The sequence below is a fragment of the Macaca nemestrina genome, chromosome 17 (genome assembly GCF_043159975.1).
Source record: "Macaca nemestrina isolate mMacNem1 chromosome 17, mMacNem.hap1, whole genome shotgun sequence".
Classification (NCBI taxonomy): Eukaryota; Metazoa; Chordata; class Mammalia; order Primates; family Cercopithecidae; genus Macaca; species Macaca nemestrina.
In genome coordinates this window covers 91,384,009-91,505,904 of record NC_092141.1, presented here as the reverse complement: position 1 = coordinate 91,505,904, position 121,896 = coordinate 91,384,009, and the positions used below count along the sequence as shown (strand labels likewise).

Below are 121,896 nucleotides of genomic sequence, written 5' to 3'. Positions count from 1 at the left end.
CCCGCACCCACCCAGCTTGTGCGGGCAGCCTTCACAATTTTCCACTCTCGTGTCTGCCACCTTGGTCAGGCCCTTCCCTTGCCGCAATGCAAGTCTAACTTGAAGACTGAATGTACAAGTTTAAGCTGGGGCCTGGGTCGCCAGGCCTCCAGGGCCCTGAGTGTGGTCCAGGAGGGTGGTGACTGGCTGTGAGGAATGGCCCAGGGCTGAGTATGGTCCAGGAGGGTGGTGACTGGCTGTGAGGAATGGGAGGAGGGTGGTGACTGGCTGTGAGGAATGGGGCCTAGTGTTGTCAGAAACTAGTTTTTCTAGCCGGGCGCGGTGGCTCACGCCTGTAATCCCAGCACTTTGGGAGGCCGAGGCGGGCGGATCACAAGGTCAGGAGATCGAGACCACGGTGAAACCCCGTCTCTACTAAAAATACAAAAAATTCGCCGGGCGCGGTTGTGGGCGCCTGTAGTCCCAGCTACTTGGGAGGCTGAGGCAGGAGAATGGCGTGAACCCGGGAGGCGGAGCTTGCAGTGAGCCGAGATCGCGCCACTGCACTCCAGCCTGGGCGACAGAGCGAGACTCCGTCTCAAAAAAAAAAAAAAAAAAAAAAAAAAAAAAAAAGAAACTAGTTTTTCTAAGAAAAGCTGGAAATCCAGATTTGTGTATGAGTCTCCTGAGTCTAAAAGGCTGACAATTAATGTTCTGTCAAAAACATTTTCAAGGAAAATATGAGTGGGTAAAAGAGCCAAAATGGGCAGGAATCTCGGACTGTGGACTGCCTGCCCTAACAACCCCAGGGCCACAGGCACAGCTGCCCCGCCTCTGCCCTCATTCCCACATCAAATCACCTCTGAGGCATGTGTGTTACCACCTCTGGGGGTCTTAGCTCATCACAGGACACTTTCTGGAATTTTTTTTAACACCTAAAATACAGTAGTCTGTCTCCATTCTCACTCTTTGGGATTTTTTCACAATCTTAGGATAAAGGGATAAATCGGGGAAGTGCTCCTTTCATGTTAAAACGTTCCAATCTGCCGGGCACGGTGGCTCACGCCTGCAATCCTGGCACTTTGGGAGGCCAAGGCGGGTGGATCAGGAGGTCAGGAGTTCAAGACCAGCCTGGCCAACATAGTGAAACCCCATCTCTACTAAAAATACAAGAACTAGCTGGGCACGGCGGTGTGCGACTGTAGTCCCAGCTACTCGGAAGCCTGGGGCAGGAGAAATCGCTTGAACCCGGGAAGCAGAGGTTGCAGTGAGCTGAGATGGCGCCATTGCATTCCAGCCTGGGCGACAGACTCCGCCTCAAAAAAAAAAAAAAAGTTCCAATCCCACACCTATTATGAAGATAGCACCACATGAAACTGCCTGAGGGGCCTCCAATAAACGGGATAGCAGGGAACTCTGAGAAACCAAAGTAACCCATTGAGCAGTTTTCTTAAGTGTCTTTAATACTCCACTCAAGGCAGCTCCTCCCTCTACTGAGAGTGGCTCTGGCCCCAAGAGCAGCTGGAAGGCCCTGGCCTGACTTCACCACTTGATGTCCAGGCTGTGTGCGCCACGCTCCTGGCTCTGGTATGTGGTGTGCAGCACCTCTCGGGCTTTGGGGGAGTTGATCCCCTCCAGCCACTCCTGGTACAGCTCCTGCATGTGTGCACTGGACTCTGGACGCCGCACAGGGATGTCAGCGTAAATGCCTTCCATCTGCCGCAGCAGGGCCTTATCCGCATGTCCATCTGGAGTCTGGGCTTGGCCTCTGCCATTTAAGCATCCTGAAAGATAAACACAGGTAAGTTTATCCTGGGCTCAGGCGATCTTTCCGCGTTAGCTTCCTGAGCAGCTAGGACTACAGACACACACCACCTTGCCTGGCTAATTTTTAAATTTTTTGTAGAGACTGGGGGATGCGGGGTGGGTCTTGCTATGTTGCCCAGGCTGATCTTGAACTTCTGGAGTCAAGCGGCAATCCTTCTGCTTCAAGCTGGGACTGCTGGCATGAGCAACCGCACCCAGCCGGGATAGTCTTAAGGAAGCTTTTGCCTCATAGGGAAGACAGTTTGCAAGCGGGAGAGGAATGAAGGGGACGTGGAACGTTGCGTGGTGTAGGGCTAGGGCTGGCTGCACAGGCCAGGGTCTTCTCCAAGGCCCTCAGGGACGCTAATCCCAGACTCATAGCCCTGTGTGCCTCTCATTTTTTTTTTTTTTTTTTTTGAGACAGAGTCTCTCTCCGTCGGCCAGGCTGGAGTGCAGTGGCTTAATCTTGGCTCACTGCAACCTCCATCTCCTGGGCTCAAGCAATTCTCCCGCCTCAGCCTCCCAAGTACCTGGGATTACGGGTGTGTGCCACCATGCCCGGCTGATTTTGTAATTTTTAGTAGAGGCAGGGTTTCACCATGTTGGCCAGGCTGGTCTCGAACTCCTGACTTCAGGTAATCTGCCTGCCTTGGCCTCCCAAAGTGCTGGAATTACAGGCGTGAGCCACCGCACCCGGACCCATGTACCTCTCATTCTTACCCATTTATATCACCCATAAAATGGTTTTACCTAAAACCTAAGTTGCCTTTTAGAACTGACTGGCTTTGTATGCAAATCCCGATTTCCAACTTCTCTTGGAATTTGGCAAAACCAAGATAGCACAGGGATTGTGAACAAGCAGTAAAACCACTCCTGCCTGCACCACACGTGTTAAGTGTGCTGGGCGCTGCCTGGAGGCTGCACCGGAGGCAGCTGAGCTGTGAGCCCAGCCATGAGCCCACACACCCAACACTGGCCTGAGTAAAAATGTGTCTCCTATTTATTGATGCTACTTACTCTCCAGCATATTAGATGATGTCACTCTTAGTAGTGTATTCATTTAAAACATCTGGAGCAAATTTCCCCGGTTAAACTTCACTCCCCATGGGTTGCAAGGTGGCACCCCAGTTGGTCTCCAACCTCCACTTTCCCAGGGGGCTGGCTTGCACCTTCTCCTTCCTCAGGCCCCAGCTCCACCCGCCTGCATGCAGAGGCCCTCCCAGAGGCCTTGCTTCATGGCCCACCTCCTGGCTGCTCCTCAGCCCAGCTGTGGGACTGACCCTTCCATGCCTCCGGAATGCTCAGTGAGGCCTCCAAGGCCACATGCTCGCCTCTCTGCCCTCACCCTCCTGTCAGTGCTGGCTGGGACCTCCCCTCCTCTGTGTTGAAGGACACTACGGCAGGGCCTCCAACTGCACCCTTGTCTGTGCCCTGCCCAGGGGCCCCTCCCGTCCTGTGGCTTCACACCTTGTACCATTCATCTAACATCAGTGGAGCCACTCCTCCCACTGACCTGCACCCAGCATTTCCACTCAAGTCCCTCGTGGTGCCCCCCCCCCCCACTCACAATGGCACAAAGGTCCTCATTTCCCCACCAGGGGTCAGGGGCAGGGGGTCCCCTTCGTCTCTGACACTCACCCTCAGCACATCCTTCCCGGAGACCCCCACCCTGTCCTGGCCTCCTCTTGTCCTCTCACTCCTCCTGCCCCAGGTGGGGACCCTTCCTCACGTGCCTGGATGATCGCAGCCCACGGTGGCCCACCCTCCCTCCAAGCAGCAAGGGAGCCCCTCAGGCCCAGGCTGGGTCACACCCCTTCCCGCTTCCACCTCTCACTGCTCTCTCCCATCACTCAGGACAGAGCTGGCTCATCCTTGGTGCCTGGCAGGAGGCAGGGGTGTTTCTCCCAGGCAGAGTGGCCTCGACTCTTGTGATTTGTTCTCTAAGCCAGCTGCCACGGGCTGACTCTCACCTGGTGCCATGTGGGGCCTCCTGAGGGCACGTCCCCAAGAGAATGCCCACACGCTATGTGGGGTGAGGGAAAGAGCAAAACCAATGGAGCCTAGAATGTCCCAGCACAAGCCCCATGGGAACATCCACACCCTACAAAGCTCTCGGGGCTGAGAGAGGCTCTGGGTGGCCAAGAACACCGTCTCTCTGGCAGCTGCAGGACCAGTGTGGCCCGAGCACCCACGGGGGACAGAGCCAGGTGCTGCTCTTGGCGCCTCACCTCCAGCACAGGCGAGGACCTCCACAAAGTGGTACGGGAACTTTCCTTTCTTAAGCTTCAGGATCATGTTCTGGATGTTTCGAAAGCCATAGGCCGCAGCAAAGCGTAACACCACCTCCCCATTCTTCTCAAGGGTGACCTCTTGGAAGTCTTTGTTTCTACAAAATGAACACAGAGAATTTTGATCCATCAAGTCCTTTATCTGTGACTTAAGAACACTTGTTTTTTCTTGAGACAGGAGTCTTGCTCTGTCGCCTGTGCTGAAGTGCAGTGGCACGATCTCGGCTCACTGCAACCTCCACCTCCCAGGTTCACACCATTCTCCCGCCTCAGCCTCCCGAGTAGCTGAGACTACAGGTGCCGCCACCACACCCGGCTAATTTTTTGGATTTTTAGTAGAGACGGGGTTTCACTGTGTTAGCCAGGATGGTCTCAATCTCCTGATCTTGTGATCCACCCACCTCGGCCTCCCAAAGTGCTGGGATTACAGGCGTGAGCCACCCAAGAACACTTTCTAATGTGAGTTTGGAATGTCAGCAAAATAAAAGTTCTAAATAAACACAAAGAAGCCCTTTCGATTGTGACTGGTGTAAACTCCATACACAGAACCGCCACATGCACAGATCCACACGTGCACACGTGGTGACCACAGGCACAGAGGCTGTGGACACTGCCCCACACCTCAGGGCTCGGTAAGTGACCTCCTCTACATCCTCGTTGAACAGCTCCTTGGCCGCATGTCTGAAGATGTGTGCCAGGTGCCCGTCCGAGCTGGCTCCATCATGGCGCGTCACCTTGTCCTCCTTCAAGTCTCCAAACCTCACCAGGCAGAGAAAAAACAAGTCCATCATGAATGCCGATGTACAGTGACAGCAAGCGTGAAACCAGACTTCCAGAGGGCATCACAATCCAAGGGCACCACCAAAGAAGCTAAATCCTCTACAAATGTTTAAACTTTGGAGAAAGTCCCATTTCTAGCATCTTGAGGGGTCTCGGGAGGGCGTGCCTGATGCTCGGGCCAGGCGGAGGACTCTCAGTCACGCCGAGCCCATGCACAGGCTCTTGCAGGTGCTCCAGATGCTTATGGTCTTTTTCTGTCTCCCAGGCTGGAGTGCAGTGGCACAATCATAGCTCACTACAACCCCAGCCTCTTGGACTCAAGCCATCCTCCTACCTCAGTCTCCCAAAGTACTGGGATTATAGGTGTGAGCCACCATGCATGGCCCCACAGATGCTTAACTTCTATCTCACCTTCCCCCAAAAGGGCATGAAGGCAGCACCTGGGATGCAGAGTGTTGGCGAGGACACACGCCGCTGCCTTTATGGTGCTCTCTGCCCAGTGCCTGGGGTGCAGCAGGAGCCCCAGGCCTTGCTGGGCATCAAGGTCACCGCCCCCAGCAGAACCCAGCCTGCCACTCTTGGTGCAAAGGGGCCTGAGGGAGCTGCCCCACTGCCCCACAGTGGAACGTGAGGCACAGACGGCACTCAGGAAGAAGGGGGCTGGCGCACACATGAACGGCCCTGCCCCAGCGAGCACAAAGCTGTTTATGCTTCCCGTCCTTCCTCGAGGGTTTGGGGTGGCAATCGCACCATGGAAGCCCGCCAAGCCTCCTGACTCCCTGGCAGCCCTGGTGAATGGTATCCCACTCAACAGCTAGAAGGGTGGCTGAGGGTTGTGGCGGGGGCCCGGGGGACTGCATCTCAGTGCTTCACATGGCCTCGTCATAAAGCAGGGCAGCCCTGGGCCTGTCAGGCGGCTGGCAGGGCTGACGGGAGGTCCTGCCCTCCAGAGGACTCTCCCCAGATAAGCCACTTACAGAGTGTCGACGGCAGCATCCTTCACTGAGAGGTCACCTTGGTCCATTATTTGAGCAATTTCACCTACAGACAAATGAAGTAAGAGACACTGAAAAGACACAGGTGGCCACAGGAACTTTTCTTCCCCTGCAGGAAATTTGACATCAGTGACCCTGGATGACCTCCCTCCTATGAAATCTCCATCACAGACAACAGGAGTGGAGTCCATCTACAGGGCAAAGCGAGGCCAATAAAATCAAACACTAATAAAATGTAAGCAGAATTCAATTCGAATTCCTTTTTCCATTCCTCTTTCTGCCCTCGAACTGCGGCATTTATGTAAACAATCTCTCCATGATTTTCCCATGCGGAAAATCTGTAAACTTTTTTGGTCCACTTTGCATGAAACAGAAAACTTTTGTTACAACAAGCTTACAGAAATAGGATGATGAAATATATACTGGATGCATTTTTTTTTTTTTTTTGAGATGGAGTCTCACCTCCGCCGCCCAGGCTGGAGTACAGTGGTGCGATCTTGGCTCACTGTAACCTCTGCCTCCCGGGTTCAAGGGTTCAAGCGATTCTCTTGCCTCAGCCTCCCGAGTAGCTGGGATTATAGGTGTGCACCACCACACCTGGCCAGACAGGTCTCGACCTCCTGACCTCAGGTGACCAGCCTGCCTCAGCCTCCTGAAGTGCTGGGATTACAAGTGTGAGCCACTGTGCCCAGCCCATTTTTTTTTTTTTTTTTAAAGAAACAAGGTCTCCAGTCTGACCAACATGGCGAAACTGCCTCTCTACTAAAAATACAAAAGTTAGCCTGACGTGGTGGTGCGCGCCTGTAATCCCAGCTACTTGGGAGACTGAGGGAGGAGAATCGCTTGATCCTGGGAGGCGGAGGTTGTAGTGAACTGCGATGGAGCCACTGCAGAGCCTGGGCAACAGAGTGAGACTCCGTCTCAAAAAAAAAAAGAGACAACGTCTCACTGTGTTGCCCAGTGAGGTCTCAAACTCCTGGGCTCAAGTGATCCTCCGGCCATAGCCTCCTGAGTGGCTAGAACTAGAGGCCTGAGCCACTGCACCCAGCTACATTTACATGACATATGGTTATTCTGCAATGAGATCAACTGAAAGTGAGAACCTCTTTCTGTATTTCCTTTTACATGAAGATGCCTGAAAAAACCCTTAATAGAAAAACTGAGCCTCTAAAACCTGGCTGTGGCATCACATCAGATGCTGTGAGATGGCTGGAAACACAGGTAAGAAAATAGCATAATTTCCTATAAATCTGCACTCAGAAAAAAGATGGCTGGACATGGTTCTTCTGATAGCCTGCTGCGCATGTTTTTATTTTGTCAACACAAGCAGATGGCCCCCGGGCCCTTCCTCTGAGAGTGAAGGATGGCAGTGCTGAGGGCCCTTCTGTCCCTCATCCTTCAACACCCCTGCCACGTCACCCCCCAGGGAGCCTGTGCCTGTAGGGTGGGGACCTTTCCAGAGGCATCTGCATGCTAGAATTTCAAGTCAGGGGACTGTGAGGGACATTGGCATCCTTAAAAACTGTCCCTGAGAGCTGACCTCTCTGCCTCACGTACCACTAATCTACATACCTGCCAGGACCTGTTTTCCGAGACCAATTAAAACAGTTCCACCAGAATTTTAACAGTCTTAAGCTTCCCCCACCAACTGACGTCAACATTCTTCTGAATGGGTTCTACCTAATTCCAGGGAATGACTTCCATCCACAACACACACAGAACTCACTGTAGGGTCTTAATATCTGAAAGGAGTGGCCAATACAGTGGTAAAGGCAATGTCACTGAAGCAAACGTGCCTTTTTCATTTTACTCTGAATGAAAAAAACTTCACTTGTGTTTTAAGTGCAGACTTGGTTTGTGAGAAGGAGACCCACTATGGCTATAGACAACTTTCCTACCAAGAGGTAAGTACCCTGCACGGACTGTAATGTAAAGTCAGGGCCACCATATTGCCCGAGTGGTTCTCCCAGAGACCTGATTTATCTTTTATTTTTCTTTTTTGAGACGAAGTTTTACTCTCGTTGCCCAGGCTACAGTGTAACGGCGTGATCTCAACTTACCACAACCTCCGCCTCCTGGGTTCAAGCAATTCTCCTGCCTCAGCCTCCTGAGCAGCTGGGATTACAGGCATGTGCCACCATGCCCAGCTAATTTTTTGTATTTTTAATAGAGACAGGGTTTCCCCATGTTGGTCAGGCTGGTCTCGAACTCCCGACCTCAGGTGATCCACCTGTCTTGGCCTCCCAGCTGTCAGTAACTTCAGACAAGTGACCACAGTGGCAGGCACTGAGATGGCTCTGGGACACAGATCTGCCTGGCTCCGGTGTGTACTGGCCAGTCGGAGAATCCCCCAGCGCCCAGGTGCGCCCCCGCCCACCTCTCACCTGATGTTAACACGCAGTCAGCGCCCCGGGAGCCATGCAAAGCGGGGGGAAAGCCTTCCTGAAGAGCCTCTAGCTTCTTGTCATAACAAGGGGCCACGATGACGTGGAAAATCTTCTCTGGAGACAGGTTCTGTGGGAGAGGGACACCCATGTTTAGGGCTGGTGGAGAGGTGACGATGGCAGCTTACACTTGGTGCCCAGGACAGGAGGGATGGGAGACCGACTGCCCCCTGCTGTTGCCCTCCAGACACTGCATGCAGCACTTTCTCTTTTTTTTTTTGAGACGGAGTCTCGCTCTGTCCCCCAGGCTGGAGTGCAGTGGCATGATCTCAGCTCACTGTAACCTCCGCCTCCTGGGTTCACACGATTCTCCCGCCTCAGCCTCCTGAGTAGCTGGGACTACAGGCGCATGCCGTCATGCCTGGCTAATTTTTTGTACTTTTTTGAGACAGAGTCTTGCTCTGTCGCCCAGGCTGGAGTGCAGTGGCATGATCTCAGCTCACTGTAACCTCCGCCTCCTGGGTTCACACGATTCTCCCGCCTCAGCCTCCTGAGTAGCTGGGACTACAGGCGCATGCCATCATGCCTGGCTAATTTTTTGTACTTTAGTAGAGATGAGGCTTCACTGTGTTGCCCAGGCTGGTCTCAAACTCCTGATCTCAGGCAATCTGCCCGCCTCGGCCTCCAAAGTGCTAGGATTACAGGTGTGAGCCATCAAGCCTGTCCGCATGCGGCACTTTCTTGGGGCTGTTACTGTTGTGGGTCTGAGGCTGGGCCCCACAGATGAAGCTGCTGTAGTCACATCTGGCTCCCATCCCCTCTGCAACTCTACCGAGCACCAGCACCCCATCCGCGTCTGCTGCCTCCCTCGGGACTGAGTGTGGTACTCCCAAACCATCTGCAAAGCGCCCCAGTCAGTGGAGCCTCTTGGAAGAACCAGGAAGGCTGAGCCCATTTCCTCCCGAACCTGTGCACATGGAACAAAACAGGCAAGAGGTCCGGCTGGTGTGGAGCTGTTGCTGGTCCAGCATGGAGCCACTGTGGCAGGCCCGAGTGTGTGTGTGTGTGTGTGTGTGCGCGCACACACGTGTGTGTATGTGCTGGCTACTTCACCCACAGGCTTTCCTGAATCTTCCCAAGCGATGCCCACCCAAGCTACCCCTCTCCTGGGGCCCTGCCACACAGAGCAGGTGCCTATGGCTGGGCCTGAACTGATGGCAAAGCCAGGAGTCAGCAGTTGCCAAGTGATCCTGTGGTGAGGTCTGGGTGGAAAGGCCCCATTTAGGGCAGGGGCGGAGCAAAAGAGGAAACCCGCCCCGACCGCAGCTGTGCCAGACAGTCAGGTGAGGGGCTGCTGGAGGCCGCGTCTCTGCAGCTGCCCCTCACAGCACCTATAGGAGGACACATAGCTCTGGGCTCCAGCCAGGGGAGAGGGCAGCACGTGGAAGACCTAGAAACACATGGCTCTCTTCAGGTGGGGGCAGGACAAGGGACAGACATAAAGTCCCATAGCTCATTTCTTGGTCCTGCCTAAACTGGACGCGTACACTCTGACATCATGTTTACCATTTGCCAAATTATGACTTTATGGGTAGAAAGAAACTAGGTAGAAAGAAAGCACTGCCTATTGCTAAAATAACAAGGCTGCCAAATGTGCGTGCCTTTGTAGGCTGACTTCAAATGTCTGAAAGATCCTGATGTTGTCCTCTACTCCAGTTACCACAGTGCCTGGACACGGCTGCTCCCCTGGAGGGAGGTGTAAAGTCTGATTGAGAAGAGCAGTGTGGGGCATGCCAGCGGCTGGAGAATAAACCATGGATTAGGGTCCCTTTGAGGGTGGCCTTGGAGACATCAGGGAGTTCTGGGAGGACCTGGGGGCACAGAGGGCTGTGGGAAGGGAGAACGTGATGGGCTGAGGCAGGGGCCACGCAGGAGCCTCAGGCCGGGACTTACTCCATCAAGTGGAAGACAGCATCATGGGCCTGCAGAATCTCACAGAAGGGGCTAAGGAAGTCATGTGATGCCCATGGTCTGAGGGAAAAGGCCAGGGCGGAGGCCAGGTTTGGCTCCCGAAATGATAGTGGCCCTTGGCCTCTGGGCACAGGCCATTCTAGGCCTCCTTGGGTGAGGCGTCCCAACGGCAGGCAGGCAGCATCTCTGGGCAAGGTCTTGGGTCTCATTCTCAGCAGCGTGGGCAGCATGTCTACCCCGAATGGGCCCATGAGAACGACCAGATGCCACGAAGAAAGAAAGAGGTTGTAAGAGGAAGGAAGGGAGGAACAGAGATGGGCGTTGGTGAGAAGTAGCACTGCTAATGTTTCCTGAAGCCACAGCTTCCTTTTTGCTCACCTGGGGGGCCATGACCACACCGGACAGATGGGGAACCTCCCCTTCCTGGGCCCCTGTGCCATGGTCCTCCCTCACTTGCCCTTCCTGCCCTCCACAGAGAGGTCAGCTTACCTGCTGTCTGGCGAAATAATCCTTCACCAAAGAGCCCATCACCTGCTGGGGGGACTTGGCAGTGCAGAGGTGGGCAGTGATGGGACGACCCAGCACCCGCTCGGCGTATCGGACCCAGCCTGGGGAGAGAAGGGGTCCAAGGTCAGCTCCTTACTGCTTCCTCTGGACCTTCCTGCCACGCACCAGGGAATGCTGAGCTCGAGTCCCTGCCGCCCCAGGGTGAAGCCAGGACACCTTTTCCCCAGGCCTTACCAGGAGGTCGTGCTGGACCCAAAACCCATCCTCTGTGGCCCAGCTGTGGGTCATGGGAACCTGCAGGCCTAGAGGCTACTGGGAAATGGGAGTGTCCCTGCAAGGCCGACAGACAAGAAAGAGTCGGGGTAACAGGTCCCCCAAAAAGGTGAAGGGGAACAAGCACTGAAGGGCAGCAGGAGCAGTGGCCCAGGCTGCACCGTGCGAAATCCCCTGGCCAGCTGCACAGTCTTTGCAGCCAGGACACGCAGTTACCGCTCAAAGGAGAGCAGCCACATGCTTGCCCAACTTCTCTTGCTGACTAGAAATTAACAGCCCAACAACTGCACACTTTTTAAAATATAAGAAATCTAGCCAGGCATGATGGCTTATGCCTGTAATCCCAGAACTTTGGGAGGCCGAGACGGGCAGATCACGAGGTCAGCAGAGTGAGACCAGCCTGGCTAACATGGTGAAACCCCGTCGCTACTAAAAACACAAAAAATTAAAAATTAGTCGGGAGTGGTGGCAGGCGCCTGTAGTCCCAGCCACTCGGTAGGCTGAGGCAGGAGAATGGCGTGAACCTGGGAGGCGGAGGTTGGAGTGAGCTGAGATCGCGCCACTGCACTCCAGTCTGGGCGACAGAGCAAGACTCTTATCTCAAAAAAAAAAAAAAGTGTCTTGGCCAAGCTCAGTGGCTCACGCCTGTAATTCCAGCACTTTGGGAGGCTGAGATGGGCAGATCACCTGAGGTCAGGAGTTTGAGACCAGCCTGACCAAAATGGTAAAACCCTGTCTCTACTACAGATACAAAAATTACCTGGGCATGGTGGCATGCGCCTGCAATCCCAGCTTCTCAGGAGGCTGAGGTGGGAGAATCACTTGAACCCAGGGGGCGGAGGTTGCAGTGAGCCAAAATCACACCACTGCACTCCAGCCTGGGTGACAGAGCGAGACTCTGTCTCAATAAATAAATAAAATAAAAAATAAAAAAAGTGTTTGACCAGGATGGAGCTTATGTTGAGAAATAAAGTTTATACATTTTATCTTTTTTTTTTTTTTTTTTTTTTTTGAGATGGAGTCTCGCTCTGTCGCCCAGGCTGGAGTGCAGTGGCGCAGTCTCGGCTCACTGCAAGCTCTGCCTCCCGGGTTCACACCATTCTCCTGCCTCAGCCTCCTGAGTAGCTGGGACTACAGGCGCCCGCCACCACGCCCGGCTAATTTTTTTGTATTTTTAGTAGAGACGGGGTTTCACCGTGTTAGCCAGGATGGTCTCGATCTCCTGACCTCGTGATCCGCCCACCTCAGCCTCCCAAAGTGCTGGGATTACAGGCGTGAGCCACCGCGCCTGGCTTTTTTTTTTTTTTTTTTTTTGAGACGGAGTCTCGCTCTGTCGCCCAGGCTGGAGTGCAGTGGCGCGATCTCCACTCACTGCAAGCTTCGTCATCTCCCGGGTTCACGCCATTCTCCTGCCTCAGCCTCCTGAATAGCTGTGACCACAGGCGCCCGCCACCACACCTGGCTAGTTTTTTGTATTTTTAGTAGAGATGGGGTTTCACCGTGTTAGACAGGATGGTCTCAATCTCCTGACCTCGTGATCCACTCGCCTCAGCCTCCCAAAGGTGTGAGCCACTGCACCTGGCCAAGAAATAGAGTTTATACTTTTTATCTTTTAATTCTGTTCTTTCACAAACTTTTTGCAGTCTCCTCGCATTTGTTGATTTCCTTATGAGAGATCCTACTGGGATGGAACCTAGAATGGAACTCTCAAGTCACTGAAGGAACTAACTCTGCTGATGTGAATCCTGAGTAGATTGCTGATTTGTATAGAAATGGTGATCCCTCCGCCTGTGGCAGTGAACACAATGCTAGGTAGGGGCCCTGAGACGTCTCTTCTCAGTGACGGCATTTCTGAGAAATGTGTCACCAAATCCTTTCTCTTCTCCAGCCACCAGCTGCAGACCAGCCCCTTGCTTCCTATTTTAGCTTGAGATTTGCTGTATGTATGTAGCATATATGTATAATTGACAGGGTTGCTCTGTTACCCAGGCTGGAGTGCAGTGGTGCAATCACGGCTCACTGCAGCCTTGACCTCCCAGGTTCCAGTGATCCTCCCACCTCATCCTCCCAAGTAGCTGGGACTACAGGCGCCCGCCACCACGCCTGGCTAATTTTTTGTATTTTTAGTAGAGACGGCGTTTCACCATGTTGGCCAGGATGGTCTCAATCTCCTGACCTCGTGATCCACCCACCTCAGCCTCCCAAAGTGCTGGGATTACAGGTATGAGCCACCGCGCCCGGCCTGAATTTTTTATAATTCAGAAACCCACTGCTCCAGGGGCATTGGCGTTAGTTCTTTGTCATTTTACATGGCCTCTTCCTTGGCTGGGGGTGGAACTAAGCAAATGTGACTGGTGTTGTGAAGCCATGTTGTGTGTGGCATCATGTAATGGGCCCCAAAAGGAAAGTACTCCAGCAAGGGGACCACAGAAGCAGGCTCAGCACACAAACACCAGGTACTCCCAGGCCACTGGAGCCCAGGCAGCTCCCGAAACCATAGGTGTGGAAATTATTCCTTTACGCCTGGAAAAACACCCAAAATGCCACAAGAGCTGAATGTAATACCCACAATCTAGTAAAAGGCTGTATCTGGTATCAAACAGTTTATACTTAGACCTCTGATACAAAAATCTGTGAATCACTTACACTAAGGCAAACCACACAGCTGAAAGGAGTCACTAACATCGCCGTCCCCATCTGGAGCTGAGAACACAGCAGACCGTGGGTTGCTGGTGAAAGACACAGCTCAAATAATGAGCCAACCAGTGCAGCCCACAGAACAGCTGGTAAATTTCCTCTTTATATTTTATAAATGGCTAGAGAATAAGTCCATATTCTAAGCAACCACAATGTCAACGTTCTACCTTATTAACTCATAATCCTAATGACTAAAGGTTGACATGTAAAATGCTAGAAAAATTTGAAACCATTGTGGGGGTAGCATAAATTGAGAACTGAAACATGAACCAAACCCTAAAAATTATACAGCCTACGACTAGCTTAGATAGAGCTCTCCTATGCTCCCACAGGCCTCATGTAGTTAGAATAATTTTTAACTAATGTTTGCCAGGATAGCCATTCTTTCCTTATTCCCTTATGCATCGTCAAAAATTTCTTAACCCAAACTCTCTACTTTTCTGGAATTGAAAAGCATGTGATAAATCTCTTCTATAACTCAGGCATCCAAAAACCAATTAAACAGCGGTTTAAACAGTGCTCTCTGAGAGTATCTGAATATCACTGTAAAGAAATTTTCTTATTCTTTTTTTTTAAGATGCAGTCTCGCTCTGTCTCCCAGGCTGGAGTGCAGAGGCACGATCTCCGCTCACTGCAAGCTCCGTTGTCTCCCGGGTTCACGCCATTCTCCTGCCTCAGTCTCCCAAGAAGCTGGGACTACAGGCGCCCGCCACCACGCCCGGCTAATTTTTTTGTATTTTTAGTTGAGACGGGGTTTCACGGTGTTAGCCAGGATGGTCTCGATCTCCTGACCTCGTGATCCGCCCGCCTCGGCCTCCCAAAGTGCTGGGATTACAGGCGTGAGCCAGCGCGCCTGGTCGAAATTTTCTTATTCTGTATTTTTTTAAGCTGGCAAAGGATAGATGCACGTTTGCCGTATTATTTCATAATTATTTGTACATCTGAGATATGTCGTACTTTCAAGAGAAAATAGATTTTCTTAAGAGACAGGACCTCAGTCTTTCGCCCAGGCTGGAGTACAATGGAGGAGTCATAGCTCACTGCAGCCTCTAACTCCTTGGCTCAAACAATCTACTCACCTCAGGCTAGGATTTGTAGTAGCTAGGATTACAGGTACATGCCACCATCCCGGCTTTCTTTTGTTTTTTTGCAGAAACAAGGTCTCACTCTGTTGACAAGGCTGGTTCCACATTCCTGGGCTCAAGCAATCCTCCCACATCAGCCTCCTAAATTGTTGGGATTATGGCTGTAATGCCTGGCCTATTTTTCTTTTCCTTTTAAAAAATATTTATTTAAAAAATTAGAGGATGGGTGTGGTGGCTCATGTCTATAATCCCAGCACTTTGGGAGGACAAGGTGGGCAGATCACTTGTCAAGACCAGGTTTCAGCAACATGGCGAAACCCCATCTCTACTAAAAATACAAAAATTAGCCAGGCGTGGTGGCGCTAGCCTGTAATCCCAGCTACTTGGGAGGCTGAGGCAGGAGGATGGTGTGAACCTGGGAGGCGGAGCTTGCAGTGAGCAGAGATCACGCAACTGCACTCCAGCCTGGGCAACAGACTGAGATTCTGTCTCCAAAAAAAAAAAAAAAATAGAGACAAGTTGCCCAGGCTGGCCTCAAACTCCTGGGCTCAAGAGATCTGCCTAGGCTGGGCACAATGGCTCATGCCTGTAATCCCAGCACTTTGGGAGGTCGAGGCAGGCAGATCACTTGAGCTCAGGAGTTCAAGACCAGCCTGGCCGACATGGCAAAACCCCATCTCCGCTAATAATACAAAAATTAGCTGGGTGCAGTGGCGTGCACCTGTAGTCCCAGCTACTTGGCAGGCTCAGGCAGGAGAATCGCTTGAACCTGGAAGGCGGAGCTTGCAGTGAGCCGAGATCGTGCCACTGCACTCCAGCCTGGGCGACAGAGCGAGACTCTGTCTCAAACTAAACTAAACTAAACTAAACTAAACTAAACTAAACTAAACTAAACTAAACAAACATACTGGCCTTTCCAGTGTGGCACCTCTGATGAAAAACTAAACTGGCTGTCCCTAAACATCAAACGCTCTCTGTGAATCAGGCCAAGCTCTTCCCTTCCGGTCTAGAAGGCTGGGTGGGATGGGTCTGTCTGCCTCCAACCTCATCCAGCGCCTGCAGAACCTTGTGAAACCTCTGTCGGCACCTCCAGGGGCTCACCAGGACAGGCAGAGGTCAGCATGGGCAGGGTGCGCTCCTCCTCACTGTGCTGGCGATAGCGACGCACGAATTCTTTTTGGCTCTCCAGGATACTAAAATCCGCAGCTATCCTCGTATCAAACACATAGTGCACCCCTGCAGGAGAGAGGAGCATGTTCAGCTTAAAGCACCTACGAAAAGATCTACTTTTAGGCTTCCTCTTTTTTTTTTTTTTGAGACGGAGTCTCGTTCTGTCACCCAGGCTACAGTGCAGTGGCACAATCTCGGCTCACGGCAACCTCCGCCTCCCGGGTTCAAGTGATCCTCCCACCTCAGTCTCTCCAGTAACCAGGATTACGGGCACTCGCCATTATGCCTGGCCAATTTTTGTATTTTTTAGTAGAGATGAAGTTTCACCATGTTGGCCAGGCTGGTCTTGAATTCCTGGGCTCAGGTGATCTACCCACCTTGGCCTCCCAGAGTGCTGGAATTACAGGCATGAGCCGCTGCGTCCAGCCAATACTTCCTCATTCTTACTCATTTTTGCTTTCTCACATTTAAGAAACAAACTTAAAGCATAGATTCTACAGGCATCTCTCCTATGATAATAAAATCAGCCTTGGTTCTTTTCTATTCCTAATGGCATAAGTTCAAGACTATGTGCTTTACCTTTTATTTTGTAAACAATGAGCGTATATCATTTTTCACAATGAAATATGTATGTTCTCTCTCGTGCTTCTTCTCTCTCTACATCTACATTTTAAAACACCTTACTCCGGCTGGGTGCAGTGGCTCAAGCCTGTAATCCCAGCACTTTGGGAGGCCGAGATGGGCGGATCACAAGGTCAGGAGATCGAGACCATCCTGGCAAACACAGTGAAACCCCGTCTCTACCAAAAAAATACAAAAAACTAGCCGGGCAAGGTGGCGGGCGCCTGTAGTCCCAGCTACTCGGGAGGCTGAGGCAGGAGAATGGCGTGAACCCGGGAGGCGGAGCTTGTAGTGAGCTGAGATCCAGCAACAGCACTCCAGCCTGGGCGACAGAGCGAGACTCCATCTCAAGAAAAAAACACAAAAAAACAAAACAAAACAAAAAAAACACCTTACTCCATACATAAATTAATGGAATATTATAACATACCCACAGTGGCCAGGCGGGGTGGCTCAAGCCTGTAATCCCAGCACTTTGGGAGGCCGAGGCGGGTGGATCACGAGGTCAGGAGATCGAGACCATCCTGGCTAACACGGTGAAACCCCGTCTCTACTAAAAATACAAAAAACTACCCGGGCGTGGTGGCGGGCGCCTGTAGTCCCCGCTACTCAGAGGCTGAGGCAGGAGAATGGCGTGAACCTGGGAGGTGGAGCTTGCAGTGAGCCGAGATCGCACCACTGCACTCCAGCCTGGGCGACACAGCAAGATTCCGTCTCAAAAAAAAAAAAAAAACAAAAACAAAAAAAAAACATACCCACAGGATTCTCTTCCAATTCACAGGCAAATTAAATTTCAGTCTGTGATGGTTCTTGGTGTGTTTAAAAGTACATAATGGCTGGGCATACTTTTATAATGGTTTAAATTTTTTTTTTTTTTTTTTTTTTTTTGAGACGGAGTCTCGCTGTGTCTCCCAGGCTGGAGTGCAGTGGCGTGATCTCGGCTCACTGCAAGCTCCGCCTCCCGGGTTCACGCCATTCTCCCGCCTCAGCCTCCCAAGTAGCTGAGACTACAGGCGCCCGCCACCACGCCCGGCTAGTTTTTTGTATGTTTAGTAGAGACGGGGTTTCACCATGTTAGCCAGGATAGTCTCGATCTCCTGACCTCGTGATCCACCCGCCTCGGCCTCCCAAAGTGCTGGGATTACAGGCTTGAGCCACCGCGCCCGGCCTGGTTTAAATTTTTATACTGTTTTTTTTTTTTTTTTTTTTTTTTTTTTGAGACAGTCTCACTCTGTTGCCCAGGCTGGAGTGCAGTGGCGTGATCTCGGCTCACTGCAAGCTCCGCCTCCCAGGTTCACACCATTCTCCTGCCTCAGCCTCCTGAGTAGCTGGGACTACAGGTGCCTGCCACCACGCCCGGCTAATTTTTTTGTATTTTTAGTAGAGACAGCGTTTTGGCCAGGCGTGGTGGCTCAAGCCTGTAATCCCAGCACTTTGGGAGGCCGAGATGGGCGGATCACGAGGTCAGGAGATCGAGACCATCCTGGCTAACACGGTGAAACCCCGTCTCTACTAAAATACAAAAAAAACCCCAAAAAACTAGCCGGGCTCGGTGGCGGGCGCCTGTAGTCCCAGCTACTCAGGAGGCTGAGGCAGGAGAATGGCGTAAACCCGGGAGGCGGAGCTTGCAGTGAGCTGAAATCCGGCCACTGCACTCCAGCCTGGGCGACAGAGTGAGACTCCGTCTCAAAAAAAAAAAAAAAAAAAGAGACAGCGTTTCACCGTGTTAGCAGGATGATCTCGATCTCTGACCTTGTGATCCGCCTGCCTTGGCCTCCCAAAGTGCTGGGATTACAGGCGTGGGCCACCGTGCCCAGCCTGATTTTTTTTTTTTTTTTTTTTTTTTTGTTGAGACAGTCTCGCTTTGTCGCCCAGACTGGAGTGCAGTGGCCGGATCTCAGCTTACTGCAAGCTCCGCCTCCCGGGTTCACGCCATTCTCCTGCCTCAGCCTCCCGAGTAGCTGGGACTACAGACGCCCGCCACCTCGCCCGGCTAGGTTTTTGTATTTTTTAGTAGAGATGGGGTTTCACCGTGTTAGCCAGGATGGTCTCGATCTCCTGACCTTGTGATCCGCCCGTCTCGGCCTCCCAAAGTGCTGGGATTACAGGCTTGAGCCACCGCGCCCGGCCCCAGCCTGATTTTTTTAATTTTAAATTTTTTGTTTCTTCCCCTTCCCAGGTAACAAAGCTGAGAGAAAATGCAACTAGTTATAAGAAATATTAGGCCAGGCGCAGTTGCTCATGCTTGTAATCCCAGCACTTTGGGAGGCCAAGGTGGATGGATCATGAGGTCAGGAGATCGAGACCATCCTAGCTAACATGGTGAAACCCCATCTCTACTAAAAATACAAAAAATTAGCCAGGCGTGGTGGGGGGCACCTGTAGTCCCAGCTATTCGGGAGGCTGAGGCAGAAGAATGGCGTGAACCTGGGAGGTGGAGCTTGCAGTGAGCTGAGATCGCGCCACCGCACTCCAGCCTGGGTGATGGAGTGAGACTCTGTCTCCAAAAAAAAAAAAAAAAAGAAAAAAAAAGAAATATTATAAACTTTGGGCTGGGCGCGGTGGCTCATGCCTATATTCCCAGCACTTTGGGAGGCCGAGATGGGTTGATCACGAGGTCAGGAGATCAAGACCATCCTGGCTAACATGGTGAAACCCCATCTCTACCAAAAACAAAAACAAAAAAAATTAGCCGGGTGTGGTGGTGGGGCAGGAGAATGGCGTGAACCTGGGAGGTGGAGCTTGCAGTGAGCCGAAATGGCACCACTGCACTCCCGCCTGGGCGACAGAGCGAGACTCCGTCTCAAAAAAAAAAAAAAGAAATATTATAAATTTTAAAATATTACAATAAGAAATCAATTTTACTGTGGATACATTTTATTGCTATATAATATTCCATTATATAATTTTAACAATCTATCCCCAAATAAGATATTTCATCATGAGAAAATACAGCATTTGGCAACTTTGATCTTCAGTAAAACTAACCTAACCTGAGGCTTTACGATGACAAGCATGAAGGAGCAACCTAACGTGTGTGCACCTGTTGCTATAGCCGGGTTTTGGTGGCAGCACATCATGTGCTAGATGACCAGGCCCTGTTAGAGCCCAGGCACCTAGGGAACAGGGAGCATCAGGACCCCCAGGCTGCTGCTCAGACTTCAAGCCTGTCCTGATGATCCTTATTCCAAATATCATTTTATTTCACCAGTAATTCCCAATATATCTACATCTATGTTCTTATTTAGCAGAGATGGGATCTTGCTATGTTGTCCAGGTTGGTCTCGAGCTCCTGGCCTCAAGTAATCTTCTGGTCTTGGCCTTCCAAAGTGCTGGGATTACAGGCATGAGCCACCAAACCTGACCAATATTTACAATTTTTAAAAGCCACTGTATAATAATAAACCTTTTGGCTAGGTGCGGCGGCTCATGCCTATAATCCCAGCACTTTGGGAAGCCAAGGTGGGTGGATCACGAGGTCAAGAGATTAAGACCATCCTGGCCAACATGGTGAAACATCACCTCTACTAAAAATACAAAGATTAGCTGGGTGTGGTGACAGGCACCTGTAATCCCAGCTACTCAGGGGGCTGAGGCAGGAGAATCTCTTGAACCCGGGAGGCGGAGGTTGCAGTGAGCGGAGATTGCACCATTGCACTCCAGCCTGGGGCACAAGAGTGAGACTCCATCTCAAAAAACAAACAAACAAACAACAACAACAACAAACTCTTATTTAGAAACTCACTCAGTCTTCCTTTTCTGAACTTGCACATCGACCATCACGCTATGAGGATGCTCAAGGCTGCAAAAGCCCCTCTATAAGCAAATGGAAGGAGGCAGTTCCAGTTTGACCAAAGCAGAAGACGCAGAAGCATCATCCGTCAACATTTTAGGCAGTGTTATTCCAGCGCTGATGTGGAGTTCTTTGATTATATTCTTTTTTTTTTTTTTTTTCTTTTTTTTTGGGACAGAGTCTCGCTCTGTCACCCGGGCTGGAGTGCAGTGGCCGGATCTCAGCTCACTGCAAACTCTGCCTCCCAGGTTTACGCCATTCTCCTGCCTCAGCCTCCCGTGTAGCTGGGACTACAGGCGCCCGCCACCTTGCCCGGCTAGTTTTTTGTATTTTTTTTAGTAGAGACGGGGTTTCACCTGTGTTAGCCAGGATGGTCTCGATCTCCTGACCGCGTGATCTGCCCATCTCGGCCTCCCAAAGTGCTGGGATTATAGGCTTGAGCCACTGCGCCCGGCCTAAATTTCTACCTTTCATTCATTTCTCACGTAAAGGACACAAGCCCATTCCCTTTCTGGTCTGCTCTTCAGACAGCTTCTTGGGAAACCAGACACTAATCATTTCAGAAGTGACTGTTTATCAAATACACACCCTCTGGGGGTAAGGGGTGACTTGGAGGTTGCTGGGCCAGTGTGGGAATCTCCCAGTGTCCCTGTCCGTGTTGTCAGAGGCGGTGACTGTTTGGTCCCAGAGGGGTCAGCTCCCATTGTGTAACAAAACACCCGTCTGTGCACAGCAAAGGAGAAAAGTGACACTCGTCTACCATCGATCAGAGGCTGGGTTTTCATGACACACGGGACAAGGTCTTTTTACGTTCCAAGAGACTCTTTTGGAAGTTGCTTATATACCCTGCGTCCTTGAAAAACGAACTTTAGAGATTAAAAAGAGCACTTATAAACTCGAGTTGTGCATTTCCAGTTTATCAAAAGACGACTCACCAAGACTTTTGAGGAAACCAGAGAGTCTTCTGGAAGCATCAGTTACACTGAGGTTGAATTTAGCAGCAAAATAAGGCAAAGACTGAGGACACACAGACACTACCAGCACTTTGTGCTTTGAGGTATCACACTTCTGGAAGAAGAAATAGAGAATGTCAGGTATCTGCTGATTACACAAGGAGTAAAAGTTATACATCTTAATGAGAAATTCAGAACAACGTAATGGATGGTCTATGCAAAGACTAATAAAATAGACAAACACTGGCAAACATAATTAAGGAAAAAGAAGAAAAAAATCAGGATTATGGTGAGGTCTGGGCTTCTGGTAAATATTTTTTTAGAAGTCAGGATTTACAAAATGAAACATGAGCTGGCTTCGGTGGTGTATGCCTATGGTTCCAGCTATACAGGAGGCTAACGCAGGAGGATCGCTTGAGGGTAGGAGTTCGAGACTGCAGAGCCTATAATCACACTTAGCAACAGCCACAGCCACTGTGCTCTAGCCTGGGGGACAGAGTAATACTCTGTTTCTTTTTCGTTGTTGTTTGTTTTTTGAGACAGAGTTTCACTTTTTTTTTTTTTTTTTTTTGAGACGGAGTCTTGCTCTGCCGCCCAGGCTGGGGTGCAGTGGCCGGATCTCGGCTCACTGCAAGCTCCGCCTCCCGGGTTTGCGCCATTCTCCTGCCTCAGCCTCCCGAGTAGCTGGGACTACAGGCGCCCGCCACCTCACCTGGCTACTTTTTTGTATTTTTAGTAGAGACGGGGTTTCACCGTGTTAGCCAGGATGGTCTCGATCTCCTGACCTCGTGATCCGCCCGTCTCGGCCTCCCAAAGTGCTGGGATTACAGGCTTGAGCCACCGCGCCCGGCCCAGAGTTTCACTCTTATTGCCCAGGCTAGAGTGCAGTGGTACCATCAATCTCAGCTCACTGCAACCTCCACCTCCCAGGTTCAAGTGGTTCTCCTGCCTCAGCCTCCCAAGTAGCTGGGATTATAGGGACCCGCCACCATGCCCAGCTAATTTTTTGTATTTTTAGTAGAGATGGGGTTTTGCCATATTGGGCAGCCTGGTCTCGAACTCCTGACCTTGTGATCCGCCTGCCTCGGCCTCCCAAACTGCTGGGATTACAGGCATGAGCCACCTGGCCTGGCCGATACTCTGTCTTAAAAGAGACATGACTACAGATCTAAGAGACTTTGTCAATTTCAGGAACAATGTTATATCAGTAAATGTGCATATCTGGAAAAAATAAATAATTTTAAAGGGAAAATACAAATTACAACATTGGCCAATGAATAACTGAAATTACTAAATAATAATAAAAACACACACACACTAAAATGGTATGCAGAGATGCCTCTTAAAAGTCATCAGCCCGGCTGGGAATGGTGGTTCACAGCTGTAATCCCAGAACTGTGGGAGGCTGAGGCAGAAGAATTGCTTGAACCCAGGAGGTGGAGGTTGCAGTGAAACGGAGGTTGCAGTGAGCTGAGATCGCTCCACTGCACTCCAGCCTGGGCGACAGAGCGAGACTCCAACTCAAAAAAAAAAAAAAAAAAGAAAACAAAAGTAACAAGGCCCAAGACACTTTGTGAGTAAGCCTCATCTACAAACTGTTCTAAAAAAATACTGCATAAACTAGCATAAAACCACAAGGCTATCAATATCCTTAAACCAAAACTAGACATTGGCAGTGCAATAGAAGACAGATTCAGATAAAAAGAGTCAAGGTCCGGGTGTGGTGGCTCATGCCTGTAATCCCAGCACTTTGGCAGGCTGAGGCCAGTGGATGGCCTGAGGTCAGGAGCTCGAGACCAGCCTGGCCAACAGGGAGAAACCCCATCTCTACTAAAAATACAAAAACTAGCCAGACATGGTGGTGTGCACCTGTAATCCCAGCTACTCAGGGGGCTGAGGCAGGAGAACTGCTTGAACCCAGGAGGTAGAGGTTGCAGTCAGCCAAGATCGCACCACTGCGCTCAAGCCTGGGCGACAGAGCGAGACTCCATCTCAAAAAAGAATAAAGAAATAGACACGTAGCAGGAGGGTGGGGTGGAAGTAAAGGGAGAAAAAAAAAAAAAGAAGGCCAGGTACAGTGGCTCATACCTGTAATACCAGCACTTTGGGAGGCCAAGGCGGGTGGATCACTTGAGGCCAGCAATTCAAGACCAGCCTGGCCAACATGGTGAAGGCCAAAAAAAAGAAATGGACGCACATCCATCAATATATGAGAGAGACAGGATATTTCAGGTCAACGGGGGAAGAAGAGAAGATGCTGGAACAATTTGACTTTTTCGAATAGAAAAGAATGTATCTGGCTGGGCATGGTGGCTCACGCCTGTAATCCCAGAACTTTGGGAGGCCAAGGCGAGCAGATCACTTGAGGTCAGAAGTTTGAGACCAGCCTGGCCAACATGATGAAACCCTGTCTCTATTAAAAATACAAAAATTAGCTGGGCATGGTGGCACATGCCTTTAATCCCAGCTACTTGAGAGGCTGAGGTAGGAGAATTGCTTGAATCCAGGAAGGAGAGGTTGCAGTAAGCTGAGATCACACCACTGCACCCCAGCCTGGAAGACAGTGAGACTCCATCTCAAAAAAGAAAAAAACAGAGAAAGAATGTATCCACATCTCACACTGTACTAAAATATAAGTTGTAGACTGGACAAGCAGCATAAGATAAAATATAAACTGTCAATAAACATAATCTGCGGCAACCAACTTCTCTAAATAAGCAGGAAAATGCAAATAAGATACAATTTTCTATGCATCAGGTTGGAAAAACCTGAATTTGATATTGAATGCGACCAGGATGGCTGCACACAGCTGTTTGCCCATATCACTTAGGGAAGTATAAAGTGACACAGACACTTTCAAGAGTGTTTTTGCAAAAACCGTTGATACCACAGAATTAAGTCTCTAGTAGTCTGCAAAGCTGCATCCACTAAGTCTGTACGACATAACAAAATGGCTGAAGCCATTCTGTTCCCTGAAAGGCCAAGGGTGAGCAGGTGGGGACGGGTATGCATGGCGAACCTGGCTGATGGGGGTGGCATCTCCTGGTTCAGACCATCCTAACCAGGCAGCCTGCTGCTTGCTAATGGAGCTCCCGTGCAACTGCATGTAAGTCAGCGTGCACCCAGACACGACGAATGCGGGCAACACAAAGGACATGTGTCTCTATCTGCATGCGTGATCTAGGTCATGCATGGTGGTCGACGCCTGTAATCCCAGCACTTTGGGAGGCTGAGGCAGGAGGATTGCTTGAGCACAGGAGTTCAGGACCAGTCTAGGCAACATGGCAAAACCCCATCTCTACAAATAATACAAAAATTAGGCAGGTGTGATAGCACGCATCTGTGGTCCCAGCTGCTCTGGAGGCTACAGGGAGCCTCCGGAGGTGGGAGGATCACCTGAGTCTTCCCACTGAGCCAAAACTGCACCACTGCCCTCCAGCCTGGGTGAGACCCTGTCTCAAAAAGAAAAATACTGTGATCTAATCGATGCTGGATGACTTGTCCAGAAGATGCCATGGGGGTAAATGGCAAACGTGAGAAGGCTCCTTGGCTGTCCCCTATGCCACCACACTTAAGCCAGTCAGTGTTTCTTGAGGCCCCTACCTTGCTCTAGCACACTACCTACTGTGAATGGGCTCCTACACCCTGGGCGGGGTAAGATGCCGATGCTTCCTTTGGAGGTGACAGCATGGAAACCAGGAAGTGCTTTTCAACCTCATCTGCCTTTGTCTCTTTCTCTTTCACCTGTGATATGGTTTGGCCCTGTGTCCCCACCCAAATCTCATGTGAAACTGAAGGCTGGGCCTGGCGGGAGGTGACTGGGTCATGGGGGCAGATCTCCCACTTGCTCTTCTCGTGACAGTGAGTCCTCACAAGATCTGGTTGCTTACAAGGGTGGAGTACCTCCCCCTTCAGTTGCTCGCTCCTGCTGCCACGTGAAGACATGCTTGCTTCCCCTTGGCCCTTCTGCCATGATCGTTTCCTGAGGCCTCCCCAGCCGTGTCTCCTGTAGAGCCTGTGGAACTGTGAGTCAATCAAACCTCTCTGCTTTATAAATTACCCAGTGTCAGGTAGTTCTTTGCAGCACTGTGAGAACGGACTAATACAACCTATCCACGGAAAGACAAGTGGCACCTCTAGTTCTGTAGAGGAGGTCTGCAGGGACGAGCTGAAGGAAGGAGCTTTGGGAATTTTTACTTCCTTGGAGTGTCTCTGCCTTGCCCCAAGCTGGTCGGTCTATTAGAACATAACTCTCGTGTCCGACAGCGTGCAGCAGAGGCAGGACAGCAGGAGCTCCGGCTCTGTGCTGCCCGCATGATCACCAACACCCGTGTTACCAGACCTCACCAGGCAGAGGCCCTGCTTAAGCCACAGGAGCCTGAGGGGTGGTGCCAGCCCCCCACTACTGCCTGAGCATCATTAAGGGAGCATGAAATTGTGCAGGGATTTTGCTCTTGATGGAGAGGATTGGAAAAAGGTCAAAGCGGGACGTTAGCAACACCGGGAAAAGGCTGAGATGTGCATCGGCTGTCCCAGCAGAGGCTTCTGTACAGGAAGCCAGGACTCCCCTCGACCTCCAGGCCGGCTCCCCAGCATCAGCAAATGCCCTGAATGCCTTACCTTGTTAAGGTTCAGAACGCGGAAGAAGTCCTTGGCATTTTGCTGGGAAAGCTGGACTCCTTCCTCTGCAGTCACGCAGCTGTCACATGCCAGGCAGTCACTCAAAAATATCCTGGCATCAGCCAGCTTGTGGAATTCTCCCTTCTATGAAAGGAAGGTAACGTTTCAGCATGCTTATTCAACAAATACTCTTTAATGTGCTTTTTTAGGGAGGGTAATACCCATATACGAATTCACAGTAAACACCGGAGACAATACCAGGGTCCAGGCCTGGTGCTCAAGGGGTTAGAAGCAGGACAGTCTCTGCCACTGAGCAGCTCAAGGTGGTAGAGGGACACAGGACACAGGGCCCAGCCCACGATGACACTAGGGAACCATGCAGATGACAAAGGTGGAACCCAGCCCTAGCACCATCATGTGGTAGGAAGTAAATGACCCCTGTGTTCTGGAAGCTGACCCCACTGGCCCTTCCCTCCTCCTAGACCCCTTCCTCTTTGGTGCCTGTGATCCAGCCCTCTGACTGCTCCTCTAGCTCTGTGCTCCCTAAGCTTACCATCCCACAGCTCCCTGAGGCCACCCACAGCCCTGGCCTCTCCCTCAAGGCTCAGAACTTTACAACTCAGTGCTGGCTCTGGGTTTGCACTTGGACATGTAACAAGATGCTCATCCTGACCTGGATGTAGAGTCACTCTTTGATCCCTTCCAGCCTCTCCTTCCTGATTGGCCCTTGTGTCCCCCAACATCTGCTAAAACATAAACTACACCTCTGCTCTGCTCAGACAGCCGCCCCTCACACAGAGGGCCTGAGCAAAGCCAGTGGCCCCTGTCTGCCTGGGTCCCATCACAGCCCTCTTGGTCTCCACACGTCCCGCCCCACTGGCCCTTGCTGCTCTCACCATCCCTCTGCATGAAGCGACCTCTAAGAGTCCCAGGCTCACCCTGGGTGGCCTTCAGCAGAGAGGATGTCCAACACCTGCTGAAACAGCGCCACTCCCTCACTCGTCTCTTCCCTCCCGACCCATCTGTACTCATGTTGCTGACTGCTGGCAGGAGTCTGTCCCTCCTCGCTAAAATGTAAGCCCATGAAAGCTCGAACACTGTCTGTTCTCCTGTTCCCCAGCACCTCCAAGAGGTACTGCACACAGATAATGCTCAATAAATAACTGGTGGATGAACACACGAATACTCTGACGCTTACAGGAGTAATGTCAATAAATTACAGAAGCTCCTCAGGTAGTCCATGCATTTGTTTTTCTTTAAAACATGATCTGACAGGAGGCAGCTGGGGATGTCCCCCTCCTTCCATAGTGTGCTGTGAACGGCAGCTCAGGTGTCACCTCTGCCTCCTGTCTATGCATGACCCCATGTCTCCGTGCAGCCCACTCCCCCTGGGATCCTGTTCTGCTGCAGATGGGCACTAAGGGCAGATGGGCACTCAGGGCAGATGGGCACTCCGGGCAGATGGGCACTTTGGGCAGATGGGCACTCAGGGCAGATGGGCACTCGGCAGATGGGCACTCAGGGCAGATGGGCACTCCGGGCAGATGGGCACTCCGGGCAGATGGGCACTCGGCAGATGGGCACTCCGGGCAGATGGGCACTCCGGGCAGATGGGCACTCAGGGCAGATGGGCACTCTGGGCAGATGGGCACTCAGGGCAGATGGGCACTCAGGGCAGATGGGCTCTCAGGAGGTCCACATGGGGCTCAAGAGTTTGTGCTTCTAAGAAGTTCCAAGTGGGTTGAAGCTACTGCTCCACTCCAAACGTCTGGTGCCCACAGCTGCGTGAATTCTGCCTCCACAGCCCATCCAGATCGAGGTGCCCATGACCAAACTGCACCCCTCGCCCAGCAGTGCCTCCTCCCTGCCTTGCCACCAGACACGTTGTGTATAACTCAGTCCTTCCATAAGGTTTCATGGTCCAGGTCTTATTCCCTCCTCATTTGTCACATTCTTTCTTCTTATTCCTGCTGCCTTCCACATTCCTGCATTCTGCAGAAGCCCTGTTCCCTTTTATCAGGCCCGCCGGCCTCACTCTGCCCAGGGCAGCCCTGCCACCTGCACTTCCGGCAGAGTGCTCTCCTCACCAAACCCCAGACTCACACACTGTAGAAGGCCCAGTGTCTGTGGAGCTAAAACTGCACTCTCTTCCCTGCACTATGTCCTCTGTTCTGTCTTTACCACTCTGGCAGACTTGCCCAGGCCCACCACCTCTGCCTAGGCTCTCAAAGCTACCACCCAAGTGGCTCCCTGCAATTCTTCCCCCTACTCTAGCCAGCTTAAGTCGGTTACCTCCATCACCTGCCCTAAAACAAACACCTGAGTCATCCCCTCACAGTCTCCACAGCTCTGCACTGTCACTGACCTGGCCAAGGGGAGCCACTGTCTCTCCCTAGAGCATGTCTGTCCACACCCTCCTCTTGCCTGGTGCCAGTGCCCTTCCCTAGACTCCCACCCTGAATTCTGACTACTCTTCAGGGTCCACTCCACTAACCCTAACCCAACTCCTCTCACCCTGTGTCTATCACTGACCTGGAAGAGCGCCCGCTTAGGCTGTGTACACACGTTATCTCATCCTCACCACAGTCCTGGGAGGGAAGTAACCCTACTCCCCAGGCCTCTGATAAAGAAATGAGACTCACAGGGCTTAGATATCTGTCCAAGATGTCACAACCAGAGGGCAGGCGACGGAGGCCCCTGGGGCCGGCCATTTAAGCGCACTGGCCCCAGCTGCCTCCAGGACTCCAATGCACCCTACCTCTCTTCTGCCTGTGGCCAGCTCTTTGAGTGCTTGTCTCAGGCCCTGTTGCTCCCTAAGCCCCACAGTCCCCACAGCACACAGGGCAACCAGAAAACCTCTCAGATTAAACGTATCAGGACTACTAAACTTAAGGAAAAAATATGCTTCTGCCATATTGCCAACTCTCCATTTATAAATTGGTACCAGTACTTTCTAAGGGTAGAATGACCTCAACCTCTCCCAACATCTTTCACTCAGTAAAACAGGGATAATGGCCAGGCTTACAGGTAATGCTTCTTCTGAGCATGAAATGAGACTGTATGTAAAATGACATTCTTTTTTTTGAGACGGAGTCTCACTCTGTCACCCAGGCTGGAGTGCAGTGGTGTGATCTCCGCTCACCGCAAACTCCGCCTCCTGGGTTCAAGGGATTCTCTTGCCTCAGGCTCCTGAGTAGCTGGAATTACAGGCATGCACACTACGCCCAGCTAATTTTGTACTTTTAGTAGAGATGGGGTTTATCCATGTTGGTCAGGCTGATCTTGAACTCCCAACCTCAGGTGATCCATCCGTCTCGGCCTCCCAAAGTGTTGGGATTACAGATGTGAGCCAACATGCCTGGCCATAAAATCACATTCTTGAGAGCCAGGCTCAGGGTATGTATCCAATAAACAGAAACCATCACTACTAGCTAAGGATAATTTAAAAACAAGAACTGAATTAGAAAAGAGGCCAGGTGCAGTGGCTCATGCCTCTAATCCCAGCACTTTGGGAGGCCGAGGCACGTGGATCACCTGAGGTCAGGAGTTTGAGAACAGCCTGACCAACATGGTTTCACCCCGTCTCTACTAAATACAAAAAATTAGCTGGGCGTGGTGGTGCACGCCTGGAATCCCAGCTACTTGGGAGGCTAAGGCAGGAAAATCTCTTTAACCTGGGAGGCGGAGGTTGCAGTGAACCAAGATCGCACCGCTGCAATCCAGCCTGGGCAACAGGAGGCAGACTCTGTCTCAAAAAAAAAAGAAAGAAAAAAAAAGGAAACCATTAAAAAAAATTAACTATAGAATCATGAAATTTGAGTTATTTTATAAATTACCTATCTCAATACTCATTTTATAGAATGGAGCTTACTATTAAAAAATATTCAGCTGGGACTGAGTATAGTAGCTCATGCCTATAATCCCAGCAATTTGGGAGGCTGAGGCAGGAGGATCACTTGAGCCCAGGAGTTCAAGACCAGCCTGGGCAACATAATGGAACTCCATCTCTACAAAAAAATTAAAATAAAAAAAAAATTAGCTGGGCACGGTGGTGCATACCAGCAGTCCCAGCTACTAGGGAGGCTGAGGCAGGAGAATCACTTGAGCCTCGGAGGTCGAGGCTGCAGTGAGCCATACAGTGAGCCACTGCACTCCAGCCTGGGTGACAGTGAGACCCTGTCTCAAAAGGGGAAAAAAAAAAATTCAAAGAAGAAATCCAATATTACACCACGTTTTCTTTGTTCCCAATGCAGTGTGTTTTGGCATGGGTGTGTTCTGAGAAGACAGGCCTTGTGCCACCGATGGACTGTCTCACACATGTCTTTATTAGCCCCTTCAAGTTTATTTCAGTCTTGGAGACGGAGTCTCGCTCTGTCACCTGGGCTGGAATGCAGTGGCACGATCTCGGCTCACTGCAAGCTCCACCGCCCAGGTTCACGCCATTCTTCTGCCTCAGCCTCCCGAGTAGCTGGGACTACAAGTGCCAACCACCACGCCTGGCTAATTTTTTGTATTTTTAGTAGAGATGAGGTTTCACTGTGTTAGCCAGGATGGTCTCAATCTCCTGACCTGATGATCCGCCTGTCTCAGCTTCCCAAAGTTCTGGGATTACAGGCGTGAGCCACCACGCTCAGCCTATTTCAGTCTTTTTTTTGGGGACAGAGTCTCCCTCTGTTGCCCAGGCTCGAGTACAAGGGTGCAGTCTCAGCTCACTGCAAACTCTGTCTCCCAGGGTCAAGCGATTCTCCTGCCTCGGCCTCCTGAGTAGCTGAGATTACAGATGTGCACCACCATACCTGGATAATTTTTGTATTTTTAGCAGAGATAAGGTTTCACCATGTTGGCCAGGCTGGTTTCAAACTCCTAACCTCAAGTGATCCACCCACTTCGGCCTCCCAAAGTGCTGGGATTACAGGCGTGAGCCACTACGCCCGGCCGTACTTCAGTCTTCTCTAAAGCAGTGATGTGCATGGTGCTGTGAGCCCCCAAAGAGAAAAACAGCAGCAGCATTTTACTCTGGGTTGATATAAAACTGAAAAATCTACTTGCCTCTCCATTTTCCTGGGCTGGACTCGGTGCATCGGCTGACACATTCTCTTGGTCATCAGTTTTTGTTTTCTTACTACATTCCTTAAAAAAGCAAAGGAACATTATTAATGAACTTTTAATTCGTCTCCATTAAGAAAATGTGCATACTCTGACCAATGAAGCTCATGTATTTCTATCTTCTTTTAAATTAATTAATTTATTTTTTAGACAGAGTCTCACTCTCACCCAGGCTGGAGTGCAGGGGCACAATCTCGGCTCACTGCAGTCTCTTCCTCCCGGGTTGAAACGATGCTCCTGCCTCAGCCTCCCGAGTAGCTGGCATTATAGGTATGCACCATCACGCCCGGATAATTTTGTATTTTTAGTACAGACCGAGTTTTGCCATGTTGGTCACGATGGTTTTGAACTGCTGACCTCAGGTAATCCACCTGCCTCGGCCTCCCGAAGTGCTGGGATTACAGGCGTGCACTGCCACACCTGGCTAATTTTTGTATTTTTAGTAGAGAGGGGGTTTCACCATGTTGGCCAGGCTGGTCTCGAACTCCTGACCTCAGGTGATCCACCCGCCGAGGCCTCCCCTCCCAAGATGCTGGGATAACAGGCGTGAGCCACCGCGCCTGGCCTTCTATCCTTTCTAGTGAAACAAAAGCGCACGTACTTAAGATCACACACACATCTCTATTGTCTGCAATAATAAAAAAGCAGAAGCAACAGTAGCCTCCCCTATATAGGTGAATTCCCCCGGACGCAGGTGTCCTTAGAATACGACGCAGCCACCACCGGGGATGAACGACCCATTGAACGCTCGGAAGCCTCCTGCCACGGTGTCACGCACAGAAGAGCCAGCCACAGAGCAGCATCCACGGGAGCCCATTTCGGCAAAAACAGCTACAAACCCCACTGCGTGCGCTGCGCGGTGGTTGCCACGGCCTGGAGACAAGCGCGGAAGGCGCCGGTCAGCAGCCGTCACTGCTTCCGCCCCTGCACCGGCTGCTCGGTGACCCTCAGCGGGACAGGTTCGAAAACGCCTAAAATCCCCTCGGAACGCTTCTGATCATTCCCGCCACGACCGGCGTTTACTCGGACTGTGCCGCGCGGCACGAGAGGCTCGGTCTCCGTTCGTTTCCGCGCTTCGCGGGCGTGGGAAAGATGGACAAGTTCAGGGAGAACCGCTAAGACCGAGCCCGCCCCACAGCGCAGCGGACCCCGCGCCGGCCGCCTCCACGCCGGGCGGGCCCAGGGTGCTGAGGCCGGGGAAGCCCTGAAGAGCCCTGAGGCGAGCAAGCGGCGGGCCCGGGCCGCCAACCTCCGCCGCCCAGAGAGAGCCCCACGGGACAGGCACCGGGCGCGCGCCTCCCGGGCCCGCGGCGCTCACCTTGCGCGTGCAGTGCTCACACTTCATCTGGAGCGCTGCGGGCGGGAGGCCGGGCGCCTCGGCCTGAGGGAAGCACCGGGAGACTGGGACACCGCCGCCCGCCGCCCGCGGCCCTTTGTTGTCCTGCCCCGACGCGGCCTCACCCCCCACGGCCGCACTCGGCCAATGAGAGCATCCGGAGAGGACAAGCCGCACCCCTGGGCCAATAGGATTCCCCACCCCTACGGCTTTGTCTAGGCCAATGACAGTGTCGAGAAGGGGCGGGCCAGGCCCCAGAGCCAATCGGAGTGCGCGGGGCGGAGCGCAGCTTCACTCCACGTACGGCGCCGCGGGGACCGGGTTCTAGCGCCGGTTTCCGCTTCTCGCGGGTCCTGCGTCGGCGGTGGCGGCCAAGCGGCGTTCACCAGGGAGTCGGTGAGCGCGCGGACTGTCCTGAGGCCAAGCCGTGGCCGTTCCAGGGTGCTCGGTCCGGTGGTCACGGGGCCTGGAGGCCGCGGCCGGGCTCGCTCAGCCAGCTTGGCATCGGACACTCGCCTTACTCGTGGCTCCCGACGGGGCGAGCCGGGGGCACAGCTCTCGTCCGCCGCCATCACCGCTTCACTTCGTGTCACGTAGGCCCAGCGGAGTAGCAGCGCGCATGCGCGGCCTGCCTCGCAGTAACCACGTGACGGACCCGGAAGCACGAGGGCAGATGCTAAATGATGGCCTTTTGACATTTGCGTGCGTTCATGGTGGATAATTTTACGAAGTACATTGGTTTGGAACCTTACAGTTTACAAAGTAAAGAATAACACTTACTCCTCCAAGAAATGGATTTCAGTTAAGCAAAATGGCTTAATGGTAGTGTTGGACTCCTCTGCTAATTATAAACATTTTATGAAATCAGTGTATGTGTATTACAGAAATCAGAAATGAGAAATAAGAACATGTCTGGAAGAGTGTGACATAAGAAAAATAACTTGTAGTCATATTTAACAGACACCAGCAGTTCTCAGGATTCCCCATGTTAGAGCCTTTCTTCCTGTCCTCTGAGAAGTGAAAATGAAATCCAAAGACCCCCAACTGACTGCACGAACCCCCTACTGGCTAAGGAGATCCCAGAGTTACCTTGAAGATAGTTCTCAGCCATGACAGATGGGAGGTGAGACACCTGTTATTACGGGCGGCCCTTGGCTGACGACCATTAGGTTTTCTTTGCTAAGAGCTTGACGGAAACCAGCCCTTTCGAAAGACTCCACCGCTGATAACCCTCCCATTTGCAGTTCCAGCGCAATTGACCAGTATTCCTTACTGATAAGAGATCACACTAACCATGGAGTGCTTCTGGCCAGATGACATGACCCTCATGAAGGGGCCTGAAGCTTCACTGTGGTTGTGTATGTTTCTCTCTTCAAAAATATTCATGACGCCTCCTGTAGCTTGCTAAATATGTATATTTACACACTACTCTGCAAAGATTCCTGTTCCTTTTGCCCCTCCCTGGAAGTGTCTGTTTCTGGCTTCTGGCCAGAGGCAGTGCTTCCCTGCCTGTCAAAATGGCCACCCTGCAGGCTGAAATCCTTTATGAGAAATAAAGCTCTCCTTTCCGAATGTATGAATCTCATCATTCTTCAGCTTGTCATTGACCGTCAGGTTCTTCCTGCCCGCTGTACAGACAAAAAGTCAATTCATCAAGATTGCAGCACGACAGGAAAAGAATTTAATTGACACCTGGCAGGCCACACAGGAGACAGAGTTATTACTCAAATCAGTCTCTCCAAAGGCTCAGCGTTTAGGGTTTTTTATGGACAATTTGGTGGGCAGGGGACTAGGGAATGGGTGCTGCTGACTGACTGGGGATGAAATCATAAAGGTGTGTGGAAAATGGTCGTCAAGCACTGAGTCTGCCTCAGGCTGGGGCCACAGGAACCAGTTGAGTCCTGAGTCACAGGTTGGGGTGGGTTCACTCTGAAAAACATCTCAAAAAGCCAATCTTAGGTTCTGCAATACTGATATTATCTATAGGTGCAATTCGGGAAGTTGCAAATCTTGTGACCTCTGGCTACATGAATCCTGAGAAGTAAGGGATTGTAGAAACCAGGCCTACATTTTAGCAGAGTTCAGGCCCCTCCCACAATCCTAAACTTGTGGCCTTTCATTAGCCTTACAAAGGCAGTTTCAGCCCCAGAAGAGGGACGTGATAGTTTTAGGAAGGGACTATTATCATCCTTGCTTCAAAGTTAAACCATAAATTCCTCCCAAAGCTCCTGAAATTAGCTTGGCTTATGCCCAGGAATAACCAAGGACAGCTTGGATGTCAGAAAGAAGATGGAATTAACTATGTGAAATTTCTCTTTTTTTTTTTTTGAGACAGGGTCTCACTCTGTCACTCAGGCTGGAGAGCAGTGGTGTGATCACAGCTCACTGCAGCCTCAACCTCTTTGGCTCAAGTAATGTTTCCACCTCAGCCCTGCTGGGTAGCTGGGACTACAGCTCGTACCACCATGCATGGCTAAGTTTTAAGCTTTTTGTAGATACAGGGTCTCCCCATGTTGCCCCGGCTGTTCTTGAATTCCTGGGCCCAAGTGATCCACCTCAGCCTCCCAAAGTGCTGGGATTACAGGTGTGAGCCACTGCACCCAGCCTCTCTCACTGCCTTAATCTCTGCAAAGGTAGTTTCAAGTTGACACTTCAATGTTGAGGCCGGGCACAGTGGCTCACGACTGTAATCCCAGCACTTTGGGAGACCGAGGCAGGTGCATCAGTTGAGGTCAGGAGTTTGACACCAGTCTGGCCAACATGGTGAAACCCCATCTCTACTAAAAATACAAAAATTGGCCGGGAGCGGTGGCTCAAGCCTGTAATCCCAGCACTTTGGGAGGCCGAGACAGGCGGATCACGAGGTCAGGAGATCGAGACCATCCTGGCTAACCCGGTGAAACCCCGTCTCTACTAAAAAATACAAAAAACTAGCCGGGTGAGGTGGCGGGCGCCTGTAGTCCCAGCTACTCGGGAGGCTGAGGCAGGAGAATGGCCTAAACCCGGGAGGTGGAGCTTGCAGTGAGCTGAGATCCAGCCACTGCACTCCAGCCTGCGTGACAGAGCGAGACTCCGTCTCAAAAAAAAAAAAAAAATACAATAATGGACTGGGCACGGTGGCTCATGCCTGTAAGCCCAGCACTTTGGGAAGCCGAGGTGGGCGGATCACAAGGTCAAGAGATCGAGACCATCCTGGCTAACATGGTGAAACTTTGTCTCTACTAGACTCCATCTCAAAAAAAAAAAAAAAAATTAGCCAGCTATGGTGGTGGGTGCCTGTAATCGCAGCTACTTGGGAGGCTGAGGCAGGAGAATCGCTTGAACCCAGGAGGTGGAGGTTGCAGTGAGCCAAGATCATGCCACTGGACTCCAGCCTGGGTGACGGAATGAGACTTCATCTCAAAAAAAAAAAAAATTATTATTTATAGTTTTCAGTTTGTATAGATTTTTACAAATGCATCAGTGAAATTCAGGAAGTCTCAACCCTCTAGATTACTCAAATTCATGTCAACATCTCTCAGAAAACATCTCCCCTCAACTTCAGCTTAAATAAAAGGATAATTTTAGGTTGTCATTTCTATAGCTTTTTGGTTAATGTTTTAAAAACATAACTGGCCAGGTGTGGTGGCTCACGCCCGTAATTCCAGCACTTTGGGAGGCTGAGGTGGGTGGATTGCCTGAGGTCAGGTTTGTTTGAGACCAGCCTGGCCAACATGATGAAACCCCATCTCTACTAAAAATACAAAAATTAGCTGCGTGTGGTGGTGGGTGCCTGTAATCCCAGCTACTTGGGAGGCTGAGGCAGGAGAATCAGTTGAATCCGGGAGGCGGAGGTTGCAGTGAGCCAAGACCATGTCATTGCACTCCAGCCTGGGCAACAAGAGCAAAACTCCATCTCTAAAATATAAATAAGTAAATAAATATAAAAACATAACTGTAATATGGTTGAAAGAACAAATTATGGCCTGGTGCAGAGGCTCATGCCTGTAAACCCAGCACTTTCAGAGGCCAAGGTGGGAGGACTGCCTGAGCTTAGGAGTTCGTGACCAGCCTGGACAACACGGTGAAAACCCATCTCTAATAAAATACAAAAAATTAGCCAGACGTGGTGGCGCACACCTGTAGTCCCAGCTGCTCAGGAGACTGAGGCAGAATTGCTTGAACCTGGGAGGCAGAGGTTGCAGTGAGCTGAGATCGCACCACTGCACTCCAGCCTGGGCAACAAGGCAAGACTCTGTCTCAAAAAAAAAGTAAAAAAAAAAAAAGAACAAATTACAATCACCTAATTTTTTTTAATCAAATAGCCAATGTCCAGTTTTCCCCATTTTCTCACAATTTTTTTTACAGTTTGTTTAAATCAGGATCTACATAAGGTCTAGTATGTTCTATTACTCTATATTACAATTGATTCATATGTTTCTTTTTTTTTTTTTTTTTTTTTTTTTTTTGAGACGGAGTCTTGCTCTGTCACCCAGGCTGGAGTGCAGTGGCCGGATCTCAGCTCACTGCAAGCTCCGCCTCCCGGGTTCACGCCATTCTCCTGCCTCAGCCTCCCGAGTAGCTGGGACTACAGGCGCCTGCCACCTCGCCCGGCTAAGTTTTTGTATTTTTAGTAGAGACGGGGTTTCACTGTGTTACCCAGGATGGTCTCGATCTCCTGATCTCATGATCCGCCCGTCTCGGCCTCCCAAAGTGCTGGGATTACAGACTTGAGCCACCGCGCCCGGCCTGATTCATATGTTTCTTAAGTCTCTTTTTCTATGAACTTACGGAAGACATTGAAAAGTCTCTCTTTAAAAATAAAAACTTGATTTTGACATAACTTGAGGCCTACTTAGAAGTGGCAGAGTTCAAGCTGGGCGCAATGGCTCATGCCTGTAATCCCAGCACTTTGGGTGGCCAAGGCAGGCGGATCATCTGAAGTCAGACATTCGAGACCAGCATGGCCAGCATGGCAAAAGCCTGTCTCTACTAAAAATAAAAAAATTAGCTGGACGTGGTGATGCGTGCCTATAGTCCCAGCTACTTGGTAGGCTGCGGCAGGAGAATTGCTTGAACCCGGGAGGCGAAGGCTGCAGTGAGCTGAGATGGTGCCACTGCACTCCAGCCTGGGCAACAGAGTGAGACTTTGTCCCCCCCAAAAAAAGTTGCAGAGTTCCTGATTTTAAAGTTGTTGTCATTTTTTAAATTTGTAGGTTCTATCCATATCCTTCTCTCCTTCTCCTTGTATATATTATTAAAAAATCAGGTCATTTGCCTGTAGGATTTCCTATGTTGACAAAAAAAGGCAAACTGTAAAATATTTTAAGAGATTCTGAGCCAAATATGAGTGACCAATGGCCAGTGACATAGCCCTTAGGAGATCCTAAGAAAATGTACATGGTTAGGTTACAGCTTGGCTTTATATATTTTCAGAAGACGTAAAACATCAGTCAATACATGTAGACGTATATTGGTTCGGTTCAGAAAGGTGACGCAACTTGTAGTAGGGGGGCTTCCAGGTCATAGGTAGATTCAAAGACTTTTTGACTGGCAATTGATTGAAAAGGTTAAGTTACGTCTAAAGACCTAGAATCAACAGAAGGGAGTTTCTAAGTTAAGATAGGGGCTTGTGGAGACCAAGATTTCCGTTAAGCAGAGGAAGTCTCCAGGTAGCAGGCTTCAGAGAGAATAGATTGTAAGTGCTTCTTATTAGAGTTCTCTCCTGAAGCAGGAAAAAGACCTGGAAAGGAGCAGGGATTCTCTACAGAATGTAGATTTTCCTCACAAGGGATAGCTTTGCAGGGCTATTTCAAAATACGTCAAAGAAATTTAATGTGGGGTAAAGTACTTCGATTTCTTCCAGGGTCTCCTATCTGTCATGTAATCCTACACCAGAGTCAGGCTGGAATTTGGTGTCATTGCTACAGAGTCTACTTTGTCAGCCTCAAGATGTTTTTTTTTTGTTGTTGTTGTTGTTGGTTTTTTTGTTTTTGTTTTGAGACAGAGTCTCCCTCTGTCGCCCAGGCTAGAGTGCAGTGGCACCATCTTGGCTCACTGCAAGCTCTGCCTCTTGGGTTCACACCGTTCTCCTACCTCAGCCTCCCAAGTACCTGGGACTACAGGTGCCCGTCACCATGCCCAGCTAATTTTTTGGGTTTTTTTTTTTTTAGTAGAGATGGGGTTTCACCGTGTTAGCCAGGATGGTGTCGTTCTCCTGACCTTGTGATCCGCCCGCCTTGGCCTCCCAAAGTGCTGGGATTACAGGCATGAGCCACCGCGCCCGCCCGGCTGGCTCAAGATCTGTTTTAATGTGAATGCTGGTCAGCTGTCTGCCTGAATTCCAAAAGGGAGGAGGGAGTAAGGTATGTCTGTCTCTTCCTTCCCATCACTGCCTTAACTAGTTTTTCTGGATAACTTTGGAATGCTCTTGGCCAAGAGGAGGGGTCCATTCAGATGGTTGAGGGTTTGAATTTTATTTTTGTTTTACACCCGCAATTGCTGACTTGTATCCTTGTAGAATCCTTTAGTACAGTCTTGTCTTCCAAATTTCCACTAATTCACTTTAGAAACTTGTTCACTTTCAGCTTAAATTTTTTCTGGCAAGACTACTTCATGGATGGTGTTGTGTACTTCCAGTATCCGACCTTTTTGCGATGTTAATTAGCAGTCATTGATGACATTGCCCAGGTCCGTTAATTCATAAGGTGATGTGTTAATCCTACTGTTTCTTCTTCATTTATTAGCGGGAAAACTTCTATAATCAGACATTCTTCTCATGCAGTATTTGGTTACTCTGCTGTAAATTTCATAAAGGCAGGACAAATGCTTGATGCTTTCCTTTTATTAACCAGGCCACAAACTGGGGAGAGCTTGCCAGCATCCTCCAAAAGTGAACACAGTTAAAAAATACATTATTATGAATTACAGCCTGGAGCACCTCAGGATTTTCAATTCATTGGAATTACTGTTCTTATTCATGCTCAAATCTTCATTTTTGGCAATGAGAACCGCTTCAGTTACGCTTCTATGTTGGGAAGACGCTCATAGGCTTTGGTAAGTTCTTTGCTTTCGGATACGTTTCCCCACACGTTTCTCTTTTCCAAGAAAACCGGTTCCTAGGCCGGGCGCGATGGCTCAAGCCTGTAATCCCAGCACTTTGGGAGGCCGAGACGGGCGGATCACGAGGTCAGGAGTTCGAGACCATCCTGGCTGACACGGTGAAACCTCGTCTCTACTAAAAAAAACCAAAACCAAAAACAAAACAAAACAAAACAAAAAAAAACTGGTTCCTTTAGCTGGAACCACCCGACTCCTCCTGTGGCTCCGCCCGGGTCCCGGAAGTCCGTGCAGCCCGGCCTGCGATCCCGGAAATCCGCTCGGCTCCGCCCCATCCAGGAAATGCTTGCGGCCCCGCCCCCAACCCCGGAAGTCCGCGAGGTCCCGCCCCCGAAAGTCGGCTCCGCTCCGCTCCAATCCCGGAAGTCCGCGCGGCCCCGCCCCTGCCGGTTCGCGTCTCTCTGCTGCCGCGCGGGGACCGCTGTGCTCTCGGTAGGCGGCTGGGCTGGGTGGGCTCCGCACTTCCTTCCCGCTCCGTGCCGCGCGTCCCGGCACCCTGGGGCCCACTCCGGACGGGGTTTGCGTCCTGGACCCGCTTGTCGGCTGCTCCGTGTCCCGCCCTGCCCGTCGCGGGCGGCCTCGCGGCTGTTCCGCTGCAGGTTGGCCACGGCGGCGGGAGCGCCCTCGACCCGGACAAAGAAACGAGCGCTCGGTGCGACCAGCGGCGCGGGCGGCTCTGCCACCGGGCGTGTGCTTGTGTGTGTGCATTTGTGTGTGTGCATTTGTGTGTGGAATGCCGGGTGTGTGTGCATTTGTGTGTGGAATGCCGGGTGTTTGGGGAGCAATGCGGTAACTGAGGCCCGGGAGGGAGCCCAGTCATATACCAGCATCTAGGATTGGTTTTGTGATTTGAACCCACTATTTTTTATTTTTTTGAGACACGGTCTCACCCTGTCACCCTGGCTGGAGTGCAGTGGCACGATCTCGGCTCACTGCGGCCTCCACCTCCTGGCCTCAGGTGATCCTCCCAGCTCAGCCTCCTGAATAGCTAGGACCACAGGCGTGCACCACCACACCGGCCTAAGTTTTAAATAGTTTCTCTGGAGACGGAGTTTCACCACGTTGTCCTGGCTGGTCTCGAACTCCTGGACTCAAGCAATCCGCATGCCTCGGCCTCCCAAAGTGCTGAGGTTACAGGCATGAGCTACCGTGCCCAGCCTGAACCCCCTATTTAATGTCAGAAATTTGACTTCACAGGGAAAGCCCTGAGAAACTGCCAGAACGAGGTCCCTGGGGCCAGTGTTCGCAGCGTACTGTGAAGTGGCAGGGCTGTTGCAGTCCGTGCAGAACCCGGTGTGGAAGATTAGCCCCTTTGGTGACTCGTCGGTTCTGGCCATTTTAGGACGCTCCACTGTGCAGTCTGAACTTTCAGCAGGTGGAGGAAGGCAGAGAGAGAGCTGAGACTGTTGGTCTATGCCAGTACAAGAGCCAGTACGGCCTGAAGCCATGAGGGGACTTTCAGTTCCCTTTCTTGGTGGAGGCCAGCACAGGGGAGAGGGGGTGCTGACAGGTGCTAGAAGCTCAAAGGCTGCTGGGGGCTAGCGGCCTCCTCAAGACATTAGGTTTCCAGATAGGATGGGCAGGTGGTGATGCAGCTGTAGCTCGTGAGTCTGAGCGGGAAACAGCCCCCGTGCAGTCGATGTCACTGTGAACGGAAGAGGGTCTTCCTTACACAGGAAACGGGGTCTCTGGGGGATCCAGTGATGTGCCCGACCACAGAGAACAGATCAGACTGGCTGATGGTGTCTGGGGCTGCAGGTGACTTAGTTGGGGGACCTGCTCTTGGCCTCCAGCCTGGGCCTGATGGCGTGGGCACCTGCCTGTGTGCAGGGCTCAGCTGCCTCTGTCTGTCCCCAGGCCCCTCCTCCTGTAGAGACTGGTGCTGCCTTCTCGGGATGTACCTGCAGGTGGAGACCCGCACCAGCTCCCGCCTCCATCTGAAGAGGGCTCCAGGCATCCGGTCCTGGTCCCTGCTGGTTGGTAAGGCTCTCCCCAGAGGCTGTCCCTCCCCAAAACCCCAGAATTGGAAGCCTGACTTTCAAAAAGGATGAAAATGAAACATAGTATTTTCTGTTTTTTCTATTACCCTGAAATGGAACAGCTATTTTGTTTCTTTGTATCCATTCAAATTTTATCCTGTGTACTTCGTTTTACAGATAATGCACATCTATTTTGTCCCCTTTTAACCACTAACACCCAGAGTATTTAATACTCTGTGAGCTTTTCTGAGGTCACCGTATTTTCCTTTGTACTTGTTTTGAACCGTGTGATGGGTGATTGTGGGTTCCCATTTCTTCTCTTCCCTGATCCTCAGACCTCCTCATAGGACTCACAGTCCACTTAGCCTCCTGTCCTCCGTCCCTACTCACCAGTAGGGTCCTGTACCCTTGGGGATAGCTGCACTTGTGTTGACGGGACACCGTGTGAGGAGTGGTGCTGGCTGTACCTCAGCAGCTGTGTCTCTGGGGCCCACATTTTATGTGACACGCCACAGCCTCCTGTGTGTTTTGCGTGGCACGCTGCGTTGTAATTCTTTGTGCACAGTCTTCAGGCCTCACCACGGGCTGCTGGAGTAACACCCGTGTCAGTTCTGGAGCCTCACATGGCGGATGTGTCCAGTAAATACTGTGAATAGTGTATACTGTGTTTTGTTTTTGTTTTCTTTAGTGATGAGGTCTCGTTAGGTTGCCCAGGCTGGTCTCAAACTCCTGGGCTCAAGCGATCCTCCTTCCTCGGCCTCCCAGGTAGCTGGGATTACAAGCGTGTGATACTATGTCCAGCTATACTGCATTATCGAACCAACTTCCTGGCTGTTTCCCCTACTCTGAACCTGGTGGTCTGTAACCCCTGACCACAGCTGTTCCTATAGTGGGAAGGGCCTGCTCATCAGGGGCTGTGGCTCCAGGTCCCGCTGCACCGGGGAAGAGGTGGGGTCTTACCGGGATCAATAGGCAGGCGGTCACTTTCTCTTCACAGGAATCTTGTCGATTGGCCTGGCTGCTGCCTACTACAGTGGAGGTAAAGCACCCCCTGCCCCGCCCCCCCATGACTGTCTCAGCTGTTTGGAAAACAGAGAAAAGAAGGGAAAACGGTCCTTTGTGACTGTCCATGGGGCAGCCTTTAAGATCGGCATCTCTGCCCCTTGATTGCTGGTGGGCACCGCGCCCCTCCACGCACTGCTGTTCTTCCGCACGCCCATCCTGCCCAGCACCCAGCCTGCATTTCACTTCTTAAGTCTTCGGTGTTTTTGGGTCATCAGATATTCCGGGAAAGATGCTCTTGAGTATCCGTCTAAGATCCAGCTGTGGGGTGAGGCGTACTTCCCCCACTGCCACCATCACTGGGCCTGCCCAGACAGGCAGAGGCCCTGTGCACCCCACCTGCCTCTCCCACGTGGACGCCGGGGGTCAGAGCTGGGCAGGGTGTGCCGCATGTGGGTCCTCAGTGGCCAGGGCAGGGTCAGCAGCACAGGAAGCTGCCCAGGCGGTCCTTGCAAGCGTGGGGGAGGCTGCGCTAGGTGGGGCCTCCCATGGGCACGTCCCTGGAGCTCACAGGCTGGCGCCCTATGTCCATCTTCAGATAGCCTGGGCTGGAAGCTCTTCTACGTCACAGGCTGCCTGTTTGTGGCCGTGCAGAACCTGGAGGACTGGGAGGTAAGGCCGGCTCGGGGGCAGGACAGAGTCCAGGACTGTTCAGCTCCTGGGTTTTCTTGCAATGGGAATGAAAGGAGGAGGAAGGGCCATGGGTGGCCCAGCGCCTCCCCGTCCTGAAGCGTTGGTCCCTGCTTGGAGGTCTCCGTTCATTAGGACATGGTCCCTGCACTCACCTGGTACGATTCTTGGCCAAGGAATCTCCCGAAGGCATTTTTCTCTTAGAAGCTCTCCGTGACTGTCTTCACCAAAGTGCTTTCTTCCCGGAGTTGCCATGATGGGATGCGAGTCAGCTTTCCCCGTGGTCGGCCCTCCCACCTCGGAGCCCCTCCTGAGTCCTTTCAGCCTGGCCCAGTGCTGCCCTCTGACCTCCATGCCCTCATTTGCTGGTTCCGCTGCCTCCCTGCACTTGTTTTGCCTGCAGTGGAGCAAGCACCCGCTGCACCTGCCCAGCTCCCCAGTTCCCAACAGGAGTCAGGCTGGCTACAGATGTCCAGCTCTGACAGAGCAGCACCTGCAGCTTCAGGGCTTTGGGTTCTGACTGGGAGGGGCCCCAACCCCCTTCTTGAGTGTCTACCCTGGTGAGGGTGGGGGTGATGCCCCAGCAGCCTCGGGGCCCCTGTTCCTGGAGGTTCATGGTGGTCAGTGCCTGTCGGTTTCCAGGAAGCCATCTTTGACAAGAGCACAGGGAAGGTTGTTTTGAAGACGTTCAGCCTCTACAAGAAGCTGCTGACTCTTTTCAGAGCAGGCCATGACCAGGGTGAGTTGTGGGGAGCCTGGGGACATGGGGCACTGTGGGCATCTGGGTGACCCACGGGACCTGGCGGCGGGAGGCCTGGAAACGCCTTTGGTCCAAGCTTGCCTGCTTGGTGACCAGGGTTGTGTCCTGCCCGCTGGACGCAGGATCCCACAGATACGCCCCACCTGCTCATCTGCTCACCTGCTGGGCGGGGTCCTAGAGCCTCCTGGGTTCTTTAGAGGTTTGGCCCCTGGGGAGGGTGGGAGGAGCAGAGGTCTGGCAGAGCAGGGGTCTGGCCCAGCGTGCTTGGGCAGCCTGTTTAGCTGTGTTCTCCCGCCTGCCTGGCAGCCACTTGTCCCCAGGTACAGTCTGGCCCCAGCGGCAGGTCACAGGGTGGGGCAGGGAGAGCCACGGCAGCCCACGGGCGTTCCGGAGTGGGGCCACCTGGCTACTTGCGGGCCTTGGCTCTGCTCCAGCTTTCCTGTGGGTCCTACTGGGCCTGCAGTAGGGGCTGGAAGGTCCGAGGAACCCCCCACCCTTGAGCCTGGGCAGTGGCCCAGCTGTGGTCAGTACCAGTTTCCTGTAGATGCTGCTGCAGAGAGAGAGGCCCCAGGGTCCGGCTGCCCATGCATAGCCCCAGAGAGGGGACAGATTCTGGTGACCAGAGTTGCTGGGCAGTCTTGGGTTTAGTGCCACAATGCTGTGCTTCTGACACGCTGCTTCCTAGATCCCTGCAGGGACCTGGCCAGGGCATTGGCCCCAAGTCACCGTGGCTTTGGGGAGAGGAGTTGCAGGCCTGGCCTGGGCTGTGAGAGGCAGCTGTGCCGTTTTCTGACAACAGTTGGGGCCGCCCTGGTACCCAAAGAGGTGGCTTCCCTGAGTTGCCACAGAAAATTGCAGGGTGGCCCTGGCTCAGCAGCCAACCTCGGGGAAACAGTACAGTGTAAAGATGGCGGCCTCGCACTGAGCGGGTCCCCGTGGTCGGCACTCCCAGGAGAACCAGCAGGCTGTGCATGTGGCCTGCCAGCCTGCACCGCGGGCACGTCCTTCCCACCCGGAGGACCCTGCACTGCTGTCAGGGCCACAGCAGTCCTCCAGGACCCAGCCTCAGGCAGGAAACAGCAAATGCTTTTGCTGCCAACCAGGCGTGGCTGTCGCTCTCGATGGCGCCAGTGGCCCTGGTGTGACTGCCGGGTGGCACGTGTGGGCGGGGACGGCTCGGCCACTGACCGTCTCCCCACAGTGGTGGTCCTGCTGCATGATGTCCGCGATGTGAGCGTAGAGGAGGAGAAGGTCCGGTACTTTGGGAAGGGCTACATGGTGGTGCTCCGGCTTGCGACGGGCTTCTCCCACCCCCTCACGCAGAGTGCAGTCATGGGCCACCGCAGGTAAGGCTGTGGGACTTTGATCTGGCTGGAGCTGCAGCTGTGTCAGGTGACTCCCGTTCCTGACCACCCAGAGCTACAGGACAGCTGGGAGAGGAGATGAGTTTGTGGACGAGAAACAGAGGGGCCCACGTTAAGCATGTGCAGGCTCAGGGGCAGCCTCCGTGGCTGGGAGGGTAGGAGGCGGCCAGGAAGTGCTGGGTCCAGTTTGGGAGCCCCAGGGGCTGCTGGAGGTGGGTGGTTGAGGAGGAGGCTGCTGTGGGGTCTCATGGCGCCCTGTGCTGAGGTGACCTGACCTTCCTCCCATTGCCGGCCTTGCCCAGTGATGTGGAAGCCATCGCCAAGCTCATCACCAGCTTCCTGGAGCTGCACTGCCTTGAAAGCCCCACAGAGCTGTCTCAGAGCAGTGACAGTGAGGCCGGCGACCCTGGGAGCCAGAGCTGACAGCCCCGGTATGCCTGAGCCTGTGCACCACCCACAGGACCCGTGGCACATTCCTGGTGTGCCTGAGCCCGTGCACAGCCCACAGAACCCCGTGGCCTTGGCTTCAGTCGGTGCCTCCAGCCGAGTCGGCCTCTTGCCTGCTCACACTGCTGCTTTCACACTGCACGAAACAGCAGGCCAGACCAGGACACCCAGACTTTCTCCATCGTGAGGCCTGGGCCTGCCTTCCTGCAGCTGGAGGTCTCGCCAGCCCTGGACTCCTGCTGTGGGCCACAGCCAGACCTCGGGCGAGTGGAGAGGCCGGGCCAGGCCGGGCCCCTGTGGGTGCTGATGCTGCGTGTTGTCCCCGACACAGTGTCCTCTCCCTGGGTGGACATCCCCAGCGGTCAGGTGCTTCCCCAAGGGCAGCGAGGGGCGAACATCCGGGGCCTACCTGGCTGTGCACGCTGCAGCCACACTGTGGAAGCTGCCCCTCCCCAAGGACCCGCCTCCCTTGATGATGCCAGGATCTCGGCGCACAGACCGCTCTGCCCCTGTGGTCGTCACAGAAAGGTCTCTCTGTTCCTCACCCTCAGCCTCAGCAGAAGCTGCGAGGCCAGAAGACAGGTCAGCTCTTCCAGTATTGTGCAGCGCTTAAAAACCGGGAGCTCCGGCCGGGCGCAATGGTTCATGCCAGTAATCCCAGCACTCTGGGAGGCCAAGGTGGGAGGACTGCTTGAGGCCAGAAGTCCAAGACCAGCCTGGGCACACAAGAAGATCCTGTCTTTGCAAAAATACTAACCAAACAAGAAAAATTAGGAGATTTTCTGCAGAAATTGAGTTCCAGCCTCTTTCCCTCACCCCGTAGGAGCTGAATGCCAACCATCCTGACCCGCTGGGGCTCTTGGTCTCCTGAGTGCACCCAGGTCCTCCCAGGTGCGGTGTGCACCGAGAGCGCCTGGCCTGATGCCCTGGCCTGTGAACTGGGGACTCCTGGGTCCTGTGAGCCCCGCGGCGGCAGGCCCAGGAATGGCTGGGTAGGACCGGGAACGCCTTTGCCCCAGGTCTGGCTGTGGCCTCGGTGAAAGCAGACAGGAGAGAGGTGGGACCCTCCTCCTCAGTAGTGGCTGCCAGCCCCTCTTTGCAGGACATGGTCATAATAACCATAAATAACCCTTCGCATGTCACCCGCGGCTTCCACTCTTTATTTCCGAAGAGTCAGTGTCACAAAGCGGGTCTCCCTGTGCTGCTGCTTTCTGTGTTTTCTAGTCTCTCCCCCAGGGGTTGCCCAGGGCGCTCAGGAACTGAGTGTGGGCCAGACACTGCTGGGCCACAGGGTGCAACAGTCACGTGGGCCCCTGTTGCCCTGGCTGACAGTTGGCAGTGCAGAGCCCCCCTGCCCATAGCAGGAGCCTCCTGGCACAAGCTCTCCCCTCAGGGGTCCTGAGCAGTGTCCCTGCCAGGGCTGGTGGGTGGGGGTGGGGGTGGGGGTGAGGGGGTGGCCACCTCGCTGAGGTCCTGCAGTAGAGCTTGCAGCCGCTGCAGGCTGGGGTGCACGTTCTCCTCTAGCCACTCCTCCACGGCATCCGGGTAGAAAGCCAGCTGCAGGGCGACCTCCAGCTCCCGCACGAGGGTGCTCCACTGCGCCAGGAGGCTGCGGGTGAGGGCGCCGTGAACGTGCACTCTGCACACTCGGGACTTGCCCTCAACCCCATGGTCAGTACTGCCCTGTGCCTCAGCTTACCTATCTGTAAAATGGGGCTACTGACCCTCATCGGTGTGTCTGGAGGAACAAGTCAGTGACAGCTGCACATCTGAGACCTGAGGGCCCTTTACAACTAGGGGCTCACCCTCCGCTCCTCCTCTGGTTGAAGGACATGTCAACAGCAGCAGCAGTCCTCAGAGAACCCACGGCTGCACAGCCTGTAAGAGCCTAGGGTCTCACCTGAGTGCTGCGGGCTGGATGTGCTGAACCATGACCGGGTGGATGAGCTTCCGCCGGCGGTGGTAGGGGCTGAACCAGCCGGTGACGTACCTGGGGCAAATCCACATATGGGTGTGCCGTGGGCTACCAAGGCAGCCATGGGGCAGCTTTACAGTAATACAGAAAATGTTTTAAGAGTGGGGTAGACATTTCTAAGTCTTATGTCCCCCAGAAAGTCCTTGTGAAAGATGAGGCTGCCGCCTCCTGTGCCTGGGGGTGGGGTGGGGCTTGTGAACCTGCCCCTCACCTGCACCTGCCTCCCACCCACACCTGCCCCCTCACCCACACCTGCCCCTCACCCGCCCCATGCCTGCCCGCTCACCCACACCTGCCTCCCACACTCACGTGTTGCCCTCCAGCAGCGCGTCCACAGAACTGCGCAGATGGAGGCTGACTTGTGTGACAAGGGCAAGGATGTTGCTGCCAGGGAAAGAGCCGGCCCCCTCCCTGCAGAGAGCCCTGCTGAGAACAGCGGTCTCCACAGGCAGGGGAAGGGGAGAGAAGGACGGGGAGCGGGGAAATGGGACGGGGAGGGCTGCAGGGTGCTTGCCTAACAGGGTCCATCATCTCCAGGTTGGAAATCCCAAGAAGGTTCTCCACTTTCGCTTTAGCATCTCCATCAAATCCTCCTGAAATTACAGAGCGGGACAGTTGGAGGGGCCTGTGGAGGAGGGCAGGGGCTACATTGGGACCTGCAGGCCTAGGTGCTGGGGCAGTGGGCGGGCGGCATGGAGAGCCACTGGCCAGGCCCAGCCCTGCGTGTGCCGGCCCCAAGGGGACCTGGGGGCAGATGGGCTTGCTGCTTCTCTTTAAACATGTGAAATACATTCGTTATTTAAAAAATCAGAAAACAGAAATAAGACTGTGTTGCCGGCAGCAACACCCAGACAGCAAGTGGTTCTTCCTGCTGGGCACAGCCCAATCCGCACAGGTGTCCAGGGCTCACGCAGCGTTTGCCACTGTGGTTCACACAATCAACGGAATATTCTAGAGCACCCGAAACAAACCCGTGAGGCCTGTGGGCACCAGCGTGGACAGATCTCCGAGTTGTTCATGGATATACTCGCTGCGAGAGGCTGACGGCCCCAGTGCCCCAGTCCCAGGGGTGGCGGGTGGGGCTGTGGGCAAGGGACGCTGCAAATACCATCCATATTAACGCAGCTCTTTAGTGTGGGGCACGTGAGTGTCTGCTTTTATCGTTTCTGCCCTTTTCTAAGCAGTTCAGACTCAGCAGCTAAATCAATCTGATCTCATTCTGCGTCCTCACTGGTTGCACCCCCGTCCCTGGGCCGCCACGCCCATGGGTCCTGCTCTCAGCGCGTCTCGGCCATTTTTCTTTCTGTGTCAGCACCATGCAGTTGCTAGTTTCCTGTGTGGCCTGCGAGTTTCCATGCACACGGCTCATCTGGCCAAGCCCCTGCTGACCCCGAGGGGCTCCCAGGGCCTGCCCTTGACCATAGGTCCTGCTACTCCCTCAGGCAACCTGGAAGTGTAAGTGCTGGGTCCAGGGTGCAGGGCCTTCCAGGGCCGGGCGCCTGCACCCCACACCTGCTCAGCCAGGTGTGCAGGATGTGTGTGCAGCAAAGGTGGAGCTGCTCCCCACATCCGACCTGCGCGCATTTCTGCGGATTCACTGTGTCTGAGGGGTGCGTCCCGCGTCACTCTCCAGCCTGCTTTGGGCTTAGGCTTGGAGACCTGGGTGCAGGCCCAGCCTGGGTGGACTTCAGGGCAGGCGGGTGGCTAAGCTGGGGCAGTGAGACCATCCTCCTGCTGTGAGAACCACCACGGTCCAGCAGGGTGGTTGGAGCTCTGGGTGCTTGGCCTCCTGCCCTCCGGGTCTTTCTGGGAGGAGCCGGCGGGGCTTGGGGTGACCAGACCAGACATACCGTGTAGAAGCAACTGTAGACAGGCGGCCAGGGACGGGACTCCTGCAGGGAGCAGCTCGCACAGCACAGAGAAGTGGTCGTACCTGGGTCCAGGAGAGGGGCACTCAGCTCCACAGCCCACCCCCACCGGCCTGACACAGGTGCCCTGATTCGGGACATCCCTGCTCTTGTTCCAGGGCCATGGGGGCAGCCTGACCCCCTCAACCCACGGGGCCCAGGGTTTCCAAGACAGTTCTGTGCGGCAGGGCTCTCACATCAACTCCGTTCTAGAAACCGGACATGTGAAGAGCGTAGGGATTCCTTGCTGCGATGCTTTCCAGAGCCATGGGAACTCTGGGTGGGCCTTGGGTGGGTGGCCAGTCATCGTCCCTCCCCCCAGCACCTCTGGCCTCTGAGAAAAGGCTCCTGCTCCTGGGGGCTGTCCTTGATGCCCCCCTCCTAGGGCCTCTGGGCCTCTCCTGCCCACTCTCTCCCTTGGCTGCCTCCTGTCTGGCTGGTGGGGGCGGCAGCTTTTCCCCAAGACCCCACGAGGAGGGTGCGAGATCAGGCCTGGCAGGCAGCAGGTCAGCGGCAGCATCTGTCCCAAGCGAGGGCTGGGGGGCCTCAGCCTGGCTGGGGTGGGAGTCAGGGCTTCCCACTGCCGGATAGGGGGCCTCCACCTGCCTGTGCCTCAGTTTCTTCAGCTGTGAGGTGGGTGACAGACGCCGCCCCAGGTGTGAGCACAGGCGAAGGCTGGGCGATGCCTGACGCCACAGCCCCAGGCTCGTCTGAAGGATGTGCCGCCCCTCTGGGGAGGAGGAGCCTCGCCCTGCTCTATGGACGGTCCTAGTTTGTGCAGACAGAGCTGTATCCCAACAGGACAGTGGGAACTATCTGGAAGCTTCTAAAGAGCCGCTGCCAGCTGTGGACATGCATGGCAGCTGTGAGCTGCCCCTGTAGCAGGCTGGCCCACCAGGCTCTGCGGTCCCCACCATGAAATTCTTGACTCCATCGAATCTGAGCCTTGTGGGTCAGGGCACGGGGCCCCTGGCGGGGTCCTGCCTCCAGCCGCTTGCCTAGCCCACGGCACCTGCGCCATCTGCCCCTCACCCCTCTAACTTGAGATGAGACCCAAGGTCAGGACTTGGCCGGCGACCAGGGGTTTATCTGTAGCTCTGCTTTTCACATGGTGTCGTCAGGGGAGCAGGGACCTGGGAGCGCCAGGGTGACGCCACGGAGGGTGACGCCACAGAGGGTGACGCCACAGAGGGTGACACCACAGAGGGTGACGCCACGGAGGCCCAGCTCCTTCATGAGACTAACAAGGCCCATCCTTGCCAGGCAGGACCCACAGTCACGGCATGTTTACAGCTGAGGAAGCGCTCAGACACCTGCAGGGGCCACTCCTACAACAGCGGACAGCCCTGGCATCCCCACACCCATGACAGCATGTGCCTTCTAGGTCACCACAGTTGGGCTTCCATAGGCTACACGCTGAAATGTCCAGGACAGTTTTCTCTAAATCCATAGAATAATACATTCTTTTTTTTTTTTTTTTGAGACAGACTTTTGCTCTGTCGCCCAGGCTGGAGTGCAGCGGCGTGATCTTGGCTCACTGCAACCTCTGCCTCCTGGGTTCAAGTGATTCTCCTGCCTCAGCCTCTTGAGTAGCTGGGATCATAGGCACATGCTGCCACACCTGGGTAATTTTTGTATCTTTAGTAGAGATGGAGTTTCACCATGTTGGCCAGGCTGGTCACGAACACCGGACCTCTGGTGATCCACCTGCCTCAGCCTCCCAGAGTGCTGGGATTACAGGCATGAGCCACCGTGCTCAGCCCATGGAGTGACACGTTCTGTCACACTGTTGGCCCCACCCACAGGGAGCACAGCTTAGTGTTTACATAGACAAGACCCTGATATGAGAAAAACGGAAAACAGAGCCGGGCACGCCTGTGCTGGCCTTCCAAGGGCCCCACCTCTGTCACTGGGCACCTTTTGGTGACCTCCCCTCACTGCGCTCGGCCTTGAATTCTTTCCTGTGCGAGACCCGAGAACCTTCTTGTGGGGTCTGAATTGAGATGGCATTTCTAGCAACTGAGTGAAATCCTGAAAGAACCGAAACCCCTCCTTGTGCCACAAGCAAGACATACACACACAGCCTCAGGTGCAGTGCACACGGGCGGCATGGGGGCTGGGGACCACGTGTTTGTGACCCTGAACACATGAGCAGCACCCTCTGTGGCCGCTCTGGCGTGCGGGGCCCAACCCCACATGGCTGTCTCCTGCAGCTCTTCTCAGAGGCTTGGGCTGCTTCCCCTTTGACCGACCTGGGAAGGCCCTCAGCGGACGCTGGACAGGCCGATGTGGTGACCACCAGAGCTGCCCTGGACCCTCTGACTGGCCAGGCCTTACCTCTGCCAGCCGGTCAGGATGATGCCCTGCAGTGAGTCCGTGGGCCTGCTGCCTGCCACCTGCAGCCACTGCACATGGTTCCTGAGGTGGTGCTTGATGGGGGGCACGGCCTGGCTGGGCCCTGTGGCACCCTTGAAGGCACTGGCTGCCCACAGCCGCGGAAAGCCGCACCGCCAGTACTTCTGCATGAGGAGGACTGAGTGAGAAAGCAAACAGGTGAGTGGCTCCCGGGGAGGCGGCCGACGTGGCCCCGGACATGTCTCCCGGGGCTATACCCAGAGCCGACACAGGAGCCGCCAGTGACAGCCACTGGGTCCCAGCGTGGGAGACTCCAGAGTGTAGGTGGCCGGCCTGGGTCCCAGTCAGGGAGACTCCAGAGCTTACGTGGCCCCTGGTTCACCTGCTCACTGGAAAACACTGGTGGAAAACACTGGTAGAATGGGAAGGTGAGGCACCGGTGCAGGGCTGGGGTCTGCTGGAGCTGTGCCCTGGCCTCTACCTGTGCAGGCCCTAGGCTGGGCAGTTGGGCTGCAGGGTCACAGGGTCAGGGATGGCCTTCCCAGTCATGTAGCCACGACAACGCACCCCCACCTTGGCACTGACCCTTGCCATGCACATCCAGGTCGGCCGCGTAGTCCCAGAGCACCGGCTCCACCAGCTGCGGCACCCCGGATGCTGCAGATGGAGCAGACAGAGCGGACATGAGGTTGGTGAGACACCCAGACCACACCCTCAGCCCCTCGGACCCACCTGTTCTTGATTTGCCTGAAAGTGTGAGCATAGATACCTTTTTAAGACAGACTTGGCACTATGCTGGGTTTGGACAATGAATGCCACAACCACACACAGCGCCTTCCCAAGCCAGCGCCCACTGCAGCGACCCTGCTCCCGCTGCTGCTCTACCAGGCCATGAGCCACAGGCACAGCTGGAGCACGTGGCTGAATGGAGGTCACTCTAAGTCATCTGTGTGGCCATGCGTGGGTGGGAGCTGCCAGGCCAGCACGGCCCTAGGACACCCTGGCTCCCAGCTCTGCCATGGGGCTCACTGAGCCTCAGGGCTCTGTGTGGAACAGGGCCAGGTGTCTGAGTACCACCTCTTGGCCCAGAAAGGCACTCAGCAGCTCATCCCAAAGCCTCAGGCAGAGTGAGCAGGGCCCAGGGTCTAGAGGAGCTGCCAGCGGGAACCTTGGCCCCCAGTTCCAGCAGGGCTGGCCTTGGAGGAGGCTGCCACGAGGGCGGGTCACTCCCAAGCCCTCTAGGACTGGGCAGGCCTGTGCTCTCCTGCCCAAACCTCCACGGCTTCTAGGAAACGACTCAGACCCGGTGTCGGGGGGATGCAGGAGGTGGTTGTGGCAGGTCTGTGAGGGGCTGGGGCTCACCCTGGGGCCCACTTCCTACAGCACCTTCTTTTTCTGAAGCCGTGGGTCTTGGGCAGGTCAGTGGCCCACCCCTCCCCCAACCCCGCTGGCCGACCTGCGAGCTGGTCCTCAGGCAGGTCTCGGAGCATGTCGTCCCACACCAGGGGTGTCACGCTGGGGCGCTGGGTCTGCACGTGGCTGGCCACCGCCCGCATGTGTGACAGGCACAACTTCCCTGTGCTGTTCTGCTCTTGCTGCAGCCACCGGCGTGAGGCCTCCCCCTCTCCGAGGTAATAGACCTGCAGGGGAGGAGCGGGACGGGGTTGCCTTGGCAGCCCTGCACACCAGTGGGAGGGTCCGGGGTTCACACCGTACCCTGACGGAGAGGGGCCGCTGCCTGTGGGGAGGAGGCCGGGGAGGGGCTGGGAGCCTTTGCTTACCACCCCCAGCGTATCCCTGTCTTCCTCACTGAGCCCTGAACTTCTACTCAAGGTTTCCTGTGAATGTTTACAGCAGCTCTTCTCACAACCGCCAAAGCGGAGACCACAGGGGTCCATCCCCCATGACGGACCAGCATAGGGCAGCGTCCCCCACCATGAACACGGCTCGGCCTCAACAGAGAGCCAAGCTCTGGCGGCCAACGGCCCGGAGGAACACAGGTCATACACTGTGTGACTCGGTGCCCGTGGAATGCCCAGGCGCACAGATCCACCGAGACGGGAAGCAGACTGTGGTCGCCGGGGGCTGGGGGTGGGTGCGGGGCTTCAGCCTGGGGTGATCGTCCACACCATGAATATGTGGAAGAGGTGCTGACGTTTATACTTATTATTTTGGAGACAGGGTCTTGTTCTGTCGCCCAGGCTGGAGTGCAGTGGCACAACCTCCGTCTTGGCTCACTGCAAGCTCCGCCTCCTAGGTTCAAGCAATTCTCCTGCCTCAGCCTCCCGAGTAGCTGGGATTACAGGCACCCACCACCACACCTGGCTAATTTTGTATTTTTACTTAAAAAAATTTTTTTTTGAGACGGAGTCTCGCTTTGTCGCCCAGGCTGGAGCGCAGTGGCTTGATCTCCGCTCACTGCAAGCTCCGCCTCCCAGGTTCCCGCCATTCTCCTGCCTCAGCCTCCTCAGTAGCTGGGACTACAGGCGTCCCCCACCACGCCCGGCTAATTTTTTGTATTTTTAGTAGAGACAGGGTTTCACTGTGTTAGCCAGGATGGTCTTGATCTCCTGACCTCGTGATCCGCCTGCCTCAGCCTCCCAAAGTGCTGGGATTACAGGTGCACGGCACCACGCCTGGCCTAATTTTGTATTTTTAGTAGACATGGAGTTTCACCACGTTAGCGAGGCTGATCTCGAACTCCTGACCTCAGGTGATCCACCTGCCTCGGCCTCCCAAAGTGCCGGGATCACAGGTGTGAGCCACCGCGCCCGGCCTGTTTGTTTATTTATTTAGAGCTGGAGTCTCGCTCTGTCACCCAGGCTGGAGTGCAGTGGCGTGATCTCAGCTCACTGCAACCTCCACCTCCCGGGTTGAAACGATTCTTGTGCCTCAGCCTCCTGAGTAGCTGGGATTACAGGCGCCCGCCATCACACCCAGCTGATTTTTGTATTTGTAGTAGAGATGGGGTTTCACCACATTGGCCAAACTGGTCTCAAACACCTGACCTCAGATGATCCACCCACCTTGGTCTCCCAAAGTGCTGGGATTACAGGCGTGAGCCACCACACCCAGCCTATATTTTAAAATGGTTAGAATGGTAAAACTTATGTGCATTTTACACACTCCGATTTCCTTCAAACAAAAGGAAACTTCTGGAGCTAAAATGTTTAGCTTGGGCTCCCCATGAGCCACAGCCCTGCAGAGCCTCCCAGCCCCGTGGGCACCAACCCTGGTCCTTTCAGCTCCGCACCCTGCCCAGGCCCTGACTGAGCTGGAGTCCAGTGAGTGGACGGAGGGGCGAGGGTGGGGACTCACTGGGCTGGAGGGGGCACGTCTCCAGCACCGCCTGGGGACCACCTTTTCCAGTGGGTGCTTTAGGGTCCAAATGCAGAACTTCCTTCCTCTCAGCAACGAAAGGGTGTCCCTCGAGTTGCACCCTGACTCGCGCTGACTGCTGGTCCTGGGGGGTGAACCTGCCCGCCACCCGCAGGCCTCTGCCAACCCAGCTGCCCCGGGTGGTCTCATCGGACACGAGGGCGCCTCCCTCGGGCTCTGCAGGCTGTCCCGTGCCAGGCCGTCCATCCACCCGGGGAAGATGCTGGACGGGGCTCCCCGAGGGGAACAAGCCTGGCTCTAGGCCTCAGTGCCTGGACGATTTTCCTATTTAAAAGGACAGGCCATGACAGGGGAGAGTGTCCTGCACAGAGCTGGGGTGATGGCACCCACCTCGTCACACCCGACGTGCAGCCATCGGGCGCCTGGGTGCAGCTCCAGGACCTGGTCAATCATGGCGCCCACCAGTGCCAGGGACTCTGCCTCGTGGGGGTTCAGGGTGCAGGGGAAGGGGCCCACCTCCCGCAGGTGGGCAAAGGCCGCATGCTTCAGCACGAACTGTGGAGAGACAGGCGCTCACGTTGGGGGCGGAGGACTGGGCTCATCTCCTTCTGCCCACCTGGGGCTTCTGTTTCAAATCTACGGATAATGCAAAAACATTAGGCCAGGCACAGAGGCTCAGTCCCGTAATCCCAGCACCTTGGGAGGCTGAGGTGGGCAGAATGTTTGAACTCAGGCATTGAGACCAGCCTGGACAACATGGTGAAACCCCATGGAGTCTCACTCTGTCGCCTAGGCTGGCACAATCTTGGCTCACTGCAACCTCTGCCTCCCAGGTTCAAGTGATCCTCCCGCCTCAGCCTTCCCAGTAGCTGGGATTACAGGCATGTGCCACCACGCCCAGCTTATTTTTGTATTTTTAGTAGAGATGGCATTTCGCTATGTTGGCCAGGCTGGTCTTGAACTTCTGACCACAAGTGATTCACCTGCCTTGGCCTCCCAAAGTGCTGGGATTACAGGTGTGAACCACCGCACCCAGCCTAATTTTTTTTTTTTTTTTTTTTTGAGACGGAGTCTTGCTCTGTCGCCCAGGCTGGAGTGCAGTGGCCGGATCTCAGCTCACTGCAAGCTCCCCCTCCCGGGTTCATGCCATTCTCCTGCCTCAGCCTCCGGACTAGCTGGGACTACAGGCGCCCACCACCTCGCCCGGCTAGTTTTTTGTATTTTTTATTAGAGACGGGGTTTCACCGTGTTAGCCAGGATGGTCTCGATCTCCTGACCTCGTGATCCACCCGTCTCAGCCTCCCAAAGTGCTGGGATTACAGGCTTGAGCCACCGCGCCCGGCTAATTTTTTTTTTTTTTGAGACGGAGTCTCGCGCTGTGTCACCCAGGCTGGAGTGCAGTGGCACAATCTCGGCTCACTGCAAGCTCCGCCTCCCAGGTTCATGCCATTCTCCTGCCTCAGCCTCCGAGTAGCTGGGACTACAGGCGCCCGCCACCACGCCTGGCTAGTTTTTTGTATTTTTAGTAGAGACGGGGTTTCACCATGTTAGCCAGGATGGTCTCGATCTCTTGACCTCGTGATCCACCCGCCTCAGCCTCCCAAAGTGCTGGGATTACAGGCTTGACCACCGCGCCCGGCCTTTTTTTTTTTTTTTTTAAGATGGAGTCTGGCTCTGTCGCCCAGGCTAGAGTACAGTGGCTCAATCTTGGCTCACTGCAAGCTCTGCCTCCTGGGTTCACGCCATTCTCCTGCCTCAGCCTCCCAAGTAGCTGGGACTACAGGTGCCCGCCACCACACCCGGCTAATTTTTGTATTTTTTTTAGTAGAGACGGGGTTTCACCATATTAGCCAGGATGGTCTCAATCTCCTGACCTTGTGATCCACTCACCTTGGCCTCCCAAAGTGTTGGGATTACAGGCGTGAGCCACTGTGCCCGGCTATAAATTTTTTAAAAACAAAATCAGTTTAAGAAAAAAAGTGGCTGGGTGTGGTGGCACCTGCCTGTGGTTCGAGCTACTTGGGCGGCTGAGGCGGGAAGATCACTGGAGCCTAGGAAGTTGAGGCTGTAGTAAGCCATGATCACGCCACTGCACTCCAGCCTGGGTGACAGAGTGAGACCCTGTCTCTGAAAAGAAAAAAGAGAAAAACGTTTATGTAGGAAATACCACTTTGCGTAAGAACAGAGACTCTGTGGCCTCGGCCTATGGTTGCTCACTGCCCCCTTCCCCCTCAGTGTGGAAACCACAGCTTTGCTGCCAGAGGGGCAGACTTAACTTGAGGTTGGGTAAAAACCCACCCCTTTTGGGGGCACAGTCAGTAGAAGTAGCAACTGGAGGCCGGGCGCGGTGGCTCAAGCCTGTAATCCCAGCACTTTGGGAGGCCGAGACGGGCGGATCATGAGGTCAGGAGATCAAGACCATCCTGGCTAACACGGTGAAACCCCGTCTCTACTAAAAAATGCAAAAAAACTAGCCGGGCTAGGTGGCGGCGCCTGTAGTCCCAGCTACTCGGGAGGCTGAGGCAGGAGAATGGCGTGAACCCGGGAGGCGGAGCTTGCAGTGAGCTGAGATCCGGCCACTGCACTCCAGCGTGGGCAACAGAGCAAGACTCCGTCTCAAAAAAAAAAAAGAAGTAGCAACTGGAGAAAAGACCGTGTCTTCCGCCTGCCAGAGGGTCAGTCCCTGCTGGGGAGAGCCAAGACTGGCTGGAGATTTAACGGGTGACACTGGAAACACAAAGCCAGATGGTGCTGCACACTGTCCTCAGGCCTGGCTGACGGGGGCCACACACACGTGCAGGGACCTGTGAGGGCCAGGTGGGAACTGTGCGAACCTGGGGGTGCACCCCCCATCGTCCACACACAGCCCTGTGGCAAGGGGAGGAGGCCTGTGGGCTCAAGGTGTGGGAGCACAACCTCTGCCCAAACCCTCGGCTGACGACCAGCTATGAAGACAGAGGGGTGACCCTAGGAAGCCAGGATAAAACGTAAAAATAAGAACCAAAAAATTCTCAGCACAGACATCAGCGAGCACACAGGGCCGGGGGCAGGTGCTGCAGGTTAAATGCAGACCACTTGCTAGAAAACAACAAAACGACCATCACCAGCCACTGGGGAAAGGAGTAAACATTCAGCTTTGCTATAATGTTTTCACTGAAATGTTCAGTTCTCAACCAAAAATTTTGAGATGTGCGAATAAACTGGAAAGTAGAATCCAGTTCACAGACTCTGACTCTCAGTGGGCCCACATATAGAATTTATCAAATATTTCAAGAAAACTACTATGAATATATTCTAAGAATGAAAGGAGGCTGGGTGTGGTGGCTCACGCCTGTAATCCCAGCACTTTGGGAGGCCGAGGCGGGCAGATCACTTGAGGTCAGGAGTTCGAGACCAGCCTGGCCAACATGGCAAAACCCCATCTCTACGAAGAAGACAAAGATTAGCCGGGTGTGGTGGCAGGCACTGTAATCCCAGCTACTTGGGAAGTGAGGCAGGAGAATTGCTTGAGTTCGGAATGTGGAGGTTGTAGTGAGCCGAGATCATGCTGTTGCACTCCACCTGGGCGACAGAGCGAAACTCTGTCTCAAGAAAAAGAAAAAAATAAAAAAATTGCACTTAGGGAGGCAGAGGCGGGAAGATCACTTGAGCCCAGAAGTTTGAGACCAGCCCAGCAACATAGTGAGACCCCACTCTTCACAAAAAGGAAAATAAACAAAAAAATTAACCCAAAATGGGGCCAGGTGCAACGGCTCACACATATAACCCTGGCACTCTGAGAGGCTGAAGTGGGGGACCTGTTTGAGGCCAGGGGTTCGAGACCAGTCTGGGCAACACGGTGGGACCTGGTATCTCCACAGAATTAAAAAACTGGCAGGGTGTGGTGGCGCACACCTGTGGTCCCTGCTGCTCAGGAGGCTGAGGTGGGAGGATTGCTTGAGCCCAGAAGTTCAGGGCTGCAGTGAGCTGTGATTGTGCCACATACTCCAGCCTGGGTGACAGAGTGAGACTGTGACTCAAGACAACTTGAATGTTCAAGGGTTCTGGAGAAAGAATAAAAATACCACACTCAACATGGATCATAGATCTAAATGAAAAATGCACACAAGTTAAACTTTAGAAGAAAATACAAGAAAAATCTCTGTGATCTGGTGATCACAACAAGTTTTCAGAAATGCCACCAAAAGCATGTAAGCTCCACACTGGGAGAAAATACCTGCAAATTCCATCAGAGGACTCGCATCTAGGACATATAAAGAACCTTAAAAATTCAAGTTGAAAAAAAATGGGTAATACACCCAAGCAGTTATTTCTGGTATACCAAGGAGGTATACTAGGCCGGGCACCGTGGCTCATGCCTGTAATCCCAGTACTTTCAGAGGCCGAGGCAGGCGGATCACCTGAGGCCAGGAGTTCGAGACCAGCCTGGCCAACATCTTGAAACCCCATCTCTAATAAAAAGACAAAAAGTTAGCCGGGTGTGGTGGGGCGCCTGTAATCTCAGGCACTCAGAAGGCTGAGGCAGGAGAATCACTTGAACTCGGGAGGTGGAGGTTGTAGTGAGCCAAGATTGCACCACTGCACTCCAGCCTGGGAAACAGAGCGAGACCCTGTCTCAAAAACTAGCACACAAGGGTATACTAATAGCAAATGTACACATGGAGGGTCTTCCTCAGTAAGAAACCAACCCTTCGACACGCTGATTTTGGATATCTGGTCTCCAGAACCGAGAGAACATTTCTGTTGTCTTAAGCCACCCGGTTTGTGGCAATCAGTTCTGCCCTGACAACAGTGTCTTTTAAGGAGATGGCAGGTGTGAGTGGTCAGAGCTGTGCTGTGACTTGCTGCGGTGGGGAGAGCGGCACGGAGGGGCAGAGTGGCCCTGGGAGACCCGTTAGGAGAGTTTCATGGCGAGTTGGTGGTGGTTTAGACAGGGGTGGTGCTTGCATGACAGAGGAGGAGGAGGAGCAGCAGCAGCAGGACCAACATGGGTCAGGGCGCGGGCGGGTGGTGGTGCTGACCGCGGCTGGTCTGCTTCTGGTGTGCACACCAGAGGCTGGAGGAGGCCCCTCAGTGGAAGTGACCAGCAGGAAGCTGGGGATGAGGGTCTGTAACCCAGGAGGTCTGGAGCTGCTGAGGTGCAGACAGAAGAGGAAGAGGAAGACGAAGAGAAAGCAGGAGCAGAGATGGCACCGTCTAGAGAGAGTGGGAGGTGGGGACAGGGGCCGAGAGGAGCCTTGGGGACCGCCAGCTACAGAGAGGCAAATGCAAATAGATACCGAGGAGGCACAGTCAGTGGCAGGGGGAAGCCGGAAAGTGTGGGGCTCAGGAGAGCAGCTGGGGATACCAGAAGCTACCGAAGGGTCCAGCCAGAAAGGACTAAAACCATCCCTGGACTTAGTGACCTGGAGGACCCTGGTGGCCTTGGGAGAGACATTCTGTAGAGAGGTGGCAGGAGGCTAAGAGCACGTGCCAGGTCCTAGGGCAGAGTGTGATGGGGAGAATCAACTAGAAAGGCTGGAGGACCAAACCGTGGGAAGGAACTTCGATGGCATGCCCAGAACACCGGCATGTGTAAGTGAAAACAACCTTCCTTCCCGCGGTGTGTGGAAATAGAAACCAGAATGGTGTATCTGTTAGAGAAATAAATGGAACCTAAGAGCCATTAAATCAAACTGTGGTGGTTAATGTTGCATCACTTCCTGTCTGTTTGATACAGATGTGAAAAAGAATATGTGTGTGTGTGTATATATATATATAAAAAATATATATATAAAAGAATATGTGTATATATGTGTACACATATGTGTATGTATGTGTATATATATGTGTGTGTATGTATATATAAGAACGTGTGTGTGTGTGTGTGTGTGTATATGTATTTTGAGATAGAGTCTTGCTCTTGTCACCCAGGCTGGAGTGCAGTGGCGTGGTCTTGGCTCACTGCAACCTCTACCTCCCGCGTTCAAGCGATTCTCCCGCCTTAGCCTCTCAAGTAGCTGGGACTACAGGTGCCCACCACCACACCCGGCTAATTTTTGTATTTTTAGTAGAGACGGGGTTTCGCCATGTTGGCCAGGCTGGTCTCAAACTCCTGACCTCAGGTGACCCGCCAGCCTCGGCCTCCCAAAGTGCTGGATTACTGGTGTAAGCCACCACACCTGGCCTGAAAAACCCCTTTTCTTTCCTTAATACTGTGTTTTACCTCACATAATATTCTGATGAATACAAGTTAAAAAGGAAACCACCTCCCAGCCTCCAGGACCCCCTTTCTGGCTCTTCCCTTCCATTCCTCAGGCAGATAGCCTGCCCCAACCTGCAGCTCTGGCCGAGTCAGACAGGGACTTCCTAGACCAAAGTCCTCTCTGAGTTGTGCTGAGCTGCGCTGCCTGCAACCACAGACCTGCTGCACCTACCCCTGGGCACAAGCCCGGCCCAGCCTGCAGCCCCTGGACTCCACGCCAGGCACTAGGTAACAGGTAACTTCCATTCCTGCCACTCACCTCCATGTGTCCAAATGTCTGCACCAAGGGAATCACCTCCAGCTCATTGAGTCCAGCCAGATGCAGGATTTCTTTGATTTCAGAGGGGCTAAAGAGACAAAATTCATGCAGAGAGGGTCACGTGGGGAGCACGTGATGTCCACATGCCCCCAGCCCTTCCTCGTCATGCCCCAGGGGGCTCTCCAGAAACGGTGAGGCCCTCACTCCACAAAGCTTGACAGATATCCTGATTTCTGGAAAGGCACCTGCTCTAAAATTTGGGAAGATGATGTTTTAGCATGTCCTCAAGTAACAGTTCGCTTTTCAACCCGCGACAAGAGAATGAAGTCATCACATTTTACAAGAAACTACTCAAGGCCGGGTGCGGTGGCTCACGCCGGTAATCCCAGCACTTTGGGAGGCCGAGGTGGGCAGATCACTTGAGGTCAGGAGTTCAAGACCAGCCTGGCCAACATGGTGAAACCCCGTATCTACTAAAAATACAAAAATTAGCTGGGCCTGGTGGCACGCACCTGTAATCCCAGCTACTTGGGAGGCCGAGGCAGGAGAATCACTTGAACCCAGAAGGCAGAATTTGCGGTGAGCCAAGATCGCACCACTGCACTCCAGCCTGGGAGACAGAGCAAGACTCTGTTTTTTTTTTAAAAAAAAAAGCTACAGAAGGAGCCACAGTCCACCCAGAGCCAGGTCAGCAGCTGCCTGAGGGCAGGCCCCCACAGGGTGCTCAATCTGAAATAATCCCTGGGGCACACGTCCTCTGCAGGAGGGTCACATCCTGGGAAGGGCTGACCGCCCCGGGTCAACCTCTTTGTTTTTCACAAATGAGCTGTCATTTATGAATTTATCTTAAAAAAAAAAGCTATTTCTAGTTTTTGTATGTGTTTGAACCATTTTAGGCTAATCCATTCTATAGATTTATGAGTTATGTCAAGTCTTTAAATATTCCTGCTTCAAGCTTCAAAGGAACCCTGGGACTTTACTTTTTCACATCAAAAGACAACACGTCTTCACTGTAGGAAGAAAACTAGAAGAGTATGAAGAAAATGCAAACACCTGACCATCTCATCGCAGACCCACACCCTGGCTCACTGTTCCTCTCTTCTGGTCTAACCGCTGCATGGCGTGTGGGTTGTTCTGACACACGGAGCCGAAGTCCTCCCAAAACAGACGCCACATTACGTTCACCAGCCGGTAGTTTTCCTCTTCTCATTCTCACCAGCACAGAGTCTTACAATTATTTATTTATCTTATTTATTATTAGTTTTTTGAGATGGAGTCTTGCTCTGTCACCCAAGCTGGAATGCAGTGGCGTGATCTTGGCTCACTGCAACCTCTGCCTCCCGAGTTCCTGCGATTCTCCTTCCTCAGCCTCCTGAGTAGCTGGGATTACAGGTGTGCACCACCACACCCAGCTATTTTTTTTTTTTTGAGATGGAGTCTTGCTCTGTCGCCCAGGCGGGAGCGCAGTGCCGTGATCTCGGCTCACTGCAAGCTCCGCCTCCTGGGTTCCGGGCATTCTCCTGGCTCAGCCTCCCGAGTAGATGGGACTACAGGCGCCTGCCATCATGCCCAGCTAATTTTTTATATTTTTAGTAGAGACGGGATTTCATCTATGTTGGCCAGGATGATCTCGATCTCCTCACCGCATGATCCGCCTGCCTTGGCCTCCCAAAGTGCTGGGATTACAGGCGTGAGCCACTGCACCTGGCCACGCCTGGCTAATTTTTGTATTTTTTTGGTAGAGACAGGATTTCGCCATGTTGGTCAGGCTGGTCTCGATCCACCTGCCTCAGCCTCCCAAAGTGCTGGGATTACAGGCATGAGCCACCACGCCCGGCCCAAGTCTTACCATTTTTTTAAAAGCCTTACCAGTTTGGTAGCCAGGATGGTGTTGCATTGTTGATTTAGTTTCTTTGATTTGAGTACTATGAGGGTTTAACATTTTCTTTCTTTCTTTCCGTTTTTTTTTTTTCTTTTTATTTGAGACAAACTCTGGCTCCATTGCCCAGACTGGAGTGCAGTGGTGCAGTATCAGCTCACTGCAGCCTCTGGCTCTCAGGTGTTAATCCAAACTGCACCATTTTGTAAGCCCCCTGCCATTTTCCAGACCCAGGCTGAAGTGAAACATTCCACAGGGCTTCGGCCTGCCCAACATCCTGACCACACGGCCCAGGAACATCCCGACCACCTGACCACACGGCCCAGGAACATCCTGACCACACGGCCCAGGAACATCCCGACCACCTGACCACACGGCCGGGAACATCCCGACTACCCGACCACACGGCCAGGAACATCCCAACCACCTGACCACACGGCCCGGGACTGTCCCGACCACCTGACCACACGGCCGGGAACATCCTGACCACACGGCCGGGAACATCCCAACCACCTGACCACACGACCGGGAACATCCCGACCACCTGACCACACGACCGGGAACATCCCGACCACCTGACCACACGGCCCGGGACCGTCCCGACCACCTGACCACACGGCCCGGGACCGTCCCGACCACCTGACCACACGGCCCGGGACCGTCCCGACCACCTGACCACACGGCCGGGAACGTCCCGACCACCTGACCACACGGCCCAGTAACGTCCCGACCACCTGACCACACGGCCAGGAACGTCCCGACCACCTGACCACACGGCCGGGAACGTCCCGACCACCTGACCACACGGCCCAGTAACATCCTGACCACCTGACCACACGGCCCGGGAACATCCTGACCACACGGCCGAGAACATCCCGACCACCTGACCACACGGCCTGGGAACATCCTGACCACACGGCCGGGAACATCCCGACCACCTGACCACACGGCCTGGGAACATCCTGACACACGGCCGGGAACATCCCGACCACCTGACCACACGGCCTGGGAACATCCTGACCACACGGCCGAGAACATCCCGACCACCTGACCACACGGCCCGGGAACATCCCGACCACCTGACCACACGGCCTGGGAACACCCTGACCACACGGCCCGGGAACATCCCGACCACCTGACCACACGGCCTGGGAACACCCTGACCACACGGTCCGGGAACATCCTGACCACCTGACCACACGGCCTGGGAACACCCTGACCACACGGCCCGGGAACATCCCGACCACCTGACCACACGGCCGGGAACATCCCGACCACCTGACCACACGGCCCGGGAACATCCCGACCACCTGACCACACGGCCTGGGAACACCCTGACCACACGGCCCGGGAACATCCCGACCACCTGACCACACGGCCGGGAACATCCCGACTACCCGACCACACGGCCAGGAACATCCCGACCACCTGACCACACGGCCGGGAACATCCTGACCACCTGACCACATGGCCCAGGAACATCCCGACCACCTGACCACACGGCCTGGGAACATCCTGACCACACGGCCGGGAACATCCCGACCACACGGCCGGGAACATCCCGACCACACGGCCGGGAACATCCCAACCACCTGACCACACGACCGGGAACATCCCGACCACCTGACCACACGACTGGGAACATCCCGACCACCTGACCACACGGCCCGGGACCGTCCCGACCACCTGACCACACGGCCCGGGACTGTCCCGACCACCTGACCACACGGCCGGGAACATCCCGACCACACGGCCGGGAACATCCCAACCACCTGACCACACGGCCGGGACCGTCCCGACCACCTGACCACACGGCCCGGGACCGTCCCGACCACCTGACCACACGGCCCGGGACCGTCCCGACCACCTGACCACACGGCCCGGGACCGTCCCGACCACCTGACCACACGGCCCGGGACCGTCCCGACCACCTGACCACACGGCCCGGGACCGTCCCGACCACCTGACCACACGGCCCGGGACCGTCCCGACCACCTGACCACACGGCCCGGGACCGTCCCGACCACCTGACCACACGGCCCGGGACCGTCCCGACCACCTGACCACACGGCCCGGGACCGTCCCGACCACCTGACCACACGGCCCGGGACCGTCCCGACCACCTGACCACACGGCCCGGGACCGTCCCGACCACCTGACCACACGGCCCGGGACCGTCCCGACCACCTGACCACACGGCCCGGGACCGTCCCGACCACCTGACCACACGGCCGGGAACGTCCCGACCACCTGACCACACGGCCCAGTAACATCCTGACCACCTGACCACACGGCCCGGGAACATCCTGACCACACGGCCGAGAACATCCCGACCACCTGACCACACGGCCGGGAACATCCCGACCACCTGACCACATGGCCTGGGAACATCCTGACCACACGGCCGGGAACATCCCGACCACCTGACCACACGGCCCGGGAACATCCTGACCACCTGACCACACGGCCAGGAACATCCTGACCACACGGCCGGGAACATCCCAACCACCTGACCACACGGCCGGGATCATCCCGACCACCTGACCACACGGCCTGGGAACATCCTGACCACACGGCCCGGGATCATCCCGACCACCTGACCACACGGCCCGGGAACATCCTGACCACCTGACCACACGGCCAGGAACATCCTGACCACACGGCCCGGGAACCTCCTGACCACCTGACCACACGGCCCGGGAACATCCCGACCACCTGACCACACGGCCCGGGAACATCCTGACCACCTGACCACACGGCCAGGAACATCCTGACCACACGGCCGGGAACATCCTGACCACACGGCCGGGAACATCCTGACCACACGGCCGGGAACATCCTGACCACACGGCCTGGGAACATCCTGACCACAGGGTCCGGGAACGTCCCGACCACTTGACCACACGGTCCGGGAACATCCCAACCACCTGACCACACGGTCCGGGAACATCCTGACCACCTGACCACACGGCCCGGGAACATCCTGACCACACGGCCGGGAACATCCCGACCACCTGACCACACGGCCTGGGAACATCCTGACCACAGGGTCCGGGAACGTCCCGACCACCTGACCACACGGCCCGGGACCGTCCCGACCACCTGACCACACGGCCGGGAACGTCCCGACCACCTGACCACACGGCCCGGGACCGTCCCGACCACCTGACCACACGGCCGGGACCGTCCCGACCACCTGACCACACGGCCGGGAACGTCCCGACCACCTGACCACACGGCCCGGGACCGTCCCGACCACCTGACCACACGGCCGGGACCGTCCCGACCACCTGACCACACGGCCGGGACCGTCCCGACCACCTGACCACACGGCCCGGGACCGTCCCGACCACCTGACCACACGGCCGGGACCGTCCCGACCACCTGACCACACGGCCGGGAACGTCCCGACCACCTGACCACACGGCCCGGGAACGTCCCGACCACCTGACCACACGGTCCGGGAACATCCTGACCACACGGCCGGGAACGTCCCGACCACACCTTGCTGGGGTGAAGGATCATCCTGACGACACGCTGTTGGGCCCAACTGAAGGAACATCCTGATCAGATTCTGCCGGGAACAAGGACCCAACTGCCTCACCATGGGAACGTCTCTCAACATCTTCCCGGCAGCAAGCCCTACTGCCCAGCCCCTCCCGTCCAGCCTGTAAGTGCCCACCCTGTCAGCGGCGGTACGCTCTGGCATCAAGCTGGTCCCCCACCTCTGTAGGTTTCTGCAACATACCTGTGTTGCTGTAGAGCCGCCCTCTCTTTCTTTAACCCTCGCCTTCCCTTTAAAAAACCTAACACCGGCCGGGCGCGGTGGCTCAACCCTGTAATCCCAGCACTTTGGGAGGCTGAGACGGGTGGATCACGAGGTCAGGAGATCGAGACCATCCTGGCTAACACGGTGAAACCCCGTCTCTACTAAGAAATACAAAAAAAAAACTAGCCGGGCGAGGTGGCGGGCGCCTGTAGTCCCAGCTACTCTGGAGGCTGAGGCCGGAGAATGGCGTGAACCCGGGAGGCGGAGCTTGCAGTGAGCTGAGATCCGGCCACTGCACTCCAGCCTGGGCTACAGAGCGAGACTCCGTCTCAAAAAAACAAACAAACAAACAAAAAAAAAACCTAACACCAGGCTCAAGTCATCCTCCTATCTCAGCCTCCCGAGTAGCTTGGACTATAGGCCCATGCCATTATCCGTGGCTCATGTCTGTATTTTATGTAGAGATGGGGCTTCACCATGTTGCCCAGGCTGGTCTCGAACTCCTGAGCTCAAGTGATCCACCCACCTCAGCCTCCCAAAGTGCTGGGATTACAGGCATGAGCCACCGCGCCCAGCCTAATTTTTGTATTTTATGTAGAAAGGGGGTTTCACCATGTGGGCCAGGCTGGTCTCGAACTCCTGAGCTCAAGTGATCTGACCACCTTGGCCTCCCAAAGTGCTGGGATTACAGGCATGAGCCACCGCGCCTGGCCTTAACATTTTCTTTTTTTTTTTTTTTTTTTTGTTTTTGTTTTTTTTTTGTTGTTTTGTTTTTTTTTTTTTTTTGAGACGGAGTCTCACGCTGTTGCCCAGGCTGGAGTGCAGTGGCGCGATCTCAGCTCACTGCAAGCTCCGCCTCCCGGGTTCCCGCCATTCTCCTGCCTCAGCCTCCTGAGTAGCTGGGACTACAGGCGCCCGCCACCGCGCCCGGCTAATTTTTTGTATTTTTAGTAGAGACGGGGTTTCACTGTGGTCTCGATCTCCTGACCTTGTGATCCGCCCGCCTCGGCCTCCCAAAGTGCTGGGATTACAGGCTTGAGCCACCGCGCCCGGCCAACATTTTCTTATACGCTTATTGGCTTCTTTTGTTTCTTCCTTTGGGATTGGCCAGTTAGTGTCCGTTGCACATTTGTCTTTGGGGCTGTCACTGATTTTCACAGAGACCTGTGATTTTAACGCTGAGCAGGGGCCTTCCATCTCCACCACACCTGATTTTATTGATTTTGATTTTCTCCCCTTTAATTCTTCACTTCTCTAACTCAAGGCTCAACTGTGGCCTGAAGAGCAGTCTCTCCCCATGTGGAGGCCTTCTCTAGCCTTCTCTAGCCTTCTCTAACCTTCTCTAGCCTTCTCTAGCCCTCTCTAGCCCTCTCTAGCCCTCTCTAGCCCAGCCTTCTCCAGGCCTTCCCATCAACAGAGGAAACGCCTGCAGGACAGTGACAGGAAATACAGCTTTTCCCTGTAGGGGGTGCTGCTGATGCTTACTTACCCTTTAAATGTTTCAAAATTCTCTCCAGTGACTATTTGAAATGAAACTTTGTTTTCATTTTATGATTATTTTTTACAATTAAAGAGATGAATTTAAAAAGACAAAAAAGTGGCCGAGCGCAGTGGCTCAAGCCTGTAATCCCAGCACTTTGGGAGGCCAAGACGTGCGGATCAAGAGGTCAGGAGATCAAGATCATCCTGGCTAACACGGTGAAACCCCGTCTCTACTAAAAAATACAAAAAAAACTAGCCAGGCGAGGTGGCGGACGCCTGTAGTCCCAGCTACTCGGGAGGCTGAGGCAGGAGAATGGCATAGACCCAGGAGGTGGAGCTTGCAGTGAGCTGAGATCCGGCCACTGCACTCCAGCCTGGGCGATACAGTGAGACTCCGCCTCAAAAAAAAAAAAAAAAAAAAAAAGAGATTCCCCAAAAAAAAAAAAAAAGACAAAAAAGTAATGTACCCACCACCGTTCATCTCCTTACTGTTCCACCTGCACCTCCAGGTTGCTGCTCCTCCCGCCCTGCAAAACCCTCCCTTCCCCGCTTTCCCGCCGCGCCCGTCCCTGCCATGGGCGGTGGTACCTGTAGGCGGTGTTACCTGTAGGCGTACTTGGCCCTCAGCAGCCTCAGAGGGCCCTCGTAGGGAAACATGTCTTCATACTCAATGAGGAGGCCGTTTGCACCTAGTGCACGGAACAGAGGAAAAATCTGGGGGGTAAACAGGGAGAGGTTAGGAAGAAGTGGCCGCTGGAGCACGATGTGGCACGTCCACAGCGGGGAGACGCTTTCCCTTTCAGTCTGTGGAGACTGTGGGAGTTGCTATTCCTATTTTTCCTGGGAACCTTAAATCCGGAATGTGTACTTTGTTATGCCAAATGAAACTCCCCGTTCCAGTGACTATTTTGCACAGCAGGGGAGACATGCTATGAAAACAGGGCTGCTACTCAACAGGTTAGCGCTGGTGGCTCAGCTTGGGAGGGATGGCTCCGGCCAGCAGGGAGCCACTGAGAAGCAGCTCTTCACGTACAGGGACCCAGCAGGGCAGCCAGGCTGAGAGGCACTGGCAAGGCATAGGGGACAGGACAGCCAGGCTGAAGGGGAATGGCAAGGCATGGGGGACGGGGCAGGAGGAGCTGGGGCAGGGGGAGCAGGGGTCTGAAGAGTTGGGGTCAGCACCTGGGGGAGGTGGGAGGAGGTGCAGAACTCATTTGTTCCTGGGCTGTACTCATGGTGTCCCTTCCCCCTCGTTCTTCTCCCCACTTCCTTCTCTTTTTTTTTCTTTTGAGATGGAGTCTCACTCTGTCACCCAGGCTGGAGTGCAATGGCGCGATCTCGGTTCATTGCAACCTCCGCCTCCCGAGTTCAAGTGATTCTCCTGCCTCAGCCTCCCGAGTAGCTGGGATTACAGGCGCCTGCCCCGACGCCCAGCTAATGTTTGTATTTTTAGCAGAGACAGGGTTTCACCATGTTGGCCAGGCTGGTCTCGAACTCCTGACCTCAGGTGATCTGCCTGCCTCAGCCTTCCAAAGTGCTGGGATTACAGGTGTGAGCTACTGTGCCCAGCCTCTTTTTTAACAGACGGGGTCTCACTCTGTCACCCAGGGTGGAGTGTGCTAGCTTGATCATGGCTCGCTGCAGCCTCCAATTCCTGGGCTCAAGTGATCCTCCAGAGTCAGCCTTCTAAGGAGCTGGGACTACAGGTGCATGCTAGGCCTCCTGGATGACACACGTGCAGGAGAACCAAGGAGCCCCAGCTGACAGTCGCGATGAACTGCTGGACACAGAAGGCCACACAGGCCATCAGATGTTTCTAGATGTTACGGGGCTGTGACCACCTGAGGAGCCTCGGTCAGAAAAGCAGAACCATGCAGCCAACCCACAGAAACACAAGGGGTGATGAATGGGGACCTTAAGTTTCGGAGATCTGTCACGCAGCAACAGATAACGGAAACAGAGACTCTGGCTGTGTGTAAGTTGGATCTTCTTTGCCATATTCAATTGTCAGAACGCCTTTTTTTTTTTTTGAGATGGAGCTTCGCTCGTCCCCTAGGATGGAGTGCGATGGCGCGATCTCGGCTCACTGCAACTTCCGCCTCGCGGGTTCAAGCGATTCTCCTGCCTCAGTCTCCCGAGTAGCTGGGATTACAGGCACCTGCCACCATGCCTGGCTAATTTTTGTATTTTTAGTAGAGACGGGTTTCACCATGTTGTCCAGGCTGGTCTTGAACTCCTGACCTCAGATGATCCACCTGCCTCAGCCTTCCAAAGTGCTGGGATTACAGGCATGAGCCACCGCACCCAGCCCAAGTCAGAACGGCTTTTCATCAGCTGTGTGTAAGTTCAGTCTTCTTTGCCATATTCAATTGTCAGGATGCCTTTTCATCTCTCTGTTTGCTTTTTTCTTTTCTGTCATCTGTTTCCAAATACTGCACTTTCCATGGTGTCTACTCACTTTTCCACTTCTTATAGTTTAGTCTTCATTAAAAAAATGTTTTTTCTTTAGAATTCATTTCTGAGCTCCACAGGCAATTTTTACACTTCTTTTGTCTAGTTACCACATTTCTGGGCTTGTCTCTCTTTTTTTTTAGACTGAGTCTTGCTCTATCGCCTAGGCTGGAGTGCAGTGGTGCAATCTCGGCTCACTGCAGCCTCTACCACCCAGATTCAGGTGATTCTCGTGCCTCAGCCTCCCAAGTAGGTTGGATTACAGGCGCCTGCCACCACGCCTGGCTCATTTTTGTATTTTTAGTAGAGACAGGGCTTCACATGTTGGCCAGGCTGGTCTCGAATTCCTGACCTCAAGTGATCCACTTGCCTTGGCCTCCCAAAGTGCTAGGATGACAGGCGTGAGCCACTGAGCCTGGCCTGGGCTTTTCTATTTCTGATTTATGCTGTTCTTTCACAGCTTCTGTCATCTTCTGAGCATCTTTTATCTCATTATGAAATATTATGGAACAGTGTTTCCTGCTGGGTGGGCGTGTGTGTCTGGAGCACCTTCACTGCTGCAATGCTATTCAGATCATCTTTTTTCTTTTTCTGTCGAGACAGAGTCTCACTCTTGTCACCCAGGCTGGAGCACACTGGCACAATCTCGGCTCACTGCAACCTCCACCTCCCAGGTTCAAGCGATTCTCCTGCCTCAGCCTCCCGAGTAGCTGGGACTACAGGTGCCCACCACCACACGGGGCTAATTTTTTGTATTTCTAGTAGAGACAGGGTTTCACTGTGTTAGCCAGGATGGTCTTGATCTCCCGACCTTGTGATCCACCCTCCTTGGCCTCCCAAAGTGCTGGGATTACAGGCGTGAACCACTGTACCCGGCCTTCCTTTTTCTTACCTATCTTTGTATGATGTTAACACTCTTTCCTGCTTTTACTTTTTTTTTTCCTTCTTTTTTTGAGATGGTGTCTTGCTCTGTCACCTCGGTTGGAGTGCAGTGGCGCAATCTCAGCTCACTGCAACCTCTGCCTCCTGAGTTCAAGCAATTCTATTGCTTCAGACTCCCAAGTAGCTGGGACTACAGACATGTGTCACCACGCCTCGCTAATTTTTGTATTCTTAGTAGAGACGGGGTTTCTCCATGTTTCCCAGGCTGGTCACAAGCTCCTGACCTCAGGTGATCTGTCCGTCTTGGCTTCCCAAAGTGCCTGGATTACAGACATGAGCCACCATGGCCAGCCTGTTGCTCATTTTTAAGAACAGGCTCTTGTGTTTGCAATGCTGACAGGCCAGCCTCAAGGCCCCTCCTCTACTGCTGCCATGTGGTATTAGAAACTGCAGGCTCTGTGTAGCTACTTCTGCAGCATTTTTTTGACTTCCGCCTTTTCTGGACGCCTTTCCCCAGGACCTGAGCATTCCCCTTTCCCTTCGCTGTTCCTGCCCAGTTCAATGTGGATTCTTTCCCTGTTTTATCCTTAGCGGGGGGCGCTGTTCCTCTGGAAGGAAGTTTCATTACCTATTTCTGAGAGTCTTGCAGCCTCGGCCTCCCCTGCACCCTCCTTTAAGTCTCTTTGCACTCAGTCTCAGACGGGAGCCATTAAAACTCTGCCCCGCTTCTCCCTGTGGGAGACCTTTATTTACTTTTGAGGCTATTTTCTGGGTCCTCTGGTCTTAGCACCGTCGGAGTTTCCCTCTTTCCTCTGTTACCTCCTGCTTGGCCGCTAACCCCATACAGGTGTTATTCTGTCTGTGCTTTGGCCCCACCCACTTGTAGTTTGGGATCCGTGGGGACACCCTGATACCTAGTTTTGTTGAAGAGTGTCTTTGTTTTCTAGGGCTGCTGTAATAAATGACCATAAACTGGGTGGCTTGGCCGGGCACGGTGGCTCACGCCTATAACCCCAGCACTTTGGGAAGCTGAGGCGGGTGGATCATGAGGTCAGCAGTTTGAGACCACCCTGGCCAACATGGTGAAACCCCGTCTCTACTAAAAATACAAAAATTAGCCAGGCATGGTGGCGGGCGCCTGTAACCCCAGCTACTCCAGAGGCTGAGGCAGGAGAATTGCTTGAACCCGGGAGGTGGAGGTTGCAGTGAGCCAAGACTGCACCATTGTACTCCAGCCTGGGCAACAGAGCGAGACTCTGTCTCAAAACAAAAACAAAAACCAACTGGGTGCTTTTTGACAATAGAAATCTATTCTCTCACAGTTCTGAAGACCCTAAATCCAAAATCAAGGTGTCAGCAGACCCAGCTCTCCCTGAAGGCTGCAGAGGAGGACCCTTCCTTGCTTCTCAATAGCTTCTGGTGATCGTCAACTATCCTTGGCATCTCGGGGTTCATGGTGCATCATGACCTTCTTGGCTGCCGGCACCATGGGGCGTCCTCCTGGGTCTTCACACTGCCTTCCCTCCGTGTGTGTCTCAGCTTCTAAATTTCCCTCTCCTCGTAAGGATGCCAATCACTGGATTAGGGTTCACCATATTCTAGTACAACTTCATCTTATTTTGATTACATCTGCAAAGATCCTATTTCCAAATAAAGTCTCATTCACAGGTCCCAGGGGTTAAGACTTGAACATATCTTTTTGGAAAGACACACTTCCACCCACAAGAAAGAAGCTGTGAGTTTCTTTTGTCCTCTCTCTTGTTTTTTTTTTTTTTTTTTTGTCATCTTGGTTGTTCCGTTTTTGTGAGAGGCTATGGGGGAAATTCAAAATCAACGCTGCTGCCACCATCTTCCTCCACCAAGAACCTTGCAGTTGTGTTCTAGGCACCGATTTCCACAGAAAACTGCTCAAAACTTTAAAGAATGAAGACAAGGCAAAAAGTGATGCTCTAGAGGTGAAAGGGAGTCCTTACCTCTGAGAGGTATGAGACCTTTGGTGGAGCTCCTTTAAGGTCTAAATGAACTAATGTCATCTTAAATGGCGTGGAACCTGACATTTCAATATTTTCTGTGAACTCCTATGGGGAAGTCTCCTCAGGGACTTCTTCCTAGTGGAGAAAATTAAGAGTTATCAACAGGGGCAGAAGCTTCTCCCTTTGCCTTTCCCCTTATACTTTCCGTTTCAGTTCTGATCCTAGCCAGTTTTGATTAACTCGGAGGAAACTCATTTTGCTAACATGAAAATGAACCAGAAGTCTTCCTCCATGTTAAGATATAGAGACCTCTGCTATGTGTGATTTGCTGCTAAAACAAAACAGCACTCAGCCTGTGGAGGAGCTGGGGTTACAGGCGCCCACCACCATGCCTGGCTAATTTTTGTATTTTTAGTAGAGACGGGGTTTCACCATGTTGGCCAGGCTGGTCTCAAACTGCTGACCTCATGATCCACCTGCCTCAGCCTCCCAAAGTGCTGGGATTACAGGCGTGAGCCACCGTGCCCGGCCAAGCCACCCAGTTTGTTTATAAGATGGTTATGATCTATTATAACACAAGTAACTGCAAAACAACTTCGTTTTAAAGACCTTGTTAAACTAGATGTACTATGCTAGTGAAAAATCGGGCAGAAGCCCCTAAACATTTTCTTATCAAGCCGCACAATATGGTGCTTCTGTAGGAAATTTATCCTAATTTTAGGTAATATTAAAACTAATTTGTATTTCTAGAGCTCAGATCAGCTTGATTATAAAGAGGAAGAAACTGCAAAACTGACTCCAGGTTGGGGAAAACTGTCTAGGATTTAAGGTAAGCTAATAATTTTTAAAAAGCCCCCAAGTGCATCAGAGCTGAGCGTAGTATTATACTGAATAAAAGCGGCATCCAAAGGATAACGAAGCAGCTGGGGAAGGGTAAAACTTATTTATTTATTTTTCCTATCTACTATGAAAGCACAAAGGATTGGGTGAGAAGAGGAAAGGAAAGCTTTGCATGTGAGACAGATTCAGTTCAATAATCCAACCCCTGGTTCCGTGCAAGGGTTCGGAGGCTTCTGACCCTAAGGATTCTGTAACACAGCAGGGCAGGCCGGTGGTGCACACGGACACCAAGCACTTTCAGTTTCGCCTACGACCAGTTACCCACAATATTCACCCCCAGGCTCGGTGCCGCTGCGGGACAGCCACGCTGGGAGGCGCCGCTCGGGAGCCCGGCCGTCCCTCTCCAGGTACAGGCACCGGGGGAAACGCTTCCAGCCGGCAGCCGCCCGGCCGAGCGCGCGGAGCCAGAGCCGCACCCGCACCTCACCTGCGCCGCCGCGGTCCCGCGAGGTCCGGGGCGCAACCAGGCGGACCTCGCCCCCGCGGCCGCCGCCTCCGCTCTGAGCCCCGCCCAGATCGGCCGCCGATTGCTCGGGCCTGGCCGCCAGCCCAGGGGCCGATGGCCGAGCGCGTCGCTCCCGCGTCCCTGCGCCGCGCCCGCCTCGCGCTCCCTGTCACGGCGTTCGTCCCCGGGCCTGGCGCCCGCGTCCGGCTCGGCTCTGCGGCGGCCTGGCCCGATGGCGCCTCAGCGGAGGGCCGCAACCAAGGCGCCCGAGAGCAACGGAGCGGCCGAGCGCCGGAACCGGAGCAGGTAGCGGCGAGGAGGGGAAGGGCGCGCCCTGCGGCGGCTGACTGGGCCGTGGAGTGGGCGGGACGGGGTCTGACGGGGCGGGGCCTGGCCCGACGCGGGGGGTGGGGTGGGGCAGGCGGGGCGTGGTCTGCCGCGGAGGGGCCGGGCCTACCGCATCCCATGCTGGGAGCGGGGCAGGTGCGGGTGGAAGCCGCGGTGGCCGACAGTGGAGGCCCACCGACCCCAGAGGGGCATGAGAAAGAGAAGGGGGCTTTGCTTCCATCCTGATGAGCTGCTGCTGCTGCTCCGGGAACCTGCCGTTTGGCTGTCGCTGTCGCGTGGAGTAACCCACCCAGCAGCCTGGAAAGTCCGCCTGAGCCGGGAGCGTGCCTCCGCCTTCACTTTTAAACCACGAAGATTGCTTTCCCCGTGGAATTCTAGAGGATCGGGTGCCATGGAAGAATGCTTAGTTTTAGGATTTTAAAATGTTACAGGTGATCATTGGTTTGCAGGTATTAGTGAAGGATCTTCTAGCGTGCAGAATACAGCTTCTCGCTTGCTTGATATTAATATTTTGCTATTTTCGAGAGTGCCCAATTCCCCTCTATTGAGGAGTTGCACACTGAAGCCGTCAGTTAAGGAAAATCAGGAGGACACCTCAGGTTTGGATAGCTACAATGACTCTTAAACCTCATAGTTTGTTCTTGAGATTTTTATCCCCCCTTCATCTCAGCTGCTTTTGGAGTCTACTAGATAGGATATTGTAGCAGGACGAGCCGCAGACAAAACTCCTCAGACCCCGGATTAAAGAAGGAAGAGGTTTTTTATTCGGCCGGGAGCGTCGGCAGACTCGCGTCTTAAGAGCCGAGCTCCCCAAAAAAGAAATACTTGGCCTTTTAAAAGGCTTACAACTTTAAGAGGTCCACGTGAAAGGGTCGTGATAAATTGAGCAAGCGTGGGAAACGTGACTGGGGGCTACATGCATCAGCTAACAGAACAAAAAGTTTTACTATGCTTTTTTCTTACAGTGTCTGGAATTTACAGATAACACAAGTAGTTTAGGCCAGGGGTTGATGTTATTATTATTACTTTGTTTAACTCCTAGGACCGAGTGGTGGTGCCAAGGTTGTCTGGCTATTTCTCTTACTTTTGTTTCTTTCTCTCTTTCCTCCTAATTTGTGAACTAGGCAAGGTGGGGGGAGGAGGGCAGCAGTAGTAGTAGTGGTCTCCTTCCTTAATATTAAATGCCTTATGCTAGTTCACAGCTATAATTTTTTTTCTTTTTCTTTTTCTTTTTTTCTGAGACAGAGTCTGGCTCTGTTGCCCAGGCTGGAGTGCAGTGGCACAATCTCGGCTCACTGCAACCTCCACCTCCCGGATTCAAGAGATTCTCCTGCCTCAGCCTCCCAAGTAGCTGGGATTTCAGGCGCCCGCCACCACACCCGGCTAATTTTTGTATTTTTAGTAGAGACGGGGTTTCACCATGTTGGCCAGGCTGATCTCAAACTCCCAACCTCAAGCAATCCACCTCAGCCTCCCAAAGTGCTGGGATTACAGGCGTGAGCCACCGCACCTGGCCACAGCTATAATTTGTTTTAAAGCCAGTCAAATTTAGCAGTGGGAGGTTGTATACCAACGTTAGTGACACTAAGGTTATTAAGTTCTGGGAACCCACTACCATCGGACTAGCATGCAGCTATAATTTTATTAAGCATAAATGAATGACCTAGCGATGGTTTATAAGTATTCTACCTTTTCCCAAAAACCAAATCTCTCCAAAAGAATATTTCAAGTATAAACATACACCTACCTATTTTATTCAATAATAATATGAGAAGTTATTTAATACATTTAAAAATTTTCCAGTTCACTTGTACATTTTCTGAAATACTGAGTAACAGTTTTTGTCAGCACTGAATGGTTAATATAGAAATATAGACTTTTGAGGCTGGGCGTGGTGGCTCTTGCCTGTAATTGCAGCACCTTGGGAGGCTGAGGCGGTCATACTTGAGGTCAGGAGTTCGAGACCAGCCTGACAAACATGGTGAAACCCCGTCTCTACTACTAAAAATACAAAAAAATAGCTGTGCGTGGTGGTGCACACCTGTAATCCCAGCTACTTAGGAGGCTGAGGCAGGAGAATTGCTCGAGCCTGGGAGGCGGAGGTTGCAGTGAGCCGAGATGGTGCCATTGCACTCCAGCCTGGGCAACAAGAGTGAAACTCTGTCTCAAAAAAATAAATAAATAAAAATAAATAAATAAAAGAAATATTGTCCTAATATACCTTAAATGAGCCTTTATTCAAGTTTTGGAAATACATGTGTCCAAAGCCCTTCTCTTCTCAGCGGTGGGACAGACCCAACACCTGCTCCTTGGAGCAGACATGAAGCTTATCTTACAGGAGGGGAGTGAGTGCGGCCCTGATGGAATACCTGAGCTGTAGGGGGCTCACCTCTGCCCCACTCTGGAAACAGCCTTCCTCCAGCGGCCCCCGTCCTTAGGGTTCACCCCTGCATGGAGGCCCCCATCACTGCCAGCCTGTCCTAGAACAGCTACACCACAGGGCACCCCATCCTGTCCCATTTTGCTAAGCAAACCCTTTTAAACATCCTTATTTTGTTGTGAAACATCTCACATTAAAGTGACATTTATTTATTTATTTATTTAGATGGAGTTTTGCTCTCATTGCCCAGGCTGGAGTGCAATGGCACAATCTTGGGTCGCTGCAACCTCCGCCTCCCGGGTTCAAATGATTCTCCTGCCTCAGCCTCCCGAGTAGCTGGGACTACAGGCATGTTCCACCACGCCGGGTTAATTTTTTTTTTTTTTTGTATTTAGTAGAGACAGGGTTTCACCATGTTGGTCAGGCTGGTCTCGAACTCCTGACCTCAGGTGATCTGCCCGCCTCGGCCTCCCAAAGTGCTGGGATTACAGGCATGAGCCACTGCGCCTGCCTCAAGTGGCCTTTATAAGGAGCATGTCTGGCCTTTTTTTTTTTTTTTTTTCTTCTGCTTAAAACCCATGGGTCTCTATCGCAGTGTTTCTCAAACTCCCTGGCTCAGGAGGCAGCTAGTGTGTATTGGAGACCCCTGAAGGGAAAGGGAGGGAAAAGTCCGTGTCTCCTGAGTGGACAGCGCTGGCCCCAGGCAGGAAGCCCTCGTTTCGGGGGTGAGGTGTGAGTGAAGGCCGGGTCATGGCACATGCACTTTGATGATTGGGGAGCGTTTTCTCTGGCTCATTCCGCGTTTGGGTGACGTGGCCTGTTTTCTGTTCTCAGCACCAAGAAGGACCGATCCCCGCGGGAGGTGCAGAGGCTGTGGCAGAGGCCGTGGCTAAGGACTGCGGGCCTGGGGGCCGGCCTTGTGCTCACCACACTCCTGCTCTGGAGCAACTTAGGGGCCGAAGACGGGGTCACAGAGGTCCTGGCCCGCCGTGGCGAGGTGGTGGCGGGGAGATTCATCGAGGTGCCCTGCTCTGAGGACTACGACAGTCACCGCAGGTTTGAAGGTACAGTGCCACAGGCTCTGCGGTAGTTCAGGAAAGCAACGCGTTAAAATGAGACTCAATGTGGTTAAGGGACATTGGCTGAGACGAAGGGGTGGGAATTGGGTTGGATGTGGTATGCTTGGGGGTAGCAGATGGCCTCTCCCCTCCTGCAGGCTGGCTAGTCCACACCTGGCTGGGAGTGCAGGTGTTTCGGGCCCTGCCCATCACTGCCCGGCCACGGTCAGCGTTTTAGTAAGCTGTGCGGTCCAGCGGAGGAGATGGTTTGCCTTAGAAAGATAGGGATGAGAAAGTCAAAACCAGAAAGATTTTTTGACTGGAGAATGTGGTACAGTCGGAGAATGTTGGGGAAAATGTAACAAGGAACGACCGGCAGCCCTTCTGCTGTCCTGTGCCCCAGCTCGTCTCCCCCGCTCCCGTTCTGCCTGGGCCTGATATGGGGGTGGTGGTGGTTCCAGGGCAGCCCAGAGCCTGGAGCAGCGCTGCGGTTAGCAGGGCCGGGGGTTCAGCACCCTGGAGAGCGGACGGCCCCGGAGCTGGGCTGACCGGGCCGGCCAGTGCAGACCCCGCTGCCTGTAGGCCTCCTGTCACTTCTGTTTTCTTGAGCATTCCATGCTATCTGGATGTTTAAAAAATCTTAGTTTTAAAAATCCAAGATGCGCGACTGGGTTTTTGAGGCAGAATTCAGGTTTTAAAAAATTCAATTCAATGCTTTGCACTTGAACCAAGAAAAGATTGCCAAGTTCTTCCACAAAGGGGCGCTGTTGTGACGCACGTGAACGTGGTCCCAGCTGCGCCGCAGGGAGGGACGGGACCGCCTCGGGGTCAGGAAAATGAAAGTGTTTCTGTTGCGGGTTGTTGTGGGTGCTCTCTCTTTCTTAGCAGTTCTCTAACATCCCAGCTTTGCAAAACTCTTTTTTGAATGCCAGCACCAAGCAGAATTTTTTCTTGCGATCATTAATAATTTATCGACATTAAAAATGGTTGGAATGGCCTGGAGCAGTGGCTCATCCTCAATCCCAGCACTTTGGGAAGCCCAGGCAGGAGGATCGCTTGAGGCCAGGAGTTCAAGACCAGACTGGGAAACACAGTGAGACCCCATCTCTACAAAATAAAAAATGAGCCAGGTGCGGTGGTGCACGCCTGTACCCCCAGCTCAAGAGGCAGAGGTGGGAGAATCACTTGAACCCAGGAGGTTGGGAGGTCGAGAGGTCGGGGCTGCAGTGAACCTAGAGTGCACCACTGCACTCCATCCTGGGTGACAGAGCGAGATCCTGACCCCTGCCAAAAAAGAAAAAAGTTGGAATGAGGGAGGGGGGATGGGAAGTCCATGTTTAATGGGTTTGGGATTTCACCTGGGGGAGGTGGAAAAGTTCTGGAGGTGGTGCTAGTGATGGCTGCCCGATGCAATTGTGCCTGATGCCACCACACTGCACACTTTTTAAAAAGCTTAGTTAAAATGGTAAATTCTATGTTGTATGTATTTTACAATAAAACAAATGGTTTGATGTATTTTCTTTTTCTTTCTTTTTTCTTTTTTTTTTTTGTGGACAGAGTGTTACTCACTCTGTTGCCCAGGCTGGAGTGCAGTGGCGTGATCTGTCTCACTGCAACCTCCGCCAAGCCTCTTGGGTTCAAGTGATTCTCCTGCCTCAGCCCCCTGAGTAGCTGGGGCTACAGGCGCCTGCCACCATGTCTGGCTAATTTTTGTAACTTTAGTAGAGACGGGATTTCACCCATGTTTCCCAGGCAGATCTCGAACTCCTGACCTCAGGTGATCCACCCGCCTTGGCCTCCCAAGGCGCTGGGGTTACAGGTATGAGCCACTACCCCGGCCTCTAATTTTCATTATTATTGTTTTTTAACTCATGAGTTACTTGGAAATTTAAAAAATTTCTAAATGCATGGGATTTTTGGTCATTTTTTACAACTTTATGGGTATTTCTCCTGACCCACGCTCATGTGCACAAATTCTCATCACCAGTTTCTGTCCCCTTCACCCACCAGTTATGGAAAGGGGCATCAGAATCTCCACTGAGTGTGGACCCAGCAGCGTCTCTGCTTTGGCTGCCATATGTGTCATGGGACAATGTTGTCTGCTGTTTGCTGTCCCTTCCCCTTCCTGTCGAGTCGCTCCTGTGCCACAGGGGACCCTCTCTTCCCTCTAGTGATTCTCGTTGCTAGTACAGAGGCTGTGCCACAGGCCTGTGTGGCTCTCATTGCATTTGCCGTTTGCTTTCCGCTTTCCTGTGTCCTCATGTTTAGTGGGGGAAATTTTATAAAAAAGCATAAAATGACTTTCTGTTTTTGAAATAAAACGACTATGTCCTTTAGATCATTTAACCACATGTAACTACAGCCCCCCTTCCCTGATATTCAACCAAGTGGAGCTTTGTTTATCTCCTGGAACAAGGTCATTGCGGTGCCATGTGATGCCTGGGTCCAAGCCCCTGATGCTGGCGCTCAGCCCTGAGTGCGAGGCTTTTATTCCCATGGTCCCGAGAGGGAGGCTTCACGTCCAGGCTCAGGGTTGGCTTTCTAGGCAGGACGTAGGGAGAGGGAGGAAAAGCAAATTGTGGAGTCCCGGTTGGCCCCATGTCCTGGTGCTTGTGGGCTGCCGTCTCATAGTCAGGCATGGCCTGCGGCCTGCCCAGCGCACAAAGCCAGCTGCACTTCATACCAAACCACAGGGGCGGGTCGCTGGGCCCTCTCTGACAGTCTGCTGTACCTTGTGCATCTGGGCGATGCTGCCTCAACCACCCTGTCCCTGTCCCAACGACCCTGCCCCTGCCCCGACCACCCTGCCCCAAACACCCTAACCCTGCCTGACCACCCTGCCCCATCCACCCTGCCCCTGCACCAATGACCCTGACTCTTTCCTGTCCACTCTGATCCTGCCCCAACGACCCTGCCCCTGCCCCAAACGACCCTGTCTCTGCCCCTGCCCCGACAACCCTGCTCCTGCCCCGACCATCTTGCTCCTGTCCCAACGACCCTGCCCCTGTCCCTGCCCCCGACCACCCTGACCCCCATTTGAGCTGCTTCTTCCTCTTCTCTCTCAGCCTCCGCAGGTCACCGAGGTACGGGGAGAGACAGGGGGATGTGGGGAACAGTTCGCTGTGCCCTGGGGAAGGACTGGGGCCAGACCCACAAGCTCCGCTCTGGTCTCAGGAGGGTTTTCCGCTCCGGTGGTCTCAGGAGGATTTTCCGCTCTGGTGGTCACAGGAGGATTTTCCGCTCTGGTGGTCACAGGAGGATTTTCCGCTCTGGTGGTCTCAGGAGGGTTTTCTGACGGTGCCTGTGGGTGTCTGGATCTGCAGTCAGTGATGGTTCAGGAATGCTGTCGACGCCGTGTCTGGGGCTTCTGTGGTTTTCCCAAGGTTTGGGGCAGCAACAGGTGCTTCTGGATTAAATCTCCAGTTGGAGCCACTGGAAGCCAAGGACGCCCAATGAGACATGAACTCCAGATACACTGCACAAAGCGCATGCACTCTGGAGAGCTGCGGTTGTGTGTCTGAAATTCACATTTGACCGGGCGTATTAGCCAGCTGTGGCCCCTATCCCCTGGAAGGGCATGCGCCAGTGGCCTTGGAAACTGCATCTCACCCTGGCTGTCCCCTCCCAGGCTGCACCCCCAGGAAATGCGGCAGAGGTGTCACCGATGTCGTCATCACCAGGGAGGAAGCGGAGCAGATTCGCAGGTAACCGCCCGTCCCTGAGCACGGTGGGATTTAAACAAACACACGCGGAGTGGGGCCAGGGCGGGAAGCAGAGCATTATTAGTAATAAAGCGGTTTTAAAGATTTTATTGCTGGGCTTGGTGGCTCATGCCTGTAATCCTAGCACTTTGGGAGACCGAGGCAGGCAGATTGCCTAAGTTCAGGAGTTCGAGACCAGCCTGGGCAACACGGTGAAATCCTGTCTCCACTAAAATACAAAAAATTAGCTGGGCGTGGTGGCAGGCACCTGTAGTCCCAGCTACCTGGGAGGTTGAGGCAGGAGAATTGCTGGAACCTGGGATGCAGAGGTTTCAGTGAGCCGAGATTGCACCACTGCACTCCACCCTGGGCGACAGAGCAAGACTCCTTCTCAAAAAAAAAAAAAAAAAAAAAAAGAAGATTATATTATAATTTTTAAAGAATTTCCGCGCTGGGTGCAGTGGCTCATGCCTGTAGTCCTAGCACCTGGGGAAGCCAAGGTGGGTGGATTGCCTGAGCTCAGGAGTTTGAGACCAGCTTGGGCTCATGGCGAAACCCCGTCTCTACTAAAATACAAAAAATTAGCCAGGCGTGATGGCACGCATCTGTAATCCCAGCTACTCAGGAGGCTGAGACAGGAGAATCGCTTGAACCCAGGAGGTGGAGCTTGCAGTGAGCCAAGATCGTGCCATTGCACTCCAGCCTGGGTAACAGAGTGAGATTCTGTCTCAAAAAAAAAAAAAAAAAAAAAGAATTATGTGCTTTCAAGGGCCAAGCTCAGATTTTCCAATTTCAGAAGAGGAGACCGTGGCCCTCAGCGAAACAGTAGCTGAGAGAGTACCTGGAGGCCCGGGCTCCTCTGCAGAGGTCATGGCCGCCTCTGGGGACTGCTGCTGAGTGCCCGTTGCTCCCCACAGAGCCTCCAGGACACTGCTCAATGACCACTCAGTGTCTGCCCTGAAACTGCCTCCAAGGAGCCCTTCAGCCCACCTGGCTGTGACTTGTGGCAGCACAGGACGCCACTCAGAGGCTGCTGGTGCTGGACTTTTCTTACTGAGATCTTAAAAGAAAGTTTTGATTTTCCAACCACTTGTTGAGATGCTAAGCATGTGCAGCCCTGGGCCACGTGCCCTGCCCTGAGATTCTCCCCAGGGAGCCTGCCCCCAAGGATGCTGCCTAGCTCCACGTGGGGTTACTGCGTCTCACTGAGGCACCAGCGTGTCCCCGCTTGGTGTCCATAGGCAGCTCCCAGCACCTGTGGCAGCTGGGGGCGGTCCTCTCTGGTCCAGCACTGCTGGCGCGTATGTGTCTTTCTCCCACTGTGGGCAGGGCCCCTATCTCCTGAGCTGGTGAATCTCAAAGCTTCCCCCACCTGCCTGAGGTCCCAGGAGAGATGGGGAGCAGCGGGCCCTCCCCTAGATGCTCCCTAGGCTCCTTAGCTTGGCCCAGGTGGCTTTCAATTTTGAAGATGAGAGATTAAGCCCAGCCATTCATGTCTTCCCTCCGTCCCTCCCTCCGTCCCTCCCTCCGTCCCTCCCTCCGTCTCTCTCTGTCTCTCTCTCTCTCTTTCTTTCTTGACTGAGTCTTGCTTTGTTGTCCAGGCTGGAGTGCAGTGGCATGATCTTGGCTCACTGCAACCTCTGCCTCCCGGGTTCAGGCGATTCTCCTGGCTCAGCCTCCAGAGTAGCTGGGATTATAGGCACCTGCCATCACAACTGGCTAATTTTTGTATTTTTAGTTGAGACGGGGTTTCACTATGTTGGCCAGGCTGGTCTCGAACTCCTGACCTTGTGATCTACCCGCCTTGGCCTCCCAAAGTGCTGAAGCCCAGTTGTTTCTAAGCTGAGTCAAATATTGACAAGACAGCCGGGCGCGGTGGCTCAAGCCTGTAATCCCAGCACTTTGGGAGGCCGAGACGGGCGGATCACGAGGTCAGGAGATCGAGACCATCCTGGCTAACACGGTGAAACCCCGTCTCTACTAAAAATACAAAAAAAAAAACTAGCCGGGCGAGGTGGCGGGCGCCTGTAGTCCCAGCTACTCGGGAGGCTGAGCCAGGAGAATGGCGTAAACCCGGGAGGCGGAGCTTGCAGTGAGCTGAGATCCGGCCACTGTACTCCAGCCTGGGTGACAGAGCAAGACTCCGTCTCACAAAAAAAAAAAAAAAAAAAAAGGAAAGTTGAGTCCTTTGGTCTAAACATTTGTTTACATCATAAACATTAAACGTGCAGGACCCACTAACATTGCATTAATCGTGCTGATTGACGTTTTGCCTAGACAATTCCAGTAACTAAATTCCGAATTATTTTCTCCCTACAGCATAGCTGAGAAGGGGCTCTCCCTGGGAGGATCTGACGGAGGGGTGAGTTGAATGTAGTTCCTGCCCCCTTTATTTCACCCTTTAACTTTGCTCTCACTTGGATGGGAAGGGGAAGGCACAGACGTGCAGGGTTCCCTGCATGCCCCCAAATGTGGGTGGGGCCCACCATGGTGTTTCTCAGCACCAGCTGCAGCAGCTGCACCTGACTGAAACCTGTGCAGCAGACCCTCGTTGGGAAGAGTGTGTCCTTAGATGTGCGTGGCCATCTCTTCATGGCATGTCACAGCCTGCCTGGCTCCAGTTCACGTTGGGGGAATAGAGGGGGTTGGAAGCAGAGAGCCAGCAAGGGAGAGGGGTGGGAGCCCAGCGAGGAGATGGCTGTGTGCGCTGGACGCGGGGAGCTGCCGGGAAACAGCAGAGCCTCCGTGGGACAGACACGCTGCAATGCATCCTGCAACCTCCGAACTGGATGCTTCCATGGACGCCCTGTGGGGCTGTCGTCCCCTGTGTGACGCTGCAGGGTGTCGGCTGATGGCCTTGGAGAATGTGTTCACCTGGAGCCCGTGGACATGATCTGATTTGTAAAAGGGACCTTTGCAGATGTAATTAACTTAAGGATCTCAAGATGAGATCATCCGGGATTTTGGGTCCTAAATCCAATGGCAAGTGCCCATAGGAGAGAGAGGCAGGGGGAGATTTGAGGGGGAGGAGGAAAAGGTCCTGTGAAGACGGAGGCAGAAATGGGAGTGGTGGGGCTATGGGAAGAGGCAGGCAGCACCTCCCCCGGAGCCCTGGGAGGGAGCAGGGCCCCGGCCACACCTCGATTTTGGACTTCTGGGCTCCCGAACTGTGAGAGAATAAACTCGTGTTGTTTTAAAGCCCTGGTTTGTGTTACTGCAGCCACAGGGATCACGGAGTCACCACCCGCCGTGGCCTCACCTTCCTGACGGGCAGTGGCTGGGAGTCAGTCCCCAGTGCAGCTGGTGTTAGCGCAAATTCTCATGCGGTTTCCTCAGGGTTATTTTCTTGCTTGGTGTGTGGAATTGTCTGAAGATCTGTTTCTCTCTGTGTATTTGGTGATCGCTTTGAATTATAATCACTGAATAGACCTGAGTCTTTCTGAATCTTTGAAACTTCTAAGAAATTAATTTATAGACTCTTCAAGAATTTCAAAATATTTCTATGATGGTCTGTGTGACTTTTTTTCTGCAAACTCTTTTCTCTTGGGTTCTGAAAATTAAGTTCCTTTTTTTTTTTTTTTTTTGAGACGGAGTCTCGCTCTGTCGCCCTGGCTGGAGTGCAGTGGGGCGATCTCCGCTCACTGCAACCTCCAACTCCTGGGTTCAAGCGATTCTCCTGCCTCAGCCTCCTGAGTAGCTGGGATTACAGGCATGTGCCATGATACCCAGCTAATTCTTGCATTTTAAGTAGAGACGAGGTTTCACCGTGTTAGGCTGGTCTCGAACTCCAGACCTCAGGTGACCCACCTGCCTTGATCCCTCAGAGTGTTGGGATTACAGGCGTGAGCTGCCATACCCTGCCTGAGTTCCTTGTTTTATTTCAATTTGGTTTGGTTCAGTTTGGGGGCTATCTGTTACAGATCTGCGAGTGGGTGGGTTTGTGTTTCACCACTTCCTCCACGTTCACATGGGAAGTTGTCCTGCACAGAGCTGGCTGGGCCGCTGCGTTGGGTTCAGTTACCATTCAACAGGCCCACGCTAGGTTGGTGCCGCAGGACCAGTGGCCGTGACGATGAGGAAGGGGCAGCAGTGGGGCTCCTCTGGGGTCATAGGTGGGGTGACTGACGTGGGCTGGAAGCCTCTTCCTCTGCGGATGTGGGGAAGGACTGAGAGGTGGATGGTCGGGCAAGAAACACTTCAGTGCCTTACAAAGTGATGACTCAGGCCTGGCATGGTCCGTGCTGTGGCGCCAGCCACCCAGGAGGCCAAGGTGGGAGCACTGCTGTGAGGCGTTTACTCGAGAGAAGTCAACACTTGCCTACAGGGACACGTGATTGTGACCGGCATGGACCTGCACAGAGGTGGCGCCAGACTGAAAACAGCCCACGCGTGCCACCATGCCCGTGCCCTGGTTTTTGTTCTTTAGGTCACAGGGAACAAAAGTGTTTGGTCCGGGAATATTTTTTTTTTTTTTTTTTTTTTTGAGATGGAGTTTCGTTCTTGTAGCCCAGGCTGGAGTGCAATGGTGCGATCTTGGCTTGCTGCAACCTCTGCCTCCCAGATTCAAGCGATTCTCCTGCCTCAGCCTCCCAAGTAGCTGGGATTACAGCTGGGATTACAGCCCGCCACCACGCCTGGTTAATTTTGTATTTTTAGTAGAGATGGGGTTTCACCATGTTAGCCAGGCTGGTTTTGAACTCCTGGCCTCAAGCAATCCACCTGACTCAGCCTCCCAAAGTGCTGAGATTACAGGTGTGAGCCGCTGCACCTGGCTGGTCTGGGAGGATTTTAAGAAGGTCCTGGGTTGAGGCTGGGTGCAGTGGCTCATACCTGTAATCCCAGTACGTTGGGAGGCTGTGGTGGGAGGATCACTTGAGCCCAGGAGTTTGAGACCAGCCTGGGTAATATAGTGAGACCCCATCTCTACTGAAAAAAGAAAAATTAGCCGGGTGTGGTGGCGAGTGCCTTTAGTTCCAGTTACTTGGGAGGCAGAGGGTGGGAGGATTGCTTGGCCTGGAGCCTGGAATATTGAGGCTGCAATGAGCTGAGATTGTGCCACTGCACCCTAGCCTGGGCAACAGAGTAAGATCCTTTTTACAAAACAAACAAAAAAACAAAACAAACCTGAGGTGTGTGCAGGACAGACCTTGGTAACTCGCATTTACCATCTGTGACTTTTAACAGCCGTTGCCGTTGCTGCGGCCGCAAGCTTTACTCCACAACGTCTTTTCCAGGCATCCATTCTGGACCTGCACTCAGGGGCCCTGTCTGTGGGGAAGCACTTTGTGAACCTGTACAGGTGAGCGCTGCAGCGTGACCTCAGTGCTGGCTCTAAAAGCCAAGTGAGCGGCTCCGTGCCTCCTAGCCATGGACACGTAGATACGTGGACACGTGGACACGGGAGGGAGGATCTGGCTTGGTGCAGCCTCAGGGCCTCAGCGGCTGTGATGTTGGCCAGTTCCCTCGTGGCTCGTTGGGACGCAGGAGCGGGAGGTGTGGGCTCTCTACAGCCTGTGCGCAGGGGGCTTGTTCACGAAGCTTTAGGGGAATCTGGTGTTTTCTGTGGGCCGAGGGACAGAAGGGATGGGAGCAAGAGGCAGCAGAGGTGGGAGGCTCCCAGGAGCAGCTCCAAGAATCCGATGGGGCCTCTGATGCTCCATGAGGCCCCGAGAGAGCAAAGAGACCCTCCCCCCCTGGATCCGTGTCAGCCTCACGCATTAGCCCCAGGTCCCACTCCCGGCTGGCTCCTTCTTTGTTTTTATTATTATTATTGTAATTTTGAGATGGAGTCTCGCTCTGTCGCCTAGGCCGGAGTGCAGTGGCACAATCTCGACTCACTGCATCCTTAGCCTCCTGGGTTCAAGCGATTTTCCCATCTCAGCCTCCTGAGTAGCTGGGATTACAGGTGTGCACCACCACGCCCAGCTACTTTTTGTATTTTTAGTAGAGTTGGGGTTGCGCCATGTTGGCCAGGATGGTCTCGAATTCCTGACCTTAGGTGATCTGCCTGCCTTGGCCTCCCAAAGTGCTGGGATTACAGGTGGGAGCCGTCGCACCTGGCCCCAGCTCCTTCTTTATAGCAGTTATCATTGTGGAAATGGAGTCGCTCTGAGTTGATTTTCAGGGACTTGAGGAATGGCTGAACTGAAAGGAGATGAACAACAGATTAATGAAGTGTGACCTTTGTGAATACTCCTTTTTTCACAGATACTTTGGGGATAAAATACAGAACATCTTCTCAGAGGAGGACTTCCAGTTATACCGGTAAGGAGGAGTGAGGTGGGTGGGGGTTTGCAGGCAGGGTGGCCTGGGGCTGAGGGGTGTGATGGACCTGGCCAGTCTGGGGAGGCCCCACAGAGAGGCCCAGGGGCTAGGGCCAGGCCCAGAGAGGCGAGATCTCATGGAGCAAAAGCCGGGGCAGGCCCAGCGTGGCCAGGATGCGCCCAGGTCAGTGAAACAGATCTGGAATCTTGCAGCTGCATCCTGGTCAGGACCTCTTATTTTTTGCTGTGTAAAATCAGACCAGTTTTTAAAATTCTGCCAGATGAGGCTGGGTGCGGTGGCTCGTGCCTGTAATCCCAGCACTTTGGGAGGTGAGGCAGGTGGATCACCTGAGGTCAGGAGTTCGAGACTAGCCTAGCCAACATGGTGAAACCCCATCTCTACTAAAAGTACAAAAATTGGTTGGGTGTGGTGGCGGGCGCCTGTAATCCCAGCTTCCCGGGAGGCTGAGGCAGGACAACTGCTTCAACCCCAGAGGTGGAGGTTGCAGTGAGCCGAGATTGGACCACTTCACTCCAGCCTGGGTGACAGAACAAGCCTCATTTCAAAAAAAAAAGAAAAATTCTGCTGGAGGAGCCCAGGTTGAGATGAGGACAGAGGAGCCAAGCGTCACGCAACCATCCCAGGACACACGAGTGCCCCCTCGTGCCCCGCATGGGCCCATGCCCACCCAGATATCCATTTCAGAGCCGCTCTGGCCTGGCACATGGGGTCTTCTGAGTGAGAGTCCCCTTGTCCCCAGTACAGACACCCCACCCACATTTAGCCCCACGCCCACTCCCCACTCCACTTCCACGCACTCCACACGCCCACGTCAGGGGACAGCAGCCTCTGCCTTGCTGAATAGAAGGCTGGGCTCCAGGCCCTGCAAATGCAGCCCGGGGGCTCTGGCATCTGGGGCCTGACTCCACACCAGCCTCCCCAGCGTGGATCCCACAGGTGCCCTTCTCCTTCCCCACAGTCCTGCTGCTGTGGTCTTGCGCCTGCCTCTGGCTGTTCTGCGCCTGGGCTGTGGGCTGCGTCCTTCTCAGGCAGAGCCGGTATCTGTTCCCGGTGTGCTTGGGAGCCCCCGCCCCGTGTCTGGAGCGCGCGCGGGCTGGTTCCTCTTCCTGCCGCCCACGGGTTGGGACCCACGGGCTGGGACCCTGCCCACGGGTTGGGACCCTTATGCCTGGGGCTGCGCTGACGGCTGTCATGTCCTCTGCAGGGAGGTGCGGCAGAAGGTCCAGCTCACCATCGCTGAGGCTTTCGGCATCAGCGCGTCCTCGCTGCATCTGACCAAGCCCACCTTCTTCTCCCGCATAAACAGCACGGAGGCGCGGACGGCGCATGACGAGTACTGGCACGCGCACGTGGACAAGGTGAGCGTGCCCACGGACAGGGTGGTGTGCGTGGACAGAGTGAGCGCGCATGTGGGCAGGGTGAGTGTGCACGTGGATGAGGTGAGGCCCGTTCTCCTGCGTCCTGGGTCTACCACAGGGCTGCCTTTTGCGGCAGCCGCCGGTTGTGTGCACAGTGTTAGGACTGATTGGTTGAGGCAGTCTTGCTCTGTCGCCCAGGCTGGAGCGCAGTGGCGCAATTTCGGCTCACTGCAACCTCGGCCTCCTGGGTTCAGGGGATTCTCCTGCCTCAGCCTCCCGAGTAGCTGGGATTACAGGCACGCCCCACCAGACCCGGCTAATTTTTGTATTTTTAGTAGAGATGGGGTTACACCATGTTAGCGAGGCTGGTCTTGAAATCCTGAGCTCAGGCAATCCTCCCTCCTTGGCCCCCCAAAGTGCTGGGATTACAGGTGTGAGTCACCGTGCCCGGTGGGTGTAAGCATTTAGATGTCTTCCTCTCTGAGGCTTCAGGGCACACCCTCAGTCTCACTGATGGAGTTGGAGAAATAAAATTTCTCATTTGATAGTGACAAGAAGTGGAGAACCCGGCCCACACAGCCTGTGGTTACCTCATTGTTATTTATTCACAGACTTACGCTCAACCTCTTCCAGCAGATGGGCCTCTGCTCAGCCACTCATGCTCTCCATGGCCCAGGTCTCTGTGTTGTCTCTGGGAGCTTCCTTCTACCACTTTCTACCTTTATTTCTTTTATTTCTTTTGAGTTAGGGCTGTCACCCAGGCTGGAGTGCAGGTGTGCAGTCATGGCTCACTGCAACTTTGACCTCCCAGGCTCAAGCCCTCCTGCTGCCTCAGCCTGAGACTAAGACTATAGCTGGGACCACAGGTGCGTGCCCTGATGCCTGGCTCATTTTTCTAATTTTTTGTAGACACAGGGTCTCACTATGCTGTCCAGGCTGGCTTTGACCTCATGGGCTGAAGCAATCCTCCCGCCTCGGCCTCCCAAGGTGCTGGGATGATAGGCGAGAGCCATTTCCCATCCCATTTCTCTTTTCTTTTCTTTTCTTTTCTTTTTAAGATGGAGTTTTGCTCTTGTTGCCCAGGCTGGAGTGCAATGGTGCGATTTTGGCTCACTGCAACCTCTGCCTCCTGGGTTCAAGTGATTCTCCTGTCTTAGCCTCCCAAGTAGCTGGGATTATTACAGGTGCGCACCACCACGCTCGGTTAATTTTTGTATTTTTAGTAGAGACGGGGTTTCATTGTGTTGGTCAGGCTGCTCTTAAACTCCTGACCTCAGGTGATCTTCCTGCCTTGGCCTCCCGAAGTGCTGGGATTACAAGTGTGAGCCACCATGCCCGGACTTTTCTTTTCTTTCTTTCTTTTTTTTTTGAGACAGTCTCGTACTGTCATCCAGGCTGGAGTGCAGTGGCTCGATCTTGGCTCACTACAACCTCTGCCTCCTGGGTTCAAGCAGTTCTCCTGCCTCAGACTCCCAAGTAGCTGGGACTACAGGGCATGTACCACCACGCCCAGCTAATTTTTGTATTTTTATTAGAGACGGGGTTTCACCATGTTGGCCAGGCTGGCCTCAAACTCCTGACCTCAAGCAATCCACCTGCCTCAGCCTCTCAAAGTGCTGGGATTACAGGTGTGAGCCACCGCACCTGGCCCTTAATAAAAGATTTTAGAAGATAAAAGTAAAGCACAGCTAATAAACAGAATGGTATTGTAACCATTCTTTAAGGTTGATTTTTATGGTGTAGAAGCTGTGAGTTCCCTTTATACAGTCAGCCTGGATGGAAGTGGTTGAGTGGCACCGTGTCAGCCATGGAGCTGAAGCTCAAATACAAGGTTAAAGCCAGAAAACACGTGGCTGGGAAGATCAAACTCTCGCTCCCCCGCTGTGCCCGCTGTGACAGTAAGATAGACGGCCAGCTTTCTGTGCCATGTGACATTTGTTACTAAATTATTCTTCAGGTGCAGCCTTTTTTTTCTTTTTTCTTTTTTGTTTTTTCTTTCTTCTTTTTTCTTTTTTCTTGAGACAGAGTCTCCCTCTGCCATCCAGGTTGAAGTGCCATGGCGTGATCTCGGCTCACTGCAACCTCTGCCTCCCGGGTTCAAGCCATTCTCCTGCCTCAGCCTCCCGAGTAACTGGGATTACAGGCTCACCACCATACCCGGCTAATTTTTGTATTTTTAATAGAGATGGTTTTTCACCATGTTGGCCAGGCTGGTCTCGAACTCCTGACCTCAGATGACCCGCCCACCTTGGCCTCCCAAAATGCGCACTGTGCAGTTTCAGTTGTAATCAGGAGAGAGAGAGATCGCAGTTGTAATCTGCAGTCAGCATCTGCCATCTTGGCACTCTGCTACTTGGCAATAAAATGGTAAACCCAGGGCCGGGGATGGTGGCTCACGCCTGTAATCCCAGCACTTTGGGAGGCTGAAGCGGGCGGATCATGAGGTCAGGAGATCGAGACCATCCTGGCTAACACGGTGAAACCTCATCTCCACTAAGTAAAATACAAAAAATTAGCCGGACGTATTGGTGGGTGCCTGTAGTCCCAGCTACCCAGGAGGCTGAGGCAGGAGAATTGCTTGAACCCAGGAGGCGGAGGTTGCAGTGAACTGAGATCACGCCACAGCACCCCTGTCTGGGTGGCAGAGGGAGACTCCGTCTCAAAAAAAAAGGTACACCCAAGGGAAGAAGAACAGTGAAGGAACCCAAAGGCCTGGGATTGCCTTCAATCCTCCTCTCTCCCTCTCGGGCTACAGTGTTGGGAGCAGCCGGCACCACTGCTTTGCTGTAATCGCTTTAACCACTTCCTTTTTCACGACTGCGCGGCACTCACTGGCCTTCCGCCAGCACAGACAGCGGATTTGCCCTGGTCCTGTCGCTCCTGGCTCCTTCCATGGCCCGCGACCGAATTCTGTCTCAGGAAACCAAAGTAGCGTCTGAAGATTAGTGTTTTTCTAATTAGCAGAGATTTTACTTCAGTGAAACAGAACTGTTTAGAAACCGGGGTGATTTTTGTTGCTCTGTGGAGAGCTGTTTTGCTATGACTTCTGGCCAGTGTACTTTATTTTAAATTAAGTTTTGAATAAATCATGTGTCAAAATTTGAATATTTGAATACGTGATACATCCTACAAGATTTAAAAGTAAAATATATATAAAGGCAAACCAGTAATCCCCTCACCTACAGGTAACCACAGTCCTGAGATCTTAGACCTCCTTTTTGAATTTCTGTATGTGTATAAAAACGAACGCATAAGAATACCACATTCCGTCAATTGTAAAGAATCACATTTCAAACAGTTTTGGCAATTGTTGTTTCTTCCGATTGCATACCAAAAGGCAGCTGTGTCTGTCAGATCATGGATCCTGGTGTGGTTTCCTTCTTATAGATGGCAGGTGCAGTCTGCCTGTGGCTTTGCTCACTTGACATCTGTCTTACTCTGGTCTCCCTAGAATCAGAGCCTGGCACGGACTTGTGTTTGGGAAGCTTTTAAGGGGGGACTCCAGGGGGCAGCCATGAGGCCTGGAGGGGGCAAAGCCCACGGGAGCTGAGCCCAAGGGGCCTCCTGGCAGCTGGGTGGGGCGGGGAGAGGGAGCTTGACCCACCTCCCCAGGGCACCACCTGAGTCTGGGCTTCCCTGCAGCGGATTATGTGAGGTGGATACTGGCAGGTCGGACTGGGGGCCGGGCCTCAGCGCCATCCTGCTCTCCTTCCCAGGAGAACTCAGAGGAGGCCATCTTGCCCAGGGGGAGGGTCCGGAGTCTGCCTTCCAGCCTGGGCTGTCTCCACTGCACACAAGGCTCTGTTGTGTGTGGTGTGCCCAGCTCAGCGCCCGCACAGTGGGAGCCCAGCTCAGCGCCCGCACAGTGGGAGCCCAGTTCCTCGCTGGTGCAGCCCCATCCCCCTTCCCTCCCCAGAGTGTCTCTTTCCCTCCATGCTCTGGACATGCTCACGATGGCTGAGCTGGGTGAGACGCGCCCTCCCCTTTGCAGCCGGTCTCCTGGCGGCTGCACCTTTCACCCTCAGGGTGTGGTCCTCAGCACCCTTCATCCCCAGGGTGTGGCCCGGGCTGGGTTCTGGAACCGAAGCTGAGTGCTGCGACCCCTGAGTGAAGTGAGCCAGTCACGGAGGGACAGATCGTGCCTGATCCCACCTCTGTGGGGACCCTAAAGTCGCCAGGTTCACAGAGACAGAAAGCAGAATGGAGAGGGCAGGGCTGGGGGGCGTGGGGAGTTAGTGCTTCCTGGGGACGGAGCTTCGGCCTGGGAGGATGAGACGTTCTGGAGAGGATGGTGCGGTGGCTGTGTGGCGCCGGGAATGTGCTTAACATCACTGAACTGTGCTTCAAAACAGTGAAGAAACAGTTAAGCTGGCAAATCTTAGGGTCTGCATTTTATTACAAGTTTTAAAAAGTTTGGGATTGCTCCACTTCTGAAGAAAGGAGAAAAGCCTGTCCACCCCTGCCTCCGGTTCCCGCGTGTGGACAGCGAGGCCGGCACCGGGGGACCAGCCCAGCGTGTGCACCCTGCTGGCTGGCCTGCTGCCCGCAGCCTTTGCTGGAACACGGCTGCTCCAACATTTGAGCTTACGGGAAGTCCTGGGCAAGAATGCATGGGGCTGGAGACGACACAGAGGGGTTTTAAAGTTGCAAAGGAACGAATGCCTCGTTAATGGGGCCGACACGTGTTGTGAATTTACCTTCTGGAAGATAAGAAGCACAGATGTTGGTGACTCACGCCTGTAATCCTAGCACCCGGGAGGCTGAGGCGGGAGGACTACCCGGGGCCCGGAGTTTGAGACCAGCCTGGGCATTATAGTGAGACCCCCAACCTCTACAAAAAATACAAAAATTAGCCAGCTTAGTGGCTCATGCCTCTAATCCCAGCACCCGGGAGGCCAAGGTAGGTGGGTTGAAAAAATTAGCTGGGTGTAGTGGCGTGCACCTGTGGTCCTGGCTACCCAGGATGCTGGGGCAGGAGGATTGTTTAAAGCCAGGAGTTCAGGGTTATGGTAAGCGATGACAGTGCTATGACTGCACTATAGCCTGAGTGATGCTGTCTGTAAAAGAAGTGAGACCCTGTCTATTTAAAAAAAAAAAAAAAAGAGGCCGTGTGCAGTGGCTCACGCCCGTAATCCCAGCACTTTGGGAGGCCAAGGCAGGTGGATCACCTGAGGTCAAGAGTTCGAGACCAGCCTGACCAACAAGGTGAAACCCTGTCTCTACTAAAAATACAAAATTAGCTGGGTGTGGTGGCGAGCGCCTGTAGTCCCAGCTACTCGGGAAGCTGAGGTAGGAGAATTGCTTGAACCCAGGAGGTGGAGGTTGCAGTGAGCCAAGATCACGCCACTGCACTCCAGCCTGGGCAATGGAATGAGACTGTGTCTCAAAAAATAAATAAATAAAAAATAAGAGAGAGAAGCAGCACCTGCCCTGGCCGCATGCTGAGAGCCCGTTCTGCCCCCTCCTCCCGGCTCTGCCCTCAGGTGACCTACGGCTCCTTCGACTACACCTCGCTGCTGTACCTCTCTGACTACCTGGAGGACTTCGGCGGAGGGCGGTTCGTGTTCATGGAGGAGGGCGCCAACAAGACGGTGGAGCCGAGAGCGGGTAGGAGGCACGGGCGGGGCCTGGGCGTGGGGCCCCTGGCTCAGGCAAGCACCACAGGTGTGAGGGGCATGTCCCTGGGAGCGAGGCTGCGTTCACAGAGCACCTGCTGTGTGTCGGGCCGGTGCTGAGTGATTCCCAGGTCCAGCGCCAGTCCCAGCACCCCGGAGGCCGGTGTCTACAGGGCCACGTGTCTGAGGTCACCGTCAGTCAGGGGCAGAGCTCCCCTCCATGCCCTGGTGCCCATCACCTTGACAGGTGCCGTCCCCCTCCCTCCCTGGTGTGTGTCCCCTTGACGGGCGCCGTCCCCTCCCTCCCTGGTGTGTGTCACCTTGATGGGCGCCGTCCCCCTCCCTCTCTGGTGCCCGTCACTTTGGCGGATGCCATCCCCCTCCTTCCCGGTGTGTCCCCTTGATGGGCGCTGTCCCCCTCCCTCCCTGGTGTGTGTCCCCTTAGCGGTCAGGGTCCCCCTCCCTCCCTTCTGGAGTGCATTCACCTCTGTACCCTTCTCAAAAGGATTCGGGATCTAAGATTAGACGAGGCCCCAGCCAAGTGTCGGTGACCAAGTGCCCTCCTCGCTGGTGGCTGGGAACCTCACCGGGTGTCTCTGCGGTGCTGGCTTCAGAGCCCATCACGCTGGACCTCGCAGTCCCAGAGCCCCAGAGCCCCAGCCATGCCCGGCCCGGTGCAGACACAGCAGTGCCAGGGAGCATTTGCCAAGCGGACAGTCGTCTGCTCCTTGAACTTGTGGGTGACACAAGCCCAGGTCCTGGGGTGGGAGGGTGTGGGGAGGGGGGAACCCCTGTTAGGGGCCTCCTCAGGTGGAGCCCACGGCCCTGACCCCAGATGCAGCTGAAACTCGCACAGGCCTGGGAGCCCTCTGAACTGTGCCAGCGCCATCCACCCACCGATGCCTCACCCGTCCCCAGGGCACTGCCCTCACCTATGGCGTGTCCTCTCGGCACGGGTGTTCCTCCTGCCTGGCTGCTCAGTGAGACCAGGGACCATGTGACAGTCAGGACTTCTTTCTTTTATCTCTTTTAAGATCTCCAGCTTGTTTATTTTGATATTCCTGTTATTTGTACTTGCCTTTCTCAGGTTAGCTCAGGACTTTGGTTTGCAAGCTCAGTTTGAGGGACTCTCTCTTTCCATGACTACCTGTGGCAGGTGGCCTGAGCTGCCCGGCCACTTCCTGCCATCCTGCCTCCCTCAGCTGCTCCCTGGCCACAGGTTGGACAGTTCCTGCTGCAGCCAGCGGCTGGCCAAGCCCATTCCCTGCAGCCGGCTTCAGGCCGTGTGTGCCACAGCCCTGGGCGCAGTCTCCCCTGGCGTGGACTGGGGGCGTTTGGCCTGACTGCATCCTGGCCTCGCTCTGCCTTCATGTCAGTTGTTCTGAGTCATCTCTGCAACAGGGGAAAGGTTTGGACGTCCAGCCTCTGTAAGCAGGAGCCCAGCCTGTCTGCGCTCACCCCAGAAGTCGCAGTCACAGCAGTTTTGTGGAAAGTGAAAAACTCACAGAGCACAAGACAGACGTTTTCTTGAGAAGCAGCTGAAGCCTCCTGGGACTCGAAATTACACAACTTTGTAGCATATTTTGATCTTAGTCATTTTAAGCATGCTAAATACTTGAGTCGAACATTTCGTATCACCATCTTCTTCCGGATAATTAAAACAACCTGTCTCCTGCATGTGCCTCTGTCTAATTGTGTATATCTATGTGTTTACCTGTGATTTGATATCGTATATCTGTCTAATTGTGTATATCTATGTGTTTACCTGTGATTTGATGTTGTACACATATAGTCCTATGTATATGGAGGGATATTTAGGTAATAGTTATATAATTGTCAGCCAGGCGTGGTGGCTCACGCCTGTAATCCCAGCACTTTGAGAGGCCGAGGCAGGCAGATCACAAGGTCGGGAAATCGAGACCATCCTGGCTAACACAGTGAAACCCCGTCTCTACTAAAAAATACAAAAAACTAGCCGGGCGCGGTGGCGGCGCCTGTAGTCCCAGTTACTCGGGAGGCTGAGGCAGGAGAATGGCGTGAACCCGGGAGGCGGAGCTTGCAGTGAGCCAAGATTGTGTCACTGCACTCCAGCCTGGGCAACAGAGTGAGACTCCGTCTCAAAAAAAAAAAAAAATTATATAATTGTCTCTTCTGTAGGCTCGAGTGAGGTCACACAGATCAGTGTGTCTGCAGTTCTTTTTTTTTTTTTTGGAAAAAAAGCGTTCACCACTGGTAGAACTCTACAGTGGGGTAGGCAGTGCCACTCCAATATTAAGGCAGATGACCTGGCATCTCTTGAGACAGGTCCCTGCCTCCAGCACCTCTCGGGGCCCTGGGCCCTGGTTGCTGCTGTGGAAGCTGCCGGTTCAGGCGTCGTCTCTATCACCCCTTGAAGGGAGCCAGAGAGGTGTTCGCAAGTTGGATGTTTTATCTTGACTTGTGTTTCCTGATTCTTTGTTAGAACACCCCCAGGGCTTGGTTTTTGTTCTCAACCTGTGAGTAGAAATAAGATCCTGAAGTGTCAGACCTGGAAGGCCCATGAGAGCTGAGGAGACCAAATGGCCTGGGGTGCCTGGAGCCAGTGGTGGCCTCATCTTCTGCTCCTTCCTCTGTCCTGCCCACCACAGAGAGTCCCTGCTGTCCCCGTGGGGGCCCCTCCTCCGCCACAGGTGCCCTGAGCATTGCTGGGTTTGTTTCTCCAGCTCCTTCTGCTTCCTGCAGAAGCAGTTCCCAGAGGGGCGATTTCTCCAGCCTGCCCGGTGGGTCGTGTTGATGGGTTGCTCTTTAGGGTTGACCGCAGACCCTCTGAAGGCCGTGGTGTGGGTGTGGCCCTGTGGTCACCTGTCTCTCTTCTCCTCTCCCAGGCCGCGTCTCCTTCTTCACCTCGGGGTCCGAGAACCTGCACCGGGTGGAGAAGGTCCACTGGGGCACCCGCTATGCCATCACCATCGCCTTCAGCTGCAACCCCGACCACGGCATCGAGGACCCAGCGTTCCCGTAGCTGGCAGCCGGACCAAGATAACTTCAGGAGGGCCCGTGTGGAGGCAGCCACGCCAGCCGTGCGCCACCCCCACGTCCACCCGTTCCCATTCATTGCACAGAGTGCCTTAGGAATTCTCTGATTTTGATTTGCTGATGTGTTAATCTTTTCATCTGTGAGTAAATGGAGGGAACCAGCTTTTCGCTTCTCCAGCATCGCGTGTGCTTGGGCTCTAGGCCTGGGAGCCTGAGCTGGAGGCCAGCCCCTCCCTCGGAGAGGGACCCAGCAGGACGGGGACGGGGCACGAGTCCCCATCTGTGAACGGACAGGACTCATCCACCTGAGTGGCCTCGTCCAAGTTGAGCAACCCCCGGCCCATTGAAGACTGGCTAAAGCATCAGTCGTAAATGGGGACAAACGTGGGGCCAGCAGCTTCCGTTCGAGGTCTCGGCATCAGCGAACCGCGGCAGCTTTGGAGAAGGGTTGTGAGTGGCGGCTCTGGAGGCAGCAATGGTGCGCTTTGAGGTGGGTGGGGGTTCTGCTGGATTCAGGTGGAGGTGAGCATCAACCATTCCCACAGCCCTGCGTGTACCCCCAATGCTCCTGGCCCACGAATCACCATGGGCACCACGGCCCCACCACGCTAGGCTTGGCCCTGTCAGCGGCCAGCATCCTGAGGGCCTGGGTCCGAGTGTCCTCACCAAGGAGGCTCTTGGCGTCGCTGTGCCAGCTCCCGTGGGCCTTCTCCTGGGCCGAGGCTAGGTCTCCTCCTCCCCCTTTGCCTTGGCATTAAACTGATGGCCAGGCTGGGCGCAGTGGCTCACACCTGTAATCTCAGCACTGTGGGAGGCCGAGGCGGGAGGATCACTTGAGGTCAGGAGTTCAAGACCAGCCTGGCCAACATGGCAAAACCCCATCTCTACTAAAAACTACAAAAACAAATCAGCCAGGCGTGGTGGCGCACACCTATAATCCCAGCTACTGGGGAGACTGAGGCAGGAGAATCGCTTGAACCTGAGGGGCAGAGGTTGCAGTGAGCTGAGATCACGCCACTGCACTCCAGTCTGGGCGACAGAGTGAGACTCCATCTTAAAAATATAAAAATAAAGTGGTGGTCACAGGAGCCCCGAATAGACCAGCTGTGGAGAAGCCCGGGTGGGGTGGCTGGCGGGGAGGGCAGGCCAAGCCCAGTTTCTGCCCACAGCCACCCCGAGGTGACTGTCCAGGGATTTGGGCACCTTCCCGGGAGGGGGCCGGCCGCCCACCCTGAGTGGTGTCGAAGCCAGACTCTCCTGGATGCCCTGGAAGCGTCCTGGGGAGAGCCTGGGCCCCTCCTCCCTGGGCCCCTCCTGCCTCAGTCCCTCCTCCCTCAGCCTGTCTGGCATAGATCCATGTTCCCCAGCCCCTGGCACAGGTGCCTCTGACTGGAGGAGGCCCCACCTATGGCCCGGGAGCTGCTCTGGGTGTTGATAAAGAAAGGGGCGGCGTTCCTGGGCCCTGGGAATGGGCGGGCGTGAGGCCAGCCGAGGCGTGGTGACCCCTGGGTGCTGGGGACTTGGGGGCCGCACCTCAGTTTGCCCAGGGCCCCTCCTGCACCACGGGCTGTCTCAGGGCTACTGGGGCCACGGGCCACATGCGGAGGATGGCATGGGATAGGCTCCCTGGGTCCGCAGCTTCTGCCCGTGTATGAGGAGCCCTCCTTGGTCAGGGCTGCAGGCTCTGGGCAGATGAGACGGGCACCCCCAGGCCCCCGCGCCCTCCCGTGGCCTCCTACGTGGGACACGGGAGCGAGGCACGATTCTGAAGGACTCCATGGATCTGGGAGGATGAGGCCCACCTCCGGTTCGTGGACAAAGCTGCCCTCGCTGGGCCGGCTGCTTCACAGACGCTCTCCAGGTCAGGCTGGTGGGCCCCATCCTGGGTGGGAAATTGCCTGAGCCTGGGCCACCCTTGAGCTTCTCCCAGTCTTGATTTTCTGGAGGGTCTGTGGCTGTGGTCACGGTCGGGGCAGGCGGAAAACCCTGCATGGAAACCTGATCCTGTCACCTTGGAGTGAATGACGATGTCGCCGGCTTCTCGCCACATCTAAAGGATAAACGCATTTGAAGAAAGCGGGTGTTGGGTTCGTTATGGGTTAAACTGCTTTTGAAGTAAGTAATTATTAGTTTGATTTCATTTCATTTTCATGGCTATGTTTATTATTCATGATAATCACAGAGGTACTTGGACAAAGAAATATATTTGGGCCAAAGCAAGAATTTCCTTTTTTTTTTTTTTTTGAAACGGAGTCTCGCTGTGTCGCCCAGGCTGGAGTGTGGTGGCGCGATCTGGGCTCACTGCAAGCTCCGCCTCCTGGGTTAAAGCCATTCTCCTGCCTCAGCCTCCTGAGTAGCTGGGACTACAGGCGACCGCCACCTCGCCTGGCTAGTTTTTTTGTATTTTGAGTAGAGACGAGGTTTCACCGTGTTAGCCAGGATGAAGAATTTCCTTCTAAAGTGGGAACATATGGCTCACGCTGGTAATCCCAGCACTTTGGGAGGCTGAGGCAGGAGGGTCACTTGAGCCCAGGAGCTGGAGACCCATCTGGGCAACATCGTGAGATGCTGTCTGTACAAGAAATTTTTTAAAAATGTAGCTGGGTGTGGCAGCCTGCTCCTGTGGTCCCCGCTACTCAGAGCTGAGGCAGGAGGACTGATTGAGCCCAGGAGGTCGAGGCTGCAGTAATCCGTGACGGCTCCACTGCACTCCAGCCTGGGAGACAGAGCAAGACCTTGTCTAAAAAAAAATGTTTATCATTGAAGTCTGGGTATGTTTTAAAAATAAAAAAGTGGGAAAATACTGAGCACAGCAGTGAATCCGCACACCCTGGGCTTTGCCCCAGAAGTGCTTGTGAACCTGATGAAAGCCTCGGGTGTGGCCGGCCTGAGGCTCTTCCAGGAGCCATGCGGGGTGATTGGTTCCGCTAGAAGGTTCCGGGGTGATTGGTTCCGCTAGAAGGTTCCAGGGAGGAACTGGAGTCTCCGGCGTGTCCTCTGATGAGTGATCTGTTTTTAAGTAAAAGTGTTTCATTACAATCAAAGATGATTATTCCTTTTAAAATAAAGAATCTGAGGAGGGCGAGTCCTGCTGTCAGGAAGGGAGCATCAGGAGACGTTTCCTGCTTCCATCCGTGCTCCCAGCCTGGCGGTGGCCCTGTCCCTGCTACCTGCGTGGACAGGGGACAGGGTCTCCAAGATGCGGCAGCCACCAGAGCCAGGCCCGAGCGCACAGCCATGCATTGCAAAGGCAAAGCCGAAACACGAGGTCCCCGCGTGTCTGAGTCTGGGGAGTATGGAGGGCCCTCAGGCTGGGTTTCTTGAGTTGTGTGAAAAGCTCCATGTACCTGCCCCGAGTTCTCACGAAGGGAAGGAAGCCACGAAAGCAGAGGCCACGACGGTGAAGTGAGTGGGGAGGGCTCTGGGGAGGGCCTTGGTGCCATGTGGGTGTGTGACCCGGCCAGTGAGGCCGCAGGGTGAGCAAGCAAAGCCATTTCTACGTATAGGAGACTCGCTTTCAAAGGAAAGGAAACGGGCGTGGCCCTCCCATCACTGGCCCCGTCCCGGAAGACTGGTCACCATGGCCAGCCTGGAGCTGACTCTGCATGGTGTGTGGGTCGCTGCCAGGATCCCACATGGCAGCCACCACTCACCCCTGCATGGTCACAGCCCTGGTGTGGAGGGTGGTGGCCTCCGCTCCCTCCACCTTCTTTCCTGATGGGGACTCCGGCCCAGCGGAGCTCATCACCGAGATGGGAGCCAAGGGCCTGAGACACCAGCGGTGTGTGCCACGCCCACTCACCACTCATCTCCCAGGGCAGCGCTCGCTGCTGGACAGCCCTGGGCTGGGGAGCTGGGGGACCGGCGGCCGGAGGGTAGCCCCGTGAGCTCAGGGGTGGCCCACGCATCAGGAAGGCTCCGTCCACACTGGATGCTGTCCCTGACCTGCTGCATGTCACTCTCTTTGTCACACTGTGGCACTGCTCAGTACTGCTCCTTGCCCTGTGACCTGGGGGTGCCCAAGCATCGCCCCTCACCTGGCCAGCCCATGCATCTTCTGTCCCTCTCTGTCTGTTTCTGTCCAGTCTCTGGCCCCTCTGTCTTGTCTCTGTCCCCTCTGTCCATCTCTGTCCAGTCTCTGTCCCCTCTGTCTTGTCTCTGTCCAGCCTTTGTCCATCTCTGTCCAGTCTCTGTCCCCCTCTGTCCCCCTCTGGCTGCTGTTTCTATCCAGCGTCCTCACATCATAGAGCCTCCTGGCCCCCAAGGCAGGTGGGTGAGGGACGAGACTAGGCCAGCTGGGAGCAATAAGAGTTATTTTCCATTTATTCCATTTACACATCACTTCCAAATAATGTGCGGAGCATCAACAAAGCACGAGGCAGGAAGAGGATGAAACAGCAACAGCAGATGAGGATGGGCTGAGGAGGAGGCCCCTGTGCCAGCAGCAATGAAGATGGATCCCGAGGCTCCCTGTGTGGGGGAAGAGGGCCTGGGGTCCCCTGCAAATCAGTCCATCTCCGTGTCTTTCCTGGGGACACCCAACACATACTGGAAACATCTGAGTTTCAGGAGAAGAGTGGGTCAGGCCCTTTGCCGTCCCCTGGGTTCACTTTGCGTGGCCACACTTTTCTTCCCAGGAAGGGGCCCCATGGCTCCTGTCTAGCATCCCGGGAGGCGGCCACACCCCGCCGAGACGCACTGGGCCTCTTCTCCGTGTGTCTCTGTCCTTCCTGTCTGCTCCCAGCCCCAGTGCAGGGTGGGGATCAGGTCCTGGCCGGCTTAGGGCAATGCCAGGCAGCAGCCGCACCCTCATGGACCCCAGGCTCCCAGCAGCCCCTCCGGCAGCCCACCCTTGGGGGCTTGCCCCACCCCGCCTGCCAGCACGCTGTGCCTAGAGGGCAGGGGAGGGTCTGTGGCCAAAGACCAGAGCAGGTGCTCGGCCCGACTGAGGCCTTGCCTGGGCTTTCCTTCCCCCATAGCCCCTTGTGAGGCCAGGCCAGGCTCACTCTCCCCACATGTCCCTCGGCCCTGGGACCCCACACCCAGGCCCTCCTGCTAGCCAGTCCTGTCCTGTGTCTTTATTTCGGCTGGCGTGTGCAGCCACTTCCCTGCACTGGGCCCTCCCTGGGTGGCCACGCTGTGTTTAGGGCTCTGGAGCATGCAGCCCTCAGAAGGGAGCCCAGACCCCTCAGCTCCGGTCAGAACTTGCTGGCATCCCCACCTCACTGTCTGTCCAGCCCCATTCCTGTGCTCACACCCACTGGCCCTGGAGTCCTGCCCGTGGTGAGGTGGGTATACTGGCTCCCGCCTCTCGTTGGGCCTCTCCCTCCACCCCTGAATCCACACCCCCCAGGACTGCCTCTTAGCGGCGTCCCAGGGAGAAGGCTCCTGGTCCCCAGCTGCCCGGCCTGGCATGAAGATGGCCGCACACTGGAGGCCAGGACAAGGCGGAGGGAGGACCGGGGAGAAGAGCCTAGGGATGGAGACAGCTCCTCCCCATCAGGCCCTAGCCCCAGCCCCGGTCTGGCTCCCAGCCCCTAGGAGGAATTTTGGCTCCCATGGCCACGTCTGGCTGAAGTACAGGGGGGCGGCACCTTCGGTTTCCTGCCGACTCCTATTTCTGGGGTGAGACATAGCTCTGTGTTTTTAATCATGCTGTGGGGTGTTGGAGGCCACCTGGACAGACAGAGCCTAGCCCGACGTCCTCTGAGGACCCGTCAGTCCCAGGCACCTGCATGTGTCCACTCCTGGGATTCTCAGCACTTGGTCCCAGGCACGGCCTGGGTGGTCCCTCGAGCCGAGGTCCCTTAGCTGTGAAATAGGAGAGGTCTCCGTTGGAGAGCAGCCCAGTGGTGGGCTCTGCCAAGGGGGCTGCCGTCGGGGCCATGAAATACACAACAGCCCAGCCCAGGCCGCATGGCCTGTGGGTTACTGTGGGCTTCAGGGAAGCAGGGGTGGGGGGCTTGCTAGGAGGTCCCCTTGGGCTGGCTGGAGGTGACAGGAAGATCCCACGCCTAGCTGGCAGTGGGATCTGCAGGGGCCCCATGCGGGGAGGGCACAGAGGAGCTGGGGCTTGGACCTTAGTCTCCAGGCTGCAGACCGCCGAGGCTGTGTCCTGCTCTGACCTCACTCACCCCCCCGGCCCTCCCAGCCTGGATCTCCTTGGCTGCAGGCGGGCAACAGTGACAGGACAGAGGTACCCAGCCTTGGGCCGGTGCCAGCCTGTGCACCTGTCCCGGTGGCTTGGGGCACACGATGCCTCTGGGGCCTGGGTCAGTCCCAGGAGAACTGGCCTCCCCTGACCCCTGCATGGGGCTGGGCACTCAGCCTGGGAAAAGCCGGAGTCTGGAACAGCCTGGCTGTTGGCCTTGGCAGCCTCGCTTCCGGCCGGGACTGTCATCTGTCTGGAATTCAAATGGAAAAACCTGCCCTTGTGAGTGATGAGGGAAGGTGCCAGACAGCACGGGTTGCCCCGAGCGCTTTCCTAGGGTCAGAAAGGGGCCTGTGCGCCCCGGCACCTCCCGGGGCTGACCCTCCAGGTGGTCAGGAGTGCACCTGTGACACTGCGCAGGTTCGGGTAGGCAGAGCGCAAGTCTTTGCCAAGCAGCTCCAGCCGTCCTCCCTGGCCAGGGCCGCCTCACCCCACCAGCGCAGTCACTGCTGCCACCCACAGCGGCAGGCCTCCTTGAGGTCCATTCCACGGGGACGGACTCCCAAAGCAGAGAGCACCCGGGCAGGTGAACAGCGGAGCCTGCTGGTTGCAGGTGCGACCCACTTCCTGAAGCACACTGTTCCTGGAATGCCTGGGAGTTCGGCAGCCCTAAATGGCAGGTGCTGCTTTGTTGAGGAATAACTCATGTGAAGTGCGACTTGGGGCCTTGAGACCCCTGTGTCCACGCACCGGTGCACCCCACCCTCCCTGCCATGGACCCCAGAAGACCACGTCCTCCATGCTCACTATTGGGAAGGTGGGAGGGTGGGACCTGGGGGTGTCTGAAAAAGCCCCTTTGGACTTGAGGCCAGTTTGGGGGACGTGGCGTCCACCCCCACTGCCCTGCAGCAGCTCTGGTCAGGGAGCGGCGATTGGAAACCAAATCCCAGCCACGCCAGAGCCGCCTGGAGACAGAACAGACGTGGGGCAGACTGTGAGGGCGCCTGGCAAACCAATCAGCCACCACCAGGCATCCACCCCCAGCGGGGGACACAGTTCATTCATGTGTTCCTTCAACCCCCAGGCATGGGCCGTCTGCTGCCTTGTTCTCAGGGCCGAGGCCTGCCCAGGACACCTTCTCCCTCGCCAGTTTTGCTCTGGGCTGAAGCAGCTGGGGGTGTGGGTTGGGGGATATGCCAGTGCTGGAACCCAGCCCCTCTCCTGATGCAGGCGGGGGCCCCATCCCGGCTGCTCCGCTGCCCAGGGCCTTCCAGGGGAGCTGCACACCCCACAGCAAAGGCCTCTCCAGCATAGGCCTCACCCCTTACCACGTAGCCCGAACCCAAATTTACAAAACCTTCGATCCCAGCACAGTTGGTGTCTCACAAAGGGATTTTCGGCAGCCTTTTCACGAAAAGAAATTCCTTCCCCAAGTGCACCTAACAGCCAATAAATTCCAGGTGCCTGCGGCGGACAACGGGAGGGCCCGTCCCTTGCTGGGGAGCGTCCACGGCACAGCTGAAGCTGCTTTTGCGGAACAGGGAGACGGCGAGACAGCGAGACAGTTTCCACCTGCTCAGCGATTCCGCCCCTGGGTTCTACCCAGGACAAACGAAAGCAGAGTCTGAGGCAGCAGCGTTCACAGCAACTTCCTTAGCAACTGCCCACCCAGGGCTGGGCCCAAACAGCCGCCCCTCGGCAGCGGCAGCAAAATCCCTCCGCCAGGCCCCAGCAGCAGAACGGAGGGATCTGTGCTGCGAAGGGAGGGAGTCCGGGCATGCAAAGACTGCAGGCTGCAGGCTCCCATTTGTAAGGAGTTCCGGAACCAGCAACACCTGCCAACGGCCTGCAGCAGGGACACAGCCTCGCGGGGAGGGGCCGGGGGCCTTGCGGGGAAGTGGGGGGCATTGTGGGGAGGGTCCAGGGGGTATTACGGGGGTTAGGGGACATTGTGGGCATTGTGGGGAGGGTCCAGGGGGCATTGTGGGGATTGTGGGGAGGGTCTGGGGGAATTGCGGGGTGTGGGGGGCATTGTGGGGATTGTGGGGAGGGTCCAGGGGGCATTATGGGGGTTAGGGGACATTGTGGGGATTGTGGAGAGGGTCTGGGGCATTGCAGGGGGTGGGGGTCATTGTGGGGAGGGTCCAGGGGGCATTACAGGGGTTAGGGAGCATTGTGGGCATTGTGGGGAGGGTCCAGGGGGCCTTGTGGGGAAGTGGAGGGCATTGTGGGAATTGTGGGGAGGGTCCAGGGGGCATTACGGGGGGGTGTAGGGGGACATTGTGGGGATTGTGGGGAGGGTCTGGGGGGTGTTACGGGGGTTAGGGGACATTGTGGGGATTGTAGGGAGGGTCTGGGGGCATTACAGGGGTTAGGGGGCATTGTGGGATTGTGGGGACGGTCCAGGGGGCATTACAGGGGGGTGTAGGGGGACATTGTGGGGAGGGTCCAGGGGGCATTGCGGGGATTGTGGGGAGGGTCTGGGGGGCATTGCGGGGGTGGGGGACATTGTGGGCATTGTGGGGAGGGTCCAGGGAGCATTACGGGGGCTAGGGGGCATTGTGGGATTGTGGGGAGGGTCTGGGGGCATTGCGGGGGGTGGGGGACATTATGGGGATTGTGGGGAGGGTCTGGGGGGCACTGCGGGGGTGGAGGGACATTGCAGGGAGGGTCCAGGGGAGCCCGGCAGTGGTCGGGGCCGTGCACAGCAGAGCTGTGGTGCTGGGGGCAGCCGGCCGTGGACACTTCACCTGGGACCTGTCAGAGCCGGGGTCTTACTTTTGCTTTCAGGGCAGAAGGACTTTTGCTGAAACCCCCGCAGAGCACTCGATTTCTTTCGTGGGTTGTGCCGTGCACTCCACTGTCGCTGCCCCCGAACGGCCCCTGGTGCTATGTCCCTCCTACCTGAGCAGACTCTGGCTCCAGCCCCGGACACAGCTGGGGTGGCCACGGGGACTCCTGAGGAGAGGGGCTGTCCACACAGCCTGGTGGCTTGGAGCCCCGGGACCCCCACGCTTGGGCTCAGGGTGGGGCTGGATGAGGTCTGAGTAAGGGAGTTGGCTGCCATGAAAGGGCAGGGCCTGGGGAGGGAAGGGAAGAGGGGACAGGAGGAGAAGAGCCTCCAGGGGTGGCGCAGAGGGCAGGGGCCATGCGTAGATGGACGCGCAGGCCTGGGCCCAGCTCTGACCTCCCCAGCTGCCAGACTCTTGCATGCCACATCCTCGTCCTCCTCCAAGGCAGGCGCCCGGCAGCCCCGTGTGCAGGAGACGCACAGCACGCACCACCCCAAGCCTGGCTACGTTTGAGGCAACCATGAAGGCCTCAGACATTCAAACTTTTTAATAGACCGGGAGTGGTGGCTCACGCCTGGAATCTCAGCACTTTGGGAGGCTGAGGTGGGGGGATCACTTGAGCCCAGGAGTTTGAGACCAGCCTGGGCAACATAGGGAGAGCCTTGTCTCTACAAAAAATACAAAAATTAGCTGGGTATGGTGGCACGTGCCTGTAATCCCAGCTACTTAGGAGGCTGAGGTGGGAGGATCACCTGAACCCAGGAGGTGGAGGCTGCAGTGAGCCAAGATCACACCACTGCACTCCAGCCTGGACAGCAGAGCAAGACCCCATCTTTAAAAAATTTGGTAACCATCCTGATTTTAAAGCTGTGTATACCTTTTGGGAGAAATCTGGAAACGACTCAAAAGTATAAAAAGTAAAAAAACAAAAAACAAAAAAACTGCCTAAAATTTCCTACCAAGGGCTGACGCTGTTGCTTTTTTCTTTCTTTTCTTTTTTTTTTTTTTTTTTGAGATGGAGTCTCGCTCTGTCTCGCAGGCTGGAGTGCAGTGATGTGATCTCAGCTCACTGCAACCTCTGCCTCCTGGGTTCAATTGATTCTCCTGCCTCAGCCTCCCGAGTAGCTGGGATTACAGGCATGAGCCACCACACCTGGCCAATTTTTGTATTTTTAGTAGAGATGGGGTTTCACCATGTTGTCTAGGCTGGTCTTGAACTCCTGACCTCGTGATCCACCCGCCTTGGCCTCTCAACGTGCTGAGATTACAGGCGTGAGCCACCGTGACCAGCCCACTGTTGCTATTTTAAAGTGTCCCTGTCAAGCTTTGATGCATACATGCACACACATGCGCCCACACATGCCTACACAGCCATGTGTGCATACAACACAGGGTCACAGTCACACACAGCCACACGTCTACACAGCCATGTGCACACACGACACAGGGTCACAGTCTCACACGCCACACTCGGAACGCCACACTTTCACCACATATCCACACACACATTCTTGTTTGTTTCAAATGAAACGTGGATTAAATCACTCGGTTTCACTTTCCAGCTTCCGTCATTGGCCGTCATGCCTTGGATCTGTCCCGTTAAGGACACTCCGAAACAGAGCTTTACTATTCTCTGAAGATACACAAAATCCTCCACTGCTCACGCCACAATCTATTTACCAGCTGTGGAAAATCCCACGGTGCCTGTGGTTTTCTTTTTTTTTTTTTTTTTTTTTTTTGAGACGGAGTCTCGCTCTGTCGCTCAGGCTGCAGTGCAGTGGCGTGATCTCAGCTCACTGCAACCTCTGCCTCCCCGGTTCAAGCGATTCTCTTCCCTCAGCCTCCTGAGTAGCTGAGATTACAGGCGCCCACCACCACGCCCGGCTAATTTTTGTATTTTGGTAGAGACGGGGTTTCACCATGTTGGCCAGGCTGGTCTCGAACTCCTGACCTCAGGGGATCTGCCCTCCTCAGCCTCCCAAAGTGCTGGGATTACAGGCGAGAGCCACCACACCCGGCCCCTGCTTCTCAGTTTAGAATATATTCACTGCTACTTCCTCTTCACTCGTTGTGACTTTATACCTGGCATTTACATATAAAATTCCATCTGGATTTGAGGGTGCTGTCCTCAGTACCCTTTCCCCGGGACAGAACTCCACCTGGGCTGCACCCCCTGCCAGAGGGTTCCTGGCAGAGCCTAGGAAATGTGCCAAAGAGAGAACGCAGAGTGAGAGCGCAAAGCAGCTGCCAGGCCTGACGGGCTCTGGGGACCCTGAAACAATGGAGGCTTGGCAGGGCAGAGCTGTGGGTGAAGGTGCGGGTGGGAGTCTGCGGTGGTGTGAGTGTGAGTGGGTGTGAGTGGTGGTGTGTGTGGGTGTGAGCCTGCGATGGTGTGAGTGGGTGTGTCTGTGGTGGTGTGAGTCTGTGGTGGTGTGAGTCTGCAGTGGTGTGAGTGTGACTGTGAGTCTGCGGTGGTATGAGTGTGAGTGGGTGTGAATCTGTGGTGGTGTGTGACTGGGTGTGTCTGTGGTGCTGTGTGAGTGGGTGTGAGCCTGCGGTGATGTGTGACTGGGTGTGAGCCTGCGGTGGTGTGAGTGTGACTGAGAGTCTGTGGTGGTGTGTGTGACTGGGTGTGAGTCTGCAGTGGTGTGAGTGTGAGCCTGCGGTTGTGTGTGAGTGGGTGTAAGTCTGTGGTGATGTGTGGGTGTGAGCCTGCAGTGGTGTGAGTGTGACTGAGTGGGAGCTTGTGGTGTGTGGGTGTGAGTCTGTGGTGGTGTGAGTGAGTGGGTGTGAGTCTGCGGTGGTGTGAGTGTGACTGGGTGTGAGTGTGGTGGTGTGTGTGACTGGGTGTGAGCCTACGGTGGTGTGGGTGTGAGTCTGCGGTGGTGTGAGTGTGAGTGGGTGTGAGTCTGCGATGGTGTGTCAGTGGGTGTGAGCCTGCGGTGGTGTGTGAGTCGGTGTGAGTCTGCGGTGGTGTGAGTGTGAGTGGGTGTGAGTCGGTGTGAGTCTGCGGTGGTGTGTGAGTGGGTGTGAGTCTGCGGTGGTGTGAGTGTGAGTGGGTGTGAGTCTGCGGTGGTGTGTGAGTCGGTGTGAGTCTGCGGTGGTGTGAGTGTGAGTGGGTGTGAGTCTGCGGTGGTGTGGGTGTGAGTCGGTGTGAGTCTGCGGTAGTGTGAGTGGGTGTGAGTGGGTGTGAGTCTGCGGTGGTGTGAGTGTGACTGGGTGTGAGCCTGCGGTGGTGTGAGTGTGACTGGGTGTGAGTCTGCGGTGGTGTGAGTGTGACTCGGTGTGAGTCTGCAGTGGTGTGGGTGTGAGTCGGTGTGAGTCTGCGGTGGTGTGAGTGTGAGTGGGTGTGAGTCTGTGGTGGTGTGTCAGTGGGTGTGAGTCTGCGGTGGTGTGAGTGTGAGTCTGTGGTGGTGTGAGTGTGAGTCGGTGTGAGTCTGCGGTGGTGTGAGTGTGAGTGGGTGTGAGTCTGCAGTGGTGTGTTAGTGAGTGTGAGTCTGCGGTGGTGTGAGTGAGTGGGTGTGAGTCTGCGGTGGTGTGAGTGTGAGTGGGTGTGAGTCTGCGGTGGTGTGTGTGAGTGGGTGTGAGTCTGCAGTGGTGTGGGTGTGAGTCTGCGGTGGTGTGAGTGTAAGTCAGTGTGAGTCTGCGGTGGTGTGAGTGTGAGTGGGTGTGAGTCTGCGGTGGTGTGTGACTGGGTGTGAGCCTGTGGTGGTGTGAGTGTGACTGGGTGTGAGTCTGCGGTGGTGTGAGTGTGAGTGGGTGTGAGTCTGCGGTGGTGTGAGTGTGAGTGGGTGTGAGTCTGCGGTGGTGTGTGTGAGTGGGTGTGAGTCTGCAGTGGTGTGGGTGTGAGTCTGCGGTGGTGTGAGTGTAAGTCGGTGTGAGTCTGCGGTGGTGTGAGTGTGAGTGGGTGTGAGTCTGCGGTGGTGTGTGACTGGGTGTGAGCCTGTGGTGGTGTGAGTGTGACTGGGTGTGAGTCTGCGGTGGTGTGTGGGACCATGTGTGTCCTGGGAGGCAGGGGGCCGGTGATGCTGCTTACAGAGCTACTTGTCACTGACGTCATTGCTATGGAGGCCCCCAGGGCGGAAGGCAGGTGCACTGCGGGGTCACCAGCGGGTCGGGTGATGCACAAGCATGGCGCATGGTGACTGGATGACGTGTTGATGAGGATGGGGCCGGGGCTGGGGGCTGCACAGGGGCGCCCACTGCTGCCCCGTCCACACCCAGACAGTGGGAGCAGGCACCGAAGAGAACGCTCGCCTTGTGATCTGGGGTCCACTGCGCTGTGTGTGCCCACCTCTGCATCTTCACGGTTCTTCAACAAGAGGCACTGAAAACCAGAGTAGGGCTCAGGGCCGGGGGACTCCCTCCCGGAACCAGGCGCCCCACCAGGCGCCCCTCCGGGAGGAACTGGGGTTCCACCTGCCAGCCGTCCAGCCAGTGCTTTGTTTCAGCGCCCAGGTCTTCAGGTCTCCCTTCCCCGCCTCTGCCTGCTCCTTGTTTTATGGTGGTTTTTCGTGGTTTCCTGAGAGCCTCACTGCTCTGGTTTCTCAGAATCCATTACTTAGATGTTTTTTTTTGTTTTGTTTTTGTTTTTGTTTTTTTGAGACAGAGTCTCGCTCTGTTGCCCAGGCTGGAGTGCTGTGGCACCATCTCGGCTCGCTGCAAGCTCTGCCTCCCGGGTTTACGCCATTCTCCTGCCTCAGCCTCCCCAGTACCTGGGACTACAGGCGCCCGCAACCACGCCCAGCTAATTTTTTGTATTTTTAGTAGAGATGGGGTTTCACTGTGTTAGCCAGAATGGTCTTGATCTCCTGACCTCGTGATCCGCCCGTCTCGGCCTCCCAAAGTGCTGGGATTACAGGCGTGAGCCACTGCGCCCGGCCGTCCCCCTGTTACTTAGGTTTTATTTCTTTTCTCTCCTGGCCCTGAGTCATTCACCCCTAGTTTTGTTTTCTCTTTTATCCAGGTGTTTCCCTCAGCCCACGCTCACATGCACACGCGTGCCTGTGCCACCCTTTTCTTCACATTACCCAGCCCTGCCCTGAAGCTCTGCCTTTCAGGGGAACTCTGTCCGCATCGGCCCCGTGGTGACATCCGTGGAGGACACACGTGGTTGTAGATGCTTGTGTGGTCACCTCCAGCAACTGTGTCTCACATCATGGGGACCACCCACCCTCTCCAAACACAAGTGGGAGGAGAGGACCCACTTTCTGCCCCTTGGGGACAGCAGGTGGCCGGCTGAGTTGGGTGGAGGGTGGCACTGGGGTGGTCTCCTCTGGGGTGTGGGGCTGCAGGGCCCCTCCTGGGACCCGAGTCTTCAGCTGTGTTCTAACATGGAATCCAGGGGGTCATGGATGGGACCATGTTGCTCCAGAAATTCCTTCCTCTGGAGCTTCTTGGCTCTGAAGACGTGGGGGGCCTTCCACAGAAGTGGGGGGTCTCCTGGAAAAGTGGGGGGCCAGGAGCAGTGAGCAGCTGCCATGATACAGCCGCTGCCGGTCACCACCCTGGGCCCCACGCCGCAGGCAGGTGCTCAGCGCAGAAGCCGTGTTGGGGCGGGCAGACCGGAAGGCGGTAGCAAGAAGTTAAGCGTGGAGTCTCCCCACGTCCTGTGCCCCGCTGTCTGGGCTGCTGCCGAGAGTCTGCATGTCAGGTGAGGACAGTGCCATCTGGAACCGCCAGGGACCAGCTCTGGCTGTCAGATGTTTAATTTTAATTTTGCTTCTCTACAAAGACAGCAGCTTTAGGAATCAGGCTTGGGTTGAGAAAGAGAAAGCACCTCCAATCCCCAAAGCTCTCCTTCTGCATCAGAGATGCTGTGAGGATGCGAGGCTGGGGTGGCTCCTCAGAGCCTCCGGAAGGGGCGTCATCAGCCCTGTCCCACCTCCGAGGAGTTGCCTGCTCCCCGGGTGATTTTAGCAGCAAATCACTGTTTATTTTTTTCTTTTCTTTTAGACAGGGTCTCACTCTGTCGCCCAGGCTGGAGTGCAATGGCGCCATCTCAGCTCACTGCAACCTCTGCTGCCCAGGTTCAAGCGATTCTCCTGCTTCAGCCTCCTGAGTAGCTGGGATTACAGGCACCTGCCACTGCGCCCAGCTAGTTTTGTTGTGTTTTTAGTAGAGATGGGGTTTCACCATCTTGGACGGGCTGGTCTTGTACTCCTGACCTCCTGATACACCTGTCTCAGCCTCCCAAAGTGCTGGAATTACAGGCGTGAGCCACTACGCCTGTAATTTATTACTTCTTTTTTTTTTTCTTTTTTCTTTTTTTTCTTTTGAATTTTAAAGATCAGATTTATTTGGAGAAAGCAAAAAACACACAACCCAAAGATGGGATTTTATATCTAAGACAAATCCCAGATTACAATCTACAGATTACAAATCCCAGATTACAATCTACAGATTATGAACCACTTTCATAGAAGATATTTTTGTACACATTTTACATGTATTCAGGAGTGGGACGTACATCCATCTCTATTTCAGTTTTAACAGAGGGACAAGGTTGGGGAGTGGGATCTTTTTGTTTTTAAGGTAAAACACGACAGAACTCGCACATTCAGGGGCACGGTTCTGTGGCACTGGCTCGTTCACAGTGTCGCCCAGCCACCGGCGTCTAGTTCCAGAGCACTTTCATCACTCCAGGGGAGACCTACAAGCATTGCCCCTCTTCTGGGAGGCCCTGGGGACAGGGCTGCATGCTCATTCCCGACGCCTGCGACAGTCCTGCCAGCAGAGCTGTGCTCACTCTACTGAGGGACAGGCGCTGGAAGGACCGAGTGGGCATGACCCTGCCCCAGTGTTCAGATGGAGCTCCAAGGGGCTGGTAGTCTGGGCATGGGGTGGGGAGGGGAGGCCAGGCTGGGGGAGGCTGTGCAGGGTCCGGGGCCTGGACTGGGGGCTGGAGAGGGGCAGTCGCCAGAGAGAGGATGGTTGGCCAAGCTGAGAGCAGGGGCAGGAAGTCTGTCCAGGAGGCAGCGAGGGGTGAGTGGGGCAGAGGCTGCCACAGGTACTGTGAGGCGGGACCTGGATTCCGTTCCTGATCAGACCGGAGCCAGATGTGGATGAGAGGCCAGGGGGCCTGTAGGTGCAGCCAGTGACCCTGGCCTCTTGCGTTCTGCACCTGAAGCCTCAGGCCTCTGCTGGGCAGTGCCTTCCCCCTGCTCCACCCCTCAGCCCACGCTGCCAGAGCCTCCCCTCCTGGCCACCTTCCCTGCCCCATATCAAGTGCCAGACCAGCTGCCTGCACAGACCTCAAAGGCAGGTGCACCCCTCACCCCAGCCAGACCCACAGGCTCCTCCTTGAGCTGCCGGTGTCATGCTGGGGGTCCTGCCGGCTGATCCTCCCACCCCTCAGATGTGGCATCCCCCACGCTGAGGCAGGACACGGAAGCCAGCTCAGGGTTGATTGTTCCAGTGGCAAAGCCATAAGGGATGGAGTCACACAGGCTGGGACGGGAGCCGCGGGGACGCTGGCTGAGAGGAGGAGGGTCCCGGGGTCGGCAGCCGCGCCACGGTCTCCACACGGGCCGGGCACTGGTGCCTGCTGCCCTCAGTCCCCAGAAGCCGGGACTGGAGTGGAGCCTCCTGGAGACCCTCAGGGAGGCGGGTGGGTGCTTCTGGGCATCACGGGGAGGGCACTGAGGGGAAGCGAGCAGGATCTTTCCGGAAGGGGGCTGAGGAGGAGGAGCAGGGCCTGTGATTTCGGAGTGGGGGGCTCTGCAGAGGGGCTCCCGGTAGTGGCTGAGGCTTTGGGGCCCGTCCCCGCCTGGACTCCAGCCGCCCCTCCGCGTGCTCACGCCGGGTCCCTGGGACTCTCGAGCGCAGGTCCGGCCGGGGCCGCCGCCGCCAGCACGAGGCTCTCAGTGGGCTGCGGGCTGCAGGAAGACAGGGAGCGGCCGGAGCCGCGCTGGAAGCGGGCGCGGGGCTGCAGGGAGGGAACGGGCCCCCGGACTCCGCCGCTGCCCGGGCTCCGCACGCGGCCGCGTAGGTGGTCGCGGTAGTTCCTGGTGAGCAGCGTGTAGAGGAAGGGGTTGGCGCAGCTGTTGCCGTAGGTGAGGCAGGTGGTCAGGTAGTTGACGATGCGCGCCGTCCGCGGCGCCAGCGGGGCCTCGCGGTACTGGGCGAGCAGCTGCCACAGCCAGAAGGGCAGGAAGCAGGCCCAGAAGAGCAGCACGATGCCCAGCACCAGGCGCAGCGCGCGCGCCCCGGGCCGCCGGGCCCGCTTGAAGGAGGCGCGCTGCGAGCGGCGGTAGGCGCGGGCCAGACGCGCGTAGAGTAGCCCGATGAGCAGCCCGGGCCCCGCGATGCTGGTGGCGAAGAGCAGCGTCAGGTAGGCGCGGTGGGCGCGCGGGCCCCAGGCGGGCAGGCACAGGCTCTTGGGGCCCCGGCGCACCAACCGCATGGCCAGCATCACGGGCAGCGTCAGCAGCAGCGCCAGCAGCCAGGTGCCCAGCGCCAGCAGCTTGCGGTAGCCCTTGGGGCGCTGCACGGTGTCCAGCGGCCGCAGCACCGCGGCGTAGCGCTCGCTGCTCATGACGGTCAGCGTGAAGATGCTGGCGTGCATGGTCAGGAAGTCCAGGCTGAAGAGCACGCGGCAGCCCACATCCCCGAAGTGCCACTCCTTGGTGATGTAGGTGGCCACGATGAAGGGGATGCTGAGCAGGTACAGCAGGTCAGCCAGCGCCAGGTTGACCACGTAGATGTACATGGAGGCCACGGCGCGCAGGGAGCGGCAGGTGACCACCAGCGTGTAGGCGTTGCCCACCACGCCCACCACGCCCATGGCTGACAGCAGAGTCCCAATGGCACCCGTGGCCACCAGGTCCTCCAGGGAGCTGGGCTCTGTCGGGCTGGCCCAGGAGCTGTTGAGGGTTGCGTTGGGGCTGCCAGGTGGCTCCGGCACAGAGCTGCCGGTGGCCGCCAGTCCGGGGAAGCTGCTCGGGGACTCGGGGGTCAGCGCCATCTCTGACCCCTCAGGATCGGCTCAGGGCTGGGTGGTCACTCCCTGAGATGGGGCGCGGGCACCTGTGGGCAACCAGCTCAGCCTGTGGGGAAAGAAGCCTGTTAAAGATGCAAGTCAGGCAACCCATTCTGCTCCCAGGAGGCCATTGTGACGGCCGTTCCCACAGAGTCACGTGGGCCCCCCACTGCCCTCCGGCTCCTGGGGACTCTCTGGAAGTCACCAGCTCTGCAGGAGGACTCGAGTGCCACCAGATGAGCCACCCCAACCTCCCTCCCCCACCCCCACATGCCCCAGCAGGACCCCTGCCCCCGCCTCACTGTGGGTCCTGTGGCCTCTGGGATGGACTGGGCTTTTCTGAAAGCTGGAACACAGGAGGGCAGCCCCTGGGGCAGAGGTTGGCAGTGGACAGAGCTGGGAGTCCTGGGCTCTGCCTGCCCGCCCAGTGCACCCCCCAGGCCTCATTTTCTTATCTGTGCACGGGTGGGGCCCACTTACCCCAGAGTCCTTTCTCGTTTTTTATTTCACTTGTACATTTTTAAAAAGTTTTCTTCAGATTGCAAAACTAGTAGCTACTGACTTTAAAAGTCCAAATAGAAAAACATGTAAAGTAAGGAGAGGGAGGGCTCTGCAATCTCCATTTCTCATACAGGGAAATGAATTCGAGATGGATTGCAGGCCTAAGTGTGAAAGGTTAAATCAATCAGTCAAGGTTCTGGAAGAAAACGGGAATACTGGCATGACCTTGGATGGGAAAAGATTTCTTAAAAATGAACAAAAAATACTTGCAATAAAAGATTGAGCAAATGGGTTTCATTAAAATTAAGAACTTTACTAAGAAAGTGAAATCATAAGTCACAGGCTAGGAGATCATCAGAAAACATATACCAGGCAGGTTGCAGTGGCTCACGCCTGTAATTCCAGCACTTTGGGAGGCCAAAGCAAGTGGATCACCTGAGGTCAGGAGTTCAAAGCCAGCTTGGCCAACATCTCAAAACTCCGTTTCTACTGAAAATATAAAAATTAGTTGGCATGGTGGCACATGCCTGTAATCCCAGCTACTCGGGAGGCTGAGGCAGGAGAATTGTTTGAACGCGAGAGGTGAAGGTTGCAGTGAGCCAAGATTGAGATTGCGCCACTGCACTCCAGACTGGGCAACAAAGCGAGACTTCGTCTCAGAAAAAAAAAAAAGAAAGAAAGAAAGAAAGAACATAGACAAAAAGCTGGTAAGAAAAATATAGAGAAGAACTGCAAATTAGTAAGGAAAAGACAACCCATTTGAAAAAAAGAGACCAAAACCGTGACTGGGGACTCCCTGAAAAGGACACCCACGCGGCCAACAAGCAGGGAAATGCCAGTCATGGCCACAGAAGCCCTGCGTGATGACAACGACGAAGGTGTGAAAAGGCAGACATCGTTGTCAACAGGCATGGGGGCGGCAGAGGAGCTGGCCCCACCGTTTGCTGTTGCTGGGAACCTGGACTGCGCTGCCACTTTGGAAAACCATTGGCAAGACTTGCAGAGTTGACCGCCTAGACCTTCTCACCCGGCAATTCCACTTTTAGGTTTGTACCTTAGATAAAGGACTGCCAATGTCCAGAAAATGTCAAGTGTGCGAAAATTCACGGCAGCTTGACTCCTAAGAAGCCGGAAACAGCTGGAATGTGCCCAGTGGAGGGGGCGAGCAAACTGTGACATGAAGCCAGTGAAGAAGGAGTCACCGCTGAGGTCAGCAGCCTGGACGAAGCTCGCAGAGCTGTGGGGCAGAAGAAACACAGGAGGCTGCCTGATTCCACGAGCCACGCTGAATTTAGGCCGAACACTCATGGCCGCACAGGGAGCAGTCTTGGCTGGGATGGGGCGGCATCAACAGGTGGGAGCGCTGGGGGCCTTCCAGGGCCTGGAAATGTGCCCTGCCTCGCTTTCCCACTAGGCTGGGTAGCTCCCCGCCCAGCTCCATCTGTCCAGAGGACCCTCAACCCGTTGCTGCCCCCACCCGGGGCGTTTCCAGAGCCCTCACCCAGGGGATGGCCCAGAAGCCCGGGGGGCACCGGGCTCCCCAGTTGTGCACGAGCCCGAGTCACGGGTAGGGGGACAGTGGACGCCGGGCCGTGCTCCAGGGTCGCCAGGAGGGAAGGGGAGGGGCCCAAAGTTCCCTGGCTCGGGAGAAGCCGCCTCGCTGGACCCCGCTCCCAGCGCCCAGGGTGGGGTCCCACCGCGAAGCCCCGGCCCAGCCCCGCGGAGGGCCCCGAAGGGCACAGGCCCCGCAGTCCCCGCGCTCCCAGGCACCCGCGGAGGACCCACCTGCCTCCGGTCACGGAGCCGCCAGACCTGCCCGCCGAGCCTGGGGTCGCGGGTCGGGGCGGCCGCGGGGAGCTTTCAGAGGCGCGCTCCCCTGTCCCGGAGCAGAGGGGGCGCGAGGGGCTCCGCGGTGGCCTCGGCTCCCAGAGCGCACGGCAGGGGCGCCCGCCAGTCCCGCCACCAAAGCCGCGCCCGGAGCCCCGCGCCGGGTCCCTGCGCCGCCGCCACCTGCCCGCCGCCAGCTGGGAATGCGCCGCGGCCCCGCGCCAGCGCCCGGTATTAAAATAGCCCCAGCGGGCAGCAGGCGCGGGGAGGACGGCGCGGGGGCCCGGGGGGCGGCGCTGCCCGCGCGGGGCCGGGAAGACGCGGGGGGCGCGGGGCCGCAGCCGGGTCGGCGAAGGGTCCCAGGCGGGTCTCACGTCCACGGAGCGAAGCTGCCTCCAGCCCCGCTGCCCCGAGGCCGGCCCCGCAGCCCCTCTTGGGTTCTCCGCCTCCAGCCTTCGCCCCTGCGCCCCTCACGCCCGTGTTTTCAGGGCACGGAGCCTGGAATTCTCCGTGTCCGCCAAGCCCTGCACCCGCCCGCGCGCAGGTGGGGGGCGGGAACACCCCTACACCCCGAGAGGGTCATAGAAAGGAGGTAGGGGAGGGATGGAGTCACCCACGCAGAGGGGGACGGGCTCTTTGGGGGCCTCGACGACCCCCGCCCCCATTGCGGGTCTCCCACAGATGCTCTTAGAAGCCCACGCAGCCTCTCCAGGCCCCGGCAGGGACTCGTGGCGGCCAAATCCACGGAAGTGACACTGGGGTCTGCAGGGCCCCGCAGGGTAGGAGGAAGGACCCCACGGCCTCACCCTTGAGCCCCTGAGCTGGGTGCTGGCCCCCACTCGGTTTCACTCGCTGCCGGGAGGTAGGATGCGGCCGTCACTCATGCTGGACCCACTGAAAGAAAGACACAGAACATCGATAAAATTAGAGGAGACGCTGGAGGGCTGTGAACACAGGGGGTCTGAGGGACCCCCAGCGAGGAGCTGGCCTCGCCCACTCCACTCCGCCCGGGCTCATCTGCTGCCTCAGGCCGTGGACCGGCCCCTACAGCTGAAGCGGTTCTGCGTGGGGAGAGGAGGTGGCCAAGTGTGAGTGGCAGAGAGGCTCCTGCAATGAGCTGGATCCGGGGGAGCCCCAGATGCCCACCAGTCCCCTCCGTGGGCCGTTTGCCACGTGCTGGGGAGGCCAGGCTGGGCTGGAGAGGGCGGGAAAAGTCCCTCTGGTCTCCGAGGTCCGCTGGGCAGAGCGAGGGTCCAGCAGTAGGACAGTTCGTTCTCTGTGGGCTGAAAACAGCCGAACGGAAACCAACGGCAGCTGCGGCTTCTGACCCGACAGGGGAGCAGCTCATCCTGCCTGTGCGCCCGAAAGGAGATGGAAGGTTGCCTCCGACCTGACGGTTCTGTGAGAGCTGATTACTAAGCTGGGGTCTAGGGGCTGGGGCTGGGGAAAAGCACTCAGGACCCAGAATGCCTGCTCCAAGAATTAAATTTCCCACAAGCCAGCTGCCGAAATGACCTGCTGTCACCTCAGCCAGTTCACCGAGCAGCTGCTGAAATGACCTGCCCTGACTCTAACCCCGGTTTTTTGTTTTATTTTTTTTTTGTGTTGTTGTTGTTTTCTTAGATGGATTCTCGCTATTTCACCCAGGCTGGAGTCGCAGTGGTGTGATCTCGGCTCACTGCAACCTCCACCTCCCAGGTTCAAGCGATTCTCCTGCCTCAGCCTCCCGAGCAGCTGGGATTACAGGCACCCGCCACCACACCCAGCTAATTTTTGTATTTTTAGTAGAGATGGAGTTTCATCTTGTTGGCCAGGCTGGTCTCAAACTCCTGAGCTCAGGTGATCTGCCCGCCTCAGCCTCCCAAAGTGCTAGGATTACAGGCGTGAGCCACTGCGCCTGGCCTCCAATGCTGGTTTTACCACCGAGGCCACTCGCCAGAGTTTGCCAGTTCCCCAGAACTACCAGGGCCAATGGGCTTCCTTTCAAAGCAATAGAAAACATTTCTCTTTCCAATAGAATTCCAATTTTCTTTTGTTCTTGAACATACAGAATTGAAATTCTTCCTAAAATTGAACATTAAAGATTTGTATATTTTATTTTGACTTTGACAGTTGCTATGTACAAAATGCTTCAGCAAGGAAATAATAATCTGATTATTATTTATATCACATCTCATGTCATCCATAATTGATAGGGAAAAATAGCCAGCCGGGCGCGGTGGCTCAAGCCTGTAATCCCAGCACTTTGGGAGGCCGAGATGGGCGGATCATGAGGTCAGGAGATCAAGACCATCCTGGCTAACATGGTGAAACACCGTCTC

At 54.9% G+C, this 121,896-nt stretch overlaps 5 protein-coding genes and 1 long non-coding RNA gene across 10 annotated transcripts; 3 read left to right on the top strand and 3 right to left on the bottom strand.

Moving 5' to 3' along the window:
* Window positions 1–1,421: 1,421 nt before the first annotated feature.
* Window positions 1,422–32,530, bottom strand: LOC105469350 (nuclear prelamin A recognition factor). Of its 2 annotated transcripts, XM_011720295.2 has the most exons (11): window positions 32,347–32,530; window positions 30,972–31,052; window positions 25,923–26,066; window positions 21,285–21,417; window positions 15,867–16,001; window positions 10,693–10,811; window positions 8,233–8,362; window positions 5,831–5,894; window positions 4,695–4,832; window positions 4,014–4,171; window positions 1,422–1,763 (listed from the first exon to the last, which is right to left on the bottom strand). In XM_011720295.2, exons 1-11 carry the CDS (start codon window positions 32,371–32,373, stop codon window positions 1,522–1,524), a joined length of 1,371 nt encoding a protein of 456 aa, XP_011718597.1. In that variant the 5' UTR covers window positions 32,374–32,530; the 3' UTR covers window positions 1,422–1,521. The 2 variants fall into 2 exon arrangements, with proteins under 2 accessions (XP_011718597.1, XP_070937989.1); XM_071081888.1 differs by lacking the exons at window positions 15,867–16,001; window positions 32,347–32,530 and adding an exon at window positions 31,807–31,860.
* On the top strand, window positions 4,620–8,014 carry LOC139359266 (uncharacterized). Its single transcript, XR_011615233.1, has 5 exons — window positions 4,620–4,705; window positions 5,964–6,083; window positions 6,980–7,069; window positions 7,692–7,752; window positions 7,878–8,014. It is a non-coding gene; the product is annotated as an uncharacterized lncRNA (long non-coding RNA).
* Window positions 32,531–39,762: 7,232 nt separating the features above from the next.
* On the top strand, window positions 39,763–46,263 carry LOC105469345 (cytochrome b-245 chaperone 1). The gene is made up of 7 exons (XM_011720292.3): window positions 39,763–39,894; window positions 41,320–41,442; window positions 42,439–42,480; window positions 43,042–43,115; window positions 43,776–43,872; window positions 45,095–45,239; window positions 45,560–46,263. The coding sequence occupies exons 2-7, from the start codon at window positions 41,358–41,360 to the stop codon at window positions 45,678–45,680; spliced, it is 564 nt and encodes a 187-aa protein (XP_011718594.1). The 5' UTR covers window positions 39,763–39,894; window positions 41,320–41,357; the 3' UTR covers window positions 45,681–46,263.
* A 69-nt stretch (window positions 46,264–46,332) lies between these two features.
* HEXD (hexosaminidase D) lies at window positions 46,333–75,671 on the bottom strand. 2 transcript variants are annotated; one of them, XM_071081885.1, is made up of 14 exons: window positions 75,547–75,671; window positions 74,220–74,354; window positions 69,518–69,627; window positions 61,784–61,871; window positions 55,671–55,835; window positions 53,398–53,581; window positions 52,527–52,598; window positions 51,924–52,119; window positions 49,530–49,612; window positions 48,194–48,272; window positions 47,989–48,090; window positions 47,605–47,694; window positions 47,404–47,442; window positions 47,180–47,313 (listed from the first exon to the last, which is right to left on the bottom strand). In XM_071081885.1, exons 2-13 carry the CDS (start codon window positions 74,301–74,303, stop codon window positions 47,421–47,423), a joined length of 1,275 nt encoding a protein of 424 aa, XP_070937986.1. In that variant the 5' UTR covers window positions 74,304–74,354; window positions 75,547–75,671; the 3' UTR covers window positions 47,180–47,313; window positions 47,404–47,420. The 2 variants fall into 2 exon arrangements, with proteins under 2 accessions (XP_070937985.1, XP_070937986.1); XM_071081884.1 differs by lacking the exon at window positions 47,404–47,442 and having other exon boundaries at window positions 46,333–47,313.
* A 66-nt stretch (window positions 75,672–75,737) lies between these two features.
* Window positions 75,738–101,475, top strand: LOC105469344 (2-oxoglutarate and iron dependent oxygenase domain containing 3). Of its 2 annotated transcripts, none has more exons than XM_071081886.1 (9): window positions 75,738–75,870; window positions 79,127–79,356; window positions 82,979–83,054; window positions 85,371–85,413; window positions 88,286–88,350; window positions 89,259–89,315; window positions 90,541–90,694; window positions 96,178–96,301; window positions 99,174–101,475. In XM_071081886.1, exons 1-9 carry the CDS (start codon window positions 75,797–75,799, stop codon window positions 99,308–99,310), a joined length of 960 nt encoding a protein of 319 aa, XP_070937987.1. In that variant the 5' UTR covers window positions 75,738–75,796; the 3' UTR covers window positions 99,311–101,475. The 2 variants fall into 2 exon arrangements, with proteins under 2 accessions (XP_070937987.1, XP_070937988.1); XM_071081887.1 differs by lacking the exon at window positions 75,738–75,870 and adding an exon at window positions 76,157–76,343.
* A 13,054-nt stretch (window positions 101,476–114,529) lies between these two features.
* Window positions 114,530–119,697, bottom strand: LOC105469343 (urotensin 2 receptor). 2 transcript variants are annotated; one of them, XM_071081883.1, is made up of 3 exons: window positions 119,534–119,697; window positions 118,803–118,985; window positions 114,530–117,330 (listed from the first exon to the last, which is right to left on the bottom strand). In XM_071081883.1, exon 3 carries the CDS (start codon window positions 117,230–117,232, stop codon window positions 116,063–116,065), a length of 1,170 nt encoding a protein of 389 aa, XP_070937984.1. In that variant the 5' UTR covers window positions 117,233–117,330; window positions 118,803–118,985; window positions 119,534–119,697; the 3' UTR covers window positions 114,530–116,062. The 2 variants fall into 2 exon arrangements, with proteins under 2 accessions (XP_070937984.1, XP_011718591.1); XM_011720289.3 differs by having other exon boundaries at window positions 114,530–117,314.
* Window positions 119,698–121,896: the final 2,199 nt, after the last annotated feature.

Coding starts and splice junctions, on each gene's coding strand:
- LOC105469350 (XM_011720295.2), bottom strand. CDS start 32,373: ATGAAGTGTGAGCACTGCACGCGCAAG. Junction 16,002..21,284: donor TGGTTTCCTCAAAAGTCTTG/GTGAGTCGTCTT, acceptor TCTCTCCTGCAG/GGGTGCACTATGTGTTTGAT. Junction 4,833..5,830: donor GATGCTGCCGTCGACACTCT/GTAAGTGGCTTA, acceptor CTGCCTGGTGAG/GTTTGGAGACTTGAAGGAGG.
- LOC105469344 (XM_071081886.1), top strand. CDS start 75,797: ATGGCGCCTCAGCGGAGGGCCGCAACCAAGGCGCCCGAGAGCAACGGA. Junction 79,357..82,978: donor CAGTCACCGCAGGTTTGAAG/GTACAGTGCCAC, acceptor GTCCCCTCCCAG/GCTGCACCCCCAGGAAATGC. Junction 88,351..89,258: donor CACTTTGTGAACCTGTACAG/GTGAGCGCTGCA, acceptor CTTTTTTCACAG/ATACTTTGGGGATAAAATAC.
- LOC105469343 (XM_071081883.1), bottom strand. CDS start 117,232: ATGGCGCTGACCCCCGAGTCCCCGAGCAGCTTCCCCGGACTGGCGGCC.
- LOC105469345 (XM_011720292.3), top strand. CDS start 41,358: ATGTACCTGCAGGTGGAGACCCGCACCAGCTCCCGCCTCCATCTGAAG. Junction 41,443..42,438: donor GTCCTGGTCCCTGCTGGTTG/GTAAGGCTCTCC, acceptor TTCTCTTCACAG/GAATCTTGTCGATTGGCCTG. Junction 43,873..45,094: donor CAGAGCAGGCCATGACCAGG/GTGAGTTGTGGG, acceptor GTCTCCCCACAG/TGGTGGTCCTGCTGCATGAT.
- HEXD (XM_071081884.1), bottom strand. CDS start 74,303: ATGTCAGGTTCCACGCCATTTAAGATGACATTAGTTCATTTAGACCTT. Junction 49,613..51,923: donor ATCCTGACCGGCTGGCAGAG/GTAAGGCCTGGC, acceptor TCCTGGACCCAG/GTACGACCACTTCTCTGTGC. Junction 48,091..48,193: donor GAGATGATGGACCCTGTTAG/GCAAGCACCCTG, acceptor GGCTCTCTGCAG/GGAGGGGGCCGGCTCTTTCC.